The sequence below is a fragment of the Salminus brasiliensis genome, chromosome 20, assembly GCF_030463535.1.
Source record: "Salminus brasiliensis chromosome 20, fSalBra1.hap2, whole genome shotgun sequence".
Classification (NCBI taxonomy): domain Eukaryota; kingdom Metazoa; phylum Chordata; class Actinopteri; order Characiformes; family Bryconidae; genus Salminus; species Salminus brasiliensis.
This window is the reverse complement of record NC_132897.1, coordinates 21415343-21520220: the sequence shown is the minus strand read 5'-3', so window position 1 is coordinate 21520220 and position 104878 is coordinate 21415343. Positions and strand designations below refer to the sequence as shown.

General features: G+C 41.8%; 1 protein-coding gene and 2 long non-coding RNA genes across 4 annotated transcripts; all 3 read left to right on the top strand.

Moving 5' to 3' along the window:
• Window positions 1-7765: 7765 nt before the first annotated feature.
• LOC140542260 (uncharacterized) lies at window positions 7766-48719 on the top strand. Of its 2 annotated transcripts, none has more exons than XR_011977992.1 (4): window positions 7766-8077; window positions 24080-24170; window positions 44508-44574; window positions 48335-48719. It is a non-coding gene; the product is annotated as an uncharacterized lncRNA (long non-coding RNA). The 2 variants fall into 2 exon arrangements; XR_011977991.1 differs by lacking the exon at window positions 7766-8077 and adding an exon at window positions 10195-10511.
• Window positions 48720-70745: 22026 nt separating this feature from the next.
• On the top strand, window positions 70746-73850 carry LOC140541960 (uncharacterized). The gene is made up of 2 exons (XR_011977968.1): window positions 70746-72130; window positions 73778-73850. It is a non-coding gene; the product is annotated as an uncharacterized lncRNA (long non-coding RNA).
• Window positions 73851-80826: 6976 nt separating this feature from the next.
• tmem161b (transmembrane protein 161B) lies at window positions 80827-102511 on the top strand. The gene is made up of 12 exons (XM_072664899.1): window positions 80827-81016; window positions 89084-89187; window positions 89834-89920; window positions 92160-92257; window positions 92363-92519; window positions 94896-95047; window positions 96535-96595; window positions 96712-96852; window positions 97709-97822; window positions 99267-99441; window positions 100745-100841; window positions 100959-102511. Exons 1-12 carry the CDS (start codon window positions 81014-81016, stop codon window positions 101222-101224), a joined length of 1455 nt encoding a protein of 484 aa, XP_072521000.1. The 5' UTR covers window positions 80827-81013; the 3' UTR covers window positions 101225-102511.
• The last annotated feature ends 2367 nt before the right edge of the window (window positions 102512-104878 follow it).

Sequence of the window (104878 nt, the reverse complement as noted above, 5' to 3'; positions counted from 1 at the left end):
CAGATTCAAATGAGGTCAAAATGGTCAAAATGGTAAAAATGAAGACACAAGGTTTTTCTATCTACATAGTTATGTAAATATAAATGGATATATAAATACACATTAGCTGTCTGTGTTCCTTGTCTAAGTTTAGGCACTAGGCGTAAGAAAACATACAAGAAACCACTAATTTCGGTGCCAGGCAGCTCACAGGGTGCTGAAAATAGACCTTTAGAAGATTTGTGCTTCAGACGGACAAGACTTAAATTCATAGACGAATGTCCAAAATGTTGTTCACCAATATGCACTAAAAACGTCCTGCCCTCCGAAATAACAATGTTCATTCACAGTGGATGTGTACTTTACCTACAATTGCTGATGTGTGTGAACACTTGTGGCTTGACATTCCACTCTGAGTTTCTTCTGGCAGCACGCCAGTGCTTTTAATATCTCTCAAATAACCTCTGAATCGCTCGGAGAGCAGGAAAAACGTGCATATTAACACATGCTCCTCTAATTTTCACTCATCAGCTCCGAGAGCGAGTGTGTTCTCACTTGCTCTGCAAGTGTGCAGGATGTAGCGCACTGAGCGGAAAGGCCTCAGGCCAGTGCTAGCAGTTACCTTTCTCTACTGACTGAGGGCCAGCGTCCTGCGCTGTACTTCCAACTTTAATCATTATCAGAGAAAATACAGAAAATACAAAGCTGACTCCAGATCAAATGTAAATGAGTGATTTCGACAGACAGAACCCAGGAGTGTGCAGCTGTGCTGCTTCAACCGAGTGCTGTGGTCGGGGACCACACAGGGACTGTTCGAAGCTAAACCGCCGGCCGTCAGCCCACTGCAGGCCCACCCACACTCTGCCATGTGTGTGGGCGCGAGTGGTGGTAGGCCAGGCCGGACAGGGAAATGCCTACTGTATGTGATTTTTGACCCAAGCAGGTTGAGAAGAGTCAGGTTTTCAAAGAATCAGTAGCAGTAGGCAGTGGTGAGCTGCACACCCAAAACAACTGAATATGAAGTCTGTGAGACATGACTATAAGATGAGGACTACAATGAATACAATTGTGTTGGGCCTTATATTAACATAATTTTAATAATTTAACGTACACTACAAAATACTTTTTACTTTACACTGTGCACTACAAAACAGCCCTTTAACTTTACATATAAACCCTTTAACTTTACACCTTACACTAGAAACTAACCCTCTAACCTTGGATTAAGCCTAGTCCAGTGCTACACCACCATATTGCATGAAGATTTTCCATTGAAAGGAAAATATAGTCCTGGGAAACCAACACTAAGCCTTTAAGTTTAGACTTTACACTTTAACATAACCCTTTAAACTTTACGCTTTACACTACACATTAAGCATTTTTATATTTTTTTACACTACACATTGCCCCTTTAATTTCACATCTTACTCTATTTCTGAGCTCAGACCATGCCTCAGCATATGAAAACGTGGGAGGAGACTGTAAGAGAGGTGGAAGATGAACTCCGAGAACTTTGGGCTGGAGTTCAGGCTGCTTCTGTTCTGAGATGAGGGAAGGCCAGACCCCTCTGATGAGTGGAGCTAGTACTGAGAGATATGGCTGAGATAAGGAAAGGAGACAGAGTGATGGTCCAATGTTTAAAAAGAAATAAATAACTAAAAGAAAAGTTATGGACATATATGGTGGAAATCAAGTCAAGTCAAGTCAAGTGGGTTTTATTGTCATTTCAACTACATACAGAGTACACAGTGAAACAAAACAACGTTCCTCCAGGACCATGGTGCAACATAGACAGTGCATACAAGACACAAGTGCAACACAAACAAACAAGTGCGGACAGACAACACAACACAGACCAGAGAATAATAAATAATGACGGTAGTGTGCAAATTGTGCAATGTGCAATAAATAGAGTCCAGTGAGGTAGTAAAGTTATTAGTGCAAATGCTTGTGCAAAAAATGCTTCCCATGTTATCTGGGGTAAATGGTTGGAAAGAGAGAGAGAGGGAGAGTGTACATGTACCAGAAAGACATCAGTTCAGAAGTTGAGTTGAGTTGAGAAGTCTGATGGCTTGGGGGAAGAAGCTGTTGCAGAGTCTGGTCGTGTTGGACCAGATGCTGCGGTACCTTCTTCCTGATGGCAGGAGGGAGAACAGTCTGTGTGAAGGGTGGGTGGAGTCATCCACAATGCTGGTTGCTTTGCGGATGCAGCGGGTGGTGTAAATGTCCATGACGGAGGGGAGAGAGACTCCGATGATCCTCTCTGCTGTCCTCACAATGCGTTGGAGGGACTTGCGGTCAGAGGCTGTGCAGGTCCCAAACCAGGCAGTGATGCAGCTGCTTAGGATGCTCTCTATGGTTCCCCTATAGAAGAGGGTGAGGATGGGTGGAGGGAGACGGGCCTTTCTCAGCTTCCGGAGGAAGTAGAGACGCTGTTGGGCTTTCTTGGCTGTAGAGCTGGTGTTCAGGGACCAGGTGAGGTTCTCCGCTAGGTGGACACCAAGGAACTTGGTGCTCTTAACGATCTCCACAGAGGAGCCGTTGATGTTAAGCGGAGAGTGGTCCGGTCTTGATTTCCTGAAGTCAACAACCATTTCCTTGGTCTTCTCTACATTCCAGTGAAGGTTGTTGACTGTACACCAGTCTGTCGTGATGAGACGTTCAAAAGAGAGGAGGAGGGGCTTCAAGTTTTCTTAACTTCACTTAAAATGCATAGCACAATACATCTGTTTTCAGTGGCTCTACTGTCTATAAGGATCAGAGCTACATGAACTGGTAGAACAGCTGGGAAGCAATGAAAGAATGTACACCGATCAACCATAACATTGTTACCTCTGAAGGGTGAAGTGAAACATTGATTCTCTTAATTTACAGTGGCTGTCAGGGGTGAGATATACTAGGCAGCAAGTGAACAGACAGTTCTTAAAGATGATGAAGGTGTTAAAAGCAGGAACAGTAGGCAAGCGTACGGACCTGAGCCACTATGACCCGAGCTAAATTGTGATGACTAGACGACTTTGTCAGAGCATCTCCAAAACATCAGTCAGGTCATTCCGGTGTGAAGTATCAGGGTCATTGGCATCTAAGGCTTGTATGATCCATAGAGGCCCCACCTCCCAACGTACAGGACTTCACATCTTGGTGCCAGATATCACAGGACACCTTCAGAAGTCCGATTTGCTGTGGTGCACAAGGGGGACCTACTCAGTATTAGGCAGGTGGTGTTGATTGGTGTATAGCCCCCTTTCCACTGATGATCCTATTCGGTTTTCACGGCTAGGGCCTATATTATTAAAAAGCCCAGTCCAGCACATCTTCAATAATGATGATTCTGCTTCTCTGGCTACGGCGTTGCAAAGCGTTGATGGTTCTTCCATCTTCCTCTTCGAACACTGGAAGCAACACCTGCTTTATTGTCCAACAACCAGTGTCAGAACAGCAACATACAATAGGATGTTTTTTGAGTAAGTGAGTGATCTTCAGCAAATAAACCTCACTGCAAATCAGAAGCATACACCAGCGGTTCCCAACCAGGGTCCTGGCCTGCACGGCCACCTGATCAACACACCTGATCCAGCTAATTAGCTTATTACCGAGCTGCCAGGGTTCGGAGTGCCACTAGATGGCGCCAATGTTTCTTTTTTTTCTTTTTTACTTTCACCGAGCTGTGGTCTGTTTGTGTGTTGGCCACAGGGGGGCAGTGTGGATCTAACACCGCTCTCTAAAGCAGTCGGTCACACACACCATTTCAACAGCCATCAGTTCAACACACACATTAAAACAGAGTGTTTAATTACAATTTAATGAAGAAGTGTTTCTTTGGTTTCCTGAAATCATTTCCACCACAGATGATCATTTGAAAACTAAAAATGGGGCTTTGCTCTTTTTAGGCACACATAAAAAAAACACGCGTAGAATTATTATTATAATACATATCATTTTTTCATGTTCAAAAGTGAACTAATGTTTTTGCTTATGATCTGAGTTGGTGAACTGTTTATTACTGTGTCTCTCCACCGACTCGATGTTGGGAATAAAAGGGAACATTTAAGAAGAATCGTAGTTGAGAATTCTTCAGAAGTGCTGCTTCTAAAAGCTGACAGTCGTGTGAAAGACGAGGGACCAAACTGAGCACAGGTGAACACGCTACACAACGAGTCCAGATTTTGATTGTATTCTATTGTGTGCTTATACATTCATAACGTTCAATACGTGTCTACTAAAAAAAAACATCCCAAAATCAAGCAAGAGATGAAGCCGCAAAAATATGGCTTCTGTGGTTTTACATTTGTTTGTTGATTTTTATTAGCTTAGCCCTTTGAGAGCTGATTTACATTAAACACGCACATGCAGGCTTAGTGAGCATGTGGTGGTTTAGCTTAATAGAATGAAAGCAAGAAGGAAAGACAGACACATTTGAAGAAAGAAACATCGTGCAGGTTAACAGTGTTTTAATTTCTCTATAGACACCATTCACAACATTAAAATAAATAAATAAATAATAATAATAATAATAATAACAAAAACCCGTCTCCTCGTTTCATGTGTTTCTTTATTTGAACGATATTAAACGAGAAGACAAACACCCAAAGCGAAAATATTAAGATGCTCAAATATACAAGCAAGCAATATACATATATAACTATATAACAAGCAATATACATATATAACTATAAAACAAGCAATACACATATATAACTATATAACAAGCAATATACATATATAACTATAAAACAAGCAATACACATATATAACTATATAACAAGCAATATACATATATAACTATATAACAAGCAATATACATATATAACTATATAACAAGCAATACACATATATAACTATATAACAATCAATATACATATATAACTATAAAACAAGCAATATACATATATAACTATAAAACAAGCAATATACATATATAACTATATAACAATCAATATACATATATAACTATAAAACAAGCAATATACATTTATAACTATAAAACAAGCAATACACATATATAACTATATAACAAGCAATATATATATATATAACTATAAAACAAGCAATATACATATATCAGCAAATATACGAAAATAAACAGACTGTTTCTTTATGAAGAACAGGGCTAAATATCCGTCCTAGACGTAAATATACATTAACCTGAAACTCTCCTGCCCACACATAGGTTTAGGTGTGACTGTTTAATCTGTCGTCAATAAAGAAAGTGCTTAATAAAATAAAGCCTAACAAAAACAAAATCCAGCAAACTCTTAAACTAACTAAATCGCGCTTCCTGACTTTTCATATTCCTGCAGTCTTCTGGCCGGGTCCCATTAATTAATAACACGGGGCGGTTTTTTTTTATATTGGTTTGGTTTGTTTACTGTTTATTTTTTTTTTTATTATTATTATTATTATTATTAAATGAACAGTTTTATATATATATTTTTTTTTATTTCTAATATGAACTTTTATAAACGTACAAATCAGCCGGTGAGAACAGGGTCAGTGTATTAACTCGGTGTTGTGTTGAATTAAACTCCCACTGCAGACTATCTTTGATAGTAAGGATCTGTAGGATCTGTAGACTGGGTGCAGCTTCGTTTACTCATGCCTGGTCATTTTACACGCGCATCTATATTAACTAAAGTCACCACCAGTCACGTAAACCTGCGCATCAAAATAAATAGATAAATAAATAAATAAAAGCAGATGCAATGTTTGGTGAAAATGAAAGAAAGCCTTGAACTGGTGTCCAGATTTACATTTCCAGTCAGCTGAAGAGGCTCGGCTATTTTACATAAACGAATATTTAATCCGTGCTACGAATAGTTCCAGTGATTCACTGTTTGGGGTCTAAACCACTTCAAAACGAGCCGCTTAAAAAAAAAAAGCTCAGTCAGGTTTTTATATATATATATATATATATATATATACAGGTGTGTGTGTGTGTGTGTGGTCTGTGAGAAGACACGGCTCAGTCTCTAACACAGCCTCTGACATACACTTGAGAAAGAGAGCACGCAGGAGTTCGTTCAGAAGTGCTGCCATCTAATTAATACGCCGCCGTTTGAGGGAGGGGTTATTCGCGTCGATTGACAGGTCGCTTTGTTCAAAATCACAATTTCGTCGAATCCGTTTTGAACCTGCCTGTAGGAATCAGTGTGAATCAGAAATTCATATTTTCCTCCTGCGGCTCGTCAAACATCTCCGTTTTCTCCTTTTTTTTTTTTTTTTTTTTTTTTTTTCCTGGTGGATTTTTGCTCGCTGTGCCCAGATCCTCCGCAAGGGGGCGCGACCAGTCACACAAGAGCTTTCCAGTGACCCAGATTTTCATTTGAATAAAACTAAGATCAAATCCGAGCGCGAGAAATAGCGCGAACTACGGATTAGCTGGGTGCTCATTTTAACAATGTGCTTAGATGCAAATATTGGACATATTAACGCAGGTAATCTGTAAAGTCAGAGTAATTTTACACACCATATTTGTACGCAGTTACAGACGTCACACACGTCACACAAAGATCTTATGTATATATATATATATATATATATATATATATATATATATATATATATATATATATATATATACACACACACACACATATATACATACAAACACATACACAAGACAACTCCCTCAAACCCCCCCAAAAAAGAAAAATGGACTGTTGATAGCCTGACAACCCAAAGTGGAATATTTAAACATTTGGATTGTACATATTTGGGTTATGTGCACACATGCACACACACATACACACACACACACGATTCTGTACCATTCGTCCTTTTTTAACCATTCTAACAAGTAGTGTGAAAGTCCCCCTGCACATCGGCAGATTTATAATATTTATATTTAAATATTATATATATATATATATTTAATAATTATCGCTTGATTTAATAAAAACGATCCGAATAAAGCAGCGTCCATGTAGAAAAACACAGAAGTCCGTTTATTCCAAAAGCACAGAGGTACCAACCCTCTAAAACCGAGCTGTATTAATATCTAAAAACGATGACCACCAAACCATTTAACTCACTGAATCTCACCTTCATTACCACTTGCTGTTTGGCAGGAGAGGACGCGGGTGAATTATTATAATCGAGGGGGTTCTATAGATAGAGGATTCCTGGACTATCAGACCTTTACCTTCAGCTCAGCTCACTGAGAGACAGAAGAACCGCCTCGTTTAAAAGGGAGTCGAGGGAATCAGGCTCTAAACACGCTTACAGTCCCACGGAACTGATTTGAATAAATCTGGACGGATTATAAGAGCATTTCTGATTGGTACTCATTCGTATCTGCCTATTTTCGTCCACTTCGATCAACGAAAAGTCCACATCTGTAGTAGTTTGGTTAGGGTGAGTTAAACCCGCTCTTCACAAAAGCGCTCAAACGGGGCAATAATTACTGCGAGGCATTCAGATTCATTTGAACCGGTTAATAGAACAGGTGTAAACGAGGAAGTGGGGAACTGTAAACTCACTGTAAACTAACCGTAAACTAACCGTAAACTCAGTCAAATCTCGCCGTTTAAAACGAGAAGATGTTGTTTGCTGTTTGTTTAATTGAAGCGACGCCTGAGTTGTGATTGTTTATTATTGCATTAATTAAGAGATGGCCTTCTATTCTAATTGCGTTGTGAATATACAACGTACATGGCTATGGTAATGGTAGTGGTGTCCTGCTGCTCGGGGTTGGATGGAGAGGGGGGTGCGAGGGTTTGGGGGGGTGGTGGGGGTAGTGGTGGTGGGGGGGGGGGGGGGGGGGGGGGGCTGGGTGCTGAAGAAGCGCACAGGGGCAAATTCAGAAACTCAGTCTGCACCGCGGACATAGATCTGCGGGCTTAAGGGCGAGAGAACCGGACGAAAGGATGGACGAAAGTGAGGAAAGTGCTGGGAGCTAGAACCTCACGGGAACGGCAAAGGATAACGAGGGGAAGAGAAGATCAACAGAGGAGGGAAGAACACGTTACAGAGAGGAACTAAAGAGGGAGGGGATGGTCAGGACTGGTCTAAAAAAAAAAAAAAAAAAAAAAAAAGTTGTGAAAATGTGAGCTGCCGCGGATGGCGAGAGAAAAGCGGGCATTTACCGATGGCTGCAATGGTGAGTTTAACAGTGCTGTATATATAAAAAGTAATGAATAAATAAATAAATAAATATTGACCACCAACAACATTTAGACTATTAAAGACTCCCTAATTATTCCCAGGTTTATCACAGCTAACATTTGTCTGGTCTGCTTGCTGGAAGAGAATAAGCTTGGTGTGCAAACGAGGTGTCATTGATTCAGGTACGGTAGCAGCCCAAACGGAGCGTTTCCCACTGCCTGTATTCCTTTACCAAATCCCCTGATTTATAAGCTATTATCATTTTAAATATGCATTTTTATAATTCGGCTTCATTGCGGAGACCCGGTTGCGTGTGTGTGTGGATACTGTATGCGGTTTTAACCGCCGGGGAAAATGATGCAGCTCGCTGTTTCTTTTGTTTGACTCGCCGGCTTTGTTCGGAGAGGCTACATTTGAATAATTACTGAATGAAGAATCTACAGTAATAAACTGTAATATCGCGATGTTAAATAAGCATGTAATATTAGCTTTTATATGGTTTCACAATGCGCCTAATACAGTAATATATATATATATATTTTTAAAAAAAAACGATGCATATCAATATGGTTAAAATATGAACTGCCTACCGCTCGCTCATGGCTTCTGCATAAATAAATAAATAAATAAATAAACAAACAAACAAAACCCAAAAACAGAGAGAGAGAGAGAGCGAGAGCGAGAGCGCGCGCGAGAGAGAAAGAGTGCGCGCGGAGAACGTGAATGCAAAAGAGATGCAAATCTACCTTTTACATATGCATCAGTATTAAAACTAGGGAGCCGTGAGAGTGGCCGAGCGGCGCCTCATTACGCAGCCCCGGCCGCTCGCATCCTCCTCTTCCTTCTCCTCCTCCTCCTCCTCCTCCTCCTCTTCCTCAGCGCTTCGCTCCGGACACCGCGAGGCTCCAAGCGCGCTGGGTTTCGCTCCTCGCGGGGATGGAGAACGAGCTGGGGGTGCAGGAGAGCGAGGGAGAGAGACACACAGAGAGACTCCTCCGGAAAGCAGGATTTGCATATTTGATGCGCTAATTTGCCTTGATGTATTTAAATATGGCTGCGCGCGGCGGATCTACCCGCCTACGTCACTGGACGTGACCTCGCGCCGCTGAGAACTAACGGGAGCGCGCTTCAGTGCAATAAACGAGGATTAAGACAGGGATGGGGGGGGGGGAGGGGGGTGCAGTCGAGTTGCAACGTCATTAATCGAACAACTTTTTCCGTAATCCGTAAAAATAGGTCTTCATTCTTGACGTTGAACTTGCCATTATTTGAGTAGGGTGTGGATTGGCATAGATCTGTAAGTTTACATTATTTATAAATGAAGAAACCGTGCAAATATTGCGCAGGTTAGGGGATACCACTTGCTAAAAAAAAAAATGAAGGTGCCTGAAAATGGATCTCTGGCCACAGAAAAAAAAAAACACCTTTGGTTCCGTGAAGAACCATGTTTGTAATAGAGATTTAATGTGAGTGCAGATCCCATACACTACTACATTACATCAAGTGAATGCATGGTTATTTAAGGGACTAAAATTTGAAGCACCTTTATTTTTTGACGTATTTGCCTGTGCGTGTTTTTTTTTGTTTTTTTTTTTAGGTGGTGGGGGGGGGGGGGGGTGCATTAATATGCCTATAGAGTTCTAAAATGGTCTAAAAAAAAAATAATAAAATAATGTGCAACACCTATAGTTTGAACATATCAACTTCAACGTCTTGTCTTGCTCCCAAGTCTTTTTTTTTTTCCCCCCTCTGTGTTAATAATGTCCTCTCCGTGTTAAAGACCATAAATGCGTTCCGTCAGTCACATCGTGTTGGGGAGAAAAGCTCGGAGCAAATTCATTACCGCAGTCAGTCAGTCCGTAACCCGGTGTGGGAACCGGGGGGCTCGGCCACGCCAATACACCAACAATGGCTCCTCAGTTCAAGGCCAACAAAAGAGCTGGCCAACTTGTTTGAATTTCAGAGCACGTCCTTTCTCTCTCTCTCTCTCTCTCTGTCTCTCTCTCTTTCTCTCCCTCACACACAGACAGAGAGAGAGAGAGAAGGAGAGAGAGATTCTAACCCCCCCCCCTCTCCCAACACCAACTCCCCACCCCAGAACACCCCTTCAAAAAAAAAAAAACCCCTCTGCGCTCCACAGTGCACTTTTTCCATTCGGCGCTGTAGACAAATAGGTTATGGGAAACTTCTCGACCCCTCCTCTCTCTCCCTCTCTCAGTCTTCCTCTCTCTCTCTCTCTCTCTCTCTCTCTCTCCCTCTCGCGCTTATTCGCTCTCGCGCCTGGACTCTGCGCCTCTCCGCGCGCAGTCCGGACCAGAGCTGAGCGGCAGCGGCAAAGTTTAAACGGAATGAACGGGAATCGCGCGCACAATGTGGGACCACCGCTCACCGTGTTTAATCACCGACACCGGCGTGAACCTCCGTCCAGAGTGAGTACACCCCCCCAAAAAAAAAAAAAAAAAGCCCAGTCTGCTTCCCGGTGAGGCCGATTGGTTTAGGTCTTCTACTGGTTTCAGTCACGAAGTTTGTCTGTCGATTGCACTTTGTTTTAATCGTGCGTGTGTGCAACTGCAGTGTCTGCGAGCACGCTGGTGTGTATGTGTAACAGTGTACGGGTGTGTGTTTTGGAGCGCTTGTGGTGGAGGTGATGGCTGTTTGAAGGCAACATCTACTGACTGACGTCCTAGCATCTGGAAATCTACACGCCCTTTTCTTTTCCTAGAGATCTCGGTGCCACTATAAATCTGTACAAGTCTGATCTGACTGGGCCTGGTTTTCGCATTTTAGCTAATTACCAGCCCACTGTGGTTTTACAGGGATGAGGGTCAATGTCTTATCCATGTTCCAAGCCAGTGTTATCAGGTGTTTTGCGCTAAACAGGCCTTCTGGGCTCTGCTCAGTAATACGATACTGTGCCCAGTGTTGCTGATACTGCCCTGATGCACTAGGGTGTAACCCAGTCAGGTTGTCGTGCTTCCATATACATATTTATGCATCAGGGGTATTTTTTTTTTTTTCCTGCTGTGAATATCTTCTACCTCAGCACAGCATTTCCTGGTCTAAAATATGTGTGACTACATGAGAGCATCCAAGATTAGGTTGGAATTGTGGAAATGCAACATCCCTGGATGGTGTAAGGTTCTTCAAGTGATGTTCTCCCCCCCCTTCGGAGACACCGTTTGTGGTTCACATACATAATATAGCTAATCCAAGCAAATCTGCAGCTGGTTGAATTCGATCTGATGAACTACCGTCCGGTTCTGGTTGATGGAGTTTTCTGTCAAGCCTGAATGTGACTGCGCTTCAGGGCCTTCAGCATATAAGTGTGTGAGGGAGGCCACCGTATTTATATCGCTCTCATGAGCCAATTCAGTCACAGATCCATCATATCACCTAACTAATTAAATCTATTTTGGCTTTTTCCCTCCAGAAAAAAAAAGAAAAGAAAAAAAAAACCTGAGCAAAATTAGGGCTCTGAAATTATAGGCTATCTTCTCAGGGTCGAGAGTGGGAAATTGATGGCAGTTATGTTAGCCTACTTCAGCTCTGACACTGGCTATGTGGACACGGTGCGATTAATTGAGCTAAATGCTTCAGGGGATATGTTTGAGTTGAGGATAATGGCACAAATAGCTTAAAATGAGAGCTCCTCCCGCCATGGTAGCACTAGATCGGTGAGGCCTCCAGTCCCAGACAGGCGTTCAGGTCATTTCTAATGAACTGTGGCAGCAAAAATGAATTGAGGACACAAGTGATGATGAGGGGACGGTTTTATTGTTTCCCACTTTGAACAAGTCCCAATCACACCCCATTATAGCTTGTACGCTCTAACGGTAACATAAATGTTATTTTTGTCAAATATTTGGTAGGAAATAACCCGAAATATCATCTTAAAGGAAAACCACTGCAAATAGGGTTGCTTGTACAGCTAGCCTTCAACACAACACTTCAACACTGATAACGACAACGCTAAGCCTTCAACCTTCGACATCTTCTACCTTCCATCACACACACACACACACACACACATCCTCACTCTCATCCTCACTCTTAGCACATCACGACACGACCAGGCCAGGCTCCAGTAGCTACAAGGCTGTGTTTCCCCTCACAGCATCATTTTCCTCTCAGAAACCTGCCAGCAGACCTCGTCGTACCTCCATTTTCCTCAGATGTGTCATCGGCTGCTACCAAACCACACAAAATCGCCCCTCTTCCCAGAGATCGCCGCTCTGCTCGTCGATATCTCTCTCCTCAGCGCCGGCTAACCGGCTAATCGCCTCTCCGGTGATTTGCTTTCCCCCCTCCACACCGCCGACAAACACATGCCTCCACAGCAGCTTTGTCGCGATGGCGGGAAGGGAGAAAAAAAAAAAAAGAAAAGAAAGCGATGGTAGCATCGACATCATCATCATCATCATCATCTTCATCATCTTCATCATTACCTTGAACACTCCCCAGCGGTCCGAGACCTTTGACCTTCTCGCGGTTGGTCCACGTTTTTTGGTAGCCGCTACCACAACCCACCCCCCCCCCCCCCTCCACCCCCTCCCACCACCATCACCGCCACCCTCCTCCTCCTCCTGCTCCTCTTCTTCTTCTTCTTCTCCTCCTCCTCCTCCTCTCTCTCCCCGAGATGGCCCCCGTGTTTCTGTTTCCTCCCCTCTCTCTCTCTCTCGTTCCCTCTCTCACACACTCACATCATGCACACACACACACACACACACACTCACTCATACACTCACACACACTCACATACACCGCTAGCAGCCGAGGCAGAGCGCAGAGCGCGGCGGAATCTCTCTCCTCGTCTTCCGCTGCTTCTTCCTCATCCTCCTCTCCTCCTCCTCTCTTCCTCCTCCTCCTCCTCCTCTCAGCTCTCCGGCGGGCTGGAGCGGAGCGACGAGCCGCTGATCTTCCTCCGTCCACAGTTCTGTGTGTTGAGTTGTTGTGATTATCACCACTATTAGCTGTTGTTGTTGTTTTAACAGTGGGGAGGGATCTCGTCCTCTCAGCTCCTCGCCGCTGATGGATCTCTAACCGCTGGCTAACAGCACCAGAGGAGCCTTTTGCGAGACTGAGAGACTGAGGGCCAATCTGCAATGCTAATGAAGGCCTGAGCGCGCGTGCGTGAGTGCGAGCGTGCGCGCGTGTGCGTGAATGCGTGCGTGTGTGTGTGTGTGTGTGTGTGTGTGTGACTGCGCCTCAACTCCAACTCTGATATTGCTGTATGGCGCGAGAGGGACCCGTTGACTGAGGAATTACAAACCTATAATCTGGGTGATTTTTTATTTTTATTATTTTTATTTTTATTTTTATTTTTGTAATTTTCACCTTTTTGAAGAAACCCGTGATATTTAGCTGCACTTTGCTGGACTTAGGGCTGCTTTTTTTTTTTTTTTTTTTAATTAACGAGGACAACGCTGGACGAGTTGATAATGGAGGATTTCCGTGACTGGTACGAAACGCTCAACTTGGCCGTGTGGATTTCCCCCACTTTCAAGAGGAAGATTACTGGATTACTGGCGCGGATTTTGGAAGCGAGTTGTTATCTTTGGTTATCTAGCTGTATGAGTGTGCTGGTCGTCATAAAGCTAGATAACCGAAAGTAAAAACTGCCTCCAGGCTCATCGGACCCTCTCTGGACCCTTCATGACTTATAATGACGTTGATAACAATGACGTTTATAACAATGACGTTTATGAAAGAAAAAAAAAAAGAAGAAGTGTGTGATCGATATGACTGAAAAGTTTGGCACACCGGGGGGATGTGAGCAAAGTGAGGAAGGTCTTTTATAGGACGGGGGGGGGGGGGGGGGGTATGAGCACACTATGTTTTTTGTATATATATTTATATATATATATATATATATATATACATACACTCAGTTGCATCTATTTAGGATAGACACACATAGTCAACTGCATATATGACACTTAATAGCAAACATGCACAGTAGAAAAGTTCTCTTGACATTTTCTTGAAATTCTCTTTGCAAAAACAAAACAAATGTACCAGGAATTTCTTTCTCACAAACCAGTTATTATTTATTTATTTATCTATTTATTTATTTAAAACAAAAAAAAAAACAACTAAGTCTGTCATTTCAGTGCAGTCTAAGCCACGTGCACCCCCCCCCCCCCCCCTTCATTTCATTTAATCTCGCTCTCCTTGGTCGGTCCAGACCCGTATAATTAGGACATATACAGAGCTGACAAAAATTGAAGAGGGGTGTGTGTTTGTTGGTGGGGTTTTTTTGGGGGGGGGGGATGTGGGGTGTGTGAGGGGGTCTCGCTCCTTCTTTAATGGATTCCGTTAAACGGAGCGCAGGAGCTGTGAACGGGCGGCCGCTGCCGTTCCCACGCTCGGCGCCATAGGCCAACGCGGATATGACAGACAGAGCTGGAGGGGTCGGGAGGGGGGGGGGGGGGGGGTTTGGAGGAGGGGGAGACAGAGGGGGGCGACACAGGTCATGAAAAGACGTCAAGTGCACCAGACTCATCTGCATCCCTTTAGGAGAAGCGAGAGTGCAGAGACTGACTGGGCCCGTGGACGAGCAGCAGCAGCAGCAGCAGCAGCAGCAGCAACGCGCGAGCCGGTGATGCTGCAGGCCTTGCGCACAGCTTGGCTCCCACGAGGCCTGCGTGCCGGTGTGCGTGTGTGTGTGTGTGTGTGTGTTATTGTGTTTAGCGTTTTCTAATTCTGTATTAAAGTAGGCTGCTGTATTGTTCCCCTCTGGAGGCTGCAGACTAAAGCGGGCCGGGGTAAAGAGATGACATCACCCACCATTGTGCTGGCATTTGTGTTTGAACTTGAGAAGTGTGAGAGTTTCTCTTCTCTCCTCTCCCTCGCTTTTATTTCCTTTTATTTGGCCGTCACCCCTTTTTTTTTTATAGTGCTTATTATCACAACTGCATACCGCTTAAAATATAATCTGCTCGGCTGGTCGTGTTCGGAGCTTGTTTATACAGTAGGTTACCTTTAATAGGACTAGGAATATTATTTGTAGAAATTATAACGAAATTCTGGTGGTGGAAAAAATCTAAACGTATTTCATGGCTTATCACGTTTGTTAAAAAAAAAAAAAAAAAAAGAGTCATTTGGGATATATAACGTTACATTTGAAATAAATAATATAAACAGTATAAATAATTTTATATTATACGAAGTATTATTAATATTATTATTATTATTAATAATAATAATAGCGTGAGCAGGCGTTAAATCTAGAGCCTAGACTAAACTTTAAACCTCATTGAACACGAAAAACATACGTATTCGCCTCCTTTTGCCCAAACGAAGACAAACGCGAGTGTCTCTTATCCAGACAAACCTCCAGTATTGCGCCATTAGCCAATACCTCGGAGAACAGCCCTGAATAAGCGCGATTCAGCGCCCAGTGAAAATCTCCTCTGCAAGTCGTCTGAATGAATGTCATTGTTTTCAGGACTCCGCATGTCAGCGTCGTGTTAAGAACTTGAACCGAGTTAAGTGGTGGAGCTAAATTTCCTCGCTGTGTTGCACTTGTGAAGGAGGAGTGAAGAAGGGTGGCCTACCTTTTTTTTTATTCCTCTAGAGAAACCTAATGCCTTATTTAAAAAAAAAAAAAAAAAAAAAAAACTCTTCTAACTTCAGACTGTAGGTGTAGGAAATATTCAGTGTTCCTTCCTTCTTTTAAACACCCGGCGTAATCATTTACCTTTGTGTTTATCTATGTATCTATCTATTTATTTATTAGTTTATTTATGTATGTTTCTCCCAGCCCTTCCCTTTTCTCCCATTCAAAGCAAGCCTTGTAGTCACAGGGGTGAGAAAGTCACTCAATCTATTCAAAATGTCAGCGCTGCAATTTAATGCAGGGATGTACTGCAGAAAGGTTGTGAGTGGTCTGGAATCTCTGCAAATCATATTTGAAGTAGTCTTTCATTATTGCAGTGCCACATGCTTTGAGTGATAGAAATGGGTCACGTTTCTCAAGGATATCAGCATTCCGCAAAGACAGTATGTGGCCTGTGTGGAAGAGCTGCTGGTGTGACATGCTCCTTAGGATAAAAAAAAAAAAAAGGAAGGGGGAAAAAAATAAATAAAATCGCAAAAAACGCATGCTGGAATTCCAGTTCAGGTTTATGAGGATCTATTCCTGCCAGGTGCTTTTCATAGCTGTCATATAAGATTCGGTGGAGATTTAATTTCACTTGGGTTCGCCTTGAATTTTTTTTTAAAGGCGAGAAATGAGATAAAGATTGCCATCTTCTGGTGCTCAGATGATGTGAATATGGGAGCTGTGTTATGTATGTGGCTTACAAAGCTTAGGACGGCCTGTAAGTGTATGAATATTCACTGAGTAGGCTATTGTGTGTGAAGGATTTGCTTGATTGTGTGTGTGTGTGTGTGTGTGAGAGAGAGAGACTGAGAGAGAGAGAGAGTGTGTGTGTGTGTCTTGGGCACATTTACAGTGCAGGGGAAAAAAATTCCTGGCTTTTGATTGGTTGAGTTGTATAACCATGGCGACCGAGGCAGCTTATCAGTATTCATTGGGTGAGCAATCTTCATATTTTGGACTACTCCGCTTCCCTCAACTGCAAGGCCTCCAGTCTGGGCTGCTCTGCTGCGCTGGCTTTGATACTGGGGGGTCTCCACTAGCCTGTAATAAGCACTAAGTGTTGGCGATGGCGAACAGTATTTAATGATCAATGTGAACGGATACCTCTGGGTTATTTCTTCTAGACAATCATATATCCAGGATATATGCCTTCTTTTTTATATAGTATTTAAGATATGGATGAAATTGAGGTTATAGGGGAGTATTATAGTATTACATTCTTAAAAATAACGCTTTTAAAACACAAGAGAGTTAAATATGAAGAACCTTTACATTGAGCTCTTTAAACCTTTAAAGGGTTCTTCACACACATATATCTCCTCTAAACAATTCCTTCTATTCATACTATGGCATCGCTCAAAGAACCCATTTTAGCACCTTTATTTTTAAGTGTACTGGGTGCTGGTTAAGGTGCTGGTTGTGGTCTGAGGCCTACTTTTTGCACTCTGCTTTTAAATAGTGACTAGTGGAAGGAACCAAGCTGAACCATGCTTCCCTGTGGGCATATATATCATACCTCAGAAGCTGTATTATCATGGTAAATGCATTTTCTACTGTGTTCAAGAGGCTCTCAGCTTTTTGAGCAGGTGTCTGTGCTTTGGAAGTGTAGCCGGTTTACGGTGGGCCTGTTTCAGACATCTCTACTCCAGACCACCTAAGCCCTAAGTCAGTTGGGGCTAGGTGACTGTTTAGTGCTGTAAGTTTCGAAGCCAAGTGGTTCGCCGGTCTGGAGTAGATGTCTTAAACAAGCAGAATTCGGTGAGAAGCTGTGTATAGACCCCCCCCCCCCCCCTCCTTTCACAGGTCCTTGTCACATGTACCTTGCTTCTCCCATTGGTTGGTGTCGCTGTGGCAACAGGAGGTGAGCTCACAGAGTGCATGTTAGCGGTGTGTGAGAGTGTGTACACATGTGCATATGAGCGGTATGTGTATCTCAGTTAAGCCTTGATTCGGTATGAATGAGTCGGGGCTAGATCAAAATGTGAGACTCTGTGCATGTGTGTGTGTGTGTGTGTGAGAGAGAGAAAGAAAGAGAGAGAAAGCATGCATGCATATAATAGCTATGTGTGTCACTCGCCTCCTCAACGTGTGTTACACAACGCCCTGTGCTCCATCTACTTCTGGTCAAATCTTGATTCATCACACTAGAGAGTGAGGCAAAGTGTGTGCATGTGTGCATGTGTGTGTGTGTGTTTTACATTTAAAGGGACCCTCTTTCGTGTCTCAAAGCATACTGTAGAAGAACACTGCAGGCATTTCAGAACCAGAGAATATATGTGTATATATATATATATATATATATATATATATATATATATATATATATATTAGAAATAGAGGTCAATCATAAGTGGGAGCATTAATTACTTTCAGGTCTTACAAAATTTTCTAGTTATGCACTCTCCTAAATGAACAACCGCCCCACCAACCCAAGGCCCCCAACACACTCACACAGCTTTCTCAGATAGCTGATAGTTGAGCTTTCAGCCTGTTCTTTTCAGTGTTAGTATTAATTACATTCCCTGGAAGCACCTCTTAGAAAGAGATAAAGGCAACTCATGCTAAGAGCTTTAAATCGGCTCTAACGCTCAACACATACTGAGCAGGTGAGCCAAACTTGCTAAAGGCCCAATGAATGATTTAGCTCTTTTTAAGATGCGTACGTTGTTCTAGCCTAAATATCCGTCACTCCACTACACCAACTTTGCTGCGTGGTGCTAATTATTAATAAATGCTGACAGTCGTGTAATCGTGCAAATTTCAGAATGAGCGTTGCTCTGAAGCACAAATACAGAGAGCACAGCACAGACGCGAGGCTGTATGAACGTTAGTGCTGATTTTACAGTGTTCAAGTGAACCCTCCTGGCTGGCTGGCTGCCTGGCAGACTGTCCATTTGAATTCTGCTGCGGTCTGCTGAATTCAGATTATGCAAATGCCCTCGTGTTATAAATAAATTACTATAATTGCATTGAAATACCCTTCAAACCTGTCAGATGAAAAAGTCTAAATAATATATTTCGTGGCAATGAATTATTGAGCTGTATTAATTACAAATAACCATCAGCAGAGCGTAGGCTTGTTCTTAAAAGGTAATGCAATCTGTTCGTGTAAAGCAAAAAGCCATGGTTAAGATCATTAAAATATACATATATTGTTTTGTTTAGTTCTTTTTTTTTTTAGTGGGAAATATTACACATACATACAAATAAATAGCCTTTTGTAAAACAGTATTCACTGCTTAAAAGGCAACCATACCAAAGGCCTAATGAGCTTTGGTGGTAAATTCAGGTGGAACAGAGCGAACAAGAGCCGATTTGAATGCTGGCGAGCTTCTCGAATACGGTGCAAAATGGCTTCATGCTGTTTTTGAACGAGTGCCGTATGCAAACGCACTGGGCCGCAATTAAATGATTTAAGGGCCTGCACCTGTCACGTCACGCACCGAAAACGGCAAGTGCTCCACATCACCGTGCTTACCTTCGAATTACTGCCTTCTATGCAGATTTGATGAGCGCCGCTTCATGCATATATGCGGGTGGTGGGGGCGGGGTGCCCAGAGCTGCCCACTTAATATCCTTATTAGAAGGACTGGGGATTAAAAATTGATGGTGGAGCTCAGGGTAGGCAGAGGGTACCCCTCAATCTGCCCGTGATCCAGGGCAGAGGAGAAGGCTGGGGCTGCCTGAGTTCAGCAGCACTGCTTCCTTCAAGGTGCCACCATCTTAAAGGGCTTAGGCAGTGGTGAGCACGCAGAAGAGGGTAGACCTAAAATGTCCGCTGGCGCAGCCTCGCGTTACAATTACAAAATTAGCCTCTGTCGCACGATGCTGTGCATGCTGAGTGGCTCATTTGCATGCACAGGCTGGCCCACCCCTCCATTACTATCAGCTACATATGCGAATGGCTCATGGCGAGCGGTGGCCGCACCTTATCCGGAGCAACACTCGCGCCATCCTCCAACACAGGGAGGAATCCAATGCGCTTTATCGCGACTCCATATTCATCTATGGTTCCGTGCGATCTCTGGAAATTCTGAATGAATATTTATTCGCCCTGTGCCGAGCCGTGGCCTGTGGCTAGGACCTGGGTAAGCCATTACATCTATATTCAAATCCACATGACTTTAATCTGACTTATGCTAAAGATGACGACGGCACGCCCATATCGCTAATAGATGGCGCTTGCTACCAGATACTGTTAGGAGCTTTGTTGACATTGACTAGGTCTTGAAGAGGATAGTACCAGCCTTAACTCATTGAACCCTAGACTTAAGCTTTGGGTATTAATCTTAAGACTGCTACGAATTGTCCAGTAATTACGCAAGTCACGTAGTTACAAAAAGTGTGGAACTATCTAGGCCCAAGTATGGGTGCTTAGGGTGTAAGTGGTTAACAGACCCTGTTTCCTTAACTATATAGTTTCAAGTCTGGCATCAGAGTCTGAGCCCTGTCGCGGCTCTCTTTCTCTCCATCATGGGCCATTTGAAGCCGAGAAGCTGCTCGCTCTTTCCCCTGGGCCCCATCCACTACAGTGTCTTAATTATTTCAAAGGTGTCTGCTTAGAACGGGTGGCAGTGGCGTGCGCCAGCGCCATTTGCATTTCGCTTTCATCTCCACAAGCCCTCATGGCAGTGCTGTGCAGGAGCGTGCAGGAAATGAGCCCTAATGCTCGGCTCCCGCATCCACCCGTGCACACACTTCTACAAAATGCGGATTCGCGGCGCTCGCATTCAATTGTGCAAAATGCAGGCGTACAACAAAAGGGGCCGCGCAAGCACAGAGAGCATCTCTAAGTGAAGTTAGGTGGCGAAAAGGAATGATGAGGGGGAAGCAAAAAAAAGGATATAGGTGCATATCTCCTACGTCCTATGCATGGAGATGTAAAGACCAAGGCCAGGCACTATTGTAGCTCTCCCAGGTAATTGCCAGAGGTGAACAGGAGCAGGGAAGTGCAGACAAAGCATGGGCTTCATTTTCTGCTTCTCTTCCTGGAATGTGCGCTGTGTGGTTTTACCACCGGCGCTCACACCTACGGTCATGCGGTAATGGGCTTCTTTGGAGGCCTCTGAATTTAGCATTGAAGGGAGCTACGGAGAAGACAAGGTCTCACATGGGGGGGAAGTGGCAGCGAGGCATGGACACATTGGCCAGACAGCTCTAGTACATGCTCTCCAGCCTGAGTGGGTTAGTGTAATTCACCTTTTCGACAGAGCCAGGCTTTTGATCGCATGGGCTGCTGCACGTGGTGATCAGTGATGACGTTAACCCTTTAAGCCCTTAAACTTTAAAGGCCCTGATGTGGGTCCACACTTCAGCTCACTTGCATAGTAGTTTTCTAGTTATGAAATTCTTTATGGTGGTTACTGAATAAAGCCTTCTCGAGGTACATCTGTGAATAAGCCTGCAGTTTGAGGGGTTAAAAGCAGCATCACTGGTTGGTAGATGGGTCATTTGCTGTAATCAGGAGAGGGTACATCTCCCAAGAAAACCCTGCATGTTTGCTCCACCTACGTGTGTTTATACATTTTCACATTTATCTTCAAATGCGCTCTCCGGTCGGCTGGGGGGACTGCGTGCGTGTAAATATCCTCTCCACTACATCTCGCGGTCGCACTACCAGGAAGTCTGAATAGTGTTAATTAGTGTGAAAGTGTGCTGCCGGGGTGTTTGCGAAACTCTGTCCTTCCCCCTCGCACACACCCACACATACACGCTCCCTCTCTGTCTCTCTCTCTCCATCTCGTTCTCTCTCACTCACTCGCACACCTTATGTGTGGAACACCCCCAGACGGAGAGATGAGAAGAGTGTAATTAAATTCCTGCATGAGTTAGACCAGGCCTGTCAGCGGCTAATAAAGGCAGATGAGGGAGTCTCCTGCACTCGGCACGTCACGGAAATAAGTCGGCGGGGCATGGAGGGTGGCCAAAGGGGAACCGACCAGACACAATCACACACACCGCATCGCCATAATTGTTTTCACGCCTTTCTGAATAGAACAGACGTCAGAGTGTAATGTACTTTGGTCAATCTGGTGTTTTGCAGAACGGCTGAAATCATAATGCGCGGTAATTTAGGTTGCTGTTTTGTTATTATGATGCAAGGGCAAATTGCTTCTTCGTCCAGTGCAGGTGCAAATCGCCACTTCGTCAATTTGCTTTACACTTCTTTATTAACGTTCTGTGTTAAAGATCCCAGGACAAATGAAAATAATAGAATGTTTTGTTACAACAGTGATGATATGCAAGGTTGCAAGGTTTGCTTCTTTGTCCAGTGCAGTGAAAAATACAAGACTGATTTCACTGCCCAGCTGTTACACAAAGCTATTCCCCCTAGACGTATGATTACTCAACTACGGTTTGATGTGTTTTATGAAATGGTCGCCAAGTGCTTTTGTTTGGATCTGAACATGATCCATGCACTGCGTCTGTGAATATATGTATGTGTATTGTGTGTGTGTGTGTGTGTGTGTGTGTGCGCGCAGCTCTCGTTTTTCATCCGGCAGACGAGATGCAGACTGTCAGTAGGGGAATCATACCTGGTTCCATGCTAGACCAGTCGCCCCTCGTACAGCCCAGTAGCCGCTGATTGTCAGGGCTGGGCTGCTGGCAGGGAGACGCAATAACTCCAGACACCCAGGCTGTGGAACCGTTGGGGGGGAGGGGATGGGTGGTCTCACAGGCTGCCAACGCTGTGAGCGGGGGAAAAAAAAATGCAGCTTGCTTTTGCCCTGAAAAACAGATTCTGCAGGCTAGACACACTCGGACCTGCTTAGCTGATTCGGTACTGGTGCGCTTCCCCTCATCAGTTTGCAGGGGAACTGTCACTGCTTTATTTTTTTTTCTGGAGAAACTGGGGCTCAGCATCATCCAATTATAAGCAGGGACAGGAAATATGTCATGAGAGAGGAAGTGCATCGTAGCTGTTGTGACTAATGTGGGTACGGCTTCTGTGAATATAGCCGGGGTCCGGTGTAAACAACGGTGCCAGACTCTCTCTTGGCCTTTGACGTCACAGAGCAAAACCCTTCAATTTATTTGGGGCTTTATTGGTAAACAGTTATTCCATCAACAGTGCCTCATAACAGTGTATTTGTCACATTTTTGCAAAACTGAAATGAAAAACTGCATCTCATTGCTTTTGTATGCATTAATGGTTTTCATTAAAGTGAATTTTACACAACAGCTGACCTTGTGACCTTTTTAGCTACACATGAACTAATTTCTTTTTAGAACAAATCTTCTTACTTTACACCATAAAAACACCACTTTTATAGAATTGCTTATAATCTTACTACTCGATAAGGTGAAATCAAGTGTCATGAAGCGCTATTGTGCTTATTTAGATGCTATAAAGCAGCAATTAACGTGTATTAAGGAACTAGGGCTCTCAAAAGGAGCTGTAGAGCTGTAGCATATTTGTCTGAACAAACCTCCACAATTATAATCCCTTTCGTTATGAAAAATGAAGGAAATGATTACTAACACCTAAAATGGCTTTATGTCAGACCAGTATCCACTGGCCCAGAGAACTCAGCCAGTTTAACCAGTGGCCCGCCTATCACAGTAGCTTAATAAAACTTGACAGCTGTCTTTCTTCCTTTGACATCTGCTAGAAGAAAGCCACCACCACATGGACATAGCCTGCACTATATCTGAGTCGGTTTAGAGATCAAAACGTGCTGTGAAGACAAGCAAAAAAGACATACTATGGCTCTGAATAATGTATGTCTTGAAAAAAGTTTACCAAGGATGGGCATTATGTAGTTCAAAGGTATATCGCTGTCAGATACCTGCATATTAAAACAATTTTAATTCATAAACAAATCAAATAACAATTACAACAATTTCTTGAGTTTTTGAGATTTTTAGTGTTTTGTAATATTGTAATGTAGTTCAGGTTATTTCAGTTGTTAAAGAGTTAACCTCCACATGTAAAACAAAGGTTCTATACCAGTTAATGTACATATGTCCAGGCCCAGAGCCATTTACAGACCTTTATCTTTAAAGGCATGTGACCGAACCTGTATTTTAAGAGGACAGCACTGTATGGACGGTGTGTGTGTGTGTGTGTGTGTGTGTTTGGGTATGTGTTTGACTCCAGAGAATGTACACAGCTGATGAGCTTTGGGGAACTATCAGCCAGGAAGATGTTTGGAGGTGACAGTCTTGCATATATAGTATATTTAAAAAGACTATTTCAGCTTCAGAACTTTAAATTGGGACCTGTGCACAATCAGAAAGCAAGCTGCACCATCGGAAGTGTTCTATTTTCTCAGTTTTACCTTCATCAGCTGTAAAAGGCCAAGAGAGATCATCCCAAACGAGAAATGTTAGGCTATATAGCTTTGAAATGCAAAATATTTATGAATTCTATTTCTTTTTCTTGTATTGCAGGAGCTGGGAAATATGACAGTAACTCACCACTGGAAGAGAGAGGAGGCCAAATGGAGCTGGCTACTTTATCTCCCAATAAAACCAGTATAAGGTGAGTTCAATAAAAATCTGAAAAGAAAAAAAAAATCTAGTGCCCTGTGGTAAGAAGTTTTCACAAAAATCCACATTTTCACTAGTTGTTATAACTACCTTACTCTGAGAATTCAAACACTTTTCAAAGATACAAATGTTTCAACTATGTTTAAATAATTTCCAATTTTATAACCTCACACTTGCTAAAAAGGCAAACCTCAGTCTACTATTTAGTTAGTCTCAAAATCTGATGTTAAATAAATCCACAATTATGGGACATTACCCACTCAACATGCATCGTGCAAAATTGGTACTGAAAATATTTATTGGATATAGCTACAGTAGTCTTCATAAAATTACTGGGAAAGTGTAGAGCCAGACTATTAACCAATGTTAACCAAACCATAGTTTGGCTTAAAGTGAAACATGAAAACAGTAGCAACACAATAAACCTTTCAACTAGCAAAACATATGGTTGTTTCTTCTATTTTTGTCTCTTTTTAGAGTTTTTGAGTGTGTGTGCGGGGGGCTATGCAATTCATGCCTGCGGCTAGTTAACAAAGAGCATGGTAAATTTAACAGTTATCACTGCTCCCGAACACTTGTTTAACAGACTAAGACACATTCTAAACCAATGTAGTCCATCCAGCTGAGAGCTAAGCTGCCTCAGAGAGATGTATAGACTCAGGAGATGCTATTTTAGTCTATTGTATGTCCCACACTCATGCCTAGCATCATCCAGCTTAGCATTACTGTGTTAATTTAGGACTAAATTGCATAGCATGTGTAGGATGCATCACACTGAAACTGTGGACATACAATTAAAATGCATTGAACCGACAATGTGCCTTCCTTACTCTTACAACTCCGGAATGACTCAACCAATTTGCCCTGTTTTTTTTTTTTTTTTTGTTTGTTTTTTTAATTACAGAATAATAATCTCACGCTATAATTAAAAATAAGTCCTGTGGTTTGAGAGGTTAACATCGCTGTATTATACTTTAATGGTACCACCATAAAGAACTAGCATTCAAATTCATTACTGCAATGAAGTCCAGTGCTTTTTGTTTTTATGACTGTGTGAATGAATGTAACATTAGGCAGAGTAACCCAGTATATGATGCTATTCTGAAGAACTGAAAGAGCCTGTGGTTCAGTTACAGAAGTCAGCTCAGCAGACAGCGACACTGGATGTTAATTACCAACGCTGCTGGTTGGACATGTGCTTTTAAAGCCAATTAAAGTGAGAATGTAGAGCTCGGTCAAGCTTTGAAAACCACAAGCCCTCCTGCCTGCAGCCTTAAGACTGGGTTATGTTTTTAGAGTAGAGGTCAGCTCTTATTCAAATACAAGTTGAACACTGTGGAAATGCAGCTTTTTAACCAACAAGTATTTATGAAGTGAAAGACTTCCAAGGGAGAAAACATATCCGTATTACTACAGACTGTGGCTTAATCATTATATAATTGCTGTCTAGCAAACATCTTGTCTCTCCAAAATGGCAACTTTAATGTACAAAGGTTTTATAAGTCATTGTGGATTGTGCATTACTATTGGTCCATTCATCATATAATGTGGACATAATATAAAGAACAACTACCAGATTCAAAGTACCTCAACAGATACAAGCTTTTTGCATGAATTTAACAATATATGGTGGTGTATATGTCCATGTCTAAGTATGTGCGGTCTAAGATGTTCTTTCCATTCTAGAAATCTCTAAATGTAACATACTAGCTCACATAGACCTGTACAAAACCCACGATTAGCTTTCTCCAATCAGTTCAGGTCTCCCCTATTAGGAGTTCTCCCACATGCATTTTCCAAATTCAGCGTGCTAGCACTAGCATGCATGCTATCAGCCCGCCATCATCACGCCTCTCCAGTCTATCGGCCGTGCGCAGCCTCAGCCCTGGCTGCTTTTATGCATAGCGAGCACCTCCTTCCCTGCACGCACCTCGCTGGGGTGTGATTAGTGTTAGCCCTGAGGAGCTAATGAAGGCCCGCGTCTGCGATTGCGTGATTACAGTAAGCCATGGGTGCAGGAAAAAGCGCCCACGAGGACAATAGATTCTAGCGTGCCACATGTCTGCCCACGCCCTGGCCGGCAGAGAGCTCTAGACACTCCTGCTTTATGTGGTGTACGTTTTCAGATGATTGAAAAATACGCTAATAGTGCCTGCAGCACATGCTGTAATTAGAGATGCCTTCGATGGGGACACTTTAACAGTGTGTAAAGCATACCCATCTATGTCTTGTGGTGTTTTGTATAAATGATTCAAATTTCATTGGTAATATCAATTTTTCATATTCGGTGAATAATTTCGCATTTCATGCCTGGCTTCAGTCCTGCCCCAGTCTACAACTCACACACATGGCATATTTCAATCCCTGCCTATTTCTGAACACACTCTCTCAAAAAAAGAAAATGATGAAGAAGAAGAAGAAGAAGAAGAGAGGGGAGGATCAGCTTTTGATCCTAATTCATGTTTAAATTTGTCTTCTTTTGGAAAATAAATAAAGACAGTTGGTGGGATATATAATTAAAGATGATAGAGCAGCATTGCGTTCATTAAATATCCAAGTAGCAGTATACGGCGGGGTGTGTAACAGCAGCATGCGTTGGCGGAGTTTAACCCGCATCATCGTTTTAGACTGAGAACAAAGGCTATGCGCATAGCAAAAATGCATGCAAATGTATGCAAATCGCCAGCAGCTAGAGGGAAGGGGAGGCGAAGCAGCGGATGACGCCAAGAAGAAGGGAGGCGCACAGCAAAGGGGTTCGCTGTTTACCTTTGGCAAAACGGTCATTTCCATCTCCGTGCCGTTTTTAAATATCCCCACCCCGAATATGCCGGGGATGAAGTTTAAAGGCTGTAAGAGGTCATGTTAATTTCACCTGCTTTGCATCGGCCCCTCCCGACGCTCGCCAGGCGAGCCGCTAGCATGCTAATATCCCTCTAGCCGACCGAGATGGTCTTTGCCTAAGACAATGCACAAGCCGTGGCACCTGAGATCACATCTTTACGCTTGGCAATCGACTCACGTCACCCCGGCCTCCATTTTCTTTTTCGTTTCATAATTTCACACAAAAGCACTTTGTATATGCTTGGTTCATGATCAGGTCTTGTCTTCCTGTCTGGGAAGTGCTGTTAGAAGTATATACTGTAATATCTTCTCATATCTCAATTATATAAAAAAGGCTTATTTTAAAAAAGTCTTTAGGGAACCTTTCTTTTCCAGACATCGAATGTAGGTCCACCAAATTAATATTAGTATTAATACAGACCTGAACATTGTAGCTCATTCAGGGGGGTGGGGTCTGCTTCACATTAGAATAATGGGAGTTTCTCAAATACTATTAAAGCAAATCTATTCACACGTCCATTTAAGGGTTCGAGGTCCAATCTGCAGAAAAAACACAGTCCAGCGTTTGGACGTTAAATATGACTTTTCGTATGCATGCTAATGACTTTTTATGCTACCAAATAAGCAGCTCTAGACCTCACGACCTCCCTGCCTGACGAACAATATGAAAATCGCTCCAGTGATGGTACTTGTAGTAGAAAAAAATAGGGGTTTTTATGAAGGTCTAGTTTGACTAATAGGTAACCACTGCCATGAGGAAATACTAGCAATTGTGCAATCTGGAGCGATTAATGTTTGCGTCTCGTTGTCTTAGTAGTCTGCAATGTGATCTGCAAGTCGCTTTGCTTTTTGCAGTGCAACTGCAGTTCACTGTTACATAGGTGTGTGTGTGTGTGTTTGGGACTTCTTCCATATCCAGAAAGATCAGTGATTTGTGTGCGGCAGCACATGAAAGCCTGTTAAAATAATGCCCTTCCCCAGACAGAAGGCACAATGCTACATTTGTGATGTGTGGGGGGCACACGTGTATGCGTGTGAGTGCACACACACACACACACACACACACACACACACACACACACACAAACACAGGCTCTCATCTGGGCCTCTCCTCAGACACAATATAGTGCGAAAAAGAGGGGGCTGGGGTGGGAAAGCATAGACAGACACTTACAATAATGCATAATGATGTTAACATTCCTGCATGTCTAATAGAGCAGGATCCAGCCATGGAGATGCTCCAGACAGACGACTATGTGCGTGTGTGCGTGTGTGTGTGTGTGTCTGTGTGTGTTTGTGTGTGTGTGTGTATGTGTGTGTGTGTGCTTCAGAGAGAGAGAAAGAGAGGGAGGAAGAGAAGGGGAGGGGGTTAAGATGATAAATTAATTCATGCTCCTTTGCTGTGGCTCCATTTGAATGTGGTCATTCAGACCGAAATCGCAAACGTCCAAGAAACACACTCTCTTCGGCTGCGCTGTGCAAAGAGCAAATGGAACCATAAAGATAGGGTCAGTAAGAAACACTGACCTAAAATCACCACGTCCATCTCAGATATGACAGACTGCATTTGGGTGGTTCTGGAGCTGTGAGCAGCAAGGAAAGGAGCCGGTGTGTGCTTATTTTTTGTGCATTTTTTAGAAGAAAAAGCTCAGGTTTTATTTAAAAAAGGGTAGAAAACGAGACTCTGGACAGTTTATTTACACTTTATTTTTGATTAATAAGGTTAACAGGATTAATAAGATTAAGGATAGCACTTTAGCTGATGTTGGGTGTAGGTATCTGTATTAGACTAGTTAGGGGTTAATCTTAAGGAAAAACTACATTCTCATTATACTCATTATATACATTCCTACCTATATACATACAGATAATACATGTAAGACCTACAAATGCTCCCAGTTCCCCTTTGTTGCACTCTATAAAAACAATGTGTGTGCACAGCAAAATCCCCTAATACTGGATTTCCCCATTAACACTTTGAACTACTCATTGAATAATTCATAGTAGTGGTACATTCATTAGACAATACATCGTAAAATGAACAAGTCTTACTTTTAGAGGGAAACACGTACAGTGTTAAATTAACCATTAACAAGAAGCTGAAAACAAACGAACACTGTGGATTTTAGTAGCAAAGAGTCATACAGTAGTTAGTGACTAATAAAACTCATACTTAATTACACACTCAATAGTAAGTTTGCAGTTTAAGTCCGCATCTACAGTGCTGAATTAACACTTAATTAGAAGCTGTAAACAAATGAACACTGCAAGGGTTCATACAACCCTGTGATTTTACTGGTACAGAGTAGTACAGCAGTTAGCAAATAATGAGTTTTAAGATACTAAATGAGTAATAAGTGTAGAGTCCTTTCTCTTTAAACCTTGTACGCAGGCCTACACTTCAGTCGTTTACCCTTATAACCGCATTACTCTCATAATTAACATCAATTTCATAGACCCTAAAATAGACCCTTGCGGGACTCCGCAAAACACGCTCATCCCAATAATAATTCATAGTAGTTTTTGCATTAATAACAGGACTAATACCAGAATAATAAACCTGGGGTTCAAAAGGTTAAGATGTCAACACCTACAGTGCTGAATTTACACTTTAATTAGCCTCCAGACACAAATGAACACGATAATGGCGAACCCAACATTGGGCATTTTGCTTTTTGCTGTGTGTGCACTCGTGTGTGTGAGGACAGAGACAATATGAAAACGCATCTCTCTCTCCTCCCCTGCGCATGCATACATGAAATAAATGGCGCCTGCCAGGCAGCGGTGGCCCTTCCCCAATTTCAATCCCTCCCTCGTCCCTCGCCTCGCGTCGGCTCTGCCTATCGTTCTAATTGGGAGCTTAGACTGAGGTGAGATTTTGTCCCCTTCCCATCGTCTCTATCATTTCGTTAACCTCACATCAAGCGGAACCCCCGCCAACGGGACGGGCTGAATTGGATATGAAAATAGAAGGGAAGCGTTTGTCAAGGGACGGCTAGAGAGAGGGATAGAGAGAGGAGAGAGAGAGAGAGAGAGAGAGAGAGAGAAAGAAAGCGACAGGCGTCGTCTCCAGAGGAAGGTGGGCGCAAAAACGGAAAAGCTCATTTTCCGCGGCCACCCCGGCGCCCGTCTGCATTGCAGATCCGCAGAAAGCCTTGGCCGACTCAGGAGCAGCTTTAAGCTATCTGCACCGCGGCTGCTCTTTTTTCCTGTTTTTTTCCCCTCCTCATATATTTATTTATTTATATATATATTTTTTGGCCCCCTCTTCTGGTCTCCATAAAATGTCAAGTTAATTTCCTGGGTGGTATGAGCTACACCTTGCCCTGCGCCATGTGTGTGTGTGCGTATATGTGGGTGAGGTTTGCATGTACGTGTGCACATGTATGTGTGTGTGTGTGTGTGTGTGTGTGCACGAGAGTGGGGGAAGGGGGACAAAATAGAGGCAGGAATACGAAGAGCATGCCAGTGTGTATGCATGAACATCGGAATATGTATGTGCGCATTTGTGTGTGTTGTATGTTTGTACACTTAAGCTTTATTCCGTATGTGTGTGAGTGTATGTGTACATGCATTTGTGTGTGCATTTGAGGGGGCAAATGGGCAATTATATATTCACTTGACTTTAATGTATAAAGATTTCTTACTGTGTGCGCAGACATGCAGAAACAAGCACACAAATGTGTGTACGTATTTATAGATTAAATATGTGTGTGTCTGTGTATACATGCATATGCGTATGCACATGTGTGTATGTATACAAGCTCTATGCGAAAGGCATAATTGAACTGTCTCAAGCCGTGTGTATGTATGTGTGTGCACGGACATGCATACATATGCATGTGTGTGTGTGGGAGGACAATATACAGTCATATAATACAAATTGTTCTTATTATGTCTGTCTATAGGGGGAAATGTATGCTCACATGATTTAATGTAAGATGGGTTTTCTTAGTATGTAAGTGTGTGTGTGTGTGTGTGTGTGTGTGTGTGTGTGTGCGTGTGTGAGCGTGCACGCTCCTTGGCCATCTCTACCACGCGGATATGGAGGATCTTTTTTGCATGCAACACAATGTAAGGGATTATAGGGTGCTGATTTTCTGAGTGGATTCAGAGCTGAAACGCATTACAGGGTTCACACACCTCCTCCCGCAAAGTTAGGCCCACTCACTGATAACAGCAGCCTTACTGCCTTTGTGTGTGTGTTGAGGAATATGATAATATATGCGTTATGTAAATATAGTTTACATGTACGTATGTGCAGGCGCTGACATTCGGCTTGATTTGACGGCTAAGTGCTTACGTTCCGCATGAAGCTTGGTTATATTCATGTAGTATTTATAGCGTTGCTATTGCAGATTTATGTTTTTTCATATTTCCTCATTATCGTGGGGTTTGGGTCGCTGACAACATGCGCATCCAATCAAATCTACAGTACGGATTGGCAGCGGTTTCATTACGTTTCAAATATGCTAATGAGCGAATGCATTAAAAAGGAGTTTCCCACTCAAAGGACTGCGCTTTGTCAGTGTAGCTAGAGCTAAAAGCTGTAGGTAGGATGGGCTGATTAGGCTGAATACTCTTTCGTTAAATATAGTCCCTATACTGCAAGACATCATACGAGCCCCCCAATGCGTAAAGCCGAATAACGATACACACTTGAGTCAAGGTTTTGGATGTGCTGGTATGCTGATACAAATTGTATTTCTATTTTCCACATTTTTTTGTTCCAATAACTCAATAACTCATCATCCTTGAGACTGGCTTACCATCCCAAAAATGTCATTTTGATTTCCATATCGAACGACCTCGAGGTGCCATTTCCAAGCAAAAATAAATCCAGCTTGCACAACCCCCTATTATGTATAAAAAGCTCTGTGAAAAGTGTTTTTCCCCCCCTGTGAGATGTCTCCCCTTGTTCGGTTCAGTGCTGGTATTGTGCATATACATAATTCCATATGCCCATCACCGAGGTGTGTGCAGGTGTGTGTATGGGAAATTCAGTACCACGCAAATATGTAAATAGTAAAAGGTGTGTGCATGGGGGGGTGGGGGTGGTGTATGCACAAACGTATTCAGAACAGACCCGTAAAATGTTATAATGTGGAGAAAAGGATAATGTATTTGTCACTCTTGCTTACGCTGATCTATGCCTCTGCCCTACAAATGTCACATCCCATAAGCTCCAAAAAAATTACACTGGCCCCACCTAATTAAGCATATTCATGAAGCCGCTTTGCATACTGCTGCCGGCCGACTGGGCGTCATTCGGGGAGGGGGGAGAGAGATGCAGATATTTGACAGAGTGTGGGAGTGGAAATTTACAGATGCAAATCCGCACCGCTAAGGACATGGCGGCGTTTCTTAACGCCTTTTTTCCCCCTTTTTTGCTTTTCTAATGTGATGTGAAAATGCATGTTAAAGCTCTTGCGCTCTTCAAGAATTGCTACCATATTTTTGCCATGCCCTGTGCCAATAAATCAGCTGCGGATTGAAATGGGCTAGTCCATCATGCTTTTTTAATTGGAACGTAACAGTGTTATATTACATTGCATTGCTGCCTTATAACATGCCACTGTTGCATCACAATGACAATTGTTACACTGCATTACACTGTCACATTACACTGCTGCATTATTACACGTCATTGTTGCATCACAATACCCATTGTTACGCTGCTTTACATTGTTAAATTGTTGCATTATGACATGTCATTGTTGCATCACAATGCCTATTGATACACAGTTACCTTACATTGCATTATTATTATATGTTGCATGGCAATGCCCCTTTTTACACTGTTACATCCCATTGTTATACTGGTAATTTACATTTTTGTAATTTGTAAAACAAAATCTAAATTTCTTTAAGTACCAAATTATTACTATTTATGGTTATTACTGTTGATTATTTTATTATATGTGTACATATGAAAATAAACTAAATTAATAAACATTGCCAGCTTGTTTATGTCTTCTCCCCCATACAGTCAGTTTTTTATTTTGTGCGTGTGTGTGTGTGTGTGTCTGTGTGTGGAGCCTGGCAGGTGTGCAAATGAGACAGGGGGGCGGGCTCTGTCTTGCATAGGCAATGAGGATGCAGATACCAGTGGGGAGGTGGAGGGGGTGGCTGCAAACTGAGAGAGAAAACGAGGGGATGGGAGAGGAGTGAGTGAGATTGGAACAGAGAGAAAGTGAGGGAGAGAGCGCAAGAAGGCCGATCTGGGGAGCAAAGGAAAGAGAGAGAGAGAGAGAGAGAAAGAGAGAGGAAGGAGAGGCGTGCGTTTCTGCCGTGAGAGCACTCCTTCCCCTCATGGCCCGGGGGCCCTGAATGGCCAGCTTTGTGCCGGGGGTGCAAGATGCAGACTCAATCAGAGGACTCCTCCAATTAATTAACGTCCGGGGCCCGAAGGCCCCCACCGCTGCTTGGGTAAACAGCAATTGTTCTCAGGCCCAGGGTTTCAAAACAAGGGGGGCAACAATGGTGCCATTGTCCCGCCACCCCTCATTAGGGGGAGCAGCTTGTTGGGGGGTGGGGGGGTGAGATGGGACTTGTGTGCGTGCGTGGGCGTGCAAGAGAGAGAAAGCCAGAGAGAAAGCAAGAGAGAGAGAGGCATATAGGCCACTCTCCCATGATCCCATTACCGTACCCCTACTGCATCCTCCATGCCAGCTGCACAGAGAGAGAGAGCCTGTCATAGCATCTTCACATCAAATCCTCTATCTGAGAGAGAGAAAGAGAGAGAGAGAGAGAGAGAGAGAGAGAGAGGGATGGAAGGAAGAAAGGGGGTGGCAAGTGGGGGGAGGGAGAAAAAGAAAAAATAAAAGAAAGAAAGAAAGCGTGTTCTGTTTTGGACCTTATTAACATAGGCGAAGAGGGAAAACACAATAGAATACATTACATCCTTGTTAGCAAGAAGCAATCAATTAGTGGGCTAGCGTGGCTAGCCTGGCACAGAGCCATTCTCACTGAGGTTTTTCTTTTTCAGCGGGCGACCGAGCGTACGCATGCTGCCGCTTTTACTTTCCCCACCCTGGATTTTGGGATGAGCACAAAGGCTTGATTAGATTCTCTGCTGCAAATGAGGAGTCCGTTTTTTCGCGGGTTTGCACGGACGTGCTCATACATATTAGTCAAATTAAAGGAAATCTCCAGCTTCTACCAAGCTAATCTCAGCCACATCTGTAGCTTTCCTGTAGCGATCCATTTATACAGACAATCATTTTCCTGTCCTCAGAGGAAGAAGAACCATATGTGTTGACCTAAAACACACTCATAGTAGGGTCTACGGTAGATTTTCGGTTCTTTCTTTTTATTATTTTTAATGCTACAATACTCTTCAATGCATGATTCTGTACAGGGAGCTGCTTAGGATGACGATGCTCTGCATATTTAGTCTGGTTAAAACCATTTAAGCTTGAAGGCGATGAAGATGCCCTGCATGAATGTGGAAAAAGGAAGCCGTCTACAGTAGCATTCTCTCCGATTTTCGCTCCGCGGCCTGTCAGCTCCTTTCAAATCTGCAACCCCGCAGCTGAAACCCAGTCTATGCTTCTCGTTATGTTAAATCATATATGGCATTTTAGGAGGCCATTTTGTTAATGGCTAACACACAGGAATGCTCTCAGAAACCTTGGAATCACTTAGGCGCGGGGCTCTAGACTGTGCTACACCCGCCACCCCCCACCCACAACTACCCACCCACCCACTGTTGCGACTAGAAATAGCTCTTGCTTTGACGAAATGAAAGTCGCAGACACAGAGAGTCTGTGAGTGACAATGGCAATTGCATACGAAATTGTCACCCCCTATCCCTGTCGGCGATTCTTGCACGCCGCTAGCCGCCGGCTCCTCTGTTCTTCGGATGCTTTTCTGTACCTGGGAAATAGGCCTGATAATGGCTGCAATCTGTACCCAAAATGGCGGAGTGGAAGGGGGGTGGCATTTCTCTGTAAAACAGTGCCCAGTGACTTCTGTCTGGAACCTCTCTAATTGTACTCCATCACAACGATGTGGCTACTTTTAGGTTGGCATGTGGGTGGGTAAGATGCTGGTCTCTTGGTGAACTGGTTTGGCCTTTTAGTTTTTCACCATTTTTCACCATGTAGGATGCATTTGTTATTATATTACTATTATGTGCACTGGTGAAGCAAACATCAGAGCTTGTATGATGTATATAATAAGAGTAATTTCATAATTCCTTTTGTAATTTGTATTCTGTCATTACTGAATTTCAAAGGGCTCAAATAACCCTGGTTCTACTCTGTGCTACTTTTAGCAACGCACAAACCCCAATTTTGAGCATTGCTCATGTCCGGTGTTCCTTCTTTACAATTCCAATTGCAGACATCGTTGAAAAATGCCAATTTGTGCTAATTACGCTCCGATGCTGCACACCACATTCCTAGTGCACTGCATCCACAACCTGCTAATCATGAAAGGTTCCTTCGAGCTTCTTCCATTCCGAAAACACGAAATGTGCCGGTTACACACAAACACCCTTTCTACCCAACAGTCTCTAACACCCCTCTCCTCCATATATCAAGCAAATTCACGTCTTCACGTTTTTGTGTCAAGCCGGCCGGATCCACCCTTCCACCCACCACCCCTCCCAGCGGCATTCGCCTCTGTGCATATTCCACTCCATTGTTGCATTTAAAAGAGACGCGCAGGTACATTATCAGGGCCCCGTTATTAAATTCTAATAAGGAGCGTGTATGCCGCGGCGCTTGGCCAATCTCCAAAATCCATGCCGGGGGTCTGGGCCTCATTTGCACTCATTTTCATCCGACTGGTCTCTCCTCCATTAATGGCATGTCGCCATGGCGACGACGCGCCCGTGAACGAGCGAGTAATTAACGTCGACCTGGTGACACGCGCACCTAGCTAGCGGCTAGTGATCAGGGTTTGAGCGGCACGCTATTCTTTCAAGAAAGCTTTCTGGCTCCGGCCAACGCTCAAGGAAACACGCGCACCTTGATGCGCTTGGCAGGCGAGGCGCAGAACAAAGGGATGGAGAAAGAAGGGGAAAAGAGAGGAAACGGAGGAAGGAAGGTGTGGAGGGGTGGGGAAGAGTCGCTTCTGATGCGATCCCAGTCGTCATCCAAAGTGGAGGGAAATAGAAAGGCTAAACTGACATGCTGATAAAGGGGGGTCTCTATCTGCGGAAGCTTGCACAATATAGGCTACTGTACATGCACGTATGAGAGCGTTTGCGAATACGCTTACTTGCATGCATGCTGGTGCGTTTGTGTGTGAGTGTGTGTGTGTGCGCGCGTGTGTGTGTCTTGATGGTGGGGCGCTTTAACGCTCACCCAGTTGAAAGTTGAAAATCTTCAATATTTAATACAGTGGTAGAGCGAGCACGGAGCACGGAGAAGGGGGGGTGCTGTAATGATTATTTGTGACAGAAGGCTGTGTGCCTTGGATCAGTCAGCTGAATGTAGGGCAGTTTGAGGCAGCCTCACTGCTGACATATGAGGAGGGAGAATCTCAAAGGCTAAGGCTAAGGCTGAGCAGCAGCACTATGTTTCAGTGCAGTGTTCAGTTTTCAATACGTTAGCCCTGAGTTAAGATAAATCACGGGCGACTGTGAATCGTGACCTCTTCTAATGTGCTGCCAGTATTTGGGAGACGTCCAGCAAAGGAACACATTTAACCTTTCCGTCTGACTTCAGGGATCTCTTAGATATCCTCAGGGTAGCAATCACGCTTTCTCTGTTCCTCTCTCTGTTGAAGAGGAGGTTGCGTAGACATGCTGCTATGCAAACTTAGGCTTGTTCTATTATTAGTCAGTCCTGTTCCTCCCCCAACCCCCATCCCCTCTGTCTCTTCCTCACAATTTCAGTGGCGCTCTTCACACCAAAATAAAATTTCTCACGTCACATTTTGCAGATTACTGGTACATCATTAGCTGTGCCAGCTAAGCTAAGCTAAACAGCTTGGGCTACCCGGCTCATGGGTGCGTCCTAGGTGCTTTTGGACATTGTAGGTTTTGAAAGCAGTGATGGAGAGCTGCTTATCACATACTTCAGAGAAGGCAGAACTGAGGGAACTGCCTCACACACACAGCCTCTGAAACCATGGGAATGAAGGCTGCTGAGGTTCAAGGTCAATGCCAGAATAGAGGCGCCTGGGGCTGCATTGTCTGCCTTAGCCCCGCACCCAGCACACACACACACACACACACACACACACACACACATGCGCCATACAGCCATCCGTTTACACACTCTTCCACCACTAACCTTCCAGGCTCAACCGCTCAGTAACCCCTCAACAAACGTATTCCCACATATCACCATACACAAATTGACACCTCATGGCACACCACCCTCAGCACAGCCTACACCAAAGGATGTAGTTGTATTGTGTATGTATGTGTGAGTGTGTGTGTGAGTGAGAGAGAGAGATAAAGAGAGAGAGACAGAGAAGGAATGCTGCTTTGTATTACACTGCTTTGACGTGAACATGACCTTACAAGCATACGTGCATGTGGCTACCTCCTATAGTCACCTCATGTTTCACAAAAAGAAAAACCAGTGTTAGAAATCCCTCACGGCTATGTTAGCCAGGAAGGCCACAGGCCGTTAGCTAGCTGGCCAGCTAGCTGTGAGAAATGATCTAAGACCCAGCCAGTGAAAAGAGAAACTCCAGCTTGGGCCGAGGAAGGAGGCCATGATTAGCTCCTTTGTTGGAGGTCTTTTGAGCTTCATTGGCTCCAAAGAAAAGCCGTCTAATGAGTCCACCCAAGCTTGGCCGAAACTTTGTATGGAAGACAAACTAAGTTACGGTGGTCCCCCTCGTGCGGGGCAGTATAGTAGAATGATACAGAGCGCTTGCACATATGGTCGCCCGATTTCAGGAGCCCCCCAAAAAGCACTTTCTCATGTGCTTGTTTTTGTGCACACTCAAAAGAGCAAGTGGGGGAGGAGACACACAAAAACACACACAGGCTGGATAACATATGAATCGAATAGCAGTAATTTTTACGTTTCACCTTACAAGTTTAGGATTTACAATATGCGTAATATGAACTTGCTTGGAACCTAACCCAACATGTAGCTTAGCAGCCACGCCTTGTGCTCACCAACCTGCACTTAACTTTTACATTAATTAATTTCCCTTAGATGTCCTTCAACATTACATAATAATAATAATAATAAAACAGGGAGATCCTCCTCATTCTCAGTGCTTCAGGGTACACGGTTGGCGCCCGAGCCATCCTTTGCAGAAGATACATGCAGGTTTGGGAGTGCCCCGAGTCGGCTGCGCTGGACCATTTGAGTCTAATTGTTTCCGTCAGTCTGAGAACGTCCCGGCAACGGTGTGCGGCTCCCTCCGCCCGGGCCCCCGTAACTGAGCTAGGGTCTGAAGAATGGGCCCACTTTGTAGCCACACAGCAGGCTTGAGCCACATCCATTCTGCTCCTCAAACTGTCATGCATAACAACTTTATTGTGGCCCAAATTGGAGCTGAAAGCAAAGAATGAGGGCGAGGGAGAGGCGGTGGAAGGCGTCCGTGAGAACGGGCCTTGGTCAAGCAGCACTGGAGAAAAAGGGTGCCTGCTTTTCTCAAGGCCTTGAAAAAAATAGCTTGGATCAATTAAGACACTAACATTACATGCAGTGTGTTAATAGTAGCGTATCGACTGGCTTGAACCCATTCAAATGGCAAATACAGAATATCATCGCTGTTACGCAAAAACCTTGGATCTGCATCATTTTTCATGTTTTGACGTCATTTAAATCTGGAAGTAGTTTTTTTATATTGTGGGAAAAGTTTATGAAGAACGGACCAACAATAATGCTTCAACATGACTTGGAGAAAAAAACTTTTTACACTGACTTCCATTGAAAGTTAAGAAGGTGCTAAATTGGAGATACAAGGTTTGTGTGAGACATTGATGATATAGAGAACAGCATTAAGTTGTCAGGCATTTGCAAAAATGACTCTCATACATGTACGTTCACTGGTCTTTTGGAAACAACCCATAAACAGACCAGGGCTCCTTGTGATAACCAAGAAAGAATCATCAGTGTCAAGTTCAAGTTGAGTATGAAGACTGAGAAACCCACCTACAAGAAATCCCCCCCCCCCCAAAGCCCAGGCTGTCTAATGCTGAAACCTTTGAATCTTGGACAAAAGAGTGCGTAAATTCCCCTGGGTCGACCTGCTGTGGGGCCTTCCTTGTGGGTTTGTTTTGGAGCAGCTTCATGGCGAGCCACTATCCCAAGGATTTAGGGCCAGTATTAAAACCCCCTCTGGGGGGTGGTTTAACTACAGGCTGAGATACGCTCTCCCCCTCTCTCTCTTTTTCTTATTGCGGATATTTCTTCTGGAAGTATCTGTTTCTTCACACAACAAAATCATTTCGATTTTATGTTGCACCAAGTTCAGATGGAGGAGAAAGTGAACTTTATGTGCGTGTCCGTGTGTGTTTGTGTGGGAGCTGAGGGGAGTGGTCTGTATCAGGGCACAAACTGGAGAGAAGAGCTAGCCCACAGCTCCAAGAGTCTCAACAAAAGGCCGTCTCTGTCCATTGTGTGCGAGCTGTTTTTCCCACGAGAGGCCCGTCTGGCTGAAAAGGGAGTGTATCAGTTTCTCCTGACATGGATGTTTATTCATTCTGTGGCTGACCGTGCCGCCAGCTCAAAAGGATTCACCTTACGGTTTTTGATGTGTATGACACACAAACACACACACACAGACACACATTTTTTCGGAGGGGAGGCAGGTGAAAATAAAAGGCACTAGGCATATGGAGTCCAAGTTGTGTGAATAGCCTTGTCCACTATGACAGGGACAGTATCTGGGCTATGCATCCCATCTGGTAGACTAGCTAGGGTCCTGTCTTCAAGCAATCAAAACAAAATGCAGCGTTTGACTTTTGGGGTCAGGACTGCCCTTAAATACAACTACTGGCTTTTTAATTTGGCACGACTTGAGTGGGACTTCTCTCATCACTTGAGAGATTTTCAGAAGTCACATCAGCACCATGGCCAGAGTCGGCCAGAGTCAATCAGGGTTTGACTTAACCTCTAAAAAGGAGGAAGATCCAAGAAGATGCCACTTTTGATCAGTGCTCTAAAAATGTGTATCAATTCCTCTCTTCCATCTGGGAAGTGATCCAAAAGCCACGTTAGGCTAATCGGAACCAAGTAAGTCATCGTGTTAAAGCTGTCAGCCAAATAAGATAAAAGGGTCTGGTCATCTTTTGACAGCTAGCCTAATAAGCTTGGCTAGATTGTCTACCTAGTTTCACAATTATTAATCAATAGGGAATTAAAAGACTAAAAAAGAGCTCAACATTTCCATAACCTCACAGTCCAGCCAAAACAAGTGTGTTTAGAACCAGTTCACCCAAAGAACCAACTCCATCAACAAGCCACTGCTAAGACTGAACTGTCTTCCAACTAACTACCAATGCTGTTAGGTTGCAGTCAACAGCATAACCTTGTGCTCACTCTCCCTGTCCCTCCACAATTAGTAACATGATTCTTTCTCCATATGGATCCAATGTTCACGCACAGAGACAGTCGTCACTACTTGGACTTTTGTGGCTAACAACATTAGCTTAAAAGGTAGAAGGTCAAAACAGAATTAACACACCGAGTCCATCGAATTTCAGAGGCCGCCATTATCGTCTAAGATAACTCAACACTCCCCTTCTTTCCTCTCGCTCTTGACCCTGTGTGAGACAATCAACAGAACTTGAGGACCTGGCTGCCATGTTGAGACCCACTTTGAAAGGGCTCCATTGTCATGATGTAACAGGATGCCACAGCAGGTTGCTTGATCCACTGTTTTGGGTCTGAAAAGCTTTTTTTTTTTTTCCTCCCTCTTTTTCTTCTCCAACTACAGCATCAGCTGAGAAGGTCAAGGAACGTGGTCTTTTCTTCTGCAATTCGTCCGTAAAGGCTTTATATATTTTGTGGAGTGTTTAAATGTACCACTTCCTTCCTTTTTAACAGTTAGCTTTTGACTCGTTTTTTCAACATGCAAACATCCCCTTTCTTCTTGAAGCTGCGGAGCTGTCCGCCATTTCCATGTTAGCCCATTGAAGCTTATCCGCATATTTGTTTGGGAGTTGCCAGGTTTCACAGCAGGTGTGTCAGGCGGCGGACTTGTCTGAGGCAAAATCATGGTCTTTAGTGTGAAAGCAAAGAGGCCGCTGTCTCTTAGCCTGAGCGTGAGCAAACTGTCAGGAATCACGTTTTAGTGGCTTGTTCAGGTCACGCTGGAAGAGCAGCTTCTTGTTCTCTCTCCGTCTCTCACTGTCTTTTTCTCCCACTGTCTGTCTGGCTTTTCCTTTCAAATTCTTCCTTTCTTGCACTCATTTTGGCAAACCCGTGTTTGCTTTTTGACTCAGACGGAGATGAAATTTCTTGATTGGCAGGTGTGGGAGGTTCACTGCTAATAACACGGGATGCTTCTGATTTGTAATAAGCTCAGAGTAGTCTGCCCATTACCCAGCGCATAAGCGAGTATGGGCCGTGTATTCAATATAGTAGTTATTTGAAAGATGGAAATTGTACGGGTGCATATCCACGTAACATACATATGCCGGTATTACATCAATGCTATAAGGAAAAGAATGAAAACCTCCCTCTTTTTGATCAGATTTTCTTTGTCCAGTGCCCATAGAAAGGAGGTGAGGTCAGCTGATGTATTATGTTAGCACTATGTAAGCTAGCTGTGCTATTTTTTTTTTAATGAACGTTTCCATTTTGACCATTTGTAAAGCCCTTTTAGCATTAGCCGTGTCTGCTATGCTTGATGTTCTATCGGAGAGGAGGACAGACATGCAAATAGCGGCGTCACATTATGCAAGCTTTTTTTTTTTTTTTTGTCTGGCAGGCTGCTTTGCCTTGGCGGGGAGATTTTTGTGCAGCCATCTGTGCTCTTCCTCTTTTGAAACGTGAGAAACTGGGCACATTTGCATAAGAATAATTGACACTTCAAATTAGCCATCCAATCACAGAGGATTAATTTTAGCGTATGTGAGAGTGCTGCCATCTTGGAAATATAAAGGAGAGGTAAAGAGAGGAGAGGATGTAAGCTTTTATATTAACCGTGTATGTCCAATCTGCCTCCAACATAAGGTAAAAACGGTCTTGGTCAGTGTGAATTCAAAGAATTTTCTCTAGTAAGTGTTTAACGACAGGTGTAATATCCATCTGGGAGTCATAGCGTGTATGGCCTATACTGTACACTGAAGTGTAAGTGCATCTGGTCGGTTTTTGCAGAGGAAAGAGCTGGAAGAGCAACCTCAACATTTAATTATTTATTACAGCTAATGAAAAGAATCACTTCTGGGTGAACTGTGGTTTTAACTCCACATGTCCCTGGATAGAAAAGGCCTGTATATGTACACACACAGACCAATAGTTAAATCCTAGGGGTCAGAGGAAAAAAAAAAGTAGTTCTTCTATGGCATCCCATAAAGAACCATTTGAAGCACCCTAATTTTGTGTCCTAAAAATCCTTCAAAAATACTGTTAATTCTCTGCATGTTATCTATGATCCAGGGTTTTATAGGCAACCCACCCCACAGTGGGGCAACCCCTTGTCCAGTGAGTAAAGCAAAAAGAGGAGGGGTAGTTCTCATCTTCTCCGGATAGGCATGAATTAATTTGCACACGTAACTCAAGAATGAAACCCCTGGCATACGACCAAGATATATGCTCCCTGGGTCAGACACCATGATGTGTGTTCATGATGTGTATGCGCGAACAAATGCACGCCCAAATGCATGGCCTCACCCATCTTGCAGGGTGGTGGTGGAGCAGAGGTTTATCCAGGTTTCCATGGCAACACTCTAGCATGCCAAGGCGATACCAAACCATTGGTGCCAAGGTGAGATATGAGAGAGAGAGAGAGAGAGAGAGAGACATGAAGGGGCTGTGTGCGAATCTAGAACAGCTCAGATGGCTTTGTTAAAGTGCAGTACATTAAAACCAAACCATAAAAACAACAAACAATGAGGTTGTTTTCTGTTGATTCACAAATATTTGTTCAATTCCACCTCAATTCCACTATCTGATACTGTTCTATTGCCAAGCTTAACTGTTAGGACCTTTCAGCTAAAAGGGATTAACTTGACCTTTCCAAGCTCCACCCACAAATGTGTTGTTTCATAGCAACTGTAGTAAAGTTGGACAAACTTTACAGATTACTGGTAAAAAAAACAAAAAAAAAAACATTTCAATTCCAAATAAATAAATAAATAAATAAAGAGAGGGAAACTCCAAAGAGTAGTGACCTCTGTTTAAAGTCAATATACAGTATAAAAAAAGTTATTAGTTGCCATGCTATGCTACCAAAATGCATCACCACCAAACTGGACAATGCTGTGGCTAATCGAAGCTCTGCAGAATAGATACAACAATGAAAAAAAAACAAAAAAAACAAAAAAAAACATGTGCAGGCTAAATGGATGCAGTTTGATTCTAAAAGTTTAAAATGTTAATGCGACACTGTAGCTAAAAGCAGATTTCCCAGTTGAGTATGAACTCCTGGCACTGCGATCACTAGGTTGAGACCGGTAAACTGGGTTAGTTTTATTGAGCATACCTGTAATAAATACATGGTGGCATATGGCCAGTATGTGTTTTACACATTACAACCAGTGTGTTTCTCAACACGCAGCCAGAGGTAAGCAGCCAACCTTTACATACATTGTACACAGACAGGTTTTGTAGGGTTCACCGATAATGAATTAGTGACCACCTCTAAATGTTGGTTATCTTGGTTAAACTGAGTTGTGTGCTACAATTATTCATTAGGTTGAATGAGATTTAATTTTACCAGTGTTCTGTATAGCTTGTCCAACTTTACAACAGATGCAACAAAAGAAAGGCTTTGTGGGTGAAGAATGAATAGGTCAAAAGATAATCTACATGTCTACTTTAGATAATGAGTTAGCAAGCTAGGTTGGAAATAGATAACTTATACTGGGTCTGATGGCCTCCTGACGACTGGTTCTTGGAGTGTGTCAAGATGGGTGTGTTGTGCAGGTCAGTCAGCAGTAGACATTAAATCATTAATATCCACATCAATACAAAAGCACTTACTCTGACACAATCCAGGACACAACTGGGCCACAGGTCACTACTAGTAAAGGCTTCCTGTCACCACACATACACACTATCCTTGGAGGACATATTATTAACCCAAGCCGAATGTGCTCTTGCTGAGGGTTAAAGTAGGGAATGGAATGTGTGGTAAATGATTTATAATCGCTGAAACTGTTTCAGTGTACTTCAGCTGTGCGGGGGGATGCAGAATGCACACTGCTCCCGACTTTGCTTATATATCCTCAGATTTGTGGGGAGAGCATGGGTTTATCTACTTCAACAAAAGGAGAGTAGGTAGGAGGAAAAGTAGGTCAAGATAAACCATAGTCAGGAGGTTATATCTGATTTAACTAGTCACATGGAGCCATCTGCAGTTCCTTCACCTGACATGTTATTGTTTGTTCTTCTAGGCCAGAATAGATGTGAAATGGCATCAAGGACGCAGAGTCACCAGAGTTACTGATGTCAGGAGTAAAGGTTAGTAGAAGAATATTTTCTTATTCCTTCCTTCCTAGGTTTGGTGCACCAAAGTGTATATGAAACGTCAGAATGTTAGCTGTCCTTTTTGCTAATCAATGCTACGTGTTTGGTGTTGTCAGGAGCAGATACCCATCAGATTAGTGAAATCAAATATACCATCATATTTCAATGTTAGAAATTAGCCTATTTAGCATAAATCTCCGCATCTTGAGCAAGATTTGTTCGTTCATGAATAAGGATCACTGGAATTTTTATCACTTGTTCAACATCTGGTACTAGTGCTATTTTCTGTCATTTCCCTAGACCATTAGTGATTCATGAACCATACTCCTGAATAGACGCCAAAATAAACTTTTCTACACATGAGCTTTTCTACTAGTTTTCAAACATGTTTGGTCACACAGGCAAGTCTTACATTATATATGTAAGAGGTAACATTTGTACAGGATTTTATACAAGTATGTTACAATGATCCTCAAAGCGAATCCAAGATCCATGATCCAATCTGATTGAGTTTTGTGATCCGATACATCTCCAATAATCTCTATAAGCAATTTTCCAATGTGATGAAATTGGTCCAGCTATCATGAACAGTTCACATAATTCTAAAGAGTAGGTAGCATTTTTAAATGATTTATAAATAAATAAATAGAATAACAACTAAGATATAGCTTAAAAGGTTTGATAAGACTACAACAACAAGCTCGACCAGGCCTCTATAAGGGCCTCTAGTTTTATTACAATTTGCTGAGAGGTCCCGTTACATAATTGCCCCCAGGATTTCATAGGGCAGACAGATTACATCAGACCACCACTTGATAATTGTCCTTTTGACTGTTTCAATCACATGGGTCACACTGACGCATTGTTGTACAGGATAATGCATCGGTTTGTTGACGGCAAGTAATACTCTGTGTGGCTTAGTAGGCTATTTATTAGTGGCAATTTGAGGAAACAGCCATGTTAGCTAAATGGAGGGAACTGCTTAGTTTAATGGAAGCACTCAACGGCAAGTAGAGGCTCCTACTTGATAACTGAGGATGGTAGCGCGAGCAATCTCAGCATGGCTACTCTGTCGAGTCAGGAGGTTTGGTTTGGGTAAGTGTGGATCAAGCGCCACTTCCATTTCTCTGAGAGATAATGGAGAGCATGTGGAGAGTTTGACACAGATAGGGCATCGGATTTTGCAGAGTCAGCACCAGTGAGAACGATGCTGAAACGCACATCCACGCTGATCTTGGATCAGACTTCAAACGTGTTTCTCTCTCCCGAGGCATTGAACAGTGTGTAGCTGGAGCTTTTAATTTATCCCATCGGACTAAAGTGCTTTTTGTTATTGGGTCTTTACCGAACAAGACCTTCCAGAATGCACCTAGCCAGTGGGTGAAGTGCTAAAGTTGGGTATTCGCAAGGCTGATTCTGCTGCATCAAGTGAAACATTAAAGTGGGTGGGGCTGGACCCGGTTCAAGGCACAAAAGTGAAAACTAAAGTAGATTACATTCAGAGAAAAGATCCAGAAAAAAGTAAATGATGAAATAGCATTACAAAACTGTCTCATGAAACATGAGACGTGAAAGTTCTCATAAAAGTCTCTGTAAAGAGGTTTCTGTAGGATTCCAGCTGCTGCTAATGACCTGAATTTGCTGGCCATTACCCTGCAACCTAAGCATGGGTCACCTTACCTTTAACCCATGCAATATTTTACATCATCATCACAATACACCATCTGTTGCTCTTTCAGTCGTTTCAGATGTTTTATCTGTGGACATTTTTATATACGTAAATCAGCCATGACATTAAAACCACTGACAGTCGAAGTGAACAGCACGGATTATCTGGTTACATTGACAAGTTATATGTGGAATTTGGAGCGATCATGCATCATAACTTATCAATATTCCTGATCATATTTTCTTGCCATACAAGTACAAAGAGAGCCACTAGTGAGATATCTTTTGACTGTCTGAGAGGTACATCATGTAGGACTGTAGGTAACTGGTTTGAAGCCTGGTTCAGATGGTTGCTGCTGGTCTGATGATGAATGATAAATGTAGGTCTGGGAGAGTAGCAGATATTAGTTTGGCTTCAGTCTTTGCTTTAACCCCTTATGCCCTGTGACTTTTATAACACCGTATGGACTATTAATCAGTAATTACATGCAAGTAGCTGGCCGAGTTCTTCCTAGGTACATAAGCAGGAACCACTGTTGGTGCTGAGGAATTTCCTTTACCATTTATATAGTTGCGTATATATACTGCTCAGCTCCCACACAGATCTCTATTTCACCATCATACTCAAGTTATGTGGAAACATAATACAATAATACTCTAGTAGGGAAACTGTCAGAAGAACAGATGAAACCTGATCAACCATTCTCTTTTCTAACCAAATATGAGAAAATAGGATAATAGAAATTAAGAGAGAGCTAAAAGGCAAGACAAAAAAATGAAGCATCTTATCAAGTTATAGGGGTGGTAAGAAAATCCATGTGAGAAGACTCAGGATGCGGAGGAACAAAGGTGCAACCTGAAATAGGGAAGACGCCTGTCAGCCATTATTGTTCTCATTGTTGTTGCTGAATACATGGCTATCTTAAGACCGCTGAGATCCTTTTTTTTTGTTCCTTGAAAAAGTAGAGTAAGTCAGTTTCTGAATGTGTCTGATATAATACGCTCTAGGATTCACATTTACTCATTTATTCGATGTCACGTTTCCTGTGTATATAGTCAGACACACTGCATACACTGCATGAGTCAAAGTGACACTACAAGGTATTCTGTATTCAAGGTATTTCTTTGCACCCTAGATCAATGGAAAGGAATGCTAACATTTACTACATACTACTTCATCTGTTGGAATGTAAACTCAAGGCCATGTTTCTATGCAAACTCAAAGTCTACACTGTAAAAACTTCTTGAGAATCTTTCCACAAAAAAATAATACTGTACTGCTGGTATAGGTCAGGAAAAAAGGTTAAGTAATGTGAATGTATAAAGATATAATGCTGCATCCAAGACCCCTGATAGAATGCACCTGTTTAGAAAGAGTGACACAAGTGAGAAACACATGGCTGACCATGCCACTGAGGAGCATGTTTAGATTTGATTAGATTTGAACATACTCTATATGGATAAAAGTATTGGGACACCTACACATTACACCTACAGATGCTTTTGTGATATCCCATTCTGAATCCATAAGTCATTAATATAAGTTTGCCCCTCCTTTGCAGCTCCAACAGCAGGTTGGGAACCCTCTGTAACCCTGCTCTGTAACTTTACGTGGTCTGCCACTTCATGGTTGAGTTGCTGAGGTGTGTCCCAATACTTTTGCCTATATAGTGTAGTTCAGCTTGAGTTCCTTAGTCAGTTAGAAGTGTCCAGTTGAGGTGAAAACAAAAAACAAACCAAAAAAAAAACGAAACTGGCAGTCTCCACCAAGAGTGTTATACTGTTCATGGATGCTGCAATCATGTTAAAGGGAGGGGGTATTCAAAGATCTGTGGGTTTAGTCACAATGTAAGAAAACAGAAACAAAATATATACATATTTTATACATGTTTAAAATAGGCCTCAATAATACAGAAATCATAGGAATAGCGGTGAAAGTCACTTGCAAAGAAAAGAACTTGAATTTCCACGAGCCGCAATGTAATAAGGGCAGCTAGCATTTAAAGTTAAGTCCATTTGAATATCAAGTCTGAAGGCTTCTTAAATTACCCAACAATTTGAACTAATGTCTGCTTCTCTTCCTCAGGTGAAGGGCATCCACAGATGACCACTCTAACCTCGTTCCAGACTCTTAGAGTCCAGTATTTGAGGACATGAGATCAAAAGCCAAGAGCCAGACTACACATCAGCCATTTATTCGCCTTTATCTGGACGGACCGATAACATCACCTTTGTCAGAGTTCCTCAGGATTATGTGTCCAAGTCTCACATTCTTGGAGCACAAAGGACAATCCACAAGCACAATGGGGAAACTAGAATGACAGAAGATAGGACTGCAGTGTACAAGGATGATTTTACTTTCTTTTGTGTGTGTTTTCCTTTAATAACTCTTTATGCAGAATCTAAAATTTCTTCAATGTGTTTAAACTGCGTGGGTTTATTTATCCAATAAATTGTTTATTTTTCTACTAGCGCATTTTCTGAGTGATTTGTTTATGGATTGTGGATGATGGAATTTCTAATACGGTGGATATTAAAATGATCAGTCTTGGGTCCACTGAAATATTTGATATGGCTCAATCATTACCTCACCAACGGAGTGCTGCACTTGACATTACTGCTGTCTTCCTATAATATAGTGGCTATAATACTTCTGGAGAACGATTCCTGTTGGTCTAAAGACAAGCAACATTCAGGCCCAAGTCATCTTTGTTCATACATTTCCATGTCCTTGCTTCTCCACAGTAGTGTTTCATTGACTGTTCTGTTAGAGCAGTGGTTCCCAAACCTTTGACAATAACCCCCCCATCAGTCCCTTAATACATTAAATGTGTTTACAATGACAATAACGGCATAACAATAACAATACTGTACTGTTGCATTAAAGGTGTGGTTTGCTGTAACGTGCTGGCTGGAGCTCAGGAATAAGGGAAGTAATTGAACTTTCTTACTTTGAAATGACAGGGCAACAGCTCTCCCTATAAGGCAGTACTAGTTGGCAGTATGAAGGCCCTTGTATAAATGAAACTAACAGAGACAGAAGCATGACCCACTTACCTACAATACAAAGCAGTGGTACCAAAACTACCAAAAAACTGGTAATCGCTAGCTAACTTACTAATATTGATGAGGCTGAAGTTGGCTTAATATTAAATTTTTCAGTTAATCTAAAACACCTCACAGCAAATACCCCAGCTGGGAGTGCAACTGCCTGACCATTAAAAGATTGCACAGAAGTGGAACTAATGCACAGGGTACACTCTTCAATGTCATGTCACAATGTCACAGAGGAACCACTTTTGGTTCCATGAAGAACCATTCTTGTAATAGAGATGCAAGGAGTTTGAAGGTCTTTTTAAAGAGATTAGGGTGTGTTTAAACTCGTAGTTCGGTTCCCTTGGTTCAGATCAAGCAAGAAAAATGATACACTGTTAGATTTTAGTCCTAGTGTGTTTTGCGTTTCTACTGAATTATTTGCAATTGAAACAATATTAGGGGAAAAGGTTACGCATGACGCACGTATAACAGAAGTCTGCAAGCAGATGTCTGAATAAGGCGGGTGTGTTCATGGGCCCTGTTTGATCCACGTAATAACCAACAGGGAAAAACAAAAAAAAAACAAAAAACACTAAAATCTAACCAGTGGAACCTTAAACCTAGCTTATTAAAATCCCATAATCTATATATCTGTTACAGGATGGGGGGGGGGGGGGGGGGTGATGGACCCAAGAGCAGAACTCTTGGTTTGTTTGTTTATTTATTTTAAACAGGAAGATAAATAAATAAACGGAGAAATGGGCAATTAGAAAGGTGAACATTGGGCAAGCACGATTTAATGTGTTTTGCTTCGCACCAGCAACCCACTGAACCAAAAGGCACTCAAAAGGCTTCAAAAAGTGGTGAGAATAAAAGAGCAGGAACAGCAAACATAGGAGATGCACAAATGGCATACTTAAACAAAGGGCGAATAAGGCTGCAACTAAAACACTTGTTTATAGAAATTATTAAACTTAAAGGTAGTAAGCCGAGCCCTTGATTCAGCTCACACTTCAAAGCTAGAGTTCTCCTACTAAACTAAGAGCTGTGATCAGCAGTAATTAGAGCTGGGGCTTCTGGGAAATTGAGTTTTCAGAACTGCTCCCAGCTGCTTTCTTACTACACCGCCTTGGCCCCTGCTGATGACCGGCAGTGTGGACTGAACCCTTACAAAAGCAGTGTTAAACCACAATGTTGATAATGTACACATGCTAATTGGCCCACAGAACAAAATCTCTTAAAGCTTTAAAATGAACATTACCAGGGCTGCATCCCAACTCACACACGTACATACTTTACTGAGTTGTAAAGTGTTCGGATTGGTTTGAATTTTGTTCATACTTCAAACAAACCACACCGGAGTTTGTTTAGAAACATGCCGAGATCAACACCAACATCAATGGTACTAGTACCTTCAAGCATACCCTTGAAGGTACTAGTACTACCGTTTGGAAACCATCAATATATCTTTCCACTAAAACGTGACATTTACTATCAAACTGTTCCCTTCTAGAATGCAATGGTCAAAGAGGTCACAGAAAAACAACAGAATCTGCAAAAGTAAATACATTTAAAAGATGCCAACACTGCCCGCTTACTATGACACCCAGGCTGCACTCCCAAGATTTGACTGACACGGACATTTTCACATATGACATGGCAGGCAATAGGAATTGAGGTTATGATGGAATGTTACTGTCCAGCTCTAATTTGCGTTCACAAAACAATTGACACTTTTGACAAATAACGGTGAGAATAAGCTCGCCCTTAGCCGAGGGGAAAGTCAAAATCCACAATTTGAATGTAATGTAGGTATGCTATTTGCACAGAATTGCATCAGGAAGGGGTCTAGATGCATAAAGTGGTGTGTCTTGGTTATGAACACCTAAATCATATATTCTACCCTATCCTACTGTGTCACATAGTGTGTATCACATGGGAGTCTAGTGGTACACCTGAGGACAAAGCCAGCCATTGTGTGTCAGGGACTGTGGGCCTGACCTCAGAGTCATGTGACCATTCTATGGCCAGGTGTTGCCTGTATCTGGAGCAGTGGAGAGCTTTATTCCCGTGACTAAAAGGGACAAAGAGATGTAAGGGACATGATAATGTACTGAGAGTGACTAGAAGGTGCATGTATGAGAGGGGAACCTACCATCGACCATCAACCTATGAGTGGACCAAGATTTGTCTGGTCACTCTGAGATATATTACATATAAATAGTTAAATAACTGCATCATATAATTAAAGTGCCAGTGTTTGCAAAGTATTGCAAAGTATGATTTTGTTTATTGGTTTATTGGCTCTTTACTTAACTTTCATACAGTCCTTCTGACCTTGGGTTCATTCATAAAGCTACACATTAGAAACAACTGCACTTAATTATAGGCTATACAAACAGAACATCACCCCCTCATTAAATACACACATACAGAATGTAAACACCACTTGGAAAGATTATAACATACAGTCATGTGGGGAAAAGAGCTCTTTGAGGCCTTCAGGTTGTAGATGCATAGGAGGCTGGAACAATTCGAAATCAGCTGTTGCACTGCCCGCCAAATCATTTACAAGTGGAGAAGATTTAAAAGAACCACAAACACGACCAGGTCAGGCTGTCCTAGTCAGTTCAGCCGCAGGCCGCAAGATGTTTAAAGAGGCCTCCAACAATCCTAAAGTGTCATCTCGAGACCTAGAGGTAGCTTTTGCCACAGCTGATGTCAAAGCACATGCATATACCATCAGAAAGAGACTGTGTAACTTTGATTTTCATGGGAGGTGTGCAAGGAAGAAAGCCCTGCTGTCAGAAAAAAAACATCAGGGCAAGACTCAGGATTCATCTGTCCAACTCACACTGTTCCAGAGGTCCTGGTCTTTGCCTCAGTGTTCTCTGGCAAACTTTAGTCTGATGTTTTTTGGAGTTTTTGTTCTTACCTTCTTGCACACCTCACATGGAAATCAAACTTGTGCAGGAATTTGACATCAGATGTGACAAGAGCTACCTTTAGGTCCCATGATGACATTTTAAGATTGTTGGGGACTTTACACATCTTGTAAATAATTATGCGGACAGTGAACTGACTAAATTATATTTGTTCTGAGATCTTTTTAAGACTTGTCTGCATCTCTCTTTGGCGATACCCCTCACTTTAACAATCAAAAGCAAACTAAGCTAAATGGCTGTGTCCCAAATACATACTAGACATTGATACTGTAGGATATAGACTATCTAGACTGTTTAATAGGTTACTACACAAATATTAACGTACTAACCCAGGAAGTCATATAGTCCTGTATAGTTATGCACCATTTTTTCTCATAACTGTTCCAGGCCTAAGTTACTCCTCCCTTTCTGTTTTGCACTGCATTGCGGGATAATGGTATCCATCGTAACCACACTCAAAAATGACTTGTTCTGAGTATGTATCATGGATATTTGAGCATACTTAACTTCAACACTTTTATTTATACTACATACTCGAAAAACAGTTGGTACTAGTAATTACTATGCAATTGGGACGCTCTATTGAAATAAGGTTAAAATAAGACTCTCCTCGAAAATCCTCTCAAACCATGTTCGAATCTGCAACTGATTCTAATTTAATTCTTTAATTTAAGTACTAACTTTTCCCTCACAAGAAAAAATAACATTTCTTATTGTTTTTAAAATGCCTTTCTTGTGTATGTGTTTAGTTATATTGCCTCAATCTCTCAATATCCTTCAACTGAAGATCATATGTCTGCAGATTTAAATATGTTAAGAAGGAGTTGAACTATTTTTAAGGGGAGTTAAATTTTTTTCACATGACTGTAGATTTTCAGTCTAGCAGAATGTTGGTTTACATGCTAATAAAACTAAGAAACTTACAGGGCACTGTGCATCTGCTCTCACAGGGTAAAATTGAGGAGCTAGTCCAGAAGGGTGCAAAAAAACGTCAGGCCCAATAACAGGCGTCATACTGATCGACTACAGTGGACATGCGCCGTGTTTCCTCTAAGATTTCTTTCAGCGACAACTTACACTCAACACTCAAGAACACCAGTGTTCTTTCCAACTGTAAAACATATCCTAACATTAGCTAGTTTAATCTAACCTGCCCTCTTTTCTCCTCTCCCGTCTTTCTTATTTCTTTCTCTTTCTTTCGTCAGATACCACAGGACTCCTTCAGAGGTCTAGTGGAGTCCATGCCTCATGGTCAGATCTGTTGTGGCAGCATTATTACTCAACATTATGCCCACTACATACCCAACACATAGAGCACATGCTGTGTGTATGACCAGTGTAACGTGTCTCTTTCTGTACAGTTCATTAACTTGAAACAAACGATGTCCATCCACCACGCCACTAAATGTATGTGACTAATGAAAATAATGACCTTATGAGCCAGCTGCTTTAGTCAGACAAATGTTTTCTTCTCCTCCATCTACAATCCTGTAAATGGAAAAAAGAACAACTTTAGCATGACTGGCAGCAGTCTAATCGCATTAGGCATAGTGATTGACTGATGTCTATCGCAGATCTATAATGACTGATGTTCTATCTTCAGTTATGAATCACAGGATTAGAGCAGATCTTCCCAGAACTGGTGCTGGTCAGCTCCTGTACAATTGGATTGGGCCGAGAGCATGTGAAACCACAAAAAGCCCAGGAAGCCTTGTAGCAGAATCACTTAGGATTGATCCACAATAAACGAGAAACAAAGAGACCCGAGAAAGTTTCGCTGTTGACACTTGAATTTGTACAGAAAAAGAAATAAACCGAGAGTGCTTTTAAGGCCAAAGTAAGTGACCTTGGCGAGGTCTGAGAAAGGTATCTAACTTTTAAACTCCATTACCTACTGCAGGACTTCTTGGGGTTTTTTTTTTTTGAAGAGGAAAAAGGAAAGTACTGTGCAGTATTTCACTTTTATCTTGAGATAGCAGGTCTTTGTGTTATCTTATTCTTATTGGGAAAGAAAGAGGGAGGGAGCGAGGGAGGAAGGGAGAGAGACAGAGCGAGGGAGAGAGAGAGAGAAAAAAAAAACTCCACAGGCACTACACCCTGCGCTCCCTGTGGACGCCAAGATACCAAAAGCCTCCATTGCAAACTTTTTTCCAACTTTCATGCAAGAGAAATGAGACCCAGTTGTACTGTAAGAGAATCTCCTTTTTTCGACTTCATCTACAGACAAACAGTAGGACGTGTTAGAACAGCCGAGCATACGCCACTGAAAGAAGGACGTGTGTGTGTGTGGGGAGGGGGGGGGGTGGTACAGAGGAAAACAGACTGCTATAGAGGAAGGTTTTAGGGACAGATATGTGTAGCATATTCCCGGTGTGTCTGTCTGCCCGTCAGAATTCGCAAGGCGTGCCAGGTGATGTCCTCCAAAGCACAAATCTGCCAATACGAGAAGCCCAAGTGATAGCGTGAACACACACACACACATACACATCTTGGATTTTCCACAGATGGGTGGCACTGTAAGGGTGGGTTATACAGCAACATACACCGATCAGCCATAACATTAGCGCCACTGACGGGTGAAGTGAAAAACATTGATTATCTTCATCTACAGTGGCATCTGTCAAGGGGAATATTACATTATAAATTAGGCAGCAGGTGAACAGTCAGTTCTTGAAGGCTGATCTGTTAAAAGCAGGAAGAAAAAGCATTTGAGCTACTTTAACAAGGGCCAAATTGTGATTGCTAGATGACAGGGTTTAGCACATCTCCAAAACATCAGGGAGGTGTTGTGTTTTTTTTCCTGGTATGCAGTGGAGGTGGGCAATATGGCAATATTTTGTTATCATGACATGCAATATGTTAGTCTGGACATTTCGTGGATATTGTCAGTGCTTAAAGAACTGCATATTTCACTACGCACAGTGTAATTAGTCCTGCTTAACTGGATGAAGTTCAGCAAATACTGAATAAAAAGAAACACTGTAGTAAGTATGGGAGTTTTTGAATAGCAGATTTTAGAATCTGCTGCTCCTGAGACTGTCTGTGGTACAACTGTGATACAATATTTTTAACATATCGCCCAACTGCAGTATGCAGTGGTTAGTATCTACCAAAACGGGTCCAAGAAAGGACAACTGGTGAACCTATGAAAGGGTCATTGATCCAACGAACCAATGTTTTGTGGAGCTCTCTGACAGACATAACAGGGGGCGCTAGTACTGGAGCCAGTGAGGGAAAGTGAAAGCCCCAGATTCCTCGAAAACCAACAACAACGTGAGGAGCATCTATTTTGTCTATATGAATATTTAGAAAGGCATATTATCTCAGACTTTTTTTATTTACTTACAATATCACGGAAAACATCCTGCATCTGTACAAACTCTACCAGCGCTAACAACATTACCCACAAAGACGCTCATTGTTATTGTGGCATAGCATTCATTTGTCCTATAAGATTAATAACTGACATCCAATCAACTAAATGTTACTCCGTAGTTTATGAAGTTACTATACAGGTGTACGGTCCAAAAAAAGACAACTGTTGAACCGACAACAGGGTCAGGGGCACCTAAAGCTCATTGATACAACAAACCAAAAATGTTTAATGATGGTTACAGGAAGAAAACCTCAGAGTGCCCATGTTAATGCCTGTCCACCGTCATGGGCATTATGGAAACATTGGAGCAATGTAAAAAGGCCACCTGATTTAACCCCTCAACACTCCAATGGTTATTATACATTAAGGTGTAGTTCTCTGTAACTACAGAGACTTCTGTACAAACTAGTGGGGCTATTCTTTGGTAATAGAAGTTATTATATGAAATGATTATATGATAACACTTGTGGCCTGCCAACAGGCCATATAGGGTTTAAGGGGTTAATGAATCTTGTTTTCTTCTTTTACATCATTTGGATGGCACGGTAGTTATCCAGCCAGTTACGCCCAATCAACTACCTGTTACTACGTAGGTTATGAAATTACTACACCGTACATTGTTTTCCAGGCTTTCTATGATGCTTTAAAGCATTCTTTCTTAAACACATGCACCTGTTTAGTTCTAGACATTCTGACAATACCCATGACATACTCTGAAAACCGTATCATGATGTAATTTATCACACTAACATACCCTCATATCACCCATCCCTACGGCAGTGGCTGCAGAGGCTGTTCACAACTTCAGACAGAGAATGATGTGTTTTGTAACACAGCTAGAGGATCCACCATAGAGGTGGATATGACACCCATTGTTCATGCTCATACCCCGTCGTGAAGCGTAGCCGAGTATAGCTGCCCGCTTTCTTTCTTTTTTCCTACGTTTTACGTTTGCCATGGGAGCAATGCGATAACTCTTAGATTTCATTCGATGGCCCCTTCGCATGTGTGTGCCATGTGTGGTGCATGCATGCGAGAATTTGCACACCTACATGAGCGTGCGTTCACCCTGTGCCTTGTGTTTTGAAGCTTGCTAGATAGTGATTGATTCTGAAGTGTAGATCCAGCACAGTGTGGGAGTCTCCAGAGATGCACAAAACCATCGAGCTGAAGCACAAGGCCAGTCTTCCCTTTGTGTATATGTGTGTATGTGTGTCTCTCTGTTTTTTAGTGATCTCTAACATTACAGTTTATTTCAGCAAAAATACACCAGGCTCTTGATGTGTGTGAGGTGTTTATATTGGTCAATAACATGTCCGTTTCAGTCTTCCTGCCTCATATGATTGGCTCCTGATTCACCTGGTTTACTGAGCTCGCTGACAAGCTACATCACATAAAAATGGATACACAGTCATGTAAAAAAAATGAGGGCACCACCTGAATACCTGTCCTCTTTGTTAATATATTTAAACATATAGATATCTTCAGTTGAACAACACTTAGAGATTGAGATATATTTATCACTGGTCAAAATGTCTATAATTAGAATCAGGTGCAGAATATCAGCTGCAGATGATAAGAACATGGTTAGAGATGCACACGCACCTCAGAACGCTTAGATATCAGCCGTTCCACTCTCCTCTAAATCATTTACAATTGGCACTACTGCTGTCTGTGATGGTCTGTGTGCTGATAATTGTAAGCATCTTTGGGTTTTTGATTTTTGTGTTATTTATTATTATTTATTAACCCGTTAAAAGTGTTTTTACTAACTTTTATTACCAGAGAATAGAATCCACCAGTTTCTACAGAAGTTCCTGTAGCTGTGTAGATGTGTAAAGAAGTCTCCAACAATCCTAAAATGTCATTACAGGACCTACAAGTAATTCTTGCCACAGTTGATGTCAAAGAACATTCATCTACCTTCGGAAAGAGACGAGAGGTTCCCTCCTTGCACAATCAAACTTGTGCAAGGAGAAAACCCTTTCTGTCAAAAAAAAAAAAAAAAAAGCACGAGGGCAAGACTAAAGTTTGACAGAGAACACCTAGACAAAGACCAGGACTTCTTCACAGTGAGATTTGGACAGATGAATCTTGAGTCTTGCCCTGATGTTTTTTTTTTCTGACAGCAAGGGTTTCCTACTTGCACACTTGCGCAGTCTCTTTATGATGGTATATGCACATGCTTTGACATCAGCATTGGCAAGAGTTACCTGTAGGTCCCGTGACGACATTTTACAATTGTTGGTAACTTCTTAAAGCACCTAGTGCTGAACTTGCTACATGGCCTGCACAGGCCTTGTTAGCATTTTTTTTTTTTTTCAAATTGTATTCTGGACAGTGGAATGGCTGATTTCAGATTCCCCCCCCCAACTATACACTAAAGGTAGAGATAGGAAATATGGTAAAATATATGACAACTGAAGACACTCTCACAATTTACAATATTGGAACATGCTTTTCTGAGCATGTCATGGATATCGTGAGCTTCTGACTCAAACTTTCCATTCCATCTTAAATGGGGCAACACCTTCACAATCTGGTGACTGTACCATTACCTTTAGTACTTTTTACTTTTTTAATTTATCCCCTACCCTATTTATTGTTTAGTGTCATTTTTCCTTTAGTTTAAGACTGTGTTCTGTGTTTTTTGTTACTTGTCATACGTGTTGCTCTCACCAAGACAAATTCCTTGTATGGGTAACATACTTGGTAAAATAAAGAGATTCTGATTCTGATTCTGATTAAGGTGGAACTGAATATTCGGACAAGGCCAACTAATCAATTTTTTATCAATATCTTCTCAGCAGCACAAACAGGCCGAGTTGTGACATAAAGGTTATTTCCAACATGGCCAAACAGTTAATTAACGGCAAGATATCAAATAATAATATACTATTATTATTATTTGGCTGCACATGTCAAATATATCACCAACTGTACAACTGTATAACTCCACAGATGAACACTTATTTCCCTAAAAAGATGGCAAGTTCTTTATAAGGCCCAGAAAAAAAAATGCCAGCTTTTATGAAGCTTGTGAAACGATAAGTTACTCGTGAATGTTAAGTTGTGAATGTGAAAGAATTTGAAGTTGCAACAACTGATGGGACTGTACTGACTGTACAAGAAATCTAAATGAAATTGCTCACCTTATGAGTCAGCTGCTTTAGTCAGACAAATGTGATCTTATCCTGCAAATAAAAAAAAAAGAACACCTTCAGAATGGCTGCCAGCTGTTTAATCATTACTAATCACTACTAACAAGCTACAGCCATGTAACTATGAGGCAAAAAGCTGAATTTTTAATGCAAATAAATACTCCAAATGAATTATTTGAGTTGAAGAAACCCAGATAAACTGCTTCTTACCATCAGTTTTACTTTTACAGTGCTGCTGGAAACACCACAGACCACTAAGAAAGCTACACTGAATCAACTCTGTTAAACTGAGGGAAAAAACAGAACCAACATTTTTAAGTTAGATTTATGTCTGCTTTGCTGCAACGTACTAACAACTTTACTTCTTTTGTACACCTGTCTGCACTACCTGGATGCTTTGCTTTGTAGACAAAGAGAAGCTCCCCCTTCATCCCAAACCAGTGTCCTTTCACCTTAGTCTGTCCACCTGAACATATGGAACATTTTATATATATATATATATATATATATATATATATATATATATATATATATATATTAATGTCTTTGAAATATACTAGCTTGCGTGGTAAAAACATAACTTCACGTCTTATTAAAATCCAACAGCTTACCACCATTTCCAAGCATAACTATTCCTGGAAACGCCTAAATGTAGTTTATGGAGTATTTAAAGTATCAACATACAAAACATAATATTTAGAGATATAAACTGATCCCTCAATTTAATAAATCTTTCCCTCATTTAAAAAAAAAACTCTTTGCATAAACTGTAATGGGATGGTTTATTAGATTTATTAAAGGAAACAATTTATTACCTTTAGAAAACAATTTATTATATGATGTAAGGGCTAAATATTTATTTATATTTTTCTACCTTGTTACTGTAGGGTTTTTGTAATGCAGCTGTTATTGTTATTGAGGAGTAAGAGATCATTACTCTTGTAAATTCACTAGCTAGCTAGCTACCATTAGCTAGTCATTTTCTATTAGCTGATTCTGCGACTAAAGCTTAGCAGTAGCTATTTTATTTATTTTAAATGTTCGCAATTGTATAAATTCTACTAAAATACCCAACAGTTTATAATTATTTATGACCATCCTCTAAACAAAACATCATACTAGCTATAGCTAGTGCTAGCTAGCTAACTGGCTAACTGGCTACTGGCGCTAGCTAGCTATCCTAGCTACCTCGTAGCTGTAAGCGCTACCTGACCCTGAGGCGATGTTAAACTGGTGCTTTGCCTCCTGAATGTTTGTTTTTCATGGCGTTACAAATAAAACGTGGCCAATAAGAATCCTTCCCACTTGTAGCTAGCTAAATGTTTACAGATAGCCATGTCTGTGGATATTCACGCCTCTGTTTTCAACATTACACCCGGCTCCTGTGTTGGTCCTCCAGCCTGGAGCAGCGGGTCCGCAGGGCGCTGCACTCACGACCTGCTGCCTTCAGGTCGTAGGAGGAATCGTAGTGACGAGATTACTGCACATGTATGGCTCCACATGGACGACCCAGCCACGTCGCAGTCACTAACGGGAACCTCATACTAACCGAGTTGGGGGCATGTCAGTGAAAACGCTGGCAATTACATTTTGAACAGATTCTTTTTTTTTTTAGCTAGTTTAGCAGCAACACGTCTGTATAAGGACTTTCTCTCCTCTGAGCTCATGCTGATAAAGCCGTTCACTAAATAAAAGCCAGTCATTATTATTACCCTGATCCCTGTTTTGTTATGGGAGCTTTGCTAGCTAAATATACTATTAGCATTTTTTATAGAATAATATTAACATGGTTTCTCCTTGAGTGAACTTAAGCGAGTTAAGCGACATTATTGACTATGTGTGGTTTCACATGTGGAAATCCAGCTTGTAATATTAATTTGTTACATTTGTTAGTGTTTATTAATATTTACATTTTTGTTACAGCTAAGCAATCATGTATTTCCTCAGTTTTTCCCACTGCATGATTAGCAATTAATGACACACTGCAGAAAGTAGTAGGAAAACAACTAGGGGATTTTACTTTAAATGTAGGTGGATGAGCAGCAAGTGAACAGTCAGTTCTTGAAGGTGAGGTGTGGCTGGACGATGGTTGGGCCAGAGCTTTGCTTGGCTGCTCTTGTGGGCTGTTCCGAGTATGCGGTGGTCAGTACCTACCAAAAGTGATCCAAGAAAGGACAACCGGTGAACCGGCAACATGAGGCTCACTGATGCTCATGGTGTCCCCACCTCACAACTTGAAGGACTTGAAGGGTCTGCTTTTAACATCTTGGTGCCAGATACCACAGAACACCTACAGAGGTCTTGTTGAGTCCATGCGTCGACAGGTCCGAGCTGTTTTGGCGGCACGAGACAGACTTACACAATATTAGGCAGGTGGTTTTAAAGTTTAATGGTGGATCGCTGTAACTGTACCATATTCCTTAATTGACCCAAGTCTTATTCTTTTTTCTTTATGAATAGTTTCAGTTCATGTAAATTGTAATGCAAATCCCACCCAACACAATAAAAACACCCATTTCTCTTTCTGATAATGTCTATAGTTAATAATGTCAGAAAATGCAATCGTACTGAAATGTAAGCGCACCGTCACCAACATAAATATCACTAAAATATCACCTCTCTTTCTTCTCATTCTGGACTTCACCTGTTCCAGACACTCCCCTCTGGTTGAAGACTCAAAACCATCAAACCCAGCACAACACGACACACTAACAGCTAACAGCTTTTTTCCCCAGAGCTGTAAGCGCTCCTAAACCGCAGTGGACACCTCACACCCTAATCTATAACTGAGCCTAAATTACATTTGCACTATGACTATTTGCACAGCTGTACAGATGTTAATTTTCTGTAAATATTTATATTATTATATCTGTACATAATAGCTTGTATATAGATGACTACTCAGGCTACATATGGATATGCAGTATTCATACCTGTACAAGTACAGATTTCTGGATGTAGTGTTTTTTTAACAGCTCTGCATTACTTTAAGTACTTTTTAAACTTATTATTATTTATTCTATTTATTGTTTAGTGTATAGTGTATTTTTCTCTCTTGGTGTAATACTTGTTAACAGTCTTGTGTTGCTCTCACCAAGTACAATTCCTTGTATGTGTAACACACTTGGCAAAATAAAGAAATTCTGATTTTGATCAGAATGCACAGTGGAGGTCCTAAAGTTAGTAGTGGAGGCCTCATGCTCTGCATTTTTGCATTTTTCTCCAATCTAACAGATCTAACTCTGCACACGAGTAGCTGGTTCATTAGTTCATGTGTTGTTCCAGGTGTGCTTGATGAGGGAAACCAGAGCATGTGGTCTTCAAGTTTGGGATTGAGAAGCCCTGTCCCGCTCAGTCCAGCTGAACTGCTGTTTTACTGCAGTGGTTTGTTTTGGACAGGCACTTCATTAAATTAAATTTATATGTAATTATTTTTTTCCCCCCACGACAGTGCACTGACAGAAGCGTTTGTTGGTATTTGTAAAATATTAACGGTAATTGCTTTTTTCTATTGCCTATATCTTTCTCCATAAATCAGTGAGATTGAAACCTGTCTAGAGCCTCACATTGTAATTTTACCAGCGAAAAGAAGCTGAAGATATTGATGTTGATCTCCAGGATTGTAGCATGGTGACTTTGGCATGGTGGCCTTCATTCAAAAAGATAAAAACCACAGAGCCTGTCTTCTACTCTTTTCCATTAGTGCTGTAGCATCTTGTGGGCCAAGCCTCTTTTTCCCACAATGCCTAGAGGCAACATGGTTTACACAAGTGAAGCACTTTCTGCCTTTCAATTAATCCACAGCCTAGAGTCAGGCCCAGCACCATTTCACAGGCTAACACGAAACAAAGGAATATGGAGAAGGGCAGAGAGAACGAGTAAGACTTCGTATAATCCCTCTTTTCTGGCATGCTTTCAGTCAGAGAGAACAAACCTTCATCAACTTGGGTTAAAATGCTCAAAATGCTCAAAATGTTCAAAAAAAAAAAAAAAAAAAAAAAAAAAAAAGATTATCATGTAAAGATCTTATTGAAGGCTCCCACTACAATTTCCCAAAGCCAATCACAGTCCTAATATCAGTAAAGCAATATTCAAATTTTGGCTAATTCCCTCTTGAATTGAAACGACCTTCCTCTAATGAGCATAGCCTATGACCAGTCTGGTTGCATTGTCCAGACAGCCTATCAGTGTGGCTCAGCCAGTCAGCCAGCCAGACAGCAGATGAGTTTTGTCTCCCTGCTGGCGAAACTGATCGCCGAAATGCAAAAATTAACAGCTACAAACCAAAGTATCCATATCATTCATAAAAACATGGCCTCTGATTTCTAGTTCTTCAACATTCTCCACACATCTTATCACTTCATATGATCTGTCGTTAGTATATACATTTTTGGTTCCTCTGTAAACAAATGAGACCAGCAGTTGTGTGTCTAGGACCCTGCCCCCCCCCCACCTCCCTCCATGTATCCCTAGGCGACAAGGCCTGGGTCAAGTTGTCTCATTCAGGCTGGTCTTGGGGATCACCAACGAGTGACAAAAGTGGCTCGGTCTGGACAAAGTCGCAACACCCTGGGATCAGGCTGGAACAACGGTCCCCAGAGAGCCATCGTTCATTTGTTCTCCTGCTTTATCCCTGCTTGACTTGTCTGGCACCAATTGTCACCTCCTAAACCCACCATGGTCTTCAACTTGAACTTCAGACGTGGGAACACTAGACCAGACAAGATCTTAAATAAAACTGAACCAGATGCAGATCGGAATATAGTCCTTACTGTGATAGCAATTTTTCAAGCATGTTCTTTTGCCTGAATCTCATGGTTGACCTCTGTCGTTCTTCAGAGTAATAGCATGGAAGTATCACCTCTGGTGGTGTTCTTTTATTAATAATATTCCACAGATGTTGAACGTCGACCCATTTTTGTAAATTAGCCAAGTCTCCACATGGTGAAACGATTCTCTGACAATTCGTAGAAGTGTATGTCTGAGCCAAGAACCTGTGACGAACCTCACTTTTCTAATCACGGTAAGATATTTGCCGTTTAATTGCCACGCAAAGCTGCCTTTAGTGGTGCGTCTCCTTTGTCTGCAAAGTGATAGCATGTATGATATGTCGAAGACCACAGTCTGAGGCGGACCAGGGGACATTGGCATTAGACAGATTCAGTAGACAAGACAGGGGCCACTTTTATTCCATGACCCACATGGGAGTGGTCTCTGCCATTGCTATTCTATCACGACTTGGTTCCTATATGAGAGAGAGCCCTTAGCATGGCTAACTTTGATGTAAATTAGCCCTATGAGCGTGAGAATATCTGGTGTGAGCGGTGTCTGAGTGCATGGGTGGGAATTAATTCCATCTGCCCATTTATTTTATGTTACAGCATTAAATATTGTATTTCTAATGATATATTTTAATTAATATTTTCAAATATATTCTTTAATAATAATATATTTTATTTAAGAATATATATTTTATAATATTTGTTACTCCCCCTATGCCAATATTTATTCCTGGTTATTCCTAGTGTGTCCTAATTGAATAATAATAATAATAATAATAATAATAATAATAATAATAAGTATAGTACAATTTATTTTAGTGATTGTTGATACTTTTAGCACCTCAAAGTACTTTAGTCATAATAGTCATAATAAAGCAATAATATTATATATAATATATATATTATATTATATACAATACATAGAATATCAAATACCAAAAACACCAAATAAATATGTATAATACAAATAGATATTTCCATCAAATATTAATTATTGCAATAAATTAATATTTCTGCAAGCAATATAGTGGGTTAACAGTAGACAATGGGTGTCAATCAACCTGATGGCTATACAACTTAACATGGACTACCATAACAACTTAACATAACAGTCATCATTCATCAATCATTATTAGTACAAGACTCAGTTAAGGTAAAGGTATTTGTCACTGTACACTGCACAGCGAAATGTGTCCTCCGCATTTAACCCATCTGTGGTAGTGAACACACACACACACTAGTAAACTAGGGGCAGTGAGTAAACACACACACACCCAGAGCGGTGGGCAGCCAACTCCAGCGCCCGGGGAGCAGAGAGAGTAGAAGCCCTTGCTCAAGGGCCAACAGTGGCAGCTTGCCAAGCCCGGGTATCGAATCCACAACCCTGTTATCGATAGCCCGATGCTTTAACCGCTGAGCCACCACTGCCCCACTGAGCCACCACGTGTTCATACTGTATGTGTGTATATTTAATATTTTACAGTACCACAAAATCCAATCAGAGTTTCAGAATGAAGAGAAGGAATCAGGGAAATCAGCTTATGTCAGTTTCATAGCTGGTCAGTATCCCCCTATTGACTGACCTATTATTTGAGAAAAGTGGTTTAATTCCCAACAGATTTGACACAAAAGTATCCCGCCATCAAAGCTGTGAGATGCAATTTTGGAAGGGGCTACAATTGTATTTTTGTCCCAGGCCTGGAGAGATATGACGCGACAGCCCTTGATATGAAAGTTCCACCAGACAGCAAGCAGAGTACAGACAGGAACATAAAACAATGCTCTGCCATTTGTGCTTCTCATAGGTTTGTGTTTGTGCTTTTCAGATATTGGAGGAATGAACCCTAGAGGTCTCCACTTGCACAAAGCCTTTCCACTGTACTGCCCTGGTCAGTACACACACACACACACACACACACACACACACACACACACACACACACAATACAGTGAGTGTTGAGTCACACAGTATTTATAGAGGTCTAAGGCAGGCTTAGACCTGTACGGTTACTCACTCACATCGATCACAGCCAACACTGCCCTGACGTCACTCTGCTATAAGGCCTGTATGACACCTGGAGATGACATCACACACACTTGGTGCAAAATATGGCCGGGAATGCTTAGTTTTGTTTCTGACAGCTATTAAAATGAGAACGCTCCTCATTCAGCTAACCAATGACTTTTTGATGGGTGTCAGCAGGAAGGGGGATCTCCAGGGGTTGGTCACCACTGCAGTGAAGTATTTTGAAATACTAGACTATGCTTAGTTAGTTATTATTCAGTTGCTTGTTTTTATCGATTGTTCTGATGACACAAGTTACATTGTCAAAGTACTATGAAAATAACAGCTCTAATACGCGTGACATTGTTTGAATATGTTGGAAATTACATTACACACACTTGGTCGGAAATAAATACTGAAAATGCTCAGCTATTAAAATGAGTGAAGAACTATGTTAGAATTGATCAGACACAATTAATTACTTTAAAATGACAAATAAATTAGAATAAAATGTAATCAATTTAAATATTTTTTAATTAAATGGCATTGAGTAGTCTTAACTTGTGAGAATAATGCAGATTTTATTTACAATATAATTTCATTTTCTTTCTTTTCTGTTAGTATTGTAAAATATTTGAAAGGATGTAAGGGAGAGCAATGCACATGTTTTATTTATTTATTTATTTTTTTGCTTAAAAAAATCTAGAAATATTAAATCACAGCAATAATAATATTTTTTTTTTTAAATATAAATGTTTTTTTACAGATATATCCCTGCTACCAACAAACATGGCAGCTACCATTGAGTTAACAATTCAGCCAAAAGGAACAGCAATAACAAGCTGAGTTAACTGTAACTGTAGATTTGATTTAATTTAATTCGGCTTTATTGTCATTATACCAATACAGAGTTCTACGGTACATCAAAGCACTATTCGGCTACGACTATGCACATCTAGTGCATAGGCTAAATACAGGACAAGGACAACGTGTGCATAGGCAAGAGTGCACATACAGACAGTATTGCAGCTCTGAAGGTAGGGTTAACTTCTCAATTATATTAAGCAATAAATAAAGTCTTTCAGCAATTCTAGACATGTAGGTGTTGTAGTATGTGTGTATATGGGTGGTCATTGGCGGTCAAGTGGATGCGGTTGATGTAACAGGTGCTTGTCAAATGATGCAAACATAATACATTTAGTACAGTTCAATATCAGACAAACTATCCAACCTATATTCATAAAAGATCTGCATTAAAATATATATAATTAGTGAAAACAAGTGGAAGACATGAATGGGCAAGGGAAAGTGGGAGCACCTAAATTTACATATTTACCATATTTTATACTTAATCTGTGAACAAAGGCATCCAGAGCACTGCATTTTGTCATGTATGTGAGGGGATACGGACCTTCCTCATTGTTTTTATTGGGAAGCTTAGCTGTCAGGGTCTTTTTAAGCAGCGTTATACGAGAATTTGCATTTCTTGCTCATGGGCTCCCCCTACCGCCGGGGAGTGTAAGTCGTGCTTTGAACCACCACTTGGACTTGCTGTATACACACATTCTTGGACAAGCTGAGAGGCACAGGGAGTAGAGTAATACTACAGGATTTTAAACAAAAATGTTGTCCTGGCCGCAGTGTAGAAACCAGCATCCCAAGCCCAGAATGGCATGGATAGAGATGCTATTCTACCTGTTACAAGTCAGTGCAGAACTGTGATGTGGAGGCTGTACTTTATCGTGGCTTGCGTTCACTGTGAATTACTGATATGCCTCAGAATGAGAAATTCAGGCAGCAAGAGCAATTCTGTGATGTATACAAACACAGCTCAGTAGGCAAACATACCTATGATAAAAAAAAAAAAGTCATGGTCAATCTTGATGGATAACCTGTCAAGACTGGCAGATTTTGTGGGATTGGCGAGGATGGCCAAAAGCATGTTCAGCTTAGAACTGTTTAACTGCATAAAAAGTCCATTAAGCCAGTGTTAGCCTGTGTGTGACCCTGTATCCCGTTCTACCATGTTTAGTTCAGTCATTGCTCTGTTAAGTTCAGTTTCATTGTTTAAGACAGAAAGAGAAAATTGGATTCCGATTTAATATCGTTAATGAATCTACCAGCCCCATAACGGCCAACGGTGATGGATCGTGATGTTACTCATGCTCCTGGTGTTGGCCATCACCTCAAGCAGCATACAAAAACACACACACATACACACGAAGGCACACACTTCCCAGGCTTTTCCCACTATGTCAAGTGTATCCCTACACTTCACTCGGGTGGAGGGCTATGGACTGCAGCTGTCTGTCTGGCCTGTCTGAATGGAGGGTGGGGGGTGGAGGGGGAGTGGTACTGTTTTTCAGTGTGCGAGTGTGTGTGTGTGTGTGTGTGTGTGTGTGTGTGTGTGTGTGTGAAGACAGAGGCTGTGAATGCTTCTCCTGATGAGAGATGGGGGCATATTGAAAAGTATATTAAATTACCCTGATTAACAATTTAGCCACGAACAGGGGCGCTGCCGAGGCACTCTATGGGGAGGCTCCCGCGCCATTCATGCCCACAGCGCCGAGGTCGAAAGGTTCCCCAAGTTCACAGGCTCTGGGCCTTTTGTTATGCTAACGCGCTAGCCCAAATCAGCTGCCCCTGCACTGTGGCCAGACAGAAATTATTCCCTGAGAACTTCTCTCTTTTTTTTTTTTGGTCTGGGAGTTGTTATTCCTGGTCAGTGGTTCAAGTTGAAGGCTGGTTTTATTGTGGGGGATTCAGCTAGGGGGGGGTGGGAGCTAGCGCAAGAATGCGTTGGGTATGTCTATGTATGAGTGTGTGTTGGCACATGGGGGTGGGATTGTTACAGTGAAAGAAATTAATGTAGTTTTTTTTTTTTTTTTTTTGAAAGAACCAATGTTGTTACAGTGATGTTTTGTAAACTACTCCGGCCTTTGACTTTAACTGTGTCATTGCCAAATAGTCACATTCATTTCTGTGGATGAACAGAGACGACAGGACCTTGAATCTCCCAATCTGAAATTAATGTTGTCAAGTGATTCTGAATGTTGGACACTTCCAGTAATCTGAATTATATAGCTGTACTCAGTATGCAGTATGCAGTAGCATCACATACACTCCACAATATATCCATGGCAGCTGGTAAAGTGAGTATCAGTCTGAAAACTCTACATGATCTGACAAGCTATCATGCCTAAAACATAAGAAATACAAAGCTATTATTATTATTATTATTATTATTATTATTATTATTATTATTAAGTAGAACACTCTTAAAATAAATATGGTATAAAGGGTTCTTTGAGCGATGCTCAAACATTTTTAAAAGATTGGCACCTTTAAAATGATGAAGGACCTTTACACCCACTTTTCAAACTTTCAGGGCAAAATATTTTTATGGAAGCAAAAGTGGTTCTTCTGTGGCATTGTAATGGTAGTAGTAGAAGTAATAATTATTGTTTTATTGTTTTTAGTACTTTACTTTATTATTATTAGTAGTATTATTATTATTATTATTATTATTATATGTAGTAGTAGTTGTAGTAGCCTAGCAGTACTGGTTATTGTTTCTTACTTCTTATCATTTGTTAATAATGATAATAATAATAATAATAATAATACATTATTATTATTAGTAGTAGTAGTAGTAGTAGTTATTGTTGTAGTCTAGTAGTAGTACAACTAGTAATGGTCATTATTATAGTTATAATTTTTCTTACTAATGATTATTATTATTATTATTATTATTATTTCATTATTATTTTGATTATTATTATTAGTAGTAATAGTCTTCTAGTAAAAGCATAGGAGTAGTACTAGTAGTAGTAGTAGTAGTAATAGTTATCAGTTGCTGTTTTGTTTATTAGGCTTTGTTGATGTGTTGTTGGTGTACAGCTGTTGTTCTTACTGTTGTTTTTATTCATTTTAGTTTTTATATATTTATTTTACTTTTTCGTCATCCACTTACTGTGGAGAAAATCAGGTTCTGTAGAAAACAGCACTAATATTCAACTACTCTGATGCAAAACCACCATATTCTTTAAAATAAATACAATCCTACAGTTTAGTAAAAAAGAAAATGACTTTGTAACGCAAGGCCTCCAGAAACTCCACGGTACATCTAGTACAGAGTAGAGATATAAGGTTGACCTTAAATTCTGCATCCAGTAAGAAAACAAAATCATATTTTGTTCTTCCCTTATTTATGTGAGTTAAATTGCACATGTTGAACAAAGAGGCATTTACAATTTTCAAATGTTTGTGTGAAAAAAAAAACTGTTATTGTCCATTAAGACAAATATAATACACAAACACACACACACCAAAACCCAGCCTCACTGGTCAGTCAGTTTGGACTCTCTAGGGAGCCGGAGGTGAGGAGATAACCCATCCCTAAGGTCAAGGGCCGAACCCTCTTAACCCGAGGTCAAGCTCTTTAACACAGAGACACGTGCTGCTGTTTGCAGGATGCGTGCCTGTGTTTGGGTTTCGGCCCATTAAAACAATTGCGAGGGAATTGCAGCACAGGCGTGCCCAGTGAAGCTCTGCTGAAATTACACAGCGCTGACGGATAATGCAGCAGCCTTCTGTTAATACAAATAAAGGACCAGAATTTCTGTAGAATTGACCTTTATTTTCACAACATTTACATTGCTTTTAAGATGTATATAATCACACCATTCAACTACAGGCCTATAGAGTTATAGATATTTCCACACAGTAATTCCATTAAAAGCTAAAGAAAATATGGAACTGATGAACGAATGTGTATAAATAAACATCTAGAGTGGCTTCTGTGGGAAACATGCACCTACAGATACAACAGCAGAATACAGAACAGACAATAGATTTGCATAGAGCACGGCAATAGGCTATAGGTGAATGCGCCACAAGCATGCACATAATGAATGACGGCAATGGATGCGTGAGGCCCGTCTGTTTCACCTCTGAATTCTTACTGTCTTCGTCTGCAGGACCTGGTCAGGCTTTTGGGATTCGTCCATAAATCAGATGCGTCCGGTGTTCTTCATCTACAGTCCAAAACCAAGAGAGAGAGAGGGAATGGCTCCGGCTGGGTGTTTAATTACCTGATCAAGAGAATTCTCTCTCTCTCTCTCTCTCTTTCTCCCTTTCTCTCTCTCTCCAGCCTAGCCACACAGCCCTCCCCCTTGCCTTTTTTAATTAGCACATCTCAGCATTGCACTCTACTCTAACATGCATGAGCTGATGATTTGATGCTGGACTATCCTACTGCTTCTCATTTAAACATCTCAATTTGGGGACAATGTGGAGAGACCGTTCTTGGCTGTGGTGTTGGGGGGGAAAAAAGGAGAAAATAGAGAAGAACAAGAGGAAGAAAAAAGATGTCTACCGATTAGCATGCCCGATAGCATATGTGAGGCGCTAATGAGAAAGGGGGGCCCATCTCCATTTCAGCTGAAGCAGGCTGGTCTGAAGGAGCTGGCCGTCTTTAGACAGACACTTCACAACACGGCGGAGGCCTGTATGGAGTGATGGAGTGAGAGGTGTGGGGGTTCACCTCAGGGGGTCCGTCTGACCCAACAGGGCCACAAAGCGGCCCTCTCAGACCCGGTCCGGCCCCCTTTTCAGGCCTGGTGCGGCGCCTGTTCCAGAGCATAAAGAAAGCCTAGACGGATCCACTACACAAAGGTACAGTAAGGCAGCAATGCACTAATGTAATTCACTGTTGCATGTATTAGCTGTCAATGGGTGCTAGGGGAATTAACATAGTATTCTGGAAATCTTTTAAGCATTGGATGACTTTGAAGGGTTTAGCTTTTTTATCCGGTTTGGCCTAAAATGTCACGCAAGAATGTTTACCACCTTCCACATTTCTGTGCCTGTATATGAGAAATAGGACTCCAAAATCACAACCTTACAGGAGAAGGAAAAAACCTTCTTAACAATCAATGGAAGTCCAGGTAAAAAGCTTTTATTTCATGTCACTTTGGAGCATTTCTACTGGTCCATTCATGATGACATTTTGACATAACGTAAATCTGGCACTTGTTGTTTACATCATGTCAAAAAGTGAAAATTGGCAGAAATAGAGATAATTTTTATAAGGATAAAAAAAGGATAAAAAAAGCTGTAAACAACAGCAACAATGGCACTAACTGCATAGTAACAGGTAACTGATTGGATGTCAGTTTATTATGACATCACAATAGGCTTTTTTAATTCTTTTACCCGTGTCCTTTTTTAATGGTATTTTTGTAAATAGTTAAATTAATCTTATGTACTTATTTAGCGGCTTATCCTAGCCTTGTTTTTTTACTGCTTTGCTGATATTTTACGTCCCTTCCAACTTGTCCTTAAGCCTGAGAAACACAAAAATACCATAATACATATTGTTTGTCTTGATAATGTTTTAAAATATCGTGAGCTTATATTTATGATATATTGCCCACCCTCACTGACAATTCTACATGAATAGTAAGGCTTTCAATTCTTTCATTTTCACATTTCCCACCTCTATTCCTTTCTCTCTTTTTCTCCATGTGAGCTGACTGAAGTATGCAACCTGGGTCTAATGTCAACAGTGCACCGAGGTGACATTTACATCCACGCAAGACATTTAAATATGTGTGACTAAAAAAATAATAATAAAAAAACAACACTAGCTGCTCTGATTCTTTTAAATAACATTATGTCTCTGAAAAAAATAGCATATGACATTTGACAGAAAGAGTATGATTCTTCTAAATAGGGCCCAATACCATAATGGCAAATAAATGCCACTGGTGCATTCACTAAAATAATGGCAAAGTAATATAAATACTGTACACAACACAGGGATGGGCACGATAGCATTCTTCTGAATAGATAAGGTGAACTGCTGTCTGTTGAAAGTGGATTCTTTCTGTATGAGATTTCGGTACAAGATGTGTCTGAGGTATTCATATTTCATAACAAAGGCCATTGTGATTATTTATCCTTATTGTGATAAATGACATCATAAAACTCTTTTTTGAGTGTGTTGTGAGCATCATCAGAACTCCTAAAACATTGAAGATCTGCATGTATCATAAAAATGAGCAGATTTAGAGATCACAGATAGCTTGCTCACAACACCTAGTGTATAGTAACTGCATCAACTGTAGAGTAACAAGTACACACCTGATTGGTGATACATCAGCCCATTATGACATCATCTTATTCATTTATATAATTACGAATTTATTTTCCCTCTGGTTGAGTCTTTATTTATTTTATTTTTTTTGCAACAGTTGAGTTTGAACTTAGTTCAGTTTTTTTGTAAACCTTAGAAAAGCAAAAAATGTTGATGGTTTCCATGCATCATGTAAAATGTTGGGTTACTTCAGTCACAAAATAGATGCACAAATTGCACTGAAATATAATATGGGCTATACAGACACAAGGACTGGAACTGACAAATGCTGACACAAATGACACAAATGGAAAAGTTAGAAAGTCTCAATTATATTTCACTATAATATATACAAATATTTCACAGCAATGTGAAATATAGCACTACTATTTTAGTTCAGAATGTAATACTTTAGTCCAACTTGTTTGTAAATCCTAGATAAACAATATAAAATGTGATGCCTTTTTAATGCGTCATGTAAATATCAGCTAACTTTAGTCACAAAATAGATGCACAAATTCCACATGAATATAATCTGGGCTAGAATTTACAGACAAGCGGACTGGAACTGACACAAAAAAAATGGAAGAGTTAGAAAGTAAAGGTGCAGTAGTTCAGAAAAACATTTCTGATGTATTTCATTTGTCGTGAAAATATTGTAAAACTTCAGCCAGAAAATAGATCACTAAATTATTTATTTGAACTGTAATTTACAGACACAAGGCCTGGAATGGACACAAAGTAACTCAATTGTATTAAATATATGTCAGCAATACATAACTGTAGCACTACTATTTCAGTTCAGAATTTTAGTTATTTGGTCTAAAAACAAACATTTTTGATGCATTTCATGCATGGTGAAAATATTGCAGAACTTCAGCTAGAAAATAGATGCCAAAATACCTCAGAATTATATTATAATTATAATTTAGATGGTAATTTACAGAAACAAGGACTGGAATTTAAACAAACAGAAATGGTAAAGTTTACCATGCTTTTCAGGCTAATCTCTCTTATATCTCCCTCTCTCCCTCTCTCTCCCTCTCTCTCTCTCTCTCTCTCTCTCCCTCTCTCTCTTTTTCTCTAGGGCACAACAGCTGGGAGATGTGGCACACATTTCAAACCATGTTTGATTAATAAAAGATGGAAATGGAGTGTAATTGTGTTCAGTTTCCAAACGACCTCATTTCATTAAAAAAATAAAGCATGACATTCCAAAATAAGTGTGTGTGATCGATTATGCAAAGGCTAGGCTGTAGTAGTATTTCATTGTCTTTATCTATACTACAGGGCTGGGGAGTTAGAACAAAGGAGATGACACCAAGCAGAGATCACATGAATAAGGAGCAGAGGCAAAAAAAAAAATGTGTGTGAAAGTTGACTGTGTACTCCCCGACCTAGATACGACGTTTCATCTAAAAATAAAACCCATGGCAAAGAGCCTAATGAAAAGAACAGTGACGCACTGTATGAGGTGTTAGTGGAGTAATAGGGTGTACTGTATACTAACTCCTTTAAGATTAAGATGTGCACTCAAACCATTGATACGGGTAAACGGATCAGACGTTGTTGTTACTTTTGGAATTCTGAAATAAAACTTATATATATATATATATATATATATATATATATATATATATATATATATATATATATATATGTATATATGAAAATCAAGCCTTCTTTGACATCTAGCAGCAATGTAACCACTGTAGTCAGTGGTGTAACTACTGTAGCGCAGGCGTAGCGTGGGCTGATGGATTGGTTGTGTCTAATGACATCAAAAAGACATCAAAATGTCTTCAATATGTCTGATGCTCCAAAATCAGATAAAAAATAGAGATACAGATCTGAGCTGTGAGGAAAAAAAGGATCATATGCTCATGAAATGACTCCTGAATGAGGTGGCGATACTGTTCTTGGTTCTTTTCTTTTTAGCCTTTAGGTTAATGAAATAACGGCAGATCTGACTAGCATGTGGATCCACATGGCTACTAGATCATGCAAAATCAAGGAAAGTAAATCCTTTAGTGGAATGTAGAATTCCCAGTTTCAACATTTAGCTATTTTTGTACATCTTTTATTTGACATATTCTGGTTTGATATGTTTTTTAGTTGTAAAGATTTTTTTTTTTTTTTTAATTTTTGGTTGTTTCTTTAAATGTTCAGTGTATAACTACACAACAATAGCAATAAAAAACAATTAGCAATTGCGAGCCCATATTATTCACTTTTTTATCTCTTAAATTAACTGAAGGTAATTATGGCATAGAAAGCCTATGCATTTTTTACACTGGGGGCTCCCAGATCTAAAAGAGTGTAGATAAAACAATAGCTCTGTGCTACTTAGTCTTGCATGAAATTTTACTGATGCTCTCCTGAACACACATGAACTGCATAGATTGCCAAAACACAGCTCACCATTATCAGGTCCTGGGGATGTGCAATGGTTTGATTATTTTTGTTCGGTTTCATTTGTATGGCACCTTTTTTCAAAAGTCCAGAATTCCTGAAAAGCTGGTAATCAGTGAATTAAGGGTGACAATTAACATTCAGTTTTATTAACAATATAGACATTGTTAAACAAGTAGGGTATTACCTGAATATACTTCCAGGGAAAACATTGTGTTTATGCTGGTAAGTAAGTAACTCTGGGGTAAGACTGGGGGTCTGTTGTGGCTCCTTGTGGCTGGGCTGGAGTTGAGGGGGTGGTCCTTATACCAACAGGATCTTCCCCTATTTGGTCACTACAAATGAGCTGTGGAAGGTAAACACAAGAACAAATTCATGTTAGCCAACAACACGAGTGGACAAGCTGGAATACTGGATTAAGCTGAAGTTCTGATTGCCGCAGTTCTGGACTACAGAATTGGTTCTGACTGGTCTGACTCTGATTACTTAATGCTTGACGGGAAAACCCAACCTACACTCTCATAAATAAAGGTGCTACAATGACTACTTTGAGCAATAGAAGAACACAGAGGAACCTTTTTTGGTTCCATACTGCATGTGTGAAGAACCTTTTCGGGTTTAAAGAAGTCAATGTAAAGGTTCTTGACCAATTTGAAGGATTTTTACACTCACTCTTATACAAAAACAGGTCTCTATAGAACCAAAAACGGTTCTCCTATTGCATCACTCAAAGACCCCTTTGTAGCACTTTTATATTTGAGAATAATAAAATAGTGAACACATTCATAACCTGTTATAAGGCATTATTACCATAACCATACCTATTTCAAAAGAAATGACACCATATATAGCACGTTTATTATCTATCATGAATAATTTACATTATGAATAGTTTGTCATTATGGACTGCACAAAATGAGACAACTAGAAAACCAGTGGGTCTCGACCTGGGGTCTGAAGACTGAGGGGTCCCCAAACCAACATACGGTCCATAACGCATAAAAAAAGAAGCGTTTAATAAAAGCATTTAATGATATTTAAAATGTGTGTCTATTTTATAAAGCTGAGGATTCCTCTTCTCATTCAAGTAGGTTCATTCAACATATGTTCAGGAGAGGTGTTGTGGCAACATACAGAGAGGGTCATGTGTTTTGCTGTATACACACTGGTTGACATTTGGGCTAACAGGATGGGGGGGCACATTCCCCACACATAGAAGACCATCTATCACCTGGGCATAAAACTGACACTAACTGCTCACTGTCTAAGTGAATAACCAGTGTTCTCAGTCCAGCAATTAAAAGAACCATTAAAAAAAAAATTAACATGACCAAAAATTAAAGAAACAAAAATTAACAAACAAATGGATGCAGTGTTTTTCTGATATCCGCTATGCATTTTAGAGGTTTCCAGTCTTGGTAGTATCAAACTAGTGCTCCACTCAATCAGCAGATTTCAGCCATATTTCACAGTCACAACTCCACTAGTATTGTAATATTTACTGATTGAATTAAGGTATTAGTATGTAACAGAGTCTTTCAGTACAGTTCGATGGCAATATGCCATTTTAAATTGTAATAGTCAGTCAGAATTCCTAGGAACCAGCCATTTGGAGAGTTTAATGTCTTTTTATTTAAAGGCTTTCTCACCGAAAGCTATTAAATACATTTTTCAGAAGCCATTGCTTGTTCCAAACGGACATTGTTCATGGTCGTTTTTATATTAGTGATGGGCAAAAGTACAATATTATAATATCGAAGAAAGAAAGTCCCTGTGTCAAGATACACGATATGTCCAAATGTTTGTGGACACTGCCTCTAATGTATGCATTCAGTAGAATCAACAAACGTGCAAATGGACACACACAGCTTGTCTCAGCCTCCTGTCCCTGTAGAGAAGTATTGCCAAGAGAATAGGACTCTCTGGAGCAAATAAGCATGAACCTATTGACACTATGCCTAATGCCAGACATGGGCTAGACGGGTATAAACCCCCTCCCAGCTTTGAGCTGTGAGCAGTGGAACTGTGCTCTCTGGGAAGATGGTTGGTGGCTTGTCGACTACATCTCCTGCACTCTGAACCTGAGCCCAGGGGTTTCACAGAAACGTATGCTCAGCCCCCTCCTGTGCTCCCTGCTCAAACACGACTATGTTGCTAGGCAGAGCTCAACCATCATTTTCAAGTTTGCTGGAAATACCACCATCCTTGGCTGACAAGACTACAGGGAGAAGGTCGGAGCCATGTCAGAGTGGCACAATGACAGTAACCTAGGCCTCATCATCAGCAGAACTGAGGAGATGACTGTGGGCTGCAGGACGCTGCAGGGGGAGAATTGTGTCCCCTTATACATCAATAAAGCTGCAGTGGAAAGAGTCAGCAGTGTTGCAGCAGTTATGCGAACACCTCACTGATGACCTCTCCTTGTCCCGCCACACCAGTAAAGTTGTAAAATCTACCCTTCAGTAGCTCAATGTCCGACAAAGGCATAGGAAGTTTGTTCTACCCCTCAATATGCTCACAAACTTTGACAGAAAGAGATAGAGAGTACCCTAAGTGGCTGCATCACTGTCTGGCACTGTCTGTCTGCCAACGGCTCCTTTGGTGATCCCCCCACCTCATCCCAATAGGTGCTCCAGAGAGTCCTTTTCTATTGGCAATACTTCTCTACAGGGACTAGGCAAGCTGTGTGTGTGTGTGCATTTGCACATCTGTGTCAGCAATGGATGCAACTTAACATAGTTAAATGCATTCATTAGAAGGGGTGCATACAAACATTTGGACATATAGTGGACAGCCCAACAAGCCTGGAGGAGAACACTAACGGACAATTCTGTTCCGTCAGCTACATTCATGCTGATTGATGGAGGGAGGCCATTCGACCTAACTATCTGTGCTCTCTGGGACTTCTAGCCATAATATTTTTAAACAGCTAATAGAGTGAAATTAAAATCCACTATTTTGCTTTCAGACACGCTGTCAGTAACACTCCTAAATAACTCTATAACTCTATAAATAACCTACAGTGCCAGTCAAAAGTTTGGACACACCTTAAATTCAGTGTTTGTTTTTCATTATTTTCTGCAATAAAGTCATCTGAATTGTACATTAATACTAAAGTCATCCAAACTACGAAGAAAAACATTAGTAGGAAATATTTAGTAAACAAAAAAAAAGTGTTAAAGAAACCAGAATATGTTTTATATTTTATTTTATTCAAAGTAGGCACCTCTTGCTTAGATGACATCTTTGCACATCTTGGCATTTTGTCCATCAGCTTTATAAGGTAGTCACCTGGAATGGCCTTCAGTGAACAGCTGTGCCTTGTTAAGAGGTAATTACTTGAATCTCTAACTCTCTTGTGTTTTGAGACCATCGGTTGTGTTGTGAAGAGGTAGAGTTCGTAAACAGCAAATAGCCACTATCTGAGTAACGTTCTAATCCATATTATGGCAAGAACTACTCAACTAGGTACAGAAAAATGACAGTCCATGATTACTTTAAGAAATGAAGGTCAGGCAATCTGAAAAATTGCAAAAAAAAATTAAAGTATCCTCAAGTGCAGTCGCAAAGACCATCAAACATTATGATGAAACTGACCCTCATCGGGACCGCCCCAGGAAAAGAAGACCAAGGGCTACCAGCCTCAGAAACTACAATTAACTGCACCCCAAATAACAGCCCACCTAAATGCTTCACAGAGTATTTTGGTTTGTGTAAAAATTGTAAGTTTACTACATGATGCCTTATGTGTTCTTTTATAGTCTGGATGACTTCAGTATTCATTCAGAATGTAGGGAAAAATAAAATAATAAAAACATTGAATGAGAAGGTGTATCCAAACTTTTGACTGGTACTGTACATGACTCTGGTCACACATTTTTGAAAATTAGAATCGGTCGAGAGCAAATGATTCATTTTGCTTGAATGTTTCAAACGACTCTGTAGGAGCACCTCTAAGGATGCTTAAAAATGGCTATATTTTCAATGCACCATTCCACACCAAGCCACTATGAATGAGTGTGTCTACACCCTACACTTATTTAATTATTCCAATTGAATAATTCCAATCTTTTCTCAGCTGTGAACGGTATGAATTCAACATCTTGGGACTTTGGTTCTCCAGGTGTGCTTCAGTGCAAATGCTTTTTCATGGCCCATGTCTTTAAAGGTGCACGTATTTGTCACTGTACAGTGTACACTGTACAGCGAAATGTGTCTTCCGCATTCAACCCATCTGGTAGTGATCACACACTCACACACACACACACATGTGTTAGGGGCAGTGAGTACACACACACTCCCAGAGCGGTGGGCAGCCAACTCCAGCGCCCGGGGAGCAGAGAGGGTAAAGGGCCTTGCTCAAGGGCCCAACAGTGGCAGCTTGCCAAGCCCGGGAATCGAACCCACAACCCTGTTATCGATATCCCTTTAATGTTCCTATCACACTAAATGTAGTTGATTGAACATGACATGTTTGGTGTCAGACGGTTGCTTCTTTAGATGGTACTGGGACTAAAGGGGCTAATGTAGCAAAAGCTTTCTTCACTACTTCGCTAATTAGCATACTATGAACTGCATGCCTAAAGTTCACTAAAATGCACTGAGATGTTGTATAAACTCAAATAGACTTGTTTAGGTGGTTTCTGGTACCGCATGACACATATCACATGTATATGAATAGACACAGCAGCCGCTTAGCACAAAACAGCTGCAGCAGTTGTTCATGGAGGGTCAAAAAACACATGGACACTTAAGACGCTTAAGACAACTGATCTGTGCACCTTATTCAATGGATTTCTGTGCATCTCCTCAACCACTTATATAGTTATTTATTTAGATGTTATCTACATGTGCATACAATTGCCTCTGTGTCTATGGTGAATCGGTGATTAAGTGATTTTTAAGATAAATATAACAGATATAGTAAAATTAGATGCATGGGAGAGTTACATGGGGAGTTTGTTCTACCCTAAGTGGCTGCATCACTGTCTGGCACTGTCTGTCTGCCAACAGCTCCTTTGGTGACCCCCCCCCCACCTCATCCCAATAGGGATGCCAATAGGTTTATGTTTATCTGCTCCAGAGAGTCCTTTTCTATTGGCAATACTTCTCTACAGGGACTAGGCAAGCTGTGTGTGTGTGTGTGCATTTGCACATCTGTGTCAGCAATGGATGCAACTTAACATAGTTAAATGCATTCATTAGAAGGGGTGCATACAAACATATGCACCCCTTAGTTAGCTAAGCAGCAGGTGAGTCTTCAAGAAGCCCCACTACAGCTGGGGAGCTGCCTGTCAACAGACCCTGTCTGGCACCAGTACGAAGAACACACACCTTACTGTGTTATATTATGAACACCTCATATCAATAAGACAAAACAGGACTTTAAAATAGGGGCATAAATAAACGCCCCCTCCTCCAGCACCGGTAGGAAAACGTCACATGCGCTTTTAAACCTGCTGCTGCTCGTGGGTCCTTCGGAGGAAGAACAGGGGTCGAAGGATTTGCCTGTGCGCAGCGTTATAGAACCAAAACCAGCATAAATAGACAGTCATTTTTTCTGCTTATGTTATAATACAGAATTCTGCATAAAATAAACCTACATTACATGGAGCATATTGAGGGGGGGAAAAGGGTCAATCCTGACGTTTTCTGTATTACAGGCGTTTCCGTTGGAGGCTAAGTGCGAGGAATCCCAGCGTGACCTCTACTGCAGTTGAAAACACTGAGAGGGGGGGATCAGGGTGGACACAGGGATGTGAAGTGGGCAGTTCGTGTGGGTTTACACTGGCCTATTGACCCTTTGCTCTCAAATAACACCAGCGTAAAGCAGGCATATGTGCTCCGCGCTGCTGCCGTACCGACCCGGGGTGTTTAGAGTGACCGTCGGCGCTGAATCCGCAGCAGAGACATGGTGAGTGCAGGCGGCTAACGCTAGCTAACATCCACTGATATCTAGAACCCATTAACCTGCACGGTCTTCAGATCTTCCGCAGAAGCAGTTGCTGTGTCCTGTGTGTGTGTGTGTGTGTGTGTCAGTTCCTGACCGTTTACGAACACGGTCGTGAAGATGAAGATGAGGACGAGGATGACGATGGCAGTGCTGTCTCCATGCATCTTCTCCATCACTTGGCAGGCTGGCTAGCCTCAGCTAATGTGTCTCTTGAGCTTTCTCGTTCTCTCCTCGTCGCCTGCTGCTTAAAGAAACTGCCTACAGAACTGGAGATGGACAGAACTTGCTGCTTAAGCCAAATGTAGTCGAGTAGCTGAGCGATGTGTAGTGTTGAGCTTTGCTTCTTTGGTTTTGCACTGATGCTAAGAGGCTAATGTGGCTAAAATAATGGATGTCTACGTGTATGTGTAGTGTAGTCTTTGACAGCAGTGTTGCTGTAGAGAAGCAGGCTTCACCTTTAAAGGCAGTAGCATTAGCTAGATAAACATCTGCTCATTCATTTGACTACATTTGGAGTAAGAGGCAGATGCTGTACAGGTGACTTTCTTCGCTGTCTATCATTCTGTAATCCAGATAGACTTCATTAAGATTTTCTGCATTGATGATTAAATCTTAACCACTGTCTTTTTTGCCTCAGCTTTATTTATGTTATGTTTTGAAAGCTCTGGAAATGCTCTCCATTTCTACCTGCCTCACCTGTGCATGACATTGGTTCATCATCAGGTGGAGGTGTGGGTAGCACCTGAACGGCTGCTTTTGACCTCAAGGTGCCCTCCAGCGTGTGTACACTGGGTCTGCACTGTGTTTTAAGATAGCGAGCGTATGTTGGGGCCTAGATCAGTTATTTGAGATTGTGTGTAATGCAAACCTGGAAAACCTTATCTTCTTAATCAGGTCCGACCGTTAGTTTTGTACTCACTCCTACGTCCAAATCAAACCACCAGTTAGATGTGTCAGTTTTTGGACAGTTTCCTCAGTTTCCCCAATTGTGGATGGTGGTTTAGACATACTCACAGTAGACTCTTATATCCAGCGTATCGTAAACCGAGGAGGAGAAGGTGTTTTCTGTGATTTCTTGTGCAACACTGGCGTCATTGTCCCCACGATATACGCCATAACACATTTAGATGATTGCTGGCCTATGAAACATAATGACTTGCTGTTCGGACAGACAGTGCCCTTTATATAGGCTCACTTCAGCCCACTTATCACATTATATTTATGGTATTTAGCTGATTCGCTTATCCAGGTTACTCGTATTACAGAGGTGGGATAATGTACCGGTGAGTCTCAGACACCCAGACCGGGATTCGAACCCCAGTCCCCCACATGGTGTGGTAGCTTACTGGCAGGTAGTGATGTTATCGGTTGCGCCACACCAACCTCATTGCTATTTCTCTGCATTATAAGATTGTTTAGCAGTTCAGATATAAATGGTGCTCCTTGTACACCACAAAGATGCAAACTAGCTAGCTTGCACTCTAGCCTGTTGAAGTGATGGGGCCTGAATGTGAGTGTAGGTTGGGTTGGCGATTAGGCTGGATAATATGATGATATTTTATCGTATGGTGATCAATTTTGTTATCATGAAACATGAATTACATTAGGACTTAAAGCACACTGATTCACTGCAAGTTTTATTACAACCAGTGTAATCAGACTGGTTTAATTGGATGACACAATTGGCAGCGCAAAAAATAAATAATATAACAGCACTGTATTCAGTATGAGAGAGTATCTGAATAGTAGTTTATTAGATTATCATCATAAATATAATGAAAATATCGAGACGTAGTATATTTACCACATCGCCCAGCCCTACCTGGAGATCACATAATGTCAGCTTAGTGCATAGAGGTATGAGCTTGCTGGTAGCAACATTAATATTTGGACATCTCGTAGAAAACCAGTGCCATGCGGTGGGAAAATGTAGGCCTACATACAGCAAAACGTACCAGGTCTGGAACACTGGTGGGGATGATATCTGTGTTTGTGGAAAATGCTGCTCATTTTTCAGCAATTTGTTGTTTACACACACCAAGTGTCTCTAATGTAAAAGTACTAAATTGATTTACTCTGGAACAGCGATTGGGAAAACACAGCATTAGCATTCTGCCTGAATTCCTTACCTCCACCTGGTCGGAAGAGCAGTTAACTGTTTACATATGGGGGCTGCAGTGTGTTGCAGTAAACAGTCAGGGTCCTCATGGTTGACAGACTTGGGAGGGCTTAACAGTTCAGTGTTTGCACCTGACTCAATTCATGAAGGGCTTGCTAATAAGGTGCATCAACAAGCTTTTGTGCCTTTATATGCAGAAACAATAGGAAAATGAATACTGCAAATAAAGCTTATAATAAAGAAATGCTAGGAAGTAGAAAAGATACCTTACATAGTTTTAATGTGGTTTCGAACGTCACCGACCCACATTAAAATAGCATGTGTTGACTAGTGGCCAATATATTGATATTTTATTAAAATCGAGAATTTGTTATTGCAATACAAGTGAGCATATCAAGGATATCTTCGGTGCTTAAAAAACACATTTCATTACAGAGTGTAATTTGTGCTGTTTAAGCAAATAAAGTGCAGCAGATTTCGAGTATAAATCACTGTACTGAGTATGGGAGAGTACTTGATTAGCAGATTTTGGAGCTCTGCATTTATTGTCTGGTTTACGTCAGTGTGGCTGCTCACGGGAGCCGCATTGCATAGCCTAGCCTTTAACACTGTAGGTCTTACCAGTTAGTGTTGCTGTCCTCTCTGGTTCCCTTTGGCATGGCGTGCATTTACCTAGCTAAAGAGATTAAAGCAGGTTAGCTGATGTATTGTTAGGTCAGGCCTGAGGCAGTCCAGTTTGGGTTTGAGGGAGCAAATGTAGGAGAGCATAGATGGCCAAAAGCCAGTCGCATAGTGTTAGCTTTTAGTCTAGCACAGATACCTACTTGCTTTCCCAGCTTTAGCTTTTTGCTTGCTCCCATTCTGGAGACACTGGCAGAGGGAAAGTTATGGTCATGAGGCTTTAAGTATTTTCCTCCATGGTTTACCATGTGCTAGCTTTGGGGCTTGGAAGGCATTTGTTAGTGAGAAAATACTACATAATACTACTAATACAAGTCAAGAGGCTTTGTCATTTCAGCTATATACAGAATACACAGTGTACTCTCTAAATCCATTGCAAGACACCTTTAAGTTATGTACGTTATGTAATACTTATTGTCGCTTTAAAAAAATTGAGTCTTAAGACCACTCTTCAATGACAACATGTCAAGGATCCCAACCTTTCACACTCAGACCTATCTTTTTACACCAGTTGCAGACACGGTGATCTCCTCTGGCCCAGGCCTAATTTGTGAAGAAGGGCCTGGCGATTGAGCTCTTGGACCTGCTGCTTATCCGCACTGGCCCCCCTCAGACCTCATTTGGCCCCTGTGTATTTTGGGTCAGTGCTACTGAGGGCAGATAGTGTACCCATGCTGCTTCAATTTTCCCCTCTGGAACTAGCCCGTTATGGACTTCTCGGAGTCCCTTATAGTAACGGGTCAGACTCACCCCTCCCACTTCAAGTGAGAGCGCGTGGGGCCGAGAGACACATCACATTTTCATGCTATAGAAATGTGTCCGTTGTGTTTTCTGATTGACTGCTTACTGTTCTAATGGGTTTGGGAGGGTAAAAATAAATTGCTTCAAAATGGGGCCACTACCATCTCGTAGGTGCTGGACTAGTTATGAACTTTTGGTTTAGAAGTGTGTTTCCTACTCGATCCTGGAAGACCTGTGAAGCACAAGCATTCCCAGTGCCTTCCCAAGTCAACACCCGGCTTTGTGGAAGTACTCTGGTTTTAAAGAAAAATCCCCATTTCTGCAGAAATCGCCAGAATCGCATAGGAAAGGCTCTTTCTGCACGGAATCACTGTCAGCCATCACCAAAACCAGGCTATAGTATTGTGCTCCATCAGCAAGCTGTCGATGTAGGGCAAGGAGAAGTAGGCACCTTGAAACAGTCCCCTTCTCACACGCATTCCTTTCCACTCATGACCTGATTTCCTTTCTCTGCGTGACCTGTATTCCATGGTGGATAATAATGCAGCCCCGGTGGTACTGTGCAGAGCTACCATAATTCAGATATATTTTGCAGACTCAGAAGTTTGTGAGGCAGGTTATTGGGATGGGTGCAAGGCCCAGAAAAGTGAGTGAGATCTTCTGTTTGGCAGTACGATGGGGATGGGGGGGGGGGGCTTGCTGTGTTTGCAATGAAGCTGTGTGACTATGAAGAACCTTTTGTAGGTTTAAAGAACCTTCACTTGATGTAAAAGTTCTTTACTAATTTAAAGGGTTTTTACACACGCTCACATCTGTTACAAACATGGGTCTTTAAAAAAACTCAAAGCGGTTCTTCTATGCAATCACTCAAGAATCGTTTAGAGTACATTCTTAAAAATAAGCCACAGTGTGTCGACATTTAAAACTGTCAGGCTATTTAGACCACTTGAGAATCTTTCATGGAAAGCACTTATAAGCATGGGCTTATGTGATGCATGCATTTTGGGTTTATGTTGTTAGACGGTGGTGTGGCAGGTGCTGAAAAGTTATTTATCTGAAACAAGCCAATCAGTGTAGTGCATATAATTAGTGGGGAGGGTGGGGAAGGAATCACTGGATTAAACCCCAATTCATGCTGCCCAGTGTTGCCAACTTAGCGACTTTTCAGACCCCTCTAATGACTCTGAGGTGAACACACATGTTCAGTTACGGTCTTCAGCAGTTGGAGCTGTCGTGAGCCCCGTCCCACAACACTCACAGTGCTTAGTTTCACAGTCAGAGCAGAGCCACACCGCAAATGAACTGTGCAGGGCCCAAAGCCATCGCTGACCCCACCCCGTTTACAGAGTGGGATGTAAATATAGAGTGACATGAAAATAAATCACTGCATTTAACTTGCACAGTCTCACTCATTCACCTCAACACTTAAAAAAACCTGAAACGACTAATAGGACAGCCAATAGCTTTTTTGAGAAGTTGGCAACACTGATGCTGCCTGCCATCAGCAGCCGGAGTCCCTGAGAGCACAATTGGCCTTTGTCTCTCTATTGATGCTGGCAGGCACGGGCATCCACTAGTCTATGTATCGGGTACCCAACGCTTTCCTCCGAGCACGTTGGTTGCCTGGCGACGTCGTATCAGCAGCCGCTCACGAAGAGGCGGTGGCTGGTTGCGCATGTGTCAGTCCTTACCCTCGCAGTGTCTGGAGCATTACATGTGATGGGAGGAGAGCACTAAAGAGTGGGTTGGGTAGTTGGCTAAAACAGTGTTAATTCAGAGCAAATTGAATCTAAATTGTTGTTAGTTATAGTCGAGGCATAAAATGTTGCCTCGCATTATTAAAGTGACACCAAATTAAACATTTCTTAACCCGTTATGGAATATTATTCATACACACAGCAACTGATTCAACATACATTATTTTATCGCTTTAGTGCTGTTGATCTAATTAAATTACATTACACAATTACACAATTTTTAATGAACTAATCTCACTTTTTAAAAAGTATTTTTAATTGAGCAATTCAAATGAGTTTGAAGGAATGAATAACTGGCATAGCCCTTCATTTTACTTCATCTCTTTATTTCAGACACATAACATACCAGACATCTCTAGGTCACAGTGTTTACTAGAGGCGCGCACACACACACACACACACACACACACACACACACACACACACACACACACATTGCTCTGTTGGGCATTATGTGCAACTAATTCATTGTAAATAAAACTACCTAATCAGTCTGGGGCATTTTCTAGGCAGTACGGAGCCATCTGGGACATGCCTGGCGTTCCCGACCAGCGTTTCACCTGCTTCCCACACACCTGACCCAACAAAGGCAGGGTGTCCTCAGGACTGGGGCTAAGAACAGCCTGAGCCAGCGTCCGCAGCGGTAAAGCAAGCTAGCTAACGGTGGTGCTGGAGGGCTGATGTTCAACGCGGTGTGGTGCTCTTCTCTCCACACAAACGCCTGACTGGGAAAACCACTTAATGGCCCTGCATGGCAATAAAATCCTCAGCTTTGCATGGAGATCTCGGTGACTTACTTGCAGATGCCCGAGATAGTCGCCCCACGTGGTTTACACATCGACATCAAAGGAGAAACGTGTCCATACATCGGCTCTTCTCTTTCTCCCTGCTGATTTTGTGTAGATAGCTTTGCTAGTCCATCATGAGTGACGGCGGTTCACGGGCTGGTGTGGTCTTCCCGGGTTTAGATCAAATTTGTGCAGGTGTACGTTTGATTGGATGGCTACCCTGCTTGTCCCGCCTCTCCGTGTACGCCGAAGTAGTGATGATTGGATGTTTTCCTAACGTGTCCCCGCCTTTCAGAAAACTAAATCAGTTCTGATTGGATGTCGTCCCTGCCAAGCATTTTCGTCTCGTTTTTTTTCGTTGACGAAAGTGTCAATTATTTAGTAATATTTATTTAAAAATCCTTTAGTGTAGTTTTATTGAGTTATCGTCTCGTTTTCGTCAAGAAAAAAAGGTTCGTGGACGAAAACTATCAAAAATTAAATTAAGTAAAATAGGGGAGTGAAAGTGGGTAAACGATGTTTAACATATGCAGTATAATTTAGCTTTCACAGATGTTTTTAGACATGTAGAGTAGAAATCACTCCAGTTCTGATCCCCCTTGTTTAGGTTTGACGAATTCCAGAAGAAAATTCTGCAGTGCTAATAAAATGTATAGATTTTCTACATTTTTATTTTATTATTATTATTATTATTATTATTATCTGCAAAATGGTCACAATAAACATTTATTATTGTGATGCTAATTCAGTTACAAATGACATGTGAGTGTTACAGTGTCCTATCTCATAGCTGCCATTTCCCCTGATGATAACATAATTATTATTTAGTAGTTCTGACACCCTTTTCTGGGCAAGCTTGTCCATTTTCCTCTGTACAGTTTGTTTCATTGACATGAAGCCCAGCGATCTTTGCCAGACTTTAAATCAGCTTTTTTTTTTTCTAGTTGCCTTGTAATCTTTGCGTGTGTAATCAATTAGTTGGTTGAAGCTGTTTGTATATCCTGTAATTAAATGCTGTCTTTTCTATTGTGATCAGTTCTGAACCATGAAGCAATAAAGGGATCTCTGTATTTGTGTGCCATCGGTCATCAACTCAAGGTTATTGCGAAGTTGTTGATTTTCAGCATGGTTTGCTCTGGCCAGATGGCCTAAGAAACAGGTCCAAACCTTCATCCATGTTTTGGGCATTAGATCTGCCCTGGTCATTCACATGGACTCAGACTCCTGTGTCTTCATTGATGATTTCCTCCTCCACCAGACCAGAGTGGCTCACCAGCCATGTTGTCATAAAATCCCTGTGATTTCTGAAGTGGCTAGCCAAGCACATAGCAATTTGCGGAGATCAGGGGTAATTTGAATGCAGGTTCCTGTCTCTCTATCAAGTGCAGGACACCGGCTGTGTCTCACTGGTGTGGATGCTAAGATTGCCCAGCAATGGCAGCGGTCCTCCCACACTAGTTTGGAGTAGTTTGATGCTAGGTTGAAATGGCAGTTATGGTTTTTGGTACTTGACTGAGGAAGTCGAGAATATTCGCTATATACTGTTTTTTCCAAACCAAATTGCTGTCTTTCCTTTTGGCCCAGCTGGATGCCTGAAATGCGAGAGGAATTTTTGTTTTGCACTGACGAACACAGGCTAATGATCTATTCTGATCTCTGAGCATGTGTTTTGTCTGGAATGGCAAAGAACCTTGTGCAAATGTGCAATTTGACCTCTTTTAAGGATTAGAATCTCCAAAATATATTGATTTTTTTAATTTTCCACCTGTTTACATGGCTGTATTTTCTTTTTTCAGTTAAAATATGAAGCATGATTGATCTTACAGTTCAGCTGAAATCTTAAATAAATGCATATGTGACGAATATCATTAGTCTATTTTTTTAAGCTGTATTTTTGACTTTGTTTTTCTTCGTTTTCTAACCATGTGCCTTTTCCCCCTAGGGTGTGATCAGCGTGCAGCTGGTGGTTACCATGGTAATGGCCTGCGTGATTCAGAAAATTATCCCTCACTACTCCTTCGCACGATGGCTCCTTTGCAGTGGCAGGTAATGAGGAAACGCTTTAGGTTCCCGTTGTGTAGCTGGAGTGACCCCTCCATTGCTCTAACTAACATCACATCTCAGCACTTTATATCAAAGGCAGGTTCTTCAGGAATCAGCAGGATCTACTTTGAGCAAGTCCCTCGCTTTTATTGTTAGTTTTAAGGGCCTACCATAGATGCATCATTACGGCTCATCAGTAAACCAAAAAGCAGCATCAAAAAGCGAGGAATAGCCCGAGAGGACCACCACGAGCCACGCCCGCTTCCCCCTAATTAGCGCCATATGTGTTTAGAGTAAACAGCTCCTTAGAACGGACTCAATAATTCATCAGTACTTGTTTTCTGGCTGTGAAACTTTTTATTTTTTTCACCCTGGCTCAAGCACAGGACTTGGAAGTCTTGCTCGGGGGAGTTCCATAATTAATTTTCATTAATGAATAAATAAACATAAAAAAAAAGCTCCAGCTGAAACCAGCACAGCCCTCTCAGGGCTCGTGACAAGATGGCTTCTAAACAAAGTTGAGGAGGTTGTGCTGAATGTTTGTCTTCTAATGCTGCAAGTAAGATTAGCTCATTTAAAAAAAAAGAAAAAAAAAAGAAACGTTGCTCCGTCTTACCCTCCTTGTATTGCGTCTTCCTTTTTATCTCAGTCTGCGCTGGTACCAGCATCCCACGGAAGAGGAGCTAAGGAGCCTGGCTGGAAAGCACCAGAAAGGAGGGAAGAACAAGAAGGACAGGTATTTGAAAACAACAAAAGGCCTAGCAACATATAGACAGGTGATATAGGAATATATGAGATTTTGTCCATGTGCACCAAGCTGGTTCTAAATAATGGTGCTGTTTTCCCCTGTATTGGTTTGAGTTTCAGGCAGGCAGCACTTGCTTGCTGAGTGCTAGTTCCGACTAGGCTAATTCATATCTTCCTTCTGCCTGTTTGAAGATGTACATTGAAAGTCACGAGTGGTATGCTAATAATCCCTTAAAAAGCACATGAGACAGTGTCCACCTGCCTTGCCTGCCCCCCTCCCCCACTCTCCTCCCCCTCCCACCTTCATCTCCAATCTTGTTATGTTATGACCACCTTCTGTCATCATGCAAAAGCCCTTCTCTGCTCGTTGGAGTGCTCCTGAGACATTTTCTCAAGCAGGTACCCTCAGATCAAAGGAACAGAGCCTGCGATTCCTACAGTGCCATTGTACTGCCGTTGTGTGGAAACCCAGAAGACTCTGTGGAACAGCTGGCCCAGAGCCGTGGGGTACAGGGCTCAAACACTGGCCCCTGTTGATTCTCAACGCCTGTGCACCCACCCCTTTCCCTACTCTACTGTTCCTAGGAGACCTCAACATTCATCCTCACAACCAGCCACTCCTCATGCAAACAGCCTTAGTGATGGGGTGGAAATATGTTTGATTTGAGCGTTGTATGGACTTGGCCAGTTTGAAAAGGAAGAAGGGGAAAAAAAAAAAAAAAGGTCCAGGCTAGGCTCAGCAAGTCAGCCCACAAGCACACCAATCAAACGTTGTATATTTGACTTGTTCTTTTTCTGGGCTTTGAAATTAGCGTTACTAAATATGTGAATAATGGCTTTTCCCACCTTGATGGAGGAGTATTTCATGTTTTCCTACGTTTTTCCTTTCTGCCATTCCTTTTACCTTAGAGAACTGCTTAGTTGTCCAGAAAACATCTCTGGCTAGTGTGAATATGCTAGAGTCCAATGATACATGTGTCCATATAGTGTATTGGGACACCTGCTCATTCATTTTTCTTTTGAAATCAAAGATATAAAAAATAAAATCTTTATTCTGCTGCTTGTTGGAGTAACTGTCTCTGTTCTCTGGGGAAGGCTTTTTTGGAGCATTGCTGTGAGCAGACTAGAGTGTTAGTGAGGTCAGGATGTTGGATAATTACTCACTAAACCACATCCCCAACTCATCCCCAAAAGTCAATTCCTCCAACTCATCCCAAAAGTATTGGATGGAGCACCATCATTTCAAAGAACGCAGTCCCACTGCTCCACAGCTCAATGCTGGGGGCTCTATAGTCTGCTAGCCCACACCTGGCATTAGGCATGATTGGTGGTACAAGTTGTAAGCTGTGTGCGCGCACATTTGCACATCAGCAATGGGTGCACCTTAGAGTAGCTGAATGCATTCATTAGAAGAGGTGGTGTGGGAGTGGGAGTGGGGGATGTTCGTTCCACCACCTTGGTGCCGATCTGGTTTTGACCATTCCCATCGGGTAAGGTGGGGCTGGTCCGTTTTTGGCTTTGTAGGCCAGCGTCAGGGTGTTATATCCGAGGCCAGCAGCCACAGGAATTCAGTGAAGAGAAGGCAGTAAAGGAGTGATATGGCTGAACTTAGGAAGATTGAAGAGCGGTCATGCTGCTAATGACAAGCATAGGAAGACCAGTCGGGGGAGAAGAACAAAGTTATATTTCCTTTCCTATCACCCCTGATAAATCACCAGCCAGTCACTTGCATTAAACAGAAATTGTTTCTACTACATATAGCTGGTTGGTGTTCGGTTTCCAATCAGTGATCTTGAAAAAAATGACATCACCATCATGTGAGCCCACCTGAATCTGTTTCATGAAAAAGAGGGAAGCTATATAGGGCTCACTATCGGTAATTGGATTTTGTCAAGCTGTGACTTATTGATATGGCCCACATTACAAACCTGGAAGGCAGTTTGGCTCGTAGGGGTCTCCGTTCAGGAGGAATGACCTGAGTTAAATGTGATGAAAATATGTTGAAAACCCGAGGAAATATGAGGTCATATATGTTTCGAAATAAAATTCCCATGTCGATTACAACCAGTCTGCGTTCAGATCGCCCGGCGCAATAGTGAAGTTGCACGAAATTACATCACATGGAACTAATTGCTGCAACCTACGTTTCACCAAATGCTGCTTCAAGTTACTTAGAAGGGAATGTAGCATGAATTTATTTCTCTGTTTATTTATTTTTGTGCTTTTAGGAAATACAACGGGCACATAGAAAACAAGCCGATGACCATCCCCAAGGACATCGACCTTCAGCTGGAAACGAAATGCATCGCCGAAGTGGACACGTTAGGTATAGCCGCTTCCTTCTACTTCAGTTCATTAGAAGCCTGTCATTCTTATACGTCTCGCAGCGCTCTCTGCTCTGAAGATCTCATCACTCTTCCTTTTCTGCTAGCTCTGCACTACTTCCCAGAGTTTCAGTGGCTGGTAGACTTCACTGTGGCAGCGACAGCAGTGTACCTCATCACCGAGCTGTATTTCTGCATGGCTGAGCCTAGTGGAGAGATGAACATCAGTGTCGTCTGGAGTCTGTTGGTGCTGGCCTTCGTCATGTATCTTTCGTAAGGTTAATGCTTGGTGTGATGTGTTCTGCAGTCCTTGATCCAGAAGTCTTGGACTGAATGTACCCTCGGAGCAACAAATAATTCACTGGAGGTTTGGTTCTTGTATGTAGATGGTTCAACGAAGTGCTCAGTCAAGGCTTTTGAGTGGGGTAACTGCCTAGTGTAGACTTTATAATCTCTATAAAACTCTATAAAAAGAGAAAATAATTGAAAATAACATCATTGCGGCAGCTAGAGAGGGCATATCTGTATGGAGGAGTTCCGGTATTGAGCCAATATCAGCAGACAATGATATGACTGATGCTTAACATTTTACTATTGGTCTCAGGAAAGACAACGTATCCTCTCTTGCTGAAACCACGGCCACTTTCATTTTCTGCTGTAAGCTATTGTAGAATTGTCCTTGGCAGCATTGCTTGCATGCAAGACACATATTGATGCATTCAAGCATTGTTACTAGCATGATTCATTCGCCAAGAATGCAAACCACTGTGCTGCTGCTCATTCTTCCTGTCATCAACCTAATTGCCATTATTTTCACACGACAGACCAGGACTAAGATTTACCAAAGACTTGCCTGTTTTGCTAGTTTTCGGCAGATCCCTTTTTGAGGGCTACAGATACGTTCATGCAATGTAATAACATCTGGCCTAGTAAAATTCCTGTTCAATCAGCTCCTGTTAATTTCAGAGCTAAGCAACAGAACGGGTCGCTGTCCAGTTGCCTTCAGACCATACCAAAAGTATGTACTACTCCAGTGGCTAATATGTGATGCCTTTAGTATGTGTGTGTCTAAAACAACCTCCTTAGTTGGAAAGTTCCTTTTTAGCAGTCAAAGAGTAGTGGGGTGAAATGCAGGCCTCAGCCACCATGTAATGTAAAGCACCAGAGTCAGCACCTGTTGCCTCTTACCCGCTACTTTTCTTCCTTGCTGGCCACTAAATCACACACATTAACCCCAGCACAGTCCACGAGGATCAATCTCTCCCTGGCTATATGCATTGCCCCTCACCCACACTCTGCCTGCTACTGAAGATTGGACACCCAATTTTCATGGCCCACCAGACTGATTTGCCTGGGAAAAAGGAGAGAAGGGAGTGGGGGGGTGGAAAGGTAGACCGGCTGGTGGGATGATGAAGATGATGAGGATGATGATAGGCCTGTGTGAGTGCAAATGGATGGACGTGGTCAGGAAGGAGCCATTTTTTTCCCTGGGCTGGCTCCAGAGAGAATGTGATGGAGAAATGACCTTGTCAAAGTGATGGTCACCGAGACATTTCCTTAGATGGCCTTCTGCGGTCCTCCGTGATTTTTGCACTATGCAACCACATGATTGACCCTGGACCAGTGTAATCAACTGTGGAAGATTCAGGCACACTGGCCTTATGAGCAGGCACATCTGGGCATCTTCCCACTGATAATAGGCTTTATCTTGTCTTTCCCTTGAATTCATTTGCATCTCAGATTTTCTCATCTTGGTGTGTGCAGCTTTGGTACTTTGATTTCAAATGGTTTGTTGTTTTCATGGAACTGATTTTCTATTGCATTGTCCTTATAGGGTGGCCAAAAGTTAAGCTTCTTGCTTTTTTGGGGTTGGTAGCCATTGTCGGATGGAGCTGATTAGACATATTAAATCTGCAGAGTGGACTGGAATAATGGAAAGTAGCCCACTAGATAGATTCCCTGAAAGCACTGCTGCTGGACCCAATCAAAGGCCGCTACTCTTCTCAGGGGGCCCAGATCCCTTTGAGCCGACATTAATGTGGGATCAAAAATTTTTGAACCTCAAGTGGAGCTTTGGATTTGTAGGATTCAACAGGTATTACCTCATATCAGTTAGCACTTACTTTCTCGGTGGTAGGTTATCTCAGATTTAGATATTGCACAGCAAGGAAAAATCGCATCGCCCAGATGGAGGACAAGAAATAGAGGAATAGGACACATGATCTTGAGTTGGTGGCCCGGAGCCTGAAGCATCATTTTTAAAATTCCTTATATATATATATACACACACAGTACTATGCAAAAGTTTAAGGTGGCTGTGAACATTAGAACATTAGAGTTTGAATACCGAGCTTTGCTGCTTTGCCATCAGCGTCCGGAGTCCGAGATAGCACAATAGGCTGTGCTCCCTCCAGGTGGGAAGATGGCGCTTTCTCCCCTCATCACTCTTAAAGCGATATTGTCTGGTGGTGTCTGTTTGCTGGTGCGCTGGAGCTGGGGGCCCGGTATGTTTTACATGCAGACATTCTCTTATTGCTGAAGGAAATGCATTTACACCATATCCCTATAACCCCTGCACAGCACTGTATGTTTCTGTATGAGCTCTTCATGTAAATGCATTCCTTAACCCGCTTCCCTCAGAAAGATCCTCTTCTCCCTCACGGCTCATTACTTTAAGCTGGAGGAAGGTGGGGAGCGCTCTCTCTGCATCACCTTTGCCTTCTTCTTCTTTGTGAAAGCCATGGCCATCCTTATTGTTACGGAGAACTACCTGGAGTTTGGACTTGAGACAGGTATGACCATTTTGTGCTTGACCTGCTGCTACGCTGTGACTTCAAGTCAGGATGTCTTTCACCTTGGGAGCCATTTTAAATGTTTCTGTTGGGTCTGGATCCATTAAGTTTTTGGTTTTGAGTTTATCTGGTTTCTCAGCTCTCAATCTAAATCTCTTACAACAAGTAGTGCTGGGCCGTATGATGGTTAATTTGGTATAGCGCTTGAAATGTGTCCTGTGGTCTGCATTTCTTACATGCCGGAATACTGCTGTTCACCATAAAAAGCACAGACTGAAATTCAGTAGTCTAGCAACACACACTCTGTTCACTACAAAACTCACGATTACAGAGGAGATTAATCCACCACTACAATAAACTAATTCTCAGTTACAATTGTTAGAGGCGAGCTCCTAATCAGAGGCTCTAATCTAAATATTTGATGTACTCTTCAGTTTTTAAATATGTATCTGTAGTGAAATAAGCCACTGTAAACCTACAAATGACAGATTTAAAGCCCCTGGAAACACATTTGTGTAATACTATACTGTGGTGTTTAGTGAAGTAGAAATAGAAATAGAAAGCGCAAAGCAGAAATATGATAAAACACTCCTTAAAAATTGCCAGAAAATCACCCCATCAGACCTCCCTGAAAACAGTCTGGGCTTGGTCTTCATATTCAAATAAACATGCATAACTGACAGCCCTCTGTCACTGATTATAAGTGGCGACAGGGGCATGCAGAGCAACAGCTCAGCCCAGTCACGGCTCAGACTTTAGTAATTGGTCAGGGTTTTGCTGACGTAGGCCACCCATTCCACATCAAGAAGAGATCAAATACAGGTGAAATACAGCAGACATTTATTAGGCTTTGGAAAGATATTCACAAGACAAACTTTGTACGTTTACACTGGCGGCCCTTAGGAGCCAGGTTAGCTTAATTAGAAAGAAAACTTCGATGTAGGTTCCTAAATGTTTTAAAATCCGCTTCTGTTAAGAAATCCAGTCAATTCATTAGTCCGGTTTAAATAAGCTATGGGTTTTTGCCCATACTACCCACAACAATGAGAAACTAGGGAATTGTAAATTATGACATTTTAATAGCCTACATAAAAATGAATAAAAATGGCACTCTGTAACTTTCCACCATGCTCATTCATTTATACAGTCATTTTGTGCTTAAAGCCTTTTTTTGTGTGATGAAATTTAAAGGTTTTTCCTTTAAAATTCAATGTGCACCTGATAATAGAATATGTCATAAACCTGTATAATATCCCAGCCATGCCATCTAAATAAATAAAGAAACACATATTGACTGGGATATACCGTGAAACCATCAGAATCTGGATTAAACATCTGCTTTGCCAAATTACAACTTTACAGAATGGTTCCCAGACCGGGTCGTATCATGCATATTTTAGAGTTCCTGACTAAGACCTTCAGGCACATAAGTGGGAAACACTCCATTGCCAGTTTGGGCAGAATTCTGAATTACTCTTTGTTTGCAGGTTTTGCTAATTTCTCTGAAAGTGCCGTGCAGTTTCTGGAGAATCAAGGCCTTGAGTCCCAGTGAGTAAAGTCTTTATGTGTATGTGTGTCAGGATTAAAGTGTGTATGTGTGTGTGTCTGTGTCTGTGTGTAATCCTGCTGTGAACAGGCTTTGCTTTCTGTCTGTTTCTCTCCAGGGGCCCTATATCCAAACTGACCTTTAAGCTGATTCTGGCTCTGCTCTGCTCTCTGATTGGAGCATTCCTCACCTTCCCAGGTCTGCGATTGGCCCAGATGCATCTTGATGCCCTCACACTCAACACTGGCAAAGTCACACAGTGAGTGCCTTCAGAATTCATCCTACAAAGTCCACTGTTATGCTATACAATGTGTTCAATTAGATAAAAAGTCATAGTAAAGATAATAGAGCTTATTTAGAACCCTTTTTTGATTGTCTAAATTAATGTTTTGCAAAGGCCATTTTAATCATAATTAGAATGTGTAATACATACATATTTGCAAAAATGGTGGTGTTTTGTCCATATTCCGTGGTTCTCCTACTATACCGCAAAGTACTTTTATGCCCTAGCTCCACCAGATTCCATTTTCCTGTCCACTGTTTGATCCGTTTGTCCAACCTTCTCATCTTATGGCGGCGAAAACGACCTGGTCACTGTAACCGCATTAGCATCTGCACATAATTCTCCACAGAGCAACAGCTCATGACCCCCTCCCCCCTCCTTCTCCTCAAATAGTCAGCATATGAGTATTATTACAGATGGACCTAGTCTCCATTTCAGCCTGCGTCAGTGACTGGGGCGTGTGTCATGGGAGTGTGGGTGCTGATGAGAGGTCAGGAGCTGCACACTACACCAAGCTAATCCATTTCAGTGTGGCCAGCTCTGTAGACCTGCTCCCATTTCACTCTGCAGCTTATAGTTACCCCTTTCTCTAGCCTGGATTACCCCCAACCTATCCCTTGTCCTCTTCAAATCCACCGTCTCTACCACCCTTCTTGGCCTAAGCCTGAGCTTGAGCCACTCGCTGGCTCTTCCTCACTAGAGACTGCTTTTATGATAGAAGTGCTCCAAAGCTGTTGACAGGCCCTACTTGAGAACATGTGTTTTAAAGGGGTGTGTGTGTGTGTGTATATGTTTGAAGTTTCTCTTTTATTCTTTTCTGGTGATTTTGCAGGACTTTGCTGCATATCAACTTCTTGGCCCCTCTTATAATGGTACTGCTGTGGGTGAAGCCCATAACCAAGGATTACATAATGAATCCCACCCTGGGGAAAGAAAGTGTGCCTTTGTAAGTAGCTTTGACACTTCAGGACCTACCGCTGTGTAGAGTTGTGACCTCATTTGAGGGAACATATAAGAGGAAACCACAAATTCCATTCTGGACAATTGATCTGCGCAGCTTGAAGCTTTTCTTGAAAACAACTAGAACAGTGAAAATGAGCGTTTTTAGTTACTGATATTAATGTGATAAAATAGCAATATTTGGCTACAGTTATACATATGTTTGTGAAGAACTCACACACATACATTTGCAGTCAAAACGTATTGCTCAAATTGAGTATTGGGACACTTGCTGGTTCAGGTGGTTGAGGCGATGTCATAGCCGACACATTCAGTAGACTTGAACATTGCTTATTGGAGAACTTGTGGGAATTGCGGGAAATGTGTGGAATAAAAAAACTACCACTGTAGGAGGTGTGGGCAACAGTGAAGAAGGGCAGCAGTTCGTTGGGGCCATTCAAGGTTGTGAAAACATGACAAAGTGATGATCAGGGTCAGAGGAGGACATTATTTCATTCTTTTGTGCATCAGTGATCATGACAAACATTTGAGCAGTCCTTATTGACTGCCAGTGTATAGCACTGAAAAGCCCATTGACGCTGCTCACCTTGTCTAAAATAATACTGAAGAGTGTCTGAGAAGTTTCCCCTTGAAGAATGCTGTCTAGAAAGACATGCCTAGACTCTTTAAAAGGTTTTTCTTCAGGGGTTAGTATTCTAGGCAGTGGAATTATATGGACAAAAGTATAGGGACACATCTCTTATTCATTAAAAGCAGGTGTTTTATTCAGCCCCATTATATGAAAAGCAATCACCTAGCCATGCAGTCTGCCTTTCCGCACATTAGTGAAAGAATGGGTGGTTCTAAAGAGCTCACTGAACTCCAGCGTGGTACTGTATGTATTAGGATGCCACTTCTGCACCATGTCAGTTCTTGAAATTTCCTCCCTCCTACATTTTCCACCATCAACTGTGAGTGGTATTATTGAAGTGGAAGCATTTAGAAACCACTGCAACGCAGCCACCAAGTCTCAGACCATGTAAAGTTACAAACAGGGTCACCAAATACTGAGGCGTGTAGTGCATAAAAAGCTTGAACGCTCTGCTGACTCAATAACTGCAGAGCTCTAGACTTGCTGTTAAAGCTGCAGAAGGGAACCAACTCCATATTCTAAATCCATAGGCATGAATGGGTTGTGTCCCAATAACGTGTAGTGTCCCAATACGTTTGTGCATATAGTGTAGAACTATGACACCTTAACGAACCGTATAAATGCTTGAATGGTTCTGTGCCTGGTAGTAGTTCTTCATATACCAGGAAACCCTATATTTGATTATTTCCTCACAAAATACACTGGTCTTCTGCTGCACACATCATCAGTCAAGTTAAAGTATAGTGCAATGCTAGATTTAGGTGAACAGGCGTTAATTAAATCCTGTTACAATGCCTAGAATGTCAGAAAAGACGTATGACACACTGCGTCTGTGGGCCATCCTGCTGCTGTGTGCGCTGAGGCTAGCCATGATGCGCCACCACCTGCAGGCCTACCTTAACCTGGCCAAGAAGGGCGTGGAGCAGATGAAGAAGGAGGCGGGGCGCATCAGCACAGTGGAGCTGCAGAAAATGGTCAGTGGATTGACAAACCCTTTTCTTTTCTGTGTGGAGTGTCTTGCTTTTTGTTGGGAAATCAGGCTGCAGAGATCATGTTAAATGATGCAAAGTAAACTTGGGGCATTGTGTGCACTGGAACACAGTGGGCCTTATGCGAGAGTAGTTACAATGATAAACTAACTAAATGCAGAGCCTTTTTTGTTAAGAAGAAATTGGAGAGGAGGAACACAGACTAAAAATCTACCAAATAACAAAATATTTAAGCAAATTCAGCTGCAGCTCATTTACTAATGTTTTTGAGGCTGGACTTAATGTGTATTATTGACCAAACTGGGACTGGGATCTGAAGACTAATAAATGTGAATTAAGTTAAGGTAACTAAAAAAAATGCTCTGAAATCAGTTACTTTATTCATTTAAGGTGGCCTGACTTCAGTTTTTTACAGTGCAGAAGCATGATGAATGTAACCTGTTGCAAACCTGTTGCAAAAGAGCGCATGCTATATTAGTATATTTGAAGCACTCCAAATGCCATGTCAGGCCCGATGCCCTAGGTTCTTTTTCTAGCAGAGGGCCTTTATAATTCAGACATATTAGAGTCAAAAGAGGGGTTATTGTAATGAAATCAGCACTGGGAACTTTGTTGTTTTGCAGTTTGAGAAGCACTCACTGTACATAACAAGATCTTCTGTGGTCCAGGTTCTTCCATGAGGCCCGTTTGCCTCAATGAGACTGTTTTATGTATAATTCCAAAGTAATCATCACATTTCCCCTGATGTGGCAGTTTCCAAAATTCTTTGGTACTGTGTTGACTGGGAAGATGAGCATGAGATGAGCCCCCACCGTATACAGGTATATGGATGTTTCCGGATACGTCCACCGTTCACCCCAGAATGCTACATTAGCATGGCGGCATCCTTCAATGGCGCAAATGTGTCGGTATGAAAAAGGACAGGGTGGCATTGTTGCCCTCGGAGCTCCAAAAATGAGCCCACTATTTGGGCTTAGCGGAGCCTCGGTCGAGATCAAAACCCCCAGCACTCCAAAGCTTGAGCTAAGGAAAAGAGCCTGTTTGATGTGCCAAGCCATAAGTGAAGTTCACAAATGGCTGCGGCGGCGTCCGGTCTTACAGCCAGCCGCGGAATTTATGCGTCTTCGGTCCCTTCTCCATAGTTAAGCTCCCACTGAACGTTCTCCATAAGTCTGTTTGATGAGCTCCTCTTGCCTAGAAGTAGCTTGTTTTTGAAGTGGATTTGTGTAAATGAGCTGTTTTTAACTGCAAATATGTTTCTGCCCCCCCCCTCTCTTTTTCTGCCCAGGTCGCTCGTGTCTTTTACTACCTATGTGTGATCGCTCTTCAGTATGTGGCACCCCTGGTGATGCTGCTGCATACGACTTTGCTGCTAAAAACGTTAGGTGAGGATATCACGCTCTTCTGTAGCACCTTCAATGTTGAAGGTGAAGGGGCTGCTGTTTGCTTCCACAAACCTCAGGTTTTCTGATTTTGGCTTGAACTGTGCTTTTCCCGTTCAGGTGGACATTCCTGGGGCATTTACCTCGAAGAAAGTTCACCTTGCGTCATAAACGAGGACTCTCAAGCTGCCATGGTGGGGCAAGGAGAGACGCAAGCCACGCAAGCGGTAGCTCAACTGTCAGTGGCTTTGGGGGGGCTGAGGACCGTTTTCACCCCTTTGCTTTTCCGAGGCCTCCTCTCCTTTCTCACCTGGTGGATTGCTGCCTGCCTGTTCTCTACGTCCCTCTTCGGCCTCTTTTACCACCAGTACCTGATGGCTGCGTAGTGGTAGTAAGCGAGGTGCGGGGTGCCTCGGAGGCAACCACGAAGGCCAGTGCTAAAGCAGATAGGACTGCACAGCTCAAGGCCCAGGAACTCCATCCCACATCTCTTTCTGTCTCACGACCATATCAGAGTTCCTCTCTTTACGGGCTTCCTCCATGGACTTTGTCGTCCTTTTTTTTAAAGCTCAAGGTCAAGTTGAAGGTCGGTCAGTCGTAACAAACAATAACAACAGTAGTAATAATAATACGTGATGACGCTAATTGTGAGTGGCCTTCTAGTCAGGAAGGGCATAAGGAATGGCATCCTTGAGAAAGCGGAGGGATTTTTTTATTATTATTATTATTATTATTTTTCCCACTTTCTGATTTCTTTACACACTGAGGGAACTTTTGATGTGCAGTTGCTAATGATTATTTGAGATGCTGTATTTTTTTTTCTTCTGAGATGAATGGATGGATGAATGACGGGCAAAAAAAAGAGGCTTTTTTTTTTTTTAATATGTGAATTTTAAAGTCAGTTTTTACATTTGCCTCCTCTGAAGTAGGAACTCGACTATGCTGTAGGAGGGGAAGCTAACCCTCTAGTGTTAAAGCGGAAGGAGTGCTGCGGTGTATTACAGTGAGGGGCGAAAGGAGGGGTTTGTACTAATTAAATGTGTGTTTTTCCGTTTGTTTGGTCTGCATGGAGGGGGGCAAGTGCTTAACAGGCCTCCCTGTATGAAGAGTCATGTGTAGCAGTAGAAGACTGAGCTAATTTAACTGTATGCGAGCGAGCGTATGTGTATGTGTGTCCATGGACGGACGGACGAGCGAACGAACGAGCGAGTGTGTTAGTATAAAGACATCAATGCCTGCGGGCTGCAGCTGACCCCTGCTGCTGGCGGGCATACATCTAAAAAGGGCATTTTGAACAAGAAAGGAGCGATCTTGGGGAAAACGATCTAAAAAGCACTGGCCTCCGCCGCTCTTCTCTGGCCCCTCCTTTATCGTTTAACTGGTCAAACATTTCGCTTTGAATCCAGGGTCCAGCGTGATCAAACGGGAGCCCGCGAGCGCGCTCCACATGTTCCCGTGTCGCCCCTATTGATTTGCTGTCACGGATCTAGTATTCGGATTGATTTCCGTTTAGCTTTTTATATTAAGGTGCCAAGTACGCTTGTAACCCCTAATCTGTTGTGAGTGTAACATCTGCTTGTGTCCATTCTCAGCGATCGCACCATATGGCCTGCTGTGAATTCTAAGTGTTAACACTCAGATGTACTCTTCATTGTACAAGCAGTGGTGAGAGGTGGAGGGGCGGGGTGGTGGTGGTGGTGGTGGTGGTGGTGGGGGGTGAACTCATGGCTTCTTCACAAAGAGTTTAATGCGTTTGGTGTACCTCCGTATAGCGGTGCGTGAAGCTGAAGCGTACTGAATTTAATGAAGCATCGGGTCTGTTCAAAAACAAGAAAAAAAAATAAGCATGGGTTTTGCACTACAGCTCATACAAGCAGCAAAGCAGCACACACATAAAAAGCATATCGGTTAGATCCGCAAATGTGTCCTAATTTCTTTGTTTTTATTTGTATCAAAAGTTTTTTTTTTTTTTTTTTTTTTTTTTGTAGTTGTAAAAAAAAAAAGAAAAGAAAAAAAAAAAGAGTCTTCATCGGCTCCTCATTCTCTCCACTACAAACATCTGGAGAGCGTGCACAATATGAATGTATCAATCCTGCCTGATGTTTTCAAATGTAGTATTTTTTTTGACATACGGTTCATCGTTGATTTACATCGATTCATTCATGGGTTATTCTGATTTACACATGACTGCATGCTGATGATCTGGCAAATTCGCAAGGCTGTCCGTTATTACCAGTGCTTTTTACTATGAAGCAGGATGGTAACAATGAGGTTCAGAGTCCTATTCAATCCGAAAAATCCTACTTTGCACAGTTTTTAGTGAAGCCTTCAGTTGTATTCCAGTGTCATGAGACCATCTCGGGTCACCAGTAACCCTGCAGGTTCTTTACTGTTCGCAGGCAAGAAAATTCTGACTTGTCAAGTTTTGCCGTTTCTTCTCTTTTCTTTTCTTAGCCCTCGCTAATTCCTAGCAAGCAGATGAAGAGCGACCAAGATTGAAGGAAACCTGTTAATCATACTAAATACCTCCCTTTTATTTCGAGCATCTTGGCTACATGTGTCTTTAAAACATTTCTAACCCTTATGCCAAATAACGTATAATCTTAGGGTTCGGAATTGACCCTTTTTGAATTTCTTGAGACAAAATTTGACAAATCATTTGTAAAATGTTCAATTGTTCTATGTTTCATTTCCCCTAATCTCCGTTGAGTTCCAGTGGAGAAGTAGCTGGGACACTTTTTAAAATCCATTGGCCTGAATGGCCTCGTTTGTCTTAAGTGTGTTTTTAAATACTGCTATACTTCTGTTTTATTTATTATTTTTTTGGTTAGTTTGTGTTTAATAAATGAATGTTATGGGAAACGGTGTCTTTCTTTTTTTTCTGTTCTTTTTATTTAAATTTGGGAGAGTTCGTATTTACAGTGCATTGCAATATTGCAATATTTTATGTGCTGTAATTCTAGAAATTGCATTCATGCTTCTTTTTTTTATTATTATTTATCTATTTATTTTGTCAGTAAGCCTTTCCTCCTTAGGAAAATAATGCACTGTAGACTTGCAGTGTATTATTTGGAGGACAGGAGAGCGTCTGATTTCTAATTGTTCAGAGTTTCTTTTTTAAAATCCTCTTTCCAGAAGGCCTCAGAGAGCTCTTTCGATCTCGCCATGGTGGTGCCACTCGCTTCAACAAGCAAGAGCAAGCTTGTTGAAGTAGGATCTTGCTTACACCTGGTCACTTCATGCATCTTAAGGATCGGGATTCTATCTGAATAAGGTCAAACCCTGTAAAAATGCAAGTGTGCGGATGTGGTCTGAGCCACACATTCGAGCCACACGTGTTAGCAGTGAAATGCATCAATCTTTCCAAGATGCCTTTGACAACCGAAACCCCTCCCAGTACAGCTGGAATGCCAGTAATAATTGCTGTGCAATGAGCAAATTAGCATATTCCAGTCTGACTAACCAGAGACACGTTTGACTACCATGTGTAAATGCATATGGCTGCAATCTTGTCAGGATACGATCCAGATACTAGTCAGATGAAGTGACCAGGTGTAAACGGGGTCTAAATGTCTGAGGTTTAAATAAGACCGGCTCCTCCAGAATCATCTCTAATCACATTATAATCATCTGCAGCTGCACTTGATATTAATTAATGTGTGTCCTTTTATTCTCACAAAAAAATGCATTTCTATTCATTTTATTAATGGTTTAATTTGAGTTTTATCACCTCCATCCCTCAGTGTTGGAATGAAGATCAAATATCTGTATGTATGTATCATGTTCCCCATTTACTAAAGTTTGCATTCCATATCTGTATGAAAGTTAATTCAGCAATTTAGGTTGTCTACATGTTCTCAAAACTGGCTCTTGAAAAACCAGGTGGTACCTAGAATAAGGACATACTGTACGCACTAAGAGGTGGGCCGACTCCCACAGAGTGAAAAGCATTCCGGTGGCCGGGGCTGGAGCAAGGTAGGCCCGAGTGCCATTGTCCAGAAGAAGCAAACAACAGGCCTGTCCTTTTCGCCCTGGCCCTC

Bases quoted from the DNA above. Each gene is read 5' to 3' on its own strand.
- tmem161b (XM_072664899.1), top strand. The intron at 92,258-92,362 runs GTATAGCCGCTT...CTTTTCTGCTAG, and splicing joins CGCCGAAGTGGACACGTTAG to CTCTGCACTACTTCCCAGAG. The intron at 96,596-96,711 runs GTGAGTAAAGTC...GTTTCTCTCCAG, and splicing joins AATCAAGGCCTTGAGTCCCA to GGGCCCTATATCCAAACTGA.